Source organism: Sceloporus occidentalis, unplaced genomic scaffold (genome assembly GCF_023333645.1).
Source record: "Sceloporus occidentalis isolate IW3139 unplaced genomic scaffold, rSceOcc1.0.p SCAF_11, whole genome shotgun sequence".
NCBI classification, from domain to species: Eukaryota; Metazoa; Chordata; class Lepidosauria; order Squamata; family Phrynosomatidae; genus Sceloporus; species Sceloporus occidentalis.
The window spans coordinates 8,986,668-9,130,846 of record NW_028316991.1 but is presented as its reverse complement, the minus strand read 5'-3'; the positions used below and the strand labels follow the sequence as shown (position 1 = coordinate 9,130,846).

Below are 144,179 nucleotides of genomic sequence, written 5' to 3'. Positions count from 1 at the left end.
TTTGAAAAACCACCTGATTATTCATTGATTTCAGCAGTATAATCAAATTGGTTTTAGTTAACCTTATTCTCTTAGGCATACAATGACATTCAGGCTTTTGGGTGCATAGTGATTCACAAAAACATATAAAATAAAGTAGGATTTTGGATCAGTTAGATAAGATAAAATGAATGTAACCAGTTTTTCCATCCCACCCTGTCTATGTTTATTAATTTAACTGAAATTTACTGTTAAAAGAGTCCTATGGTATGTCAATTTGCTCTGAGTGTATATATGAACAGTATGAAGCAGTATGTACCGAATGAAAGAAACAGCCCTAAATGTTCTATTTTTTAGTCCGATTTTTTGAGAAAACAAAACGTATAAATATACAATGAAATTATTTACAAAGTTGAAATATCTTCAGTTGAGTTAATACAGAGAAGAATAGAATACAACTCTACATATATTATTAAGAAAATGTTATCTTTTCCTAAACAAGAAGAGCATGCATTCATTTCCTGGTCATATTGTCAAAATATTTTGAAAATTGTATAATTGTAAGTAACACAAAAGAGAAAAGAAAGCAAGAAGATACAACAAACGCGTATATAAATCAAGAAACTACTGGTCACAGATATGCAGTTAAATATGGTGACTTAATCAGCTGGTAACCCGGACATGGGTGCATTAACATAAAAACGTATTCCAAGAAGTCTCCCCCTTAATATATTCTTTCTGATTCCAGGTAAATTGAAGGAACACGAGATGAATCACCACTTAAATTATTTGCTTTCCGTCAGCAATAGTTGTATTTTCAATGTGTTATTAATTGAATGTGTCGTGTATTCCATATTTTTAATGTCTAATAAAATGCATTTATTAAAAGTGATGGCTGGACTCATAATTTGCTTCCATTCTCTATTTAATGATGTTTTAGCAGCAAAATATATACCCTAATCATTTAGAAAATCTGTAAGAAATATTATCTGGTATATATATCCTAGTAAAGCCACCTTTGGTGTAGCCAGGAGGATCCATTGAAATTAATTGAAGCATAGTATCCCGTATTGGTCTAATCTTGTGGCACATCCAAAGAATCTGTAAAAGTGTACCCTTTTCTCCACATTCCCTCCAACATGTAGATGGTATAGCTGGAAACATACAATGTAAGTTGTCTGGGATTCAGTACCATTAAATTATAATTTTCTTGTTAATGAGTCATTCATTGATGATCAACTGAAAATTATTTACCATGAGTAGCTTGCCAATTTTTCATATCCACTTCTCCAGCCATATGGGTAGATCTACATATGGTATTAGGTTTCTCGAAGTTCTGAATGGTGTGTATCCTTTTGTAGTTTAGATAAATCAGCTTCATCCCATAATTATATTGATAGGTTCAATGTTATCAAATTAAGCTGCGCATGGGGTTGGAACTGTTTTGGGTGCCACAGCAACTCATCTATCCTGTGTGTGCTTATCGTATTATTTTCTACTGTATATCTACCAACTAATTTGGCCCGGTTTAGTATTGAGTAAGATAATGTTGTAACCTGTTGATAAAGACATAAATCTGGAGGACCCAGTCCTCTTATAAAGATCAGGAACCTAAGCAATCTGTCCAATATTCTAATTTGCTTTCCAAGATGAATGAAATTTCGAACTTTTTTTGAAGCTGTCCTTTTAAAGGCTGCCACACCAGGAAAGATTATATGTAGCCCAAGTGCACATCTCCTGCTATACAGAAGTCCATTTTGCACACACAGTGTAACATAGTTTAATTCCTAAAAAACATCTCTCGTATCCGCCCATTGCTCACCCAAGAATCCACAAAAACTGGTTCATTCACTTATCATTTCCCATCTTGACTACTGCAACACTCTTCTGGTTGGCACTCCACTGTCTCGACTCTCTCCTCTACAGTCTATCTTAAATGCCGCTGCTAGGCTAATCTTCCTTGCACGTCTCTCCTCTTCTGCTCCCCCCCCCTGTGAAACCCTCCACTGGCTCCCTATTACCTTTAGAATTAAATTTAAAATCCCGGTACGGACATATAAGGCCATCCATAATACTGCTCCTCCATACATTTCTGCCCTCATAAACAAATACGTTCTTCCCATGGGCTAAGGCTCTCCTCCTCACTTATCACCTCTTCCTTTTCCCGTCTACAAGATTTCACTCGGGCTGCCCCATATCTCTGGAATCTACTCCCAAGGAACCTTCAGCATTCACCCTCCCTCCCGACATTCAAGAAACATCTCAAAACCCACTTCTTCAGAGAAGCTGCGCCATCTTAGCTGCTAGAACTTCCTTGTCACTGATACAACCACCACACTACCTCTCACCCTTTCTCTGTGCCTTACGTTTGTCACCCCATTCCCTCAAGATTGTAAGCTTCCGAGCCGGGCTCTCTCCACCTAATGTATCGGTTTGTCTTAGTCTGTCAATTCTCTTCATACCCCTTGTATATATGTATTGTATTATGCACTGCATAAACTGTTGGCGCTATATAAATAAAAGATAATAATAATAATAACCACGAGATTTCTGAGGGAAAAGCAATTCCTTCTGGCTTGTCTGGTGGCTGTAGATGACTGTTTAATATTGCCTGCTATTACCTAATTGTTAGTGGAGTCGTTTTCTAAGCATGCTTATTGTACAAGGGTTAGTTTTCCTCCTCTTCCATTTTGTTTGCTGTTTAATATCGCTGTGACAATCTCTACGATCTCTGAACCATATTACAAGAGTGATTTGGGGATCAAGTAACTATTACATTCTTCCTCCTGATGAAGCCAAATTGTGGGGAAATGCATTGAGGACATACAAGAACACTATTTATTTATTCTTGTCTAATTATTTGTTCCTGCACTGTATTAAATCACTTCATTGAGTACTTCAAAGTACTTGCACATTCTTGCTCAACTGCTTTTGTAAGTGTTTTGTGAATGCATTATAACACACACACTATATGTAAGTCACATTGCTTGACATTGTACACTGCAGATCGCATGGCCGACCGAGTAAGGACTCGTCACTTGGACCCTCGCGCCAGCTGACAGAAGCCTGCTTGCCAGTAGCAGGCCCCAGCAACGTGACTCTCTATCTGTAAGTCGCGGGCCCGATCACCCAACCACTGTTGTTGATTTCTACATTGTGAGTTAAGTAAAGAGGGATCCATGGCTAGATTAAATTCTTATTCTTCTCTTCTGAATTTCTTGAATCTTTTTATATTTTGCATAAACATGATAGTTGACATAAAATCTTCTTGATTAATATTAAAAAGTATAATAACATATCTCCCATTACCATCAATTATTGGTATATATATGATTACAGAAATGTAATTACTAAAGAAAATGGAGACTTACTTAGAATGAAAAGCTATAGAAACATTTTTAAACATAGGTAATTTATCTTTTGCAAAATGTGTTTCATGGAAAAATAAAATCTGAGCTTTCGCTTTTCTGGCTTCTTCAAAGGCTAATGATCGCTTGCGGTGGAAATTTAAACCCTCAACACAGTTAACACTTTGTTAGAATATTCTTTGTCTTGAATATCTAAGCTTCTCCAGTGATCAAACAGCAATCAAGACCACAGCTTCTATGTCTTATTAATCAGGTTTATTCGATAACAAATTATCAATTCATACAATACCAATGCTGGAACAAATGTTGATAAAAGGTATTGTAGGCTAAATATCTTGGTGAGATGAAGGTAAGAGCGTGGAAAGAGACCTTGTCCTTGTAGTCATGCCAATTTATACCCCTTTACATTTGGTTAGGGTATACGTAAAGGAATCCTATTGGAACAGTCATATGATACACCGGATACCCCTTTACATTTGGTTAGGGTATACGTAAAGGAATCCTATTGGAACAGTCATATGATACACCGGCATTCCACAAAAGACCCTCTAAGCTACGTCACTTAATTGATACCATATGTTCCTAGCACTCAAGTTGCATTCAGGCCTAAAATGTGCAGAACAAAATAAAAGTATAAAAATGATTTCTTACACACTTTGAATAGGGTGATAAGATACCAGACGCTTAACCCTCCACCAGCTGCACTGTGAGTCTTTGTTTCCTTCTCACAAAAAATACATATAGTAACCAAAAATAGTGATTCATATACTTGGTAAGTATTCCCAAAAGTAGACAACAAATATATTAATATATGAAGGTGTAGTGATCAAACTCCAATCATTTGGATGAAAAGAAAAAAGAAATACATGTATGTATAGTAGAAACCATATAGGTCAATATGGATGTAGTCAAAAGGGCAAGAGAAAAAACATACTTATTATAAGAGAAACAACTTAACTTGCCTACAACGGAAAAAGATGAGATACATTTGGAGGGGACGAATAATACAAATATTGTCTTAATATTTTGTAACTAATGTTTCCGTGTGTAGAAACAAAGGGAAGTCACTAAGCTTTGCTTAGTTTCTTTCTTTAAAACTTTACCTGCCCACTTAGAGATCATATATTTATGATTTATATACTGGTTATATACCAATGTTTTTAAAGTCCAATCATATTTCCATACAAAAATACAGTCTTACAGTGAGCTTTCATTTCCAGGGAAGCATTTGACCTTCCTCCAAAGAAGATTTAGTAGAAGTCGCTCCATTCACAATGGGAAAGATTTTACCTGGAAAGCCCCATCTGTTCCTTATAGCGTGTTTTCTTAATATTGATGTAAAAAGAGCAAACACTATCCGGATAGCACTAGGTGACAGATCCATTTATAACTCTAATTTAGCAAATATCTCCGGAAAATCCTTTTTCTTTCTTTAAGCATTAAGAATACATTCTAGTTAACACATCTTCTGGTTTGTCTATAGGGACTCCTGGTCTTCTGGTATTCTGTGTGTCTCCTGTGCAGTATAATATCAGCTGCTGGCACATCTTTGAGGAGATAAGCAAACAAATTCTCAGAGATGCCACAAATACGATGATCATTTCTTGTTGAATGGTCTTCAAGTTCTAAAAGCTTATTTTGGAGTCTTGCAATTTCTTTTAAAGCAGTATGTGAACTAAGAAACTCAGTATCTATACCAGTAACTTCATCCACTCTATGCTTTATTTCAGCAGTTCTATCGCCCAAACCTTTAATTTCTTGTTTAAAATCAGTGTTTCTGATTTTATTACAAGGCTGTGTATCTCATGCACATCTAAGTACCCGGACGAAATATTAATGACATCTTGGGGATTTATTAAGAGCAACTCTGCTGGAATGTTGCCTTTATTGATGTTTTAGGTTGTGAAAAATCAGTTTCTCTCGTAGTCACATGTTCCAATGCCAGGAGCAATGTTAATAGGATTGATTTTCAAACAATGCTATCTTTCCTCTTTAAAGTAAACGATCATATTTTTTACAGTACCTCTTATCAACAATATAACAGAATTGTATATTTCTTCACACACTCAATCAAAGACAAGAGACTTATCAGTAAGGATTCATACTTACATAGAGTGCTGGAGCTTACTTATGGATTTTATCTTCCATTCCATGTTGTTTTTTTCAAAAAATAACACACACAGTAATCAGGGAAACAGCTGCTCCATTAATGGACCAAGCCGGTTGTGTTGCCACTATTGTGGGAATGCTTTTGGGCAAACTTATCCCATCTCCAAAGCCTTACCAATTTTAACCTCTAGTCTTTTTCCACCATTTCCCCATGTAATTTTCCGCTATAAAGTAAAAAATCATTTAGATTAGCAATAAATATTGAGGTCTCATTTCATTATAAATGTTGGTTGCCGCTCCAATGTTATCACTACAAGTTCTGTTAAGACGGCAGATTTCTACTACTTTTTCATAAATCTTATGTGCTGCATTGTAATGTAATGTGTGTAAAAAGCAATGCTGCCACAATCCATTATAAATTACTTTATTTCATGCACCTGACATTTTGGACCTCAGACCAGATGAGCAAGGTGATTTTTTTTTTGGAAAATTTAAGAAAAATCAAGTCATCTAATTTTCCAGTTGAAAACAGTTGTGGGAAAGTTGAAGCCTCAAGGGCCAAAACCAGGCTAGATTTTCTGGATACTCCAGGGATGAGCACTGGTAGCCCAAGCGTGATTAGACTGAGTAACTCATCTAAAACCTGGTCTGTTTGTGGCCTGTAGTTAAACACCTCCTGATCTTGGTGGCTACATTTGTAATTTTAAAGGCCCCCAAAAAGATGAAAAGCAGAGCCTCTGACAGTGGCCCCAAATTTGCAATTGCCCCCTCTCCCCATTACTGGTCCTCCTTGTTTTGGGGTTGTTTTTTTTTGCTCTGTGCTTTAGGAATTATATGGTATTATGCACATCTGCTCTTTGCAGCATTTCATAAAGACAAAAATGCATAGTTTGATAATAAAACTAAGAAAAGAGTTTCCCGCAGAGTTAATTGTCCAGGTGTTAGTGTGAAATGATCCTTCATTAATCACTGTATTGATTACAATTCCCCTCTTTTATTGGACATTTTCATTTTTTTTTTAAATAGAACCCTGAGGGGACATGTGCAGGTTTCACCATAATCTTTATTTATTTTTTTTGTTTTGCAAATATCGGAGGAAGCAGGGTTAGTGCTAGGACTTCCTTGATGTTGTAGAGGTAGCCTGTATGTTTCTTTTGGTTTGTTTAGTCCTTGCGTGTATCCCTGTCCCCTGCTTCTGTTTGCCATGCTTGCTTGTCACTTGGATCCGCTTACGCACCGGTTCCATGAACATGGATCATACATGTATGGTTTACATTTATCTGTGTCTCTGTACTGGAAGCCTACTACTGTGTACCCACCTGCATACCGGACTCCCTCTCTCAACACCAAACCCCCTGTGGGTCATGGCACACTTTTGGGAATACAACATATGTAGAATTTAGGATCGGATGTAAAAATTATGATAGAATGTAAGACTCCACATATTTTTTGTATGCGATCAACATTTAATAGGTTATCATTATTGTTATTTGAAGGGGTAATGGTAAAATTTAATTGACAAACATTACATTAAGGAAAATACCATCTCTGGTGCAAAATGATAAAAGTCTTTATTTGAAGCATGTGAAATACAGGCCTTAGTTCATTTTATAAAAAATGTAAATTATTTTATGCAAACCATTTAATTAAAATACAGTTCTTTTTTATTCGTACAAAGTTCTCTTTCAAATGTTAATTGACGTGTACTGAAACAGAATTGTACTTTGTGGAATAATTGCTACTGAAATAATGCATCACTATTAATTGTTGTAAATTACAATTTTCATGGTCCTCAGCCATCAGTCTTTTTCAGTACCACCAATAACTGTTATTTAGTGACTCCACATACTGCTAAAGGTTACTGCCCACGGAATTTAACTATTTTATTGTCTTTACTCAAAGTAAATTGAGCTAGCTTGCCATACATTAAATTAGATTGTGTTACATTTTGTTGCCGGTTCATATTTATGTTAACACTTCGTTCTATTTAGGTTATATTTTTGTTAGAATATGAAACAGGGGCACTTTATAAAATACCGCAAATTGTTCAGATGTTTTAGAGTTATTAAAAAATGTTATCCTTACATTGGAGGTCTGCCCCACTATTCTATAGAAGTAGTGATGAGCCAACTTTGATCAATTCTCTCTTGAACTTGTATTTTATAGGTGATATATCATTAAGCATCACGGAAGAATGAAAAACTTTAATAATCAGGTAGATTTATAAGTGATTAATTAAATCTGACATATTTTCTACAGAATTGCTGACCATCTAATTGATTGACCATCTAACTGATTGACTCAAAGCTTTACCAGGTAGGGTTCCGGGCACCTTTTAGCTTTGGCTCTCTGATGAATATATAATTCAACATCAGCCAAGTGAATTTTATAGGCTTTCTATTCTATTAATTATTTTTAACAATCGCTTACCATAAGTTATTATAAGTACCACATTACATGTTCTGTCCTTTTGTCAGACATGATAATAATTTGACTTATTTATAATATATTGGGATATATATTACTGATGGGATTACTAAATAACAAATATTTAGATAAACAGGTGGCTTTCAAGTAGTAGAAAGGTCCATGTAGAATTTTAGTTATATTGCAGTAAAACCAGAAGAGTCATAAACCGGACCTATACTAATACCGTATTTGCTCGATTATAAAACGAGGTTTTTTTCAGAGCAAACGCTCTGAAAAATACCCCTCGTCTTCTAATCGGGGTCGTCTTATAATCAGACCTCAAATAGAGGTCTGACTATGAGACTAAGATCCAGATCCCCCGCACCGCTGCAGGGGACCTGGACGTAGACAACTTACGCTGCAGCCGGAAGGAGGTGTGGCTAGCAGACCTTCCCCGACTGTCAGAGATCAGAGTTCCCCGCACCGGGGGGACGTCAACCCTCTGCCCCGGTATACAGCAGGAAATTGGAAGCACCGGTAAGTGTGTGTGGGGTGGGGGGGAGTGTTAAATGGGGGGGAGACAGAAGGAAGACTGCTGCCCGGGTATACAGCAGGACATTGGAAGCACGGGTAAGTGTGTGTGAGGTGGGGGGGGACTGTTAAATGGGGGCATAGGGCATTTCTGGAGGCAGAGTGCTCTATGAAATGCCTTTTAACCCCCTGAACGCCACTCTGCCTCCTGAAATGCCTTATACCTCCCTATATGCCACTCTGCCTCATAATATGCCTTTTAACCCCCTAAATGCCAGAGTGGCATATAGGGGTATAAGGCATTTCTGGAGGCAGAGTGGCACATAGGGGGTTAAAAGGCATATCATGGGGCACAGTGGCATATAGAGGGTTAAAAGGCATATCATGGGCCACAGTGCCATATTGGAGTGGCAAGCCTGGGGGCAGATGTGCGTAACTGGAGGGCAGGTTGCAAAATACAAGGAAATAAAAACAAAAAAATATTTTTCTCAATCATAGCTTTTATTAAAAAATGTAATAGTTTACATGAATTAACATTTACTGGCTTTTTTTCCTAAATTAATATTCAGATTTTGGGGGGTCTTATAATCGAGCAAATGCGGTAATATTACTCTGTTGGAACCCAACAACGTTAAAGATCTGCAGGGGTAAACATGGGTATTTATTGGTGTTGAAATGCAAAATGTTCTTTAAATGCTAAAGACTGAAATGAGTTAGGATATAATCCAAGACATACACTGTGGGTTATTTGCTGAATGGCGAGGAATCCTTCAGTTATAGTGGGATGATGACCACATTATGCAGGTCTGTTTCTTGTAGAAGAAGGGTTGGCCCTAAATAATATATAGTTTTTTTTTATCTTGAAGCCTCATTGGGATTTAATTATGTTACTTTTTTTTCCGCTTAAAGAAATTATCATTGTGACACACGCTTTCTTTCTTGTAGTGGATACAGAAAGTTAACTTAAAAGTAAGAGGGATATTTTCCTCATAGTCCCATGGTGTTTAAAGCAGGCAAACCTTGAGACTGGGGAAAAAACTAGTTAATCATGACCAAACCGCCAGAGAAACCAGCATCATTGGTTAATATGGACAAACACAGAGAGTGGCTCTTTGAAACTAAGCTATGCCAGGGCCCCCTGTCATCCCCCTCGCCCCTTTCATAGGTACCTAAATTTCATAAGAGTAAATAGTGGAATTAATATTGTGATGGTTAATAATACAATAAACAGCATATTTCTAAAAATTTTAATTTTTTCACAGTACGCCATTGCGATAAATAATAATGCAGAAACTTACTGGCATGTGGTAGAAACGTTTTCTGAAGGTTCTGACTTAGAATTTTTTCTCCCTTCTTGAACACAAAAACTATTAAATACCAGTTTGGACAACTGACCTTTAAAACTGAAGTGGACATTTTAAATCTCCTTAACATTTTCCTTAAAGCCACTGACAAACTACCGTACAAAGAAAAGTCAGGAATCCGAGCATTTTTAAAGGTTAAAGGATCTTCGTATGGTTGTTAGGCATTTGGCAAATTGCGTGAGTCATTTCTAGCCTCAGTGACTCAAACAGATTGTCTTTGGTTTTACTGCGCAAAATTGCATGCGTTTTTACAATATTTTACATCATCAGGATTGCATTTAAGTATTTATATCAGTTGCCAGGCTATGCATTCAAACATAAAAATAATAGATTTTGTGGGTAAATATTTAACAGTATTACGTATCTGTTTATGATGCGGTGGGGCTACTCTGATTGGGACCAAATGCCACCAATGTAGGACATCCTTCCCTTGTCACACTTCACTGAGATACTGGGGAAAAAAACTGTAGAAAGAAGTACGCTGCGTCCCTGTGTGTCCTTGCGTACAGAAACATTTAATTCCACCAAGGCATAAATAACTAAAATATCCCTGCCAGATAAGCTGCTGTTTGGATTCACCTTGGTTGGGTGGTTATGTTTGTCACTTTGTGAACTGCTACATCTTTTCTTAATAAGTCAGTAAAATTTCATTCAGTGGAAATAAAAATGTTGGGGGAAGAAAAAGGTTATCTTTAAAGAATTTGATCATTTTCTTCTAAAAAGACTGTTTCCAATTTGTTTCACTGTCCTTATATTGCATTACTTAAATCATGAGCACAGACTTGTAACAGCGCCTGATTTGTTTTTATGAATTGCTATGAAATTCCCACCGGTCTAAGTATAACAATTTATTGATAATATAACAGATAGAAAATAACTCCAAAATGAACGCAACGAGCAACTAACTTTTAGTCTAATAGGCTTTCTATTTCCGGAGTTCATTTTATGCTCTGAATACATCTTGATAAGTGCCTTACACAGTTGATTTGCTTATCCCTGGCAGTGGCAGCAGCTGGAAGATTCTGGCCTGAAGAACTGTAATTAAGAGACAAGGCTGAAGGAAGATTTGAAAACAAAATTAACACATTATTCCCTCAGCTGGGAATATTTGAGGAGCTTTATAGCCCTTACATGGGCAAGTGTCTGGTTTCCTGCCCCATCTATACACAAATTAAACATTTAGGCTAAATGTTTCTTTTTTGCTATTTCCATTTGGATTTTTTTTTTCTTTTAGAAAATCAATGTCAATGTGGTTGATGATTGACACATAAACATTGCTTGGTTGGGGGTATTTAATTACATTAAAATTATCATTGCATATGTCATTTAAAATATAGTTATTAGTAGTCAGATTTTAAGTGTTGCCGATTAACTGGTTTTATTATTTGCTAAAATATATTAAGAGATAGATTACAAATGGTAGGTACTGCATATAATCATTTCCATGTGTCTTAAAGTCTTTATTATACTTAATTTATTAAGAGGTATTTGATTTTCTACAATCATTGTAAAAGGGCACATATTTTTAGAAGATATTCTACATGGATAATTTTGGAGGAAACGGTCCTAAAAAAAATTATATATTTTTTTCTGGATGCCTTGCAACAGATAATAAAAGATCCATACAAAATGGACTGTAGTGTAAATTTGACATGTTAGGTATCACTGTAATTGATAACATCATTGGAAAAATGTGTCTAAAGAAGAAATTATTGTGGTCTTGGAATGGTTCCTTTAAATCAAACTATGTTAGCCTAAAAAAGCCTCGTTGGACATCGACAGGCATTGTGAATAAATAATTTGAACTGAAGCAGAATAGTCAAAGCTAAAACACCAAAAGTAAAACATATAGAGAATTTATCTAACCCCCTCCCCAGAAAATTACTCGAGTTGTTCATGTATGGGTGAAAATATAACATGTAAAAAAGGGAAATTTACTTATGTTGACCTCAAAACAATACCTTTCTGATTGGTATTCTTGTTTATTAAACATAATAAGCTAATTTAAAAGGATTACGCATTTTCTAACCATAATAGGTCTGTGCAAAGGTAAGTACATCATGGATCATAGTGGTAACCCTTAATATCTCTGCAGTTATAAGTCTAAGCCAGATATTCTCAATTACAGAGCTAGCAAATGAGCCAAGCTTTTGAGATTTTTTCCCACAGGATGTTCATTAGCAGGAAACAACTCACAGATTATTTATTGAATTATATTTCCATAATTTATTTAACTATTTAAATAAAAAAAATGAGAAGGGGAACCAATGAATTATGTGTGCAGTCTATTGTGTACACTATTAATTTTTTTTTGCTATAATGTCCTCTCCTTTCCAGGACTCATAGCTGCCTCTTGACATCATCATCACCATTTTACCTCATAGATTGAGTCATCAGTTAGCCCAGTTTAGTCCATTTGTGCCATCGTAACCACAGACTTCTGCTAAACAGACTAGACCTAATCTGCCATAAACCATATTTTTCTAATAGAAACTTTTGTATTTTGTATGATAAATTGAATAATACTTTCAGCTTTATGGCACTGATGGTCCTACTTTAAGTCATAATGTAGACCTATGTTCTTCAACTTTTACCAATGATGGTCTTATCTTTCAGAGGTTTAGAGAAGAGGGTGGCTTACTCGTAACTACCTTCATTTCATGGTTTTGTTCCTCAGTTGATCAGCCTCACCAGTTCCTGTGTGTCAGTTAGATACTGGGTTGCAATATATCCCAGTTTCAGTGGGGCTTTCAAGACCTCAAGGGATTTCTTCTGTAAAAGCGACCTCTGAGAGGCAATTCATTCACTACTTTACTATAGTGATTTAATTTAATTTTTGAATGCAAAACTTTGACGGAACATTGTGCACCAGAAGTATACTGTTTGGGTATACATGGTATTTTAAGTACATTGTCAACAGTGGCGACTCTAGAAACAATATATAGGGGGGGCACACAAGATACCACAGTCAAACTGGGGGAGCATTAATTTTCACCATTAAATCATACCACTGAAAAAACACACACACATATATATATATATATATATATATATATATATATATATTGCCAAAAGTAATGTGCTATGGAATGATACTTTTGTTATTGGCCAATACAATACTTGTACATTCAACATGGGATGCCTGAAGCCACAATTTAGTACGACTAATCCTTGAAATCCTTTAAACAACATAATTTTTAATTGCACTAAATGATTTCAGGGCCTAATATTAGATCCTGCTGCTGATATATATAAATATTAGATCCTGCTGCTGATATATATATATATATATTAGCCCCTGCTGCCCATATATATTAATATTAGCCCCAGTTGCCAATATATATATTAATATTAGTCCCTGCTGCCGATATATATATAAATATATATATAAATATTAGACCCTACTGCCGATAGCAGGTATAGATCAACACATTAACACACAAACCCAGCTTTGCATGTATAGATCAATTGAAATTCACTTGTGATCTCAGCACTGAAGGTATATATCAAATAAACTGAATCAGACATACAAATCCTGTATTTGCAGGTATACAATAATAATATATGAAATGTAGCATTGCAGGTATAGATCAAATCAATACATGGAAACAACATTGCAGGTATTAATCAACTGAACAAGACATACAAACCCTGTATTTGCAGGTATACATAAATAATGTATGGAAACATAGCATAGCAGATATGGATCTACAGAAGAACACACAAACCCAGCTTTGCAGGTACATATCAATTGGAATTCACATAAAAACACGGCATTAAAGGTATATTTAAAACCCCCTAAATTACAGGGATAGATCACAGGTTGCACACCCCAACCACGCTGCCCACATAGAACCTGGTCAGCACCCAGATAAAACACATAAGATTTGCCATCTTTGTCCCATATACACCCTGCCTGTGCCATCTTGGTCCCCAAGGCTCAAACATCCTGCTAGTGCCATCTTTGCCCTTACACAATTATACATCTATGATACACACAATCACATTAACTCATGCTCTCCCTCATTCAGACAAATCATCCACATATTAACTCATGCTCTCCCTCATTCAGACAAATCATCCACATATTAACTCATGCTCTCCCTCATTCAGACAAATCATCCACATATTAACTCATGTTCTCCCTCATTCAGGCAATTCATCCATTTTAAGAAACTACACTCCTTGGAGCTTCAAATGAGGGGCTACATGTATTTCTAGGACAAAAGTTGAGTGCACAAATAATGATGGAATATGTCGCTTTGGCTAGAAAATATGTTTTTTCTAACCATAGCGACATGTTCATTTTTGTCTTGCGCACTCCAGGTTTGTACTAGAAACACATGCAGCCCCTCATTTGATGCGCCAAGGGATGTCGTTTTTGCAAATGTGTACTTTTTGTGCCATAATTTAACTTCCTACGTGAGCAGTAATGCCACGTCAAGGCTTTAACCCTAATTACTGACCATTCACACGCCTTTCATATCTCCATTCACTCGCAGAAGCACACGCCATTCTTTCCCGTTACAATCCCAAAGAAATGATGGTAAAGGGAGAAAAAAAAATCACTTTTACAGCAAAAATAAGTTTTGCAGTAAAAATGCAAGGCGCTCCAGGGATGAGATGGTTACTCACGTACCGCACAGGCTAAATGGCTGATTTTAATAATATTTGCAGTTCATCAGGATTTCAAAAATTGCCTCCCTCTACCGTTGGCTAAATTTAACCCCATGATCAAAGGCATAATAGGATTTAAAATTAGTATCGGCCATTTTTAAAAAAGGAATGTAACTTTTTATAGCTATATGATCATTTAGCTAGAATACTTAAACTTTTTTTTTTTTTTTTAAGTTAAACTACTTAATGTTTAAATAATTTAATTTGGGGGTCTCTAGGCAATTTTGATCTTTTTTTATCTGCCTTTAGAGACCCCAAATCCATTTTTTTTACATTTTTATTTTTTTAACTTAATATTTGTTATTCTTTTTTTACAATCTATATCTAAGGAGCATGCCCCCATACCTCTTTAACTGACAATTGTCAGTTGTTAATAAAGTTGCGCGGTGACGTCATCGCGTCATTGCGCGAGACGGCACCGGGCGGATCGGGTGGCCCCGGTGATGCCCTTCAGTTTGAGGGGCAGATCTCCGGGGTAGGTGGTGATGGAGGTCCACAGACCTCCATCAAGGTAAGGTAGTGCTAGTGACGGCATAGTGCCGTCGTTAGCACCTGACTGGGACTGTCCTGGGTGGTTACAAATTCGGCGGGGGGGCAACAGGGGGGGCAAGGAATAACCTAGGGGGGGCCATTGCCCCCCCTTGCCCCCCTGTAGCGACGCCACTGATTGTCAAAGAGAAAATTAATAAATCAAATAAAGTACATTCTTTGATATTCAGTAATTTAAAAGTACATTGGAACCACAATTTAACAAATTATCATCTCTTCCACTAGAGCAGCGGGTCTGCCTTTTTCACATGGCTTGTCATTATGTCATTGTACCAACTGAATGTTTAATGCCCATCATATGTCTATTTATGTGCCTTCAAGATGTACAAAAATGCTTTTCAAACATTAAAATAATTCTCTAAATGATTCTCGGTAAAGAAAATGTGTTCGATTTCTCAGTATGACAGATGTTTAAAAAGAGCAGGAAAAAAACACCATTTGGATGACTTGTCAGTACTGCAGATTGAAAATTACTCCTTGATATCATCTTCTTATTGAACAAAGCAAATCCTCTATAATCCTTAAATTCCATAATGTCAGTGATCAAGTAAAGGTTCTATCATATAAGAAAGAAAGAGCTTTAAACAAATTAATGAGAACATTGAAACAGTAAAATTATGAATGATAACATCAACTTAATGAAATTAAGAATACGTTCCACATTTAACACTTTGGTTAATAATACACGTGTTTGTTATGCCTGGCCGCACACCCAGTGAGCCTAAAAATATAGAGTGTGGCTACGTATATCCAGTTGTCGACCATATATAAGTCATCAGGCAGCCGCTGGTCTTAAAGTGGCCCTCCTACTTTCCCACACTTTGCTAGCCCTATGTCCACATGAAACCACTCATCCAGAAGAGTGAGCACTCTAGGCAGCCTGCACTGGGATGTCAATATTAACACACCGTCTTGAAGTATCAAACATAACATAATAAAATCTTAAAAACAAATGCATTATTATATCATGTCAACTTTCTTTAGTACTTCTTCGTTAGATCCTGTAGAAACAGAAAAACACAAGGCTAAATTACATTTTTGTTACAAATTTCTTATTTCTACTTAATCGTTAAATATAAGGATGTATCTGTTTTTTAAATGTATTGGTTTAGCTGCAGGGAGATTCTTTTTGTTCTCCAAAAAAGGAAAAATTAATATAATCAACTCACAGTACTTACTTTTATTATACCATATATCAAATATACTTAAAATGTTAAAATCATATATATATCCTTAGAAATATATATCTGCTTAGAAAAGTCTTCTATTATAGATTTATGCTGCTTGGAAATACAATTCTCTTTGACTTTATCCTTTACCTTTCCTATGTATTTTTTTACTCCACAGGGACCAAACAACAATACAAGTTTATTATTAATCCTATACAATGTTAACTCCACTTTAATTATCCACTCAGGGTTCCAACATCTTAAAGCCTTGAAAAAACGTTTACTAATCTAGATATGACCTTGGTGGAGTTTGTTTGCAACAAAGAAATTGCTTAATACTTTTTATCTTTTTTCATAAGAAGCAGTTTTTGTTCAAGATATTGCATTTTACTTTCTCTGTTCTTTTGTCTGATCCTTTGTGACAAATTATGTTCAGTCTTCTCTTTACCTTTAGACAGTTCTCTTGTGCTATCAAATTACATCCAGTGTTCTAAGTAATTGAAGCACTAGTATGACAAAAAATATTCAGGCTGTAGGAGAAGTAAGGTGTTCAGTAATTATGGCGAAATAATTTTATGGATCTTACAGGCATATGCATTCACAAAAGTACAATACAATAATTGGACCATGAATGTAGCTGAGAATTGCAAAAATGACACAGCTGTGGTGTTCCAAAATGCTGTCAGAAATAGCAGTAGTAATCTATACAGTTTTCTGTATAGATTACTATACAGAATTATTGATCAAGAAAGGCAGAATTCTTGCTTAAGTGGTAAATCATACCTATATAGCAAACTTATATCATTGATAATTTGTGATACAGAGATTTTTGCAAAACATATTGCTGAAAGATTGGGGATATATATTAGTGATTTAATTCAATATAATCAGGTGGGCTTTATTCCTTGTAAAGATCATATAATATACTTTATGTTGTTGAGTTAGTATCAATCATAAAGTCTTAAGGGATATCAGCATTTTTTTTAGTATTAGACACAGATTGGAGCTATTTAGAAACCGTTCTTAAGATTGGATTCAATGGTCCAATATTAAAATCCATTTTGGCATTATACCATCCAGTTCAAGCTATACTTAATGGTCTAGGCTTAATTTCAGAGCCCTTTAGAATAACAAATGGAACAAGACAGGGCTGTCCTTTATCCCCTCTTTTATATGTCCTTTCTTTTTAACCATAGGTGACTATGGTCAGAACCTCAAGGGACATTCATGACATTAAGATTGGATCTAAAAGATTTAAGAAGATTTATGAGGATGATACACTTATTATTTGCACTGAATGATATGTTTCAAACACACCCACTCAAATGTGATTCACAAATAATAGTGAATACATACGGTTTCCAATAATCTATACAAGGGATTACTTACTTGGGAATATTAATACCCCCATATATAGATAATATCATATCACATATATTAGAATAAATTAATACCTGAATTACAAGATCTCGTTCACGACTGGTCAAAATATATAATTTCTTGCACTGAGCTAACATTGTTGGAACATACCTCTTCCTTCGAAATATCCCTAATAAAGCCCCCCTAATTTCTTGATTAAATCTCAAAAATATTCTAATCTTGTATGGATAGGGATTAAACCTCATCAAAAAGATGAAGGACAATAGATTTACCAATGTAGTGGGATATTATAAAACAGTTGGAGTTCCTATTCCAGATGTTTTTTCCAACATGTTTTTATATTCAAAGTGGTTTAATAAAACATTTTGATAAAATGTGGCTCCCTTGGGCTAAAATTAGAAAATTACAAATTATAAAGACTATAAGATAATATTATAAACCTCCTACTCTCACTTTTACAGTTAACAACTATTTAAGGGCATCTTGTACTCTTTCATTGAAGATGAAGATTTGAGTGGTTTGTAATTTGTCATAAATCTCCATAGATAATTTTACTTAATGTCACATTTCTGTTTTTGTCTTTTTTTGCTTATTATGTAGATGTTTTATGTTTTTCTTTTTTATATATGTTTTTGTAATACAATAATAAAAATATTATATCACAGAGATGTATCAGAAACAGAAGCAAATACATAGGTATCAGAAATTTAAATAAGGATAGGAATGGTGAGTAATGGAAATATAAAAAATAGCCAAGCACATACCTTGGATGAGTGGCAGGTCTACTGTGTATATAGGAACGCTAAAGAGGCATTAGATGATGTTCATAATTGGATGAAACACACAATGAGATCAACAACCTGTTTTAAGTAGAGCTTCAACACAGACAAGTCATCTGGTTAATTAACAGAAAGGAACATCTCTTTCTAATGACAACTTAACCATTATTAAACTTATTAAAGTTATTAAGGTAGTGGTTTGAAGGATACTACATAATACATTTTCTCAATATCACTTAATCACTTAATTTAATGTTCATTATATGTCCTAAAAGGCAGCAGGTTTGCCGCCTTTGGAGTTTTAATGCTACAAATATATAACAGATTGCCTTTTAACATAAAATAAAGTGTCCACTAGAATTTATATAAATACATAAAATATGAGATTTTTTTTACAACATAATAAAAACTATTACTAATTGTGTTGGTATGACATTGAGAAAGCATAACTTTATACCAGGACTCAACAAACCCGATCAGATCTTAAGTATATTGTGTCTTGACCAAGGGTAAATTACTTAAATTGAATTTCTATAACATTATGCTGTATGCAGAGGTGTATTTAAACATTGATCTATTTGCGATACGTGAGGAATATTTTGAGTATGTGCACTGATTATTAAACAGAGATGGCAAAATCTGTCCATCACAATTCATAACACAATGTATCTACATCTACTGGGATAGGATAACAAAACAAATATTGTATATATTGTCGACATTGATCTTTTGTTTTTTGATGTTCTAAACATTGGCATTTTGTTTATTTTAGATATGCTTCACTACTCTCTCCAAAAAATTGAGAGAATGTGTAATACTTGTAGCCGCTTGATGCTAAACATGCTACTTTTGACACTGGCGGTTATCAGTAGGGGGTCATATCAGGACACCACTGAAAAGGACACCATGGCTAATAGCTCTTAAGACATTTTCTTAGACTTAATGAAGGTTCTTCATTAGCTCTTGGTGAATTTGGTTTAATTTGGGTAAAGAATCGCACAAGTACATCAACCTGTAAGGTACGCAGGTTAAATGGTGGATAGACCAATGTATTCAAGCAACAGCTCTAGTTGGCATCCAATATTACTTTACCATAACTCTCAAAAGGTTAAGATGTTTTTTTAAAAAATAGCATCTTGTAGATCTCAATGTCCCTAAATAAGTTTCTTGAGAAACCAGAAAATATTGTTGAAAATATGGCACTGTGACCTTGTCATATAATATAACATAGTTTGCAATATGTGTCCCTAACATCTTAGAGCATCTTAATTACATTTCTCTTTTTTTGTCCCTATCTCCCCTACCTTTGGAAGTTTCCTCTTTTATACATAACTCCACTGTGTACTTAAAATGCCTAGATCATTTGTTGTGATGTAGATACAGGCCACAGAATTACAACAGATGAACAGAAAAGAGTAAATTACAATAAAATAAAAAGCATTTTACTAAAGCTTACGGTTTTAGCACAAGTGGTAGGGGTTTATACAGTGAGGGAATTGAAACACTCATCGAAAAGATATAAAGCTGTCCTAAATGTAACATTTGACCAAGGTTACGGCTTAAGTCTTTACAGCAGAGAAAAGAAGACAGACTAGATGGGCTGAATGGTTCTTATCTGCCTTTAAAATTCTATGTTTCTAAATCCAGGTCTGATGAATGTATGACATTGTCAAGTGGAAGATGTTTTGATCATTTGAATTTCCCTTCTGTTTAATACAACAATCCATTCAAATCTTAGTTATTCTGAGACCATTTTTTTATAATTGTGAAGCCACTCTTTCTCTTGTCACTCGAGGAAGTCTATTATAGACTCTTGTTTTTCTAGGTTTGCTTCTCCCTGACACTCTTTCATAGTCACGTGAATATGTTTGTGTTGGAAGGTGATGGTAAATTATCCGAACATGTGAAAACTAAATGGAATGAATAAGAAATACATGCTTTTGTGTGCTTATGCTTGTTTATGAACAGACACGTTTAAAGACAGATGGCCACATAGCAGATGGTTTCATTGAAAAGCATTTTTTAATTTTTAAAACACCCATATGTGGGCCTACTGAAAATACGGCCTTATCCAGAAGCCTGTCATGTTGTGCAGGAAAATAACATAAGAAATTAGCATGACGTGTGTCTATCCTTTCAAAGTTTTGACTGGAAACATGCACAGGTACATTAGAGCATGCGTCATATAATACTAGTTTAATCTAGTATTAAATACTATACTAGTATATTTTACTAGTTCATCAAATTACGAAGCAGGTACTTTTACCTTTTCAAACAGTGTAATTGTTTTGGACACATTTAAAGTATAGGACGATTGTACAGACTCATAAATAGTGCTTTTGGTGTTTGTGGCAGGGTCGGAGGCTCACGGACACTTCTGGAAGTGTCAGATCCACTTCTGGAAGTGGGCACATGGACATTAGTGGCTTGAATGAAACCTTCACAAAAGGTAGCAAGGTGTAGAAAAACTAGCATATCCTGTCCCAAAGTTTTTCTCTATTTCCCTCACCCACCATAATGGCTGCCTAAAACAATCAATACCTATCAGTAGCTTAACAACAATGGGGTGATAAGTTAATGGAGAAGAATAAGTATGCCGACCAAGCCCAAGAAGATAAGATGTTTGCTTTCATGGAATTTAAGAAGAGTTTGAAATCTGATTTAAGACTCTGGCAAGAGCATTACACCCCAAATGCCAGGTTGGAAGCTTTGAGTCAATACAATAGACATGATCAGCTCAGTAGTAGGAGCCCAAGAGAAACTTGGCACAAAGACATACTGACAATAACACAGTGTATCCTTGACACAATAGTATCCAGGCCTGCAACAGGAGTCACCAGTGTGGGAACATATAGAAAATAAAAAGGGCTTAATGAATGTTGAAGTAACTAGACAGTCTTTGTGACTTTGTGACAGTCTTTGTGGCTGCACATGGAATTGCAAGCAGGGCCAGACTGGCCCACCGGGATACCGAGAAATTTCCCGGTGGGCCGGCAGGTCCGTGGGCAGACTAACACTGAAGACAGCCGCTGAGCAGCTGCAAACGGCATTGGAGACCTCCCCCGGCGCAATTGCCCCCCATGCTGCCCGAAATCTAATCTAAGCGGCCGCTGGGTGTTGATGCGGCCGGCCGGCGCTACTATAATACTTGTTTTTTTTATTTAATATGGCAAGCTGGTCCGGCTTGCCATATTAAATTTTAAAAATGTATTAAAGTAGCGGCGGCCGGCGGCATCAGCACCCAGCAGCCGTGTGCGATGGCCGCCTAGTGATGGGAGCAGCATGAGTGGTGAAAGCTCCGCCCCCTCGCACGGGAATGTAATCTAAACGGCCAATGCGTGCTGATGCCGCCGCCGGCTGGCTCTGCTTTAATACTTTTTTTTTTTACTTTATATGGCAAGCCGATCCAGCTTGCCATATTAAATTTAAAAAAAGGTGTTAAAGTAGCTCCGGCCGGCGGCGGTGGCGGCATCAGCACGCATCAGCCGTTTAGATTACATTCCCAGCAATCTGATGGCTGCATAGTGATGAGAGCTGCGTGAGGGGTGAAAGCTCCGCCCCCTCGCACTCAGACTGCTGGAGCACAGGATGTCGAGTCAGTGACATCCTGTCAGTGTCAGCATAGAGAACAGTGTGCAGCTACAAGAGGACGGAAGTCAAGAGAAGTAGAAGGTCAGTAAACTAATGTATTTTTTGTACAAACTGTATAATATTTTTTTGTATTTGTTAAAAACAAAAAAAATCAGCGTGTGTGTATGTAAGTGTGTCCCCCTATATGTCACTCTGCCTCCAGAAATGCCTTATACCCCCCTATATGCCACTCTGTCCCATGATATGCCTTTTAACCCCCTATATGCCAAAGTGGCATATAGGGGTATAAGGCATTTCTGGATGCAGAGTGACATATAGGGGATTAAAAGGCATATCATGGAGCAGAGTGGCATATAGGAGGGTATAAAGCATATCGGGGAGGCAGAGTGGCATATAGGGGGGCATAAGGCTTTTCTGGAGGCAGAGTAGCATATAGGGGATTAAAAGGCATATCATGGGGAAGAGTGGCATATAGGAGGGTATAAAGCATATCGGGGAGGCAGAGTGACATATAGGGGTTAGAAGGCATATCATGGGACAGAGTGGCATATAGGGGGTATAAGGCATTTCTGGAGGCAGAGTGGCATATAGGGGGTTAGAAGGCATATCAGGGGGGCAGAGTGGCAAGCCTGGGGGCAGATGTAAATAACTCGGGGGTAGGTTGGCAAATAAAAGGAAATAAAAACCAAACATGTCTCAAAGCTTTTATTAAATATGAAAAAAAATAGTCTACATTAATTAATAAAGAAATAAAAGTTTCTTACCAGAATACCGTGAAGAATAATGTGATCAGTGTTTTGTTCCACTGAATAAAATGGAACCTTTTCATCTAAAAATGTTCGCAGTAGCAAATGTTTTGATCCCATTATGTCTAATGTATTTCATTTATTAGGGCCTTTTAACACTTTTGCTTTCTGGCATTTTAATACAAAAAATGTGATAAAAAGAATGGCAAATAGTGTGACTCGGGTATGTATAAGGGGTGTGTGTGGGTATAAGAGCTTGACCGTGAGATAAACAATATGGGGCTGGTCTCCAAATTTTTCCAGGGCTGCTTTTCAGTCCCAGTCCGGCCCTGATTGCAAGTTATGCTGTACACATACATGTGCAAGGACATTTATGCAAAATTGCAGACCCGAAAACATGTTGTTGCCCTAAACAGAGTTCTCAGGGCATTAGGAATCAAAATGAAATGCAAATAACCAAGCATTTTTGTGATATAATGTAAAGAAATAGTGGAGTAAAGTTTATATTATTAAATATTTAAGTTTTGGAGATCTTTGGAAAACTATAAAGCAAATTTCCCCCAAAACTGCAGAGACAAGTTCACATTTACATGTTCTACATTGCTACCATCTGGAACTTGCTTTCCAGCCAAAGTGATTATTGAGTAAAAATGTCATGATGCATGAAAGATACCAGATGCCACATCAAATAATAATGATAGTAATAATAATAATCTTAAAAAATAACAATGGAGGCTACCTCTCTACATATTTGACTTTTTGCAGATATACAGTATTACAAAACTAAAAGTATGGCGAGATACTTGCACAGATTGAGTTCCAAAGGTCACATTTTAGCAACAGGGAGGTGTTGTGCAGAAAGGGAACAGTCTCTGAACATGTGAAGGGCGGCTGTGTCAACGCAGAAAAGCTGCGTCTCTTCCAGCAAACTTATGAATTAGATGAATTAGTGTGGCCAAATGCTGCACATTTTGCCAAGTAATTGTGTATATCACATATTAATGTAATTAATGTGAGCAGAGGGCCCTGTCAATAATTCAAAAAGCCTTTACGACACTTTTGGGCACATCTTCATATTCAGTGACATATTAGTAGGTTCTGCTCTAGGTCTTGTGGACTCTTGTGCCCACATAATATTAATTAAATACAAAGTATATTCTTCTAATGGCCTTCTACTAAAAGTCACATGATAAAAAAAACAAGTGTTTTTTAGCCAGTTGAAATATTGGGAGATATAGAAGAAGTGTTTAGTTCATGAAAATTTGAGGTGATACACAGTTTATCACCACAACACCATGTTTCCAGAGCTCCCCAATATTTCATATGGCTGAAAAATTACTTCTAACATATCAATGCTTTATAAGCAGAAATATTATAAATAATAATTATCAATTAATTATATAGCTGGTCAGTGTCTCAACTATATTATAAAATGTAACACGGTACTAGTACATTACTGTGAAATTCTAAAACAAAACCTAATACAATCAGAAATCACCGTTAATTACACCGTAATGACAAGAAAATGGCTATGTTTACGAAAACAGGCATGACTAATTTAAAATAAATATTAAAATATAGATCAGAATGCATTAAAGAAGAGCAGATACTGCATACATTTTATAAATACAACTAGACTTAATTATCAAAACTTAGAAAAGACCAACTGTGCATAATAGATCTCTAGAAGGCAGTTATAAGCTCTAAAGCATATAATTATAAAAAAAAAAGATTATTGCAGTGGTGTTATAGTTACAAGGCAGATGAGACCACATCTGTTCTACATCTGTTTTACTGCCTGACTAGATATCAAGAAATAAACCCCATTGTGATTTGTTTCCTGCTGGTTTTGCATTTGCCTGAAGATACAAAATAATACAAAATGTATAATTAATTATCATAGTTTGTTGCTGAACATTTCAGAAGTGCAGCCTTTTCTTCTTAATTCTCTCTACTTCTAGGTCATGCTGTTGATTTTGTGACATTTTACTGTGGATTGGCACACATATATATTTATATATAAAGTGGAGTATACATTTACTACTGAGTCTTCGTAAGCATACCCTTTTTCATTTATTTAACTAAATAAAAAACAGTCAGGTGACCTTTAATGAATAAAGAACCCTCTTAAATATAGTTTAACTCTTTGCAACATTGTATTTGGAATTAGAGTTTTTAATAAGGTTCTTTATTGTTGCTTATACTTCCATGCAACCGAATTAATATTCTATCCAGCTACATTTTCAATAGTGACACACATAGTATTCTATTCGTCTTTATCTAGGGTTAACCCACAGTCCAAAGGTAATATGTTTTAATTATATTTACATAAGTTTTAGAAACTGTCTGAACTAAGTTTATTTTGTGAACACAGGGGGAATCTCAATAGATTTACCATTTGATCTGCTTATGTTTGGCTAAATTGCATTTTAAAGTTGACCCCATTAGTTATATTCCAAAAAAGGTTTAAAGATAACAAAATTAGTTATAAATAAACGAAACGATAGAGTGAACATAAAAATCAGACACCAATATCAAAGCCCTGTGAAAATATGTATTTGCCTCTCCCCAATATTACATGCTCATATTTTAATCTGGTCGGGACCTTATGGAGATGACCCACAGAAAAAATGTCCTACGGCTGCTATGTTTAAGTGTCATAAAGTGCAGGAGAGGGCTTCTCGGCCTTTTGGCTAAGATCAAATAAGCACCTGTGAGAGAGTGAAAGCTTGGCCTTAAGGCTGGGAATTGCATCCGAGAGCCCAGGGTGTTATGACGTCCCCTAGCAAGGATCCCTCGGGGAGATCCTAGAAGATCCGGCCTGGGTGGGAAGGAAGGGGCTGCATATCGCGTCAGGTAGTGCAGCTCCAGAAGATGAAGATTGGGGACTTGGCTCCACTGTGGCCTTCTTCACTAGATAACACACGGTTGTAGAAGATGGAAGAGCACGGCCTTGGGCTCTCAAAAAAGAAAAAAGTGCAGGAGAGGGCAGACAAGGGGGGCAGGTGCTAATCACCCCTGGGCTACTCTGATTTAAATGTTTTAGGCCAATACCACAAGCTTTCGTGTTATATTTATAGTCATTGTATGCATTCTTTCTTTAAATGTGATTTGGAAAACTCTAGTGCACATTCAGAGGATCTTCTGCCAAATGCCTTTTGGGCCTTCTTTGAAAGACTGGCCCCCTCCACTCCACTATACGTATTAGTTTTGGTTATAAGCGGAGCTTCATTAGTTACATAACATGTTGTTGTTGCACTAGGCATGTGTATTTCAAATTTGTTGTCGTAATGGCTTCCTGTTACACATATAATATACAATGCAAGATTCCTTGGTGATTTTCTTAATCAAACTTTAAAGAACAAATAAAATCTTGTATTCTACTCAAAATTCCTATTATAGTCAAGCCCTGGATACTAGGAGGAAGGGCTGCATGACTGGGCCTAGACTAACAGAAAGCTTGTTGCCAGGTCTTAGGGGGTCAGATAAAGGACACCCTATGGGTTCCTCGGCTGGTTGGGTGGGGTTTTTTGGCTGTCTATTTAGGTGACCCTTTTTCCCGCCACTGGTCAGATACTTTGACCAGCGCTTAAAGCAGTGAATCCCCGCCCTCCCTCCCCTGTTTTAATTGTCTCCTTCTTAATTTTATTTTTAGTTATGGCGGATGTTTTGAGATAGGTATGCTGTGTTTTATTGGTTGTTATACCATCAGTTATGTGTATTTCAGTTTCTCCACGGGTTCAGTCCCTGGGGGAACTTTAAAGGGTAGGGTGTTCCGACCCAGCGGTCTCCGCATGGTATTTGGCGGGATATCCCTACAAAATGTTATTGGGTTTTAAAATGTGATGTATGCATAACCTATCTCATATCTTCTTTTATTTCTTGCATTTGCCACAGTAATAAAGAGCTGTGGCCTTACACTTTTTCCAACGACCTCATGTCTCACGTGTTTTATTTATGTATTCAGCTGTATGTTATAGATAGTGCCCATGAATTATTCTTAAATTTCAACCATATTACTTGATGTTACTTTTAACCTTCCTCGCAAGTTTTTTTTTCATTCCATATAAACCCCTGCAGTTACAACAAAGAGGCTGTAATGTGCTTACTAGAATGGATTTTTAGTAAAAGGGAGGATGACTTAAAATGTGAAAATTCTCACAAAGCAGAGCAAGAGTTCCCACCTGCCTTTACATGCAAGAACTAAATATTTTTCTCTTGTTTTTTGCCTTTTCTGTCCCTTCCTTAATCTTTTTCGTTTCTCTCTGTTGACTGCTGGGAAATGGCAAAATATCTGTGTATTTTCAAAATTATTTTCATGAATCTTAGTTTTGCATGGATTTTGAGTATTTTTCTTTCTAATTTTGAGTGCCTCAATGGAACCACTCCCTTGACAGTCCACATAAAGCCACTGCAAATAATCTCATATGTTTAAATATTTATTCTTTCCAAAATTATTTTACCCATAAATGATATTATGTTTCCTTCTTCATTACCTATTTTCCAGATGATCAGCTGGGGAATCTCAGTGGTACACAATAAACATAACTTTCCCTAATTGTGTTCTTGATGGTTATTTCCAGAATTTATTCTGGAGCATTAACATTGCATAATGACCAGATGTTCCTTTAAAAACCTTAATATTATTTTGGACAGCTGGTAATTTACACCAAATAAAAAAGGTCTTTGTATTCTGAGTTAGTGGAGGTTATTTTCTACCTGATTGGGTGATCTTGTCTGGTAATAGCTCACTTATACTATATACAGTATATGTATACAATATCCTAATAATATACACCTCATAGTTAAATGATTCTGAGCAAATATCATTCTGTTTCATGATGATGAGCCTAAATAGAAAACATACCGTATTTGTTCATAGAATTAACATGCGGAGTAAGTGTGATACACATAGATATACCTTGAACAAAGATGACAAGGAGGGAAAGGGGCAAATACTGTTCTGGTTTAACGATTATACCATTGCTTGAAGCTATTTTGTCTGCGTTACTTCCACATATAGCTACCAGATTGTGTAGGTTAACGAGGCACTATGTACGTGATAACAATTGGTTTTTGGGCAGGGACATTGTGAGTGTTGTCTACCAAATGTGGTGTGCATTTATAATAACACACACTCTAACACTATACAGTATCACACACACATGCTATCACCATTTGCTCTAATACCATACTGTAACACTACGCTACCACCACACACTAACATGCAAACACGCATTCTAACACCATATACTTACACATATACTCAAACACCACGTTAACACACATATGCTAAGGGCATACGCTCACACATGCACACTCTGCTGCCATACAGTAACACATACTCCCTCTAACACAGGGGTGTCCAAGTTGTTTCTGCAGTGGGCCACTTCATCAGAATTGTATACGTGCGAGGGCTGCACTCATTTTTCACTGAGAGAAAATATGGCCTTTAATAAAATATGCAGATTAAAATAAAGTAAATGACACAAAACCTTTACTTTTCCTCTCACTGATTTCTGGGATTTCTGGGCCTACAAATTCAGGATTCTGGATAAGTAAAAATAAAATAGTTCTATTTATTTTAGGGATGCACTAAAATGAAAATTCTGGACCAAAACCGAAAATTCAGGGTTCACTTAGCCGAAACTGAAAGTGACCCCCCCACACACTTTTAATAAAAGTAAGTTACACACCAAAATTGTACAAAAAAATTATATAATTTGATTGTTAACAGCAATCTCAGGCATACCCAGATTCCAGCATGTACTGGTTGGCTGGGCATTGTATTTTTTGTCCAATTTTAGTGTGTAACCACACTTTTATTAAAAGTAACACAACAATATGACTTGGCATGATAGGAGTGTGATTGCTAACAGCAAACACACTCTTTTTATACCCAGGCAACCAGTGAATGCTGGAACCTAGGCATGATGGGACTGTGATTGCTGTTAGCAGATTGCTGTTAGCAGATTGCTGTTAGCAATCACACTCCTATCATCCCAAGTCAGCCAATACATGCTGGTACAGGGTGGCTGTAAGTGCAGACCCCATACTGCTGGCAGCATCAATACACAAGGGGGGCAGCTAGCCAGGTTTCAGCATGTACTGGTTGACTTGGCATGATAGGAGTGTGATTGCTAACAGCAAACACACTCTTTTTATACCCAGGCAACCAGTAAATGCTGGAACCTAGGCATGATGGGACTGTGATTGCTGTTAGCAGATTGCTGTTAGCTGTTAGCAATCACACTCCTATCATCCCAAGTCAGCCAATACGTGCTGGTACAGGGTGACTGTAAGTGCAGACCCCATACTGCTGGCAGCATCAATACACAAGGGGGGCAGCTAGCCAGGCTTCAGCATGTACTGGCTGACTGGGCATGATAGGAGTGTGATTGCTAACAGCAATCACAGTCCCATCATGCCTAGGTTCCAGCACTTACACATCCATGCTATCACACACACACAAATTCATTCATTCACAGATTCATTCCCTCAATCAGGCATACTCATTCACACAACCTTCCCCACCCCCTTACCTGCTCTACAGCTCTCGATGCCACTCACAGACTTCAGCAGGGGGCGCGGCCTCCCTCGTTCTCCCCACAGAGGAAGCAGGACTGGAGCAGAGAATAGCCCCTCCCACAAGTAAGCAGCAGGGCTGTTGTGATCCTGGCTGCCGATCTCACGCGGGCCGCACCTCGAGGTTCCGCATGTTGGACGCCCCTGCTCTAACACAATACACTTACACACACACACTCACCCTAACACCATACATATATACACACTCACTTTAACACCATACATATACAGTACACACACACACTCTCCCCCTTCCATCACCTATGCAGCTCACAGTGTTCTCCTCCTTGATCCTATTCCTTCACGTGGATCCGTGTCTTCACTGCAGCTTGTACTCTCAGTCTGAGCTGTTGCACTTCTGCTGCCCTAGTATAGCGGGGTGACAGAATGCACACTACGTGACCTCGCTGGGCACTTCGGTTACCAGGTCCCCAGAAACCTAGGTGCCACATGGTGCTATAAAATGGGTTGTTACACTAATTTGAGTAATATCTCAGCTCTCTTATATCACTCTGCATTATAAAGGGCATCTCTGGAAAATATCTACCTATGTAATAAACGCTCCTTGAAAGTCACTTCACAGGCCTAATTATGCATTATTCCATGCCAACATAGATGTTTTTTTAAGTAAAAGTAGTCAGACTTATGTGCAAACCCAGGTTAGAGAATGTTCTTTTCTGCCTTCAGACCCTCTCTTTCATAGATATAACCACTTAATAGTATTTGTTTAGCAAACAAATTCCTGGAAATACTTATTTCTTTATGTGTTTTTTTAGTAACAAAATTATCTGCTGAAACGTGTGAAATACTATTTACTCATTTGACTTTAATCCTTTAAATGTATGTTAAATTATACCGCAGCCAACCAAGCACAATTTGGGAAAATATAATTTGATTGCTTATCTGTATTTATATAACATTGCTATATGATAGCAAAATAAATTACTTCCTATGGCTTGGCCCACTGTACCATCAGCACACATTTTCTAATATACCTTACTATAGCAAAACTTAAAATGTACCTATTTGTGCAGCTAGGAAGTGGGCAAAATCTTGTTCCTTCACTGCGGATTTTAATAACTTTCCAGTCATCTTACATTTTGTAGCCAAAACTACAATGAATTGATATATCAGTTTAAATAGGAAATTAAACAATAAGACGCACACATTGAGAAATCCTTATTAGCCATTTTATCTATGATTAAGTCATTTTATCTAGCATAAGAATTAGGTAAGCAACATAAAATATTAATTTCATGTCCGTACTATGAGTACAAAATTAAGAATAACATTAAACTTAAGACTATATACAATTAGTAATAGCATGAACAAACATAAGACCAGTGGGTCTATTCACTATGGTGAGTACATGCAGTTTTAAATTCTATGTTTCTATTTGTGCTATTATATGTTTATCTAATTTTATGGACTTTTTTCATACTTTTTTTATGTTGTGATTTTGTGTGTAGGCTGCGTTTAAGTTATCTCATCTTTGGTGTTGTAATTTTTTTTTACCAAATTAATTAATATTACCTGCAACGTGTTCATATTGTTCATTTTTACCCAGTCTGGTAAAACCAGACAGTCATGTTTTTCACTGTTAAATATTTCGTAAACAGAGTGAAGAAAACTGCTGGCTGCTGGTAACAAATTGATTCATGTGCAAAAATGAAATTATTTTCTGAAATTATTTCTGTAGGAAGCATTTCAAAAGTTGACATTTTTACTTACCAATGTATTTATGTGCTCTCAAAGTTTCTTTAGCAGATATATTTTCTTTATCACGTATCAGATATCTGAGGTGTACTGAGATTTGTATACGACTCATACATAGCTCAGCATGATCACCTTTAGAATGTTACTGATTTATATAATGTCTTTAGAGAAAAGTTATGATGTGCTAAATCATTTATGACAGCGAGTTTTGTTAGGAACTCTTTGGCTCAATTTACTCTTTGTAGTATTTAGACTGTAATTTTATTTATTGTCGCAATGACAGCTATAAAAAATTCATTTTATACTTTATGTTTTACCCTCAGTGATAGCACATTGACTTTCTTTTCTTCTAAATGCATAGAAAGGATTTTTTTTGTCTTTTTTTTTGTTTTGTTCTTTTTATAACATATGTATGTTTGTAAGAAGTAATTAAAGAAGCAAGAAGTGAAGGAGAATTATTTTGCCCGCTACATGGTACTCAAAACACACGCCTGAAATGGCACCCTGGCGTACTAGGAAAATGCCTGAGGGATCTCTGGCTGACCAAGTTCTGCAGTGTGTGACAACTGGCTGGATACATAGACCGACACATTGGGAGACTAAAAGCGTAAACGTATCAAGCCGGCACCTGCATATGCTTCATTAAGCAGCTGTTGGCCTTAAAGTGCTAGGACCACTTTTGATCCCTGTCCCGCACCTTTACATACAATATAGTACAATTCATACTGTGGTATTATCCTATGAGTACTCTGATTCTTTGGCTATGTATAGATCTACACAATATCATAAATGTCATCTAAAAGTAGATGCTGTATAGTATGTTAAATAATCTGAAAGTAAATAGTAAGAAACTAATTATGCATTCAGAAGTTGCAAATGGGTAAAGAGTTATTAAAATTTTTCCTGAAAATGGGGGAAAAAATGTTTAAGTAATGTTGCATGCAAGGAAGAAGATAAAAGGCAATTGTATTATCCAGACAGCTTATAATATTGTAAAGCATCATTAACTGTATATGAATGTTTTAGAAATTAATGTTACTCTTGAGAAACCTACAAGGGAAATACCTATTTAGGTATAAATAAAATCACAGAAATATAGATAATTCATACCTCATGGAAAATCACTGTGATATTTCCCTCTCTATCCCTAGAACTAAAAGTTGTTCCTAGTGCACTTATTAACAATTAATTGCCATCTATTGCTACTGAAATTCAGCAAAGAATAGTGAAATCTGCACTGTAGATGACAACAAGGGGAGCACATCACAAAAAATAGTGATAGTGATTAGACATGTGTAAATAGGCCAAAAACAACTCGGACACATTTTTCTGAGATTTTTGCTTAGTTTTTTTCCAGTTCGTGGTGGATCTGGCCTGGTTTTTGTGGCTGTGTATGAATTACCAAATTTACCAAATTTCTGTAAATTTGCAATTTGTACAAATGCGAATGCACAAGCCTGATAGTTCTGTTGTAATGGCTGAATGTTTAATAGCATATTATGCGTGTTTTGTTTCATCAAATGTTTCTATTTTTTTGTTTTCTATTTTTTAGTTTTTATTTTATAATATTTTATTTGGCACTTGAAAGATGAAATTAGAATCTGTACGCATATTTAGCTTTAATTGTAAAGCACATCATCTTTTGGCTTAATATTTTACATTTTAGAAAAAAAACAGGGCCCAAGCAAGTGGGAGTGGATGGAGCTCATATGTGAGTACAGATATATACAGATTTTGAGCGGCCAGACACAGCGGATTGAATAATTACTATGTGACTATTTCTTGTTACAGCTAAAAGAAGTTGGACTGCCATCTGGGCCTCAAGTTGTTGTCAGTGAACAGAGTATCTGTTGCTCCTATGAGACAGAGCAATGCTTGTTTTCAGCTACTTCATTAAGTTTGTGTTCTTCACAATTTTTGACCATTATGTATAGAGGGTTTAACTACCCATTTGTGGCCAAAATTTATTTTTTGATTGAGATTTATGCCTATGGTTACTATTAACCCCATAGATGGCCACTCAATTATTCTATTAAGTCTATATCAAAATAATGAAAAGAAAAAAAAAAAAGCTTGGTCATCTTATATAGAGTGAATGTGCCTTCTAGTGATAAAATGAAAACAGTTTGTCAGCCATAACTATTTTCCAGTTAGAGATATAACACAGCTCCATACAAGCCACAATTCACAGCTTTGAAACCTAAGTAGAAATTTATGTCATCTTTTAATAATCATATTAACATTTTTGACTTTGTTAGGGAAGTATCTAGAGAAATTCAAATGATTAATTTGAAATCTATGCATGTGCATAATTTAACTAAATCAGAATGTTAAGGTTTGAAAGATTAATGCTCCCAAAGTTAACTTAATGACAAAGGCAGAAGCTCAGTGGTTATGAGCAGAGAACACAATGTCAGTGAAATATGTAGATAACTTCAAAACAAAAACATTTGAAAATAAATGTAAGACCTCAGAAAACAAGATAACATTCAGTACACCTTTATTATTAAATTAGCTTATCATAATTGCATAAAAAGCTCATGCTCAATTTAAAAAAATTCCCCACCCTTCTGTTGTCCTCTCATACAAGCCCAGACTGGCCCTCAAACCTTTGCCACACACTCCAGCGGCAGATTTGGGTGCCGCGGTGTGCTGCCACTAGCTGGATATACCCGGCCACATGCCATGTGAGCTTAAAAACTCAGTGTGTGGCTGTGCATATCCAGCCATCTGCTGCACTTACTTCAACAAGCTGCCACTGGCCTTAAACTACCATGACCACCATCACCAGTCCAGTCCTGCTCTCATATTTAATAAAAATGACCTCTACCATCTTCTCAAATGACATCTCACAGGGAAGGTCAACACCTTTTGGACTGCAGGCAAGTAAAACTAAATGGCCAACTGGACACTGCCGTCAATATACTTACCCACACTTGCATACTCATTTCTATGGAATCACAATCCTGACAATGATTGGCAGCTTCAAGCAGCCAATCAGTGGCACAAAAACAGGACCATGGAGGGTGCAGTGCGCTGCAGCTTCTCATTTTTATTTATTTTATTCTATTGTATTTATTTTTTTAGAGGTTGAAGAATGTATATTAAAGCACTTTAACCTCTTACCCTCCATTGACGGGCCAGGAGACGACCAATGACGTGCCTGGCACATCATTTCATGAAACAAGCTTAGAAAGTGATCTACAATCACTTTCTTCGCTTAAACGGTGTTGCTGTTGATGTCGAGGCATCCAGCAACACTGAGATAGGCATTAGGGGCGTCGACATCAGCCATACACTGTATGAGAGTGGTCACAACTGCCACCATGAGTGATTTAGCCACTAGCAAGATGGCGACGTGTCTACTTGCAGGTTGAATACAGGTACTGCATTCACCCATGTAAGTCAATGGAGCCCAGCTTGCCAATCACAATGTGATTATTAAAATATTTAAAAAATAATAAAAAAAATATGGAAAAAAGCTAAAAAATAGGCATCAAAGGAACCATCCAGTTCCAGCAAAATGTAAAAAAAAAAGTCCAAAAAGAATAAAATAAATAAAGTTTATTATTATGAGCAAGTGCTAAAATTAGCACTGTATCTTCCCAAATATCTTGACATGGAAAGAGTTAAAGTAAAAGCATTTCAAATACTGAAAGGGGTGTCTAATTTAAAAAAAAAATAATGGTTTGATGGGGTAAATTGGAGTGGCCGGGCTCAAAGATAGGGCATAGGCACAGGCCGACAAAAATGGGGGGGGAAGCGCACTTCCCAAATGTGGCCTTTTAGCCACCAAACACCAGACAAACCCATGGGTGGTATCACGGTACTCGGGAGATGTTGCTGAACACATATTGGGGTGTTTTTTTTGATGGTGATGTAAAAAAATTACTACCACAAACTTTGGCAAAGGCTGGTGGTTGAATCTAATGCATGAAAAGGGTTAAAATACTAGCATTTGAAATACCTTGGGGTGTCTAGTTTTCAAAAATATATGGTTTGATGGGGTAAATTGAATTAGCCGGCTTCAAAGATGGCCCTTTTAGGCCCAAACAACCCATGCATAGGGGTATCACTGTATTCGGGAGATATTGCTGAAGACATATAGGGGTCTTGTTTGAAAGCGAATCCATACCTGAAGCACAATTTTTGTGATAAAAAAAACACAAAATAAATTACTACCACAAAATTTGACAAAGTGTAGTAGAATTAGTGCATGGAAATGGGTTAAAATACCAGCATTTGAAATACCTTGAGGTGTCTAGTTTTCAAAAATATATCGTTTGATGGGGTAAATTGCATTGGCCAGCTTCAAAGATACCCAAAATAGCACATAGTTTTAGTAAAACTTTTACTACTACTCTTACTTATTGGTCAATAACTTGCCGAAAAAAGCAAAAAATCATCAAAACATTGGGTATTTCAGGACAAATAGTAGAATCTATTTAGCAGGTTTTTTTCATTAGCTTTTTTGATGAGTAATAGATTTTTCAAATAAAAGTGAGAAAAGTTTTTTTGTTTTTTTTTCCATCATATTGTATTATTTTGTTATAGGAAATTAGATAATATGATCAAAAATATGGTATTTGAAGAAAGCCCTTCTTGTTCTGAAAAAAACAATATATAACTTGTGCGGGTACACTAAATGAGTGAGGAGAAAATTACATCTAAACACGAGCGCCGCAATAGTGTTAAAACAGCCTCGGTCCCAAAGGGTACCAAAAGTGAAAAACAGCCTGGTCCTTAAGGCGTTAAAGAACTGGAGTGTCCCTTTAATAAAACTGAGGAATATTGGCTGTCCTCTCCTCCAGAACATAAACCAGCAAACGAGAGGAAAAAAAACAACAAAACAGCTTCTCTACAAATATCTTTTCTTGTAACATTTATGAAGCATCATATCCTTAGTTATTATTTTCATTGTTTTCCAGCAACAATACATCTGTTCATTAAACAAAAAACATTCAACATCACCAATTTGACATGATTGTCAATAAAACACAAGTTCTTTGAAATTCCTCACCACTCCAAAGACTACCTCTTGTGTAGACAGGATATGCCAATGGAGAATGAGTGACTGATGTGCAGTGCTTTTATAAAATACTAATTATTATTAGTGTATCTCTCAGATTTTTTAAATTCGATTTAGTTTATGAAGTTTGACCTTTTAAGTTTGTAATGCCCTTTAGAAAGAAAGGATCCATTCACTTGATTCAATAAATAACTAAAATTGTTTTTTTCATTTCTTTTAAGGCCACATAGGGAGCCGTTTTTGGTGATTGCTTTGAGCCAAAGGGACAATAATTATTTCCAACATGGTTGGTTTTATTGCAAAACAGAAATATTAAGAAAACAAAAAAAGAGTAGCTGTGTTGATATGGAACTTCAATTATACCTCTAATCTGTCCCACTCTTTATTCTCATTGTTTTATAATGTACCCCTCTACTGTGTTTAATTTTAAAGGGCTTTGTAGCCTCATGTTTTTTCATCTGCTAATAAATTATCTTTATACTGTGGTTGTATTTTATGAGGGTTCATTTTCTTCTGCTTTGTGTTTTTAAATAATAAAGGATTTGAACATGGGGAAAGATGAATATTATTTTCAGGAGCAGCAAGTAGAGAATCAAGACAGAACAGTGGAGATAATAGTTTCTAAGAGTACTGGATAGCAAACTTTCATTTTAACAAAATTACCTGGTTCGTATGAATCAATGAGAACGAGGGCGAACAAATTTGTTTGGTTTTGTTAATTCATTGCCATGTGTAGCTGACATTACAAGCCATTTTGCTGTCATTGCAAACCTTTTGATGTTCCTCGATGAGTTAAAGTTGGAGGGACTGTGTGTGTGAGGGTACATATCAATGACTAATAGGTAGAAGTCGCCAAAAAATGGGGGGTGATCCTATTGATTGTTATGGCTGCGATTGAGTTTTTGCCTTACTCTTTTCACTCTGGCCAATCAGTTTGTAGTTTATAGGTAAAGTCTTAGTCTTAGGTAAACTTATCAAACTGAAGTTGCCTGCCAAGACACAGAATATTTGTGATTTGCTACACATTAGTAATCCTTCAGCACTTTATTAATTCTTCAGCTTGTTTCAGTGGCAATCTGTGAATATGGGGTCTCCTCTTCAAGACCATGTACAGTATAATAGAAGGTATGGCAAATTACATGTTTACTGTAATGTGTTTGGGATTTCTCAGGCCTCCTTTTCTTGTTGCTTTACTGTGTTCCGGGTTATTCATTAATAGTTATCTGGATTATTTTAGCCTCCGAAACGGGCAGAAGGATGGCACAAGGTCCAGTTGGGATTTTATAGCATGGATGTTGTGGTTCCTTGGGGCAACCTACCATTTACAATAGAATTAGATATGTATTCCTCTGTGATACCTGCAAGCACCGTATGAGTGTCAGAGAAGGCTTTCCCAACTCGTGCCATGATTCTGCTGTCCTGACTCGCACATCCCTCTCCAACCAATTTCCGGATAATCAAATGCTTGAGGCAAGATCATTGTTACTTATTGACAAAAGTGTTTATTTTACAGTAGTTTGCACACCAACTAATCCACCACCAGGAAAATAACTGCACGGACTAGAAAAATGTCTTGCATTTTCATTTTGTTTTGTAGATGCTCCAGATGAACATGCATCATGCTTTCCAAGAAAAAAAAAAATTACATGCTACTAAAAACGAGGATTTAAAAAGAGAGCGTTTGTTCTTTTCCCCAGCTGATTACGCTGTCACCAAGTTAGTCGGCCGGAAAGGCTATGCATCTGAACACACTTAAATATTAACATCTGTGTTTTTCTCCATTCGAATGTAATGAACAATAATTAGAATGCAATAAAGGGTCCCACCCTCTAGGAATTAAAGTCTATCTTACTGCAAGACTGCTTAGTTAAATAGGATACAGAGAAATTAAGAAATGCTACCTAGCCCAATGAACGCTTCAATTCCTAACTTCAAAATGCTACGGGAATAATGAAGAACTTGGCATATTTCAACAAGTTTCCATAATAAAAGATGTTCTGTTCTTACTAATGTTAAGTGTACACATAGAAAGAAGCAAATAAAAGAAAGAAACTGGGATCCATAAATTATTTTTTTTAACAAAATAAATGATTGATTGCAAAGGATGAGGGTAATTTAATGCAATTAGAGCTTTACAGAAATCAGTTCCTAATCATGACCTTCGCCTCTGTCTAGCCCAAAAGTCAAACTTTTTGCATCACACGTTTAAATCAATCAGTTTTAATCAATGCATCAAGTAAAAGATTGTGTGCAACACAAACCACAGAACCTAAAAAAAAACCTTCTTAGTTCTTGGACAATATTTTAAACGATAGTCGTGTCATTCGGTGAGCCCCACTTCTGGACAATTTTTGGGGCTCATATAGATAAGGAGTTTTGATCCAAGAAGTACCTCCTCTTGTTTGTATATGGTATAGGCGGTGGAGATGATGTAATAGCATATTCTAGAACCCTCCAACACTGTGATTAGCCCATCGGGCAGAGCAGCAGATGCAGAGCAGCAGATGCGGCTGGTTACTCAGGATAGATTAATGTTAAAAGTGAAGAGGCAACAGCCCAGACATGACTTGAATAGAAATAAACCCTCTTGGATTATCATTTTCCTTGTGTTCTGAAGTGGCCAACTAAATTTTAGAGATACTTGAACATGTGGTTATATTTTGGATGGGGTTATATACCCAATGTGGTTTATTTAGTAAAGAGAGAGTCTAACTATTTTACGTCAATCCTTATTATGAAGGGTCAACACTTGCAAGTTTCTCCAACGAGAAGGTCTGAACTGGGCCTGTGTAACATATAAGTCAATGGATGACGAAAATCACATAACAATTTAGGTTTGCAGAAAAAAATAAATGAGGAGGACTGTGAAGAACCTATGTCTGATCTTCACTGTTATTATTATTATTATATTTATTTGTACCGTTTGAATGTTGCTGCAGCCCCAGCCTTCAAAGAGACGATCCTATAATCTGGCTGGGGCTCTTAATCAGCCAACACAGCCCTGTCTGCCCAGACGGCACCCGCACTACAGGGGGGATAACACAGGTGGGGGAACCCATTGTATCCCTTAATCCCCTCACCTGATACATCCCCTGTATACCGATGGGATTTGTGAGGGGATGTGGCTGATGGGATTTGTGAGGGGATGTGGCTGATAGGATTGGGGGTTGGGTTCGGTGCACAGTGAATGTAGATTGTATATAAGTTCTGTGTGTTTGTAATAAAGAGAGTTCTGTTTTTAACCTCAAAGCATGAAGTCCTGTCTCATGATTGAGGGAAGTGCTGGTCTGTGACTGCTTTCTTCGGACAGCCACAGCGTGCCCGCTTACTGGGAGAGGGAAGGAGCTGACGGGCGGATGTGTCCAGTCTGGGGCACAGGACGATCCGTCACATTGGTGGCAAGCGGTGGGATCTACTCCTTCCAGACCAGAGCGGACCAAAGCAACTAGCCGCAGAACAAAGTTATACCCTGGCGAGGAAGAGCCAAACGGATCCACAGATGGAGTGGATTGAACAGTCACCGGGATGCGGGGTGACTTGGAGGGGAGATGAGACCCTCGAATCGGAGACTCCAGTATGGGAGTTTGAGAGACGGACCCGAGCCCGGCTCGTGGGATGGAGAGCGGCCCTAGAAAAGTGGAGCGCCCACCAAGGTACACATCTGCCCACCCTAGAACAACGAATCAGGGACCAGGTGAATGGGAGGCTCTACTTGTTCGGGGGACCTGCGTCTCCAGGTGAGGTTGCAGAGCTAGAGAAGCTGGTCCGACAGGAGATTGGGCTCGAAGAGGAGTACCGAGCCATATACTGGGAAGCCCGAGGCCCACAGCGAAAATCCAGAAAGCCCCATTCTCCGGAAGGGATGGATGTTGGCGGGCCTGGCCTGTTGTGGGAGGCATTCGAGGAAAGGGATGTCTTTGGCAATGGCAACATGGACCGATGGTGGGACATTAGTGACAAGCGCCGGAGAGCCCTGCCGCCCACTGCAACAAGTGAACTCAGCCAAGACCTTGAGAGACTAGTAGACAGAGAATGGTGCCTTGAGGCAGAATACTTGGCGCTGTTCGAGGGGCGCTACGCTCTGCAGTGTGAGCCGACAGATGTCACAGAGCGAGCTCCGGAGGCCGCTCACTGTAATTGGCAAGCCTCCGGACTTGAAGGTTCAGCCACTCTGCCCCTGGTATTGCAGCCAGAGCCCAAAGAGGTGAAAGTGGGCAATCACTTTTGGGAGGAAGTCTTCCGGGCGATTATGGACCGCATGCAGTCGCCGGAATTTGAGGCAGCAGTCTATGGGTTTCCACTAGAGGCGGCAGAAGCGCCAACAACAGGGCAGAGGGACGCTGTTCTCTGCCCAACCCCAATGCTGCAACTTGCCCTGCCGATGCCACTGGTCTTTAACTAATTGAACAGGGAGGGAGACCGATGCCACTGGTCTCCCTCCCTGTTCAATTAGTTAGTCCGTGCCGGGTTAAATGTCCGTACGAGCGACCAATAAAGTCGCTCGTACGGACATTTAACTCTGTACAGGGAGGGAGACCAGTGGCATCGGCAGGGTAAGTTGCAGCATTGGGGTTTTAAAACCCCAATGCTGCAACTTGCCCTGCCGATGCCACTGGTCTTTAACTAATTGAACAGGGAGGGAGACCGATGCCACTGGTCTCCCTCCCTGTTCAATTAGTTGGTCCGTGCCGGGTTAAATGTCCGTACGAGCGACCAATAAAGTCGCTCGTACGGACATTTAACTCTGTACAGGGAGGGAGACCAGTGGCATCGGCAGGGTAAGTTGCAGCATTGGGGTTTTAAAACCCCAATGCTGCAACTTGCCCTGCCGATGCCACTGGTCTTTAACTAATTGAACAGGGAGGGAGACCGATGCCACTGGTCTCCCTCCCTGTTCAATTAGTTAGTCCGTGCCGGGTTAAATGTCCGTACGAGCGACCAATAAAGTCGCTCGTACGGACATTTAACTCTGTACAGGGAGGGAGACCAGTGGCATCGGCAGGGTAAGTTGCAGCATTGGGGTTTTAAAACCCCAATGCTGCAACTTGCCCTGCCGATGCCACTGGTCTTTAACTAATTGAACAGGGAGGGAGACCGATGCCACTGGTCTCCCTCCCTGTTCAATTAGTTAGTCTGTGCCGGGTTAAATGTCCGTACGAGCGACCAATAAAGTCGCTCGTACGGACATTTAACTAATTGAACAGGGAGGGAGACCAGTGGCATCGGCACATCGGTTAGGGGTTAACTTTTTTTTAAAGGGTTAAGGGGCCGTGCAAGTGAGCCTATTGGTCGCTTGCACGGCCCTTTAACCTATGGATTTCTGCTCCCGTTAACCCCTTCGATGCTGTGTTAACGCAGCATCGAAGGGGTTAACGGGAGCGGAAATCCATAGGTTCGCTGTCAGGGGCTACAAAGACCGTGCGAGTGAGCCTATTGGTCACCTGCAGGGTCTTTCTCTGGCATCAACCAATTGGTTGATGCCAGAGGAGGTCCCTGTAGGCGACCAATAGGCTCATTCGCACTGCCCTGTAACCCGTGACGGCGAACCTGCGGATTTCCACTTCCGGGAACTGCCGCGATGCCGCGAAGACAAGACAAGGTAAGATGAAGGGGGGGAATGGTAGACGAAGACGAAGACAATCACGAAGATCTTCGTGGTGTGTGTCTTCGTCTTCGCCTACGTTTTACCGCCGCCGTCTTCTCTTCGGCGTGTCTTCGGAACGAACACGAAAACGCACTCTTCGTGTTCGTTTCCATGTTCGCCCGAAGACGAATGCACAAGTCTAGTCCCAACCTGCTAGCATGGAACCACCAGCGGAAGAGCTGGCCACAAGGCAGAGTGACGCTGTTCTCTGCCCAGCACCGTTCCCTGCACCAGCAGAAGCACTGGCAACCGGGCAGAGAGTCGCTGACCTCTGCCCTGCACTGCTTACACCCCCATTATCTGGCGCTCCCCAGCACGAGCATCCGGGAGGGGGCGCAGGCGGCGACCCTCCCCAGCGGCTGTCACCAATTATGGGAGGAAGGGAAACCGGCACTCCTCCCCAGCGGCATGGTCCAGTGGGCAAAACGAGCCCCAGCTCGGAGAGCCAGGTAGGGGTAAGTGAAACTGCTGCTGCTTTGGAGTGGGCTCTTGTTGTTTGGGTGGGGGAATGTGGAGCTGACTCGGGACAAGCCCGTAGTCAGGGTAACCATGGGAGGGTTCCATCAGGTTGGGAGGGAGCCGAGTCTGGGCTGAGTGCCCAGAGGGGAAAGGAAGCCCTGGAGAAAGGTCTCCCATGCCTGCAGAGGAGACTAAAGAGGGCTGCCCACTGGAGAGGCTTCTGGGCTGGCCTCTTACCCTTTGACTACGGGCCAGGCCTAGGAGCCCGGGTGACTGACATGGGGCTGCCAGGGTGCCCCAGAAGCCGCACGCCCGCTCTCCCTACCCCGCAGGACTAGAGACAGTAGAGGCCCGGTCATCCCCAAGCCGATCCGTTAGGGATCTGGCTGTGTCTGCCGGACGTTTGCACAAGAGGGGAGTAATGTGAAGAACCTATGTCTGATCTTCACTGTTATTATTATTATTATATTTATTTGTACCGTTTGAATGTGGCTGCAGCCCCAGCCTTCAAAGAGACGATCCTATAATCTGGCTGGGGCTCTTAATCAGCCAACACAGCCCTGTCTGCCCAGACGGCACCCGCACTACAGGGGGGATAACACAGGTGGGGGAACCCATTGTATCCCTTAATCCCCTCACCTGATACATCCCCTGTATACCGATGGGATTTGTGAGGGGATGTGGCTGATGGGATTTGTGAGGGGATGTGGCTGATAGGATTGGGGGTTGGGTTCGGTGCACAGTGAATGTAGATTGTATATAAGTTCTGTGTGTTTGTAATAAAGAGAGTTCTGTTTTTAACTTCAAAGCATGAAGTCCTGTCTCATGATTGAGGGAAGTGCTGGTCTGTGACTGCTTTCTTCGGACAGCCACAGCGTGCCCGCTTACTGGGAGAGGGAAGGAGCTGACGGGCGGATGTGTCCAGTCTGGGGCACAGGACGATCCGTCACAAGGACCATATCATGCATGACTAAGCTTAGTGTTACTGGTGCTTGGGTGCAGTATTTTATGCCCCCCACACACAGCCGTAATTAAAACACAGCATACTAACATCTGCACTCTCTGTAATACCTATACTTACACATATATATATACACACTATCTCCCTCACCCCACTAACCATAGGCTCATCTTCCACACTCTAACACCATACACTGACAACCACATACATACTCATACTAACACCATAAAATAACACACGCATGTATGTAAAACACTAACATACACAAACACTATAACACCATATAGAATTATGTACACATACACATGCTAACACTATGCGCTCACACATATGCTAAAACACACGCGCGCACACACACTCTACTGCCATACACTAACATTGTTAACTGCTATAATACCATAGAAGTATACATACATGCATACACAACCTCACTCTGTCTTTGTCCCATTGTCCAGATCACAGAGCTCATCCCTCCCCCTTATCTCAAGCAGTCATGTGAGGTGCAGCATTGCTGCTGCCCTACAACCGGTGGGCCATGAAATGCCTGCAGGTCTGCTCGGTTACCTTAGTATGTCCTTGATCTCATGTGTGGAATGCTTCCTCAAATATATGTATGCCATACACCCAATGAGTTCCTCGACAGGAGGCTAACAGCAACTGCCTGTAAATAATGTTTTGTTGAATACTACTTGCTTAACAGAAACAGCAAAATCAGTGATGCAAACATTGTTTGCTCCACTGATCTCTAGAAACATCTAGACATGACTTTTTTTAACATGGAAGAATACTATATTTTATAGAGCACATCAACTCCAGTGAAGTTGGTTAAATGAGCAGCTTTACATTTAGCAACCAATATTGCAGTGATTTTAATTGAGGTTTAAAATGTGGGCATGATGTAAGTGTGATTCCCTGTAAGTTGAGTTCATAAAGAATAAACCCTTTGGTTGAAGCTGGTTGTGGTAGCGTTATAAGAATGGAAGAACTTCCAAGTGTTCTGGTCTTGAAGTTAAGTATATCTTTTGCAAACACCATAATAGATTCATATTATATACCTTTAAGTTATTTAAATTATGCTTTATTAAAAGCAAAAAAATAATGATATTAAATGCAAACAACTAGTATTAGAATATGTACTTACCTGATTACAGCAAAAAAAATTTTGTCATTATTGGCTTGCTATTGCTTGTTTGTGATAATATATATTCACAAAGTGTGTATTCCAATTACATTCTCACGTAAGCTTGAATTTGCTTTAGACTGTGGGCTGGATTCTATTATAAGTGAACAATGCATCCTTGCTGCTTATCTCAATACAGTCTATTACCGTTTATAAAAAGGACTAGGTTTAAATGTATCACACAGGTGATAGATTCCATTACTTTGGAGGTAATGTATTTCATCTTTAGATAATTTCTCAACTAAATCTCCTCCTCTGTTATTAGATTTTACTTTCCAGAGGGATTGAAATGTTAAATTGCAGGAGAACAATAACCAGGTGATGTGAATGAGTCCCTACAATGATTTTTGTTTCTAACTATTTGATAGAAAAAAGCTACAATCCAATTTCTTATGACAAAATGGAATTATAAAAAAGAAAGAACATTTGGAGAGGGTTACAAGAAGAACCGCGACGTGCAGGACTCTCTCTAATCCTATTTTTCATACCTATATTCAAAATATTTCCTTTTTTTCCACTTAAGTATCAGATACAGCAACGTCTGCTATTTTCCTAATGCGTAATGCATAAGAGCTCTCACAGTCCCATTTTAAACTGTCGCATTGCCTTCAGACACAAATAGAACTTAAAAAAAAACCTACAGCATAAAAAATTACTTCCGGACTTGGAGAATACTACAGGATCAACCATACAGAGACAATTCACACCCAGTATTCAACTAGAACAATATGAAATAATAATACAATCAAATACTTGGAAATTGTATTTGATTTGCAGCTATCTTGGCCCCTCAGCTTTGCCAACTCGGACCTGACACCCCTCCTACTGGATTCCTATATGAAGCAATAAGGGGGAGGCTAAGAGGGCTATCAACTTTTGGGCTGGAGGGCAAGTAAACTCATTACTTTCCCAGTATCATCTATATGCAGATGATACCAACATCTACCTGTTTTCTCCTGATCTCTCTCCTTCTCTCATTTCCCATATTATATACTGCTTGTCTGCTATTTCTTCATGGATGTCACAAGGCTACCTGAAACTTAATCTTTCTAAAACTGATCTCTTTATCTTCCCTCCCTTCAATCTCCACCCCAGTACCTGGATTTTCTAACTCCGTTAACAACTCAACCCTTTCTCTTACAAACCTCTCATTCATACCTAACATTCAGTCCCTCACCAGATCCTTGTGTTTGCATCTAAAAAACACCTCTGAAATCCGCCCATTCCTCACTCAAACGGCTACAAAAACCCTAGTTTATTTTCTTATCATTTCCCGCCTTGACTATTGCAATAGTTGGCATTTCTCTGTATCAACTCTCTCTTCACCCCATTCCCACTAGATTGTAAGCTTGCGAGCAGGACCTTCTTTACCTAATGCATTAGAATGTTTTAGTCTGTCTATTCTAGTTTCCTCATCTACTTTGCATATATGTATTGTAAGAAGACCTGAGTAAATTGTTGGTGCAACATAAATAAACGATAATAATAATAATTACCTGAGTTTTATTAGAGAAGTATTTATTTTGGGAGAATATGCTTTTCTCCTTAATATCAATGGATGGGTGGGTTACTTTATAGTTTAGTTACTATTATAGTTACTATGTTTATTTCTTTTAGAACTTACTATTGGCATGGTATAAAACGACTTTTACTCCTATGCCACAAATAGGTAAAAAAAAAACATGATAGTTTCTTAGTAACGTGAAACCAAGCATATGTTCAAGGTCAATGGTGTTCAGAAAAATCTTTTGTTTTTTTTACATGTGAAAGACAAGATGTGTGAACAGTTCTAAGATAAACCTGACACCATCTATTTCTTTAAATGGATGAGCTTCATTGTAAGTGACTGTAAGTGACAAGACCATCTAATCAAGATCAATAAAAACAAAGCAAACTTCACTAAATACATTACGATTCAGTACATTTATCGGCATAGAACAAGAATGTCACTGCCTCAGGGAAAAAGTTTAAATTACCAACAAACTTTGAAAATACAGCAAAATACTGGTTAAGATATTAATATAAAGGTGTTACGGTATTGTGTGAATATGAAACAATCAACAATCCATTTTCTTTTTCAGTGATTAATATTGAGTTAAAAATCACTGTAGTTCTATTTTATTTTTTTAAAGATATTTAATGAAATATATTTATAGGAAAAAAGTTCTTGAAATATTTTTTCAGGGGACAGAAAAAAGACAAAATGTGAAGACAGCAGCATTGAGGTCCTTTATTTCCTCTACGACTTAATACAACCAGGAAAAAAGCCAAGATACAATTTTCTATAAGGCAGACCAGGAATGTAATTAGCACCCTATTTACTCGCCACCACTGATATTCAATTATTTACCGTCTCATTTTCTATGGCTTACCTATAATGCAAAATAATGCAACACCAAAAAAGGGATTATAAAATAATTACTAAAAATTATTGATAAATCAAATTATAAGCAAGTTATTTTAATAAAAACAAAGGACTAACCCTTTTAGCATAAGAATACATTTTTCTAGGAGCATATTAAACATTCTCTTAGTAAATATATCCAATATATATGTGGTTTGACATCCATTTAACTTGCAAATACAGCCCATTTAGGTGACAGTACACAAAATACCACAGGATACACAGCCATAAGTAGGAGTTAAATTCAATTTTTTTTAAAGAAACACAATCTAGAGAATAAACACCTTTACACAATGTCTACCCCACAAATGTTCAGAATCCCATTTTTTATTTTATATTATTTATTTATTTTTATTGTGAAGGCTTAAAGTGGTGAACCACTTACAATGCCACTGATCCCTACGTGCTACTTGGGTTTATCCATTTTTTGGCATGCTGGCCAGCTGATCTGACAACAGACCCCATGGAAGTAGGGCAGCAGCTCCTCATAAGGTAAGAGGGGAAGGGAGAGTTGTGTAAGGTACAGTCATGATGGAAGAGACTGAGAGAGTGTGTAAGCATGTATGTGCATATGCTGTTAGGGATGTTATAAATATAAAACGTGTCTGTATCTTACTGTGATTACTGAATAACATTTAATGTATGAATATATATATATATATATATACACTGTTATGCTATCAATAACCACTAACTATTGAGTGTAAAGTCAGAGTCCACACTCCTTGTTTTCTGCAATTAACAATATTTATTAAGAGAGGCTAAACAAACTAACAATACATATACAAATTACTATAAATTAGTATATGCTGTTACCAAACTATCTATTCATTGATTGAATGGAAATAACAAAGAAACAGCAGGATAAGCCTGTAAACACGTGATACAATTACCACTCCCTTGTGATCATCTCCACGCAGACTCAGAGAGAGAGAGAGAGAGAGTTGGCAGGACTTTATAAACACAATAAGTCCTCCTTCTGCTGGACACTCCCCTGGTAACCTATCTTCTCCAGTGACCCTTAGAGACCAAGGTGATAGAAAAGGGAAAGGACATTGCACTGGGGGAGGGAGTGGAAGGTGACCAAATGTCCTAACTGATTTGCCATGTGCTCTGCAGAGAAGAATCTCCATTAATGTTTGAGACCATTTTAAGGTCTTGTATAGAGAGGCTTTGCCCATTGGATCTCTGCATCAGAACACCATTTCACTTCATTGGCATACAGTTGGTTGTCAATCATGCCTTCCTTTTTACAGGAGTATATGTGTGTATGTGTAAGTATGTTGTGGTAGAGTGAGAGTGTGATACTGTATGAAAGTAGAGTGTACATGTCCTAGTGAATTGTGTTAGCGTGTGTGTGCGTATATAGTGTTAGCACATGTGAGGGTGTGCGTGTTACTGTATCATATTAATGTGTGTTAGTGTATGGTGTTCTCATGAGTGTGTATGCTAGTATATAGCGTTAACACAAGTGTGTGTTAGTCTTTGGCATTTGCAAGCATGTGTGGGTAGGTATTATTGCATGGTGTTAGCATGAGTGTCCATGTCAGCATATGATGTAGGCGTGTGTGCATTTATTTTAGTGCAGTTAACGTTAGTGTGTGTGACAACTTACAGTGTTAGAGAACCGGGCATGAACCTAGGTTTATGGTACAAGGGAGAGAAGGAAGGGAGAGGTGCATACTATACCTGCATACCATAATGTGTGCTAATTTTATTGGCAATTTTTATATTGTGAATTTAGATTAGTTATTTTAAATTTTACTTCAAATCTCCGTTTATTCAAGGTATGCATATAGACAACTTACAGCGTATACATAAGAAAGATAGACGGGAGAAACCTCCCATGTCGATACCATAAAACAGCTGTCTGTTGAACAACAGGACGAAATTGGTAAGCATACCAGGGTCCAGAGGACTCTAGAAAAGCCGTGTACATCGCATAACATTAAAGACGGAAGTGTATACAGCATTGCATATTAAAAGAGGTACAGCCGTGAGAGAAATAAACATATACAAAATGTATTTAAAAAACAGAACGTAAACAAACACTCCAGGATGTCTATGTAAGTGCGACAATACAATTGTGAGCCCGTGGATTCAAGCGAGTTAACCATCTCAACAGGTGTCAAAGAAGACTCGTATAAAGACCACAAGAGGGCTCTCACCCGTCACTGGTCTCCTGGGGGAAGAGTTCCAAAAATTTAGGAGAGGCGATAAACATGGACCAGGGAAGCCATTTGAGATTATTTTTATACTCCTGGCCATTAGAAGAGTCTACCAAATCCTCCATTTGTGCAACAAAGTTAATCCTAGATACCCAGGCCCTGAGGGGTGGAGGCCCCACCCTCTTCCAATACCTGGGGATAATAGTTTTCGCTGCCTGAACTAGCTGAATCGTCAGGGACCTCTTGTATGAGCCCAATGCGGATTGTGTATAATGCAACAGGAGTGTGGCTGGCGAAGCCGGGAAGTCAGGGTCAGCTATCTCCCTAATCACCGTAACAACCGTTCGCCAGAAGGACTGTATATCGGTACAGTCCCACCACAGGTGGAGGAAAGAGCCTTCGCCCAGCCCACATCTCCAGCATAGTGGAGAGACCTGTGGGAGGTAAATGTGCATGTCGGCAGGCACCTTGTACCAACGGGACAGTAATTTAAAGGAACATTCTTGCACCCTAGCGGAAACAGAGCCCTTGTGTATGAGGCATATCATCTTATCCCACTTGGGGTCTGTGAAGACCAATTGGAGATCTTTTTCCCGCAGGCTAAGAAAGAACGGTTTCGTAGACCCATGAGCATTTATCAACAGGGCATAGACCCAAGAAAGAAGGTGAGCAGGCTCCGATTTGGCAAGACATAATTGCTCAAAGTTAGTTAGGGGCCTACTAAGTTGCTAATTTGGTAGCAAAGTGTGTATGTAATGTTTAAGTTGGTGATAGAGGAAAACCAGTGCGAAGGAATTGGGTCTCGCCGAACCAAGTCCCCCAAAGGTCGAAAGGTCTCCCCCAGAAGGACCTGGCAGACCCGAAGTCCGTTTGTGTGAGCAGGCACTAATAACTTCATGAGGGTAGCATTCATGTGTGTGGTAAGATCAGGGTTATGCGTGAGTGGGAAAAGCGGACCCGGGATAGAGGTCAGAACCTGCTTAGCCGCTAGCCTCCGGAGCACCTTCAGCGTAGCGGAAATAGTGGGGTGAGGTCCAGTGAACAACGTCCCATAGCTGGGAGGAAGCCAAGGGGCAGCTGAGATATGGCACGTGAAGAACGAGTCTTCAAGCGTTATCCATTGCTTAGGAGCCACCCTACGGAGGTGCGCAGACATCCAGTAGTATTCAAGGCTAGGTAAGCCCAGACCCACCCTTAGATTTATGTCGGATGAGGTGTTGGTACAAGAGTCTTGAGGCACGCTTAGCCCACACAAATGCTGTAAAGAGCCTACGACATGAGGCGAAAAAGGACCTTGGCAGAAAAATCGACAGAGACTGAAAAAGATAAAGGAACCTAGGAAGGACATTCATCTTGAGTACCCCAATGCGGCCGAACCAGGAAATATGGGGGACAGCCCATCTACGCAGGTCCGAAGTAACAGAAGCTAACAACGTAACATAGTTCAGTGAGGCAATATGGAAAAGGTCTGGCGGGATCCAGAGGCCGAGGTATTTAATGGCCTTCTCCTGCCATCTAAATGGGAAGGTGCTACCTAATAACGCTTTCGAAGTGTCTGAGATGTTAATCCCCAGGATTTCTGATTTTTGAACATTGATTAGGAAGTTGGACAGGGCACCAAAAGCCCTCCGCTCCCTTGTAACATGATGAAGGGAGTGAAATGGGTTAGTAAGGATACAAAGTAAATCATCGGCATAGATCGCCAACTTGTGATTGACCTTCGAAACCTCACAGCCAGTGATATCCTCATTATCCCGGATCGCATTGGCAAATGGTTCCATCGCAAGAATAAACAAAAACGGGGATAAGGGGCAACCCTGCCGAGTGCCATTGTCAAGGGTCAACGGCTCAGAGAGTACATCGTTCACTCTAACCTGGGCGGAAGGGTTACAATAAAGGGCCTTGGTTTGGTTCAAGAAGTTCCCACCTATGCCAATTGTCTCCAAGACCCTAAACAGATAAGGCCATGCCACCCTATCGAATGCCTTTTCGGCATCCATGGAAACAAGGGCCATAAGAATGCTATGATCGCGTGCGTGAGTTAACAAGTTAAGGATTCTGATGGTATTATCCCTGGCCTCCCTTCCGGGAACAAATCTGACCTGATCTCTGTGGATCAGCGAAGGGATATAAGTCTGAAGGCGTAAGGTCATGACCTTCGCCAGGAGTTTGACGTCCGCATTAATCAGGGAAATCGGGCGGTAGCTCGAGCAGTGTTCCGGGTCCTTGCCCGGCTTAGGAATAACCACAATGTATGCCAGGTTAGAGTGAGGGGCTAGGCTAGCAGTAGATGCCAAGGAATTAAAAAGGGTCCTCAAATGTGGACCTAAAACCGGCAGCAAACGCTTATAATAGCCTACGGTAAAGCCGTCCGGACCAGGGGACTTTCCATGCGGCAGTCCTTGAAGATTCATACTGAATAGAGCCAGCTTGGTCTCTGATTTTAGGGATAAAAGTAGCCGCTCGTTTTGCCCTGAGCGCCCTGGCAAGCAGTTTACCGGGCTTGTCACCCATTTCGTAGAAGAGTTTCTTGGTGAGTAAAAAGTTACGCTTTGTTGTCGAATCCAGGAGAGAGGCCAGTTGCTCTCGGAGGGATTGCAGTTGTGCCAACACGGCAGTAGCCAAAGAGGCCTTATGGGACTGTTCTAATTGGTGGATCTGTCTCGTTAGTGCGATGGCATCGGCCAATCGTAGATTCTTAAGAATAGACCCCATCTTAATTAAGTGGCCCCTAATCACCGCCTTATGGGCTTCCCAAACTGTAGGGAATGGGACCTCGGCCGAAATATTTTCCGTGAAGTAGTTACATATGTGCTGTATTAAGTCAGACATGTAGGAGGGGTTATCTAGAATGTTTTCATTTAGCCTCCAACACATGGCCGGGGGGGGGAGGAGGCGAGTCGCAATGTGAAGTGTACCGGTGCATGGTCGCTGATAGATTGGATGCCTATATCAGAGGTGTGGAGATGCAGTAAATGATGATGGGAGAGAAATAAAGCGTCTATTCTGGTATATCTCTCATGTAAGCGCAAGTAAAAAGTATAGTCCCGCATTGTAGGATGCTGTGATCTCCAGACATGAACAAGCTGGTGTAAGTGCAATTGTTTCCAAACTTTTTTAATCTTAGAAAAGGAGATGTGGGAGTACCGTGCCGAAGAATCCTTTAGAGGATCTAGCGTCATGTTGAGGTCTCCCCCAAATACTGTCAAACCCTCACGAAAGTCGCCTAGTTTAGACAAAATGTCACATAGAAAAGTCGGTTAATTACTATTTGGAGAGTAAACATTGCCCAGAGTAATCTTCTGGTTACCTATATAGCCCTTCAAGAAGATGGCCCGGCCCTCCGAATCCCTCCAGATGTCTAGAGGGCGAAAGGGAATCGATTTGTGGAGGAGAATAGCAACGCCTTTGGTTTTAGTTTGGGGGGAACTGGATAGAAAGGCGTGTGAATAGTATTTGTTAGTAAGTTTGAATTCTTTGGATGATAGAAAATGTGTTTCCTGTAGGAATGCAAAATGTGTGCTAGGAGACTTAAAAGTGTGTAACACTTTGGATCGTTGTTGGGGCTTATTCAACCCCCTGACATTCAGAGAGGTAACTCGAAGCAAATCAGGTGTCATGTGATGGACATCCGGGGGGACTCGCCTAGTTCAAGAACATCCTGGGACAGGAACAAACTAAACTGCAAAAACATAACATGATGAACATAAACAGAGTCGAAAACATAAAAACCAAACAAAATGACAGACTCTGGATGCCGAGGCATCGAATAGCGAGCCAGAGACCTCAGAGAGGTCTAGAAACTTCTACTTCACCCCTCAGGGAGGAGGAAGCGAGTGGGCTCCGGGGGATTACCGCAAACCAAATAACCAAAGATACAATAAAAAATCACATATGATGACAATCAGGGACGTGGCGCAAAGGGCAAGGTATGGAAAGCCGTGCACCCCACCCGGAGACTGTGTGATGCTCCACTAACTCAGCACTCCATAGCATGACCCTGAACCCCTCAGGGAGAGGAGGGCGCATAATATATGTAGAACCAGGACCAAGAGCGTACAAGCCATAGGATGTGAAAAAAAACAACCCCCCCAAAACCGGCGTGTCCGAGGACAAACGATCGGGCCTGTTATCCCCAGTATGGGGATGAGCCCACAACAAAACTGTGTTCCGTCACGTGAACCCCAGTCCTCAAATAGCAATGTCCCGGCGGTATGGGCATAGTGATTGGCAAAGTGACCCTAAGGGCCCACACGATGACAATAGAAATATATGTAATTTCAGCTTGCCTAGCAGGGGCCAAATCCGTGGTGAGCGCAATTAGCCCCAGTAGGGCCATCTGTAGAGCAAACACAACACGTAGTGAGTCTAGTCCCAGGAGCCGACCGGAACGGGGGACCGAGGTAAGCGTGATCTCACGACAGCAACAAAAATTAAAAATAAATAAAAATCAATAAGGATACGTGTGGAACCGGTCATGATGACCGTATCGGTAGATGAGAGCCGTCGCTGTGTAGAAGATGTAGAATGGGGTCTATGGCTGCGTGCCGTCCTGCTGCCGAAGCCGCTTCCGCCGTTGAGGTCTCGGGGCCCAGTCACCAGAGGAATCCGCCGCCAGTAACGGAGCCAAGAAGGTAGGTTCCCAATCGTCCACCGTGCAGTCTGGAAGGTCCAGCGCTTCGAGGAATGGCGGAACATCACTCGGGTGTCGGATCACATGCGAGTTAGGACCCCTCCGTACTATAAGCGCAAAAGGAAAGCCCCATTGGTGGGGGATGCGGGCTGCGCGAAGGGCCAAGGTGACGGGTCTCAGGAAACGTCGGGCCTGTAAAGTCACAGGGGAGAGGTCTTGGAATATGGCAATATCATGAGAATCCCATTTAAGGGAAGCGGTACCTCGACAATGGCAGATGATCTCCTCTTTTAGTGTGTAACTTCGAAGACAGCAGACCACGTCTCTTGGCGGGGCCGTCCCCGTCAGCCTCTGGCGCAAAGCTCTATGAGCCCTGTCGAATTCTATCACGGTGTCCAGAGGTCTTTGTAGGAGATTGTTGAAGAGCTCTTGTAGCGTCGGTATGAGATCCACGTGAGGAAGAGATTCCGGCAGGCCTCGAATTCTTAGATTATTACGTCTGCCCCTGTTATCGAGGTCTTCAATTTTCCTTGAAAGTTGAGTTATGATAGATGATTGGTCTCGTAATTGAAGGGACAGAGCATCCACATTCTGACATATTTTCGACTGTTCGTCCTCCAACGCTGTCACGCGGTCCCCAATATGGCGGATGTCCGCCAGATTAGCAGTAAGGCTCGAACGGATACCTTGTGTAGCATGTTCAATTATAGAGACCATATCTTCCCTCGTAGGTAGCGAGTTCAATTTCTTCCGCCACGATTGTTCAGAGGGAGCTGAGGCAGCATCGTTCGATTCAAGCGGCGTGTCACCCGTTTCTAAACTCCCTGGGCTGACCGGAGGAGAAGTAGGCCGAGACAAGGAGTCACGGGAATCCTGGTCCGAAGATGCCTGAAAGAATGCTCGAACCTAGGTGAGTGTCTTCTCTTTCGATCCTGCAGCCTTGGGGGTTGCAGAGATCTTGTTATGTTTGCCCATTTTGACAGGTTGGAGCGGAACAGAAGCTTATTTTCGGGCAGGGTGCACAGGAGCTCAAGGCTTACACGTCCATGTTGGTTGAAGTCCGGCCACGCCCCCCAGTTATTTAAAATTTTTACTCTTATTGTATTGGTGCTTGGAATCTGTTTGCATTCTATTAATAAAATAAAATATAATGTAATAATTTATGGGTAAGCACAGTAATCGTTAAAGTGTCAGGTATAAAATGTTGCAAAGCAAATGAAATTAGAGGAAAGATAATCAAAAGAACTAAAGAGAGCACAATTTGGATAAATATTGGAACAAAATATGAAATATAAGCCAATGGCTAGGTTTAAACAGAAAAAAAATAGTTGCATAAAGCATAAGGACCACTAAATCTTACTTATCCCAGCTCAATTTATAGTCAATGAATGAGTGTGAATGTGAATAATAATTCACAAGCCATTCTATATTTATCAAATGAAATGCCATGCCATTCTATTCAGTGTATCTATCAGGTGGGCAGATTTATTAGGTACCGGCATGAAGAGATTTGGAATTGATTGCCTGAGTGAATTATGCCAGTTCTTGATAAATCTAGTCCATAAATTCCTTTCATATACTTGAAAAATATGTATGTGTCTACTTTTATACGCAAGCTATGAAGTTAAAGAAATATAAAAAAAAAACATTAGAAATGGTCACCATTCAGCAGATTCAGCAGATAATATTTATCTTTTATCTTTGGAACCTTTATTTGCATCTATTTAATAAGGCTCAAATGTAGCTAAAAACCTATGCAAGTCGGCTGTGTATTTTTAAATTTTGCTATGAAACAAACCTTTATTTCAAAATATATTTTAAGGAGTATAAGAGAAAAACACACAATCCTATATCCATATGGTATCAATATATAACTTTTATATATATATATATGTATATATTACACTAGTTGTCTCAGACATTCACTGTAAATTGCAATGATCTACTTGACATCTGTGTTTGATGGAGAAATTTGGTTCCCTTGTTCTGCATGGTTCAATGACTAACCAATTTCAATCAGGACAGGGAATGTGATCTAGAAAAGACTGTGCTTATTAAATGATGTGAGTGTTCATGTGGAAGATTAATGGTATTAAATATTAGCCACACCATTTTTAAGACTCATATATTTTTAGTTTGCTAAGATAACACCAATGAAAAATAACTGAAAAAATATAATGCTACAAAAGAACTAATCAAATCTAAATTAGAAGCATTAGTGATTAAAACTTTTTCTTTAATGGCAAAGTTTCAAATGGTTGAAACCAGCATTTATCTGTGCTAGATCATCAAGGGCCTATTCATCATGTTGTTCATCATCAGATAATCATCATTTTGTCATAGTTTTAATGATGGCTTTCTCAATGCACCATTTCTCTGGTGATCTATATAAGATTAATCATCTGAGCAATGAAGCATACCCCTAAATTTCTTTAGAGCTGAAAGATACTTGATGAGATACAATGGAGCCTCTCATGATTTTTTTTAGAAATTTATATTAGTTTGTGTTCATTTCATAAAAATACCAAATTATATATTGTTTGGTTTATTTCCATAATTTAGCTCAAGTAATGATGTTGAAACGTCAATACCGTGTTTTTGTTAATAACACCTTGTGCTGCTTGCACCTACATGGTGTGCTCACTGCTAGTCAGCTCCAGCACTGGATTAGCAGGAGTTCCGGTACGTGCTTTAAGCAGCCAAACAATGGCGTGAAGTCCCATTTTTTTCCGTACACATTTAAAAATGCATATTAAAGTATTTACAAAGCACAATATCATATCATTGCTAAAGCAAATGAATTACTAACATGAATAAAGAATACTTTATTTCAGCTAATTTTCCAATGCATAATGCTTCTTTTATATATATATATATATATATATATATATATATATATATATATGGTTTTTTCCTTATAAACAGAGACAATAATCAGAAAGGTCATTGAAGGAAGCTCCAGAGCACCACAATGACTTTCCTCTACCCTTGTGTGTATAGCCTTGTAAGTTCTATTGTTTTCAATGAGTTTAGGGACCGCCCATTATCCTTAAGGGGTTAAACCACAGTAGCTTTGTCACAGCTTTGCTAAAGTAGCCTTCTTCCAGTGAACTGGAATCTTACTGAGTACTGTGACATCGTTACCGCTCTTAGATACATTTCAGATACAGTGGCAAATTGTTATTTTGTTGTCAATCGCAAACGTCATTCTTTAAATATATAAATTTTAATTCACAAGTCAAATCTTTCAATTAAAAAATGCAATTGGGCATTAACCCCTTCAATCCCAGGGGGTTTTGGTACCTCAAAGCCCAGAGCAATTTTGCCATTTTTGGGGTATGTCGGTTTAGCGATGATTCTCTTTTCCTGTGAATGGTGTACCCATGTAAACTATATATTGTTTTTTCAAGGAGAGATAGAGCTTTCGTTTGATACCATAGTTGGATGATTAGCTGAAAATTTAGAATGAGAAATTTAGTAAAAACTAGCAAAGATTAGAAAAATAAACTAATTTTTTTTTACATTTTCCCTCTGAATCCTCACAAAATTAGGTAAAGTGATGGAAAATCCCCTCCAAGTTTATCAATTCAGGTGTCCTGATTTCAGAAATACCTAATTTATATAGATTTTCCAGACTTTCCCAGCACCAGGGAGCATACTATTAGGTGTACAATTTTGTATAATTTTTATGCCTATAGCTTAACGGGTTTGGGGGTTGTGAATGGGGGCAGGAGGGTTATACTGGCTAGATGTTATGCTAGGGCAATGGGATGTAAGGGTTTTTTAAGAATTTTTTTTTTATTTATTTTTTTATTTTTATTTTTTGTAAATTTTTTGTATTTTTTACATTTTTTTTTTACACAGTAATGGTTAGAGGTCTTCCTAGGGACCTCCTGAACATACCAGTGATGTCACAGTGACATCACAGCTCATATTATAATTTTTTTTAGTATTATTTATATTATTATTTTAATGATTTATTTAATATTATTTTTAAATGACTAACCGTTTTTTTCCCCCCAGCTTTTCTGTTACAGGCCGGGAGGGGGAGTGAGAGAGATGGTTTCTCACTCCCCTCCCCGCGATCCCCCTGCACCGATCACACTGTGATCTCTATGCAGGTCCTCACAGACCTGCATAGAGATCGCAGCGTCTCTGTGCCTCATCGGAGGGCAGGATATTCCCGCAGGGGATATCCTGTCCTCCGATGACCTTCCGGGTTACGTCAGCAGTGACGTAACCCAGAAGGGAATGCCCGATCGCGCGTTTGCAATCGCGCGATCGGGCAGTTTACCGGTAACAGCTTACCGGCTTTCATGCCGGAAGCTGTTACAGGCGATCGGACAGCAGAAAGCCGGCAAAGCCGGCTTCTGCTGTCAGTGGGGAGTCCAGGCTGTCAAACGACAGCCTGGTCTCCCGTGCAGCGGCAGGGATGTGTCCCAGACGCTGCACGAAGGGCTGGACGTACCGGGACGTCCATAGGGGTTTCTTTGTGGGCGTTTTTTGGACGTCCCGGTATGTCTATAGGGGATTGAAGGGGTTAAATACTATGATTGTGTATGCATTTATATTTCAAACCCTTCATTAACCCTACGGAGGTATAGATAATATATTCTTATATTGAAAATAAAAAATCTGGGATCATAGTGGAAGGTAGAGGGGAATTCTACGTACAGCGTTAATCAATAAATGAATAAATACATACAATAGAAATAAATAAATCATAATGTGATATTTCGCATAACTAATGGGGCAATATTTATTGATATTTATTGATTTTTATTGATTGAGGCACTTTTATTCATATTTATTTTATTTGCACTTTAAGACAGCACAGAACCCCATCTTCCTTCCTCCATTGTTGTATAATATATATATATTATTATTTTTATTATTATTATTATTATTTTTTCTTCTTCTCAAGTTCTCTGGGGTCATACAACCTTAAACAAGCTGTGATTAACATTTTTGAAAATGGTTTCAATTAAAGGATCAAAGTGGGTACATGTGTTAAATATTCAGAGACCAATCAACAAGCGCTGCTTATTAAGTATTAGCAAATACAAACTGCAGGAAACAATCAAGGACAGGGTACAAAAGGTCCTACAGCAAAAGGCTATAGTTAACCATTGCAATGCCAGAAATTTCTATACTGAAAAAAATCCTACCGAAAATCACACTAAAACTAAACTTTAATAATATCTAAAATAAAGATCTCAGGGGGTTTGTGGGCCTTAAATTAAACAACATTTAAGTGCAACACATATGCAAGCTTAGATAAAGATGGAATAGAACTATAGAAGAATAGTTGAATAGTTCTATAACATAGTTACTGCAATTAATTGTTATCCTTGCCTGTAAAGGCACTGTCAGATGCTTCCCAATCTTTCCGATATGCAGAGGATCTGATTCATTATTCCCTTTGGCCCCGTGGATCAGATTAGGCCAACAGTGGTGACTATGAAATCATCCCAAAAACGTATTAATAGGAAAATGAGACAGAGAAAGAAAGATGAAGGGAAATGGTATGAAGATGGAGAGAGAGAGTAAGTTGGTGGTAACGAGAGGTGGAGAAAACATTTTTTCTTTTTACTAAATGACAGGGATACAGCACAAACAAATGGAAAAAGCATTATAGTAATAACTGGACTATGGCTTCCAAAGAACACATAGTTAATACCAACACTCTACATGATGCATTAAATGAAACTTATATTTTTTTATTCTTAAAAGAACTTTACTTCTACCCATCCTAGTACTTTCACAATAGGCCACAGGCTTGTGTCATCTAGTAATGTTTAAAGGCTTACACTACTCAAGTAAAAAAAATTGAGTTTAAAGGCTTACACTACTCAACTCAAAAGATAAGCACCTGCAGGATGGCTCACCACACAATATTAATTAAAGTGCTGGGATTTCCAGGAACACTCTACAAATCAACATAGTCTATTATCAGTAAGCCTGGGCACCTTACCCTTGTATGTTGCTTTTCTGATTTTATTAATTGGTGCTTAAGTAAATATTGCAAAATGTACATTAATTAAGAATCCCAATTAAATAAGAAGCTGTAAACTGTAGCACCATGCCTTATCTGTGCATGCTCTTAAGAATACAGAAGGCTAGCTGTGAGCATCAATTTATATCACCCATCTTAGTCTTGGCATCTGCTATTTGTATTCTTAGACATACACTAAATGTAGTCAAGTGTTTTTGTCCATGACCAGAAAACTTTTGGCAAAATGAAATTTACCAGGTACAGTTTTACTGTACTTTTAGAATTTGAACAATTATAGTGAATTTCATGAGCAGGATTCTAACTTACTATTATCTTGATAAATCCTTATTCTATTTCATATTCACAGATTCTAATCCATGAACAAAGAAACAGTTTAAAATACAGAAGATATTCTAAACCAGTTTTCTGAAGTGATATATCAGGTTGAACACTGTTAAAATTATTTACTCTACATTTCCGAAGCATCATCATAGATGATAATGATGTGCACCAATGCAGTATAATATATCTACACAATTTGTATTAATTAAATATCTATTGTCAAATTATCTTTCACCAAAATAGCATTGCCTGTAATATACACAAACTCAAAACTAAGATGTTGAAAACTAAAAATGAAACTAATAATTAAAATCAACGATGTCCAATGTCTCCACCCCAAATATACTATTCCTAACAAAAGTGAGAGAATGTTTTTAAAGCATGCATTAAAATAGTTGATTTGCACTGTAACCGGTGCTGCTGTTACATCGATCCTGTGATGATGGAGTTTCATGTTTTTTATTTCAGCATGATACACATTGCACACTTTTTTATTGAATTTGATTATTTACTTTATATTGCTGCTTTACCATTTAATATGCTTATTTCCCTCTTTTGGGCATTACCTTCTATTATTACCTACAGTGGATATAAAAAGTCTACACACCCCTGTTAAAATGCCAGGTTCTTGTGATGTTAAAGAGTGAGAAAAACATAAATCATGTCAGAACTTTTTCCACCTTTAATGTGACCTGTAACGTGAATAATTAAATTGCAAAACAAGCTGAAATCTTTGAGGGGAAAAAAACCTCACAACACCTCCTGTATTGCAGTTGCTTCTATTATCATTAACACATATGTTATATTTACCATCATGTTTCAGAAATTTTAAGTCAATAGTGTCCACCTACAAATACAATTCTCTCTTTACAAAAGCTACGTTCGTATTTATTTGTGATTACATCACATTTTTTTGTAGCGCACCAGCAGATTCAGTAACCACTGTTACAGTAGAGGGACACTAACAATGAACAATAACAAATTGACAATATTCATGAATGAGGTGGAGCCCAAGTCGGCACCTGCTCCCACCTACTGAACCCCAAATAAACGAGACCACACAAATACAAAGTTTAACATTTTTGTTAAAGGCAGGTAATGGATACATTTTGTCCATGGTGCTTTTAACAATATCTCCGCACCGTGACCCTCAACATGTCACTTCATCAAATTAACAACTGTAATATAAATAGCAAAATAACAGTTTAGTTATTTAAAACTATTAACATGTTATTAACAATATTATTTAACATTTAGTAAGCTTCTTTAGCCAACCCATTGAATTTAACAAACAATAACATCAACATAAAATAACCAATTAACGACCACCAACGGCTGGCACAGGAGTACTAGCTGTATGAGTGAGTATGTATCTATCTATGTGTATTAGGGTGAGTATGTGTTAGCATGATTGTGCATGTGTAAATGTGTGTTAGGGGGAGTGTGTATTAGCATGAGAGACTGTGTTTTAGTGTGTGTCTGTTATCCCGAGTGTATAATTTTGTGTAAGTGAGAGAGTATGTAACTATGTGTGCCAGTGCTTATGTTAGTTACTGAGGGGCAAGAGGCCAATGGGACCACTTGGCTTCACCTGCCCCTTGGGCATGAAGGTGCCAGCCCTCCTCTGGTGCCATGGATATGTCAAATGAGGGAGGACAAATGTTGTTTTCAGGATCCATAGTATTAGGATTATACACTGGCCTATTACAACTTCCTCTTCATAAGCAAGATTCCATCTTTCCCATTTCCACTTTGACATTATTCTTGTTAACCTTATCCCTTAACCTTTTATTGTTCCACATTATACACAATCACCTCCTGTTTTACCATCAGTTATACATAACGCTCTCACCCTCTTTTTGCCTTCTTTTTTTCTTGCCCAAAATATTCTTGCCCTTTCAATTTCATCTATCATATTTGCATTTCAGTATAAGTATTGTGGACAGTGCAAAAAAAACAAAGGAAACCTGAGTAGTACCAGAGGACTATGTCACCAATATGTCCACAGAGTATCCAAGTATCCCAACCATAGGTATATTGAAATTTTACGTTTATGAGAATATTTTTAATAGAAGTACAATGAAAGCCCATTTGGTTTATTTTTCTGGGTATATGATTCATTTGTTCTAGGAATGTCCTATTACAGGTTAGAGGATATTAACAGGGTTACCATAGGTCTTACTAACACTTTTGGGTCATAGGTAAATTACCCTTCCCACAACCCTCTGTTTTAATCTCACAGCTATTTTATAGCTACATCTGCCCCCAGTTATGCACATCTGCCCCCAGGCATGCCTTATACCCTCCTATATGCCACTCTGCCCCATGTTATGCCTTTTAACCCCCTAAACACAGAAGAAGAGCCACTCTGGCATATAGGGGGTTAAAAGGCATATCATGGGACAGAGTGGCATATAGGGGGACACTTACATACCCAGACACTAATATACCCACCCAGACACTTACCTACCCACTGAGACACTTACACTTACCTACCCACCCAGACACTTACCTACCCACTGAGACACTTACCTACCCAGACACTAATATACCCACTCAGGCACTTCACTCACCGCGATGCCTTAGCAGGCGCTTGCTGCAGCTCCTTCGGGATTACGGCATGACGCTGTGTGACCCCGCTAGGCCCCGCCTCCTCCAGAAAATTGAAGAGGTCTACCAGATCTGCTTTGGGACGGCACAGTGCCGCCGGGTCCCGGTCCTGCTTCTGGACCAATCTCCCCAACCGGCTCTGCTTCCCCGCAGTGGGCGGGCTATCCCGGGAGCAGGAAGGTACGCGCGTATGCAACCTCTGCTGCTGCCGGCACTTTCGCCGGCGCTCGGTGATAGATGCCGGCAGCAGCTGAGGTTACCATACAGGAGGGTCCAGGTCCCCTGCAGCGATGCGGGGGATCTGGATCTTAGTCTAATAGTCAGACCTCATTTGAGGTCTGATTAGAAGTTGACCCAGATTACAAGACGAGGGGTATTTTTCAGAGCATTTGCTTTGAAAAAAACCTCGTCTCATAGTAACATAGTAACATAGTTCATAAGGTTGAAAAAAGACCAAAGTCCATCAAGTTCAACCTATATACATATTGTGTCCCTACTGTGTTGATCCAGAGGAAGGCAAAAAACCCTTATGAAGCAGATGCCAATTGCCCCATACCAGGGGGAAAATTCCTTCCCGACTCCAAATATGGCAATCAGAATAAATCCCTGGATCAACGTTCTGTCCCTATTAATCTAATATCCATAACTTGTAATATTATTGCTTTCAAGAAACACGTCCAGGCTCCTTTTGAACTCTTTTATTGAGTTTACCATCACCACTTCCTCTGGCAGAGAGTTCCATAATCTCACCGCTCTTACTGTAAAGAACCCCCGTCTGTGCTGGTGTAGAAACCTTCTTTCCTCCAGCCGTAGAGGATGTCCCCTTGTTATAGATACAGTCCTGGGTATAAATAGGTCCTGGGAGTGATCTCTGTACTGTCCCCTTATATATTTATACATAGTTATTAAGTCCCCCCTAAGCCGTCTTTTTTCCAAACTAAATAACCCCAATTCTGATAATCTTTCTGGGTACTGTAGTCCGCCCATTCCCCTTATTACTCTGGTTGCCTGTCTTTGAACCCTCTCCAGCTCCACTATATCTTTCTTGTACACTGGTGCCCAGTACTGTACACAGTATTCCATGTGTGGTCTGACTAGTGACTTGTACAGGGGTAGAATTATTTCCTTGTCGTGGGCATCTATGCCCCTTTTGATGCACCCCATGATTTTATTTGCCTTATAATCAAGAAAATATGGTAATTATTGTATTGTATAATTATTGCAATACATATTCTATGTAATTATCAACATGTGCATCCTACTATTATACTACAATTTAAAAAAATAAATAAATAGATTAGGTTTCAATATATTTTACTGAAGAGGGGATGTTTTGGTATACGATAAGCTTCTCTCTTTTTTGTTTACTGCTTAATCTACATTTGGACACCTCAATAATACAATATCTCAGTTTGAAGGTGGATATTTGTAGAGCCACGGTAATGCAGAGTAGGCAGTTCATCATTAGAGCAGCTGATACATTGGTTTAGAAGGAAGTAGCATATTTTCAGTGTATGTGAGAAGTTCCAATAATTCTTGGCACAGCTGATAATATAACACTAAGCATCAATCTGATGCAATAAAATCTGGGGGGAAAAATCAACCGTTTTATTATAAGTTTCTGTCACTGAGCACAGCTTGTCCAGATGTGTAAATTATTTTATTGCCAATGACATCTGGCACCTTGGCAAATTGCATAGGCAATATAAAATTGCAACGCAATTCCAAGTCTATTTCTGCAAAACTGAATTTGTGAATATGTTATGCAGATTTTACCATATACTATATATATATATATATATATATGTATAGATTTTATTTTCTTTGGATGTTATGATTCTGATGAGTAGGTGAAATTGTATAGTAAATGTAAATTAATATAAATTATCTGCCTTTTGTAACCAGCATACACTCTGCACTGCAGACACGACTCTTGAACACATTATACAAAGTGACATACTTACCTCTGTCACTGCACTATGCCTCACCCCTGTATCTCACGTAACTAGAGGAAAGTGAGCTGGGGTGTCTTGGTCATGCTTTTTGGGATGAACTGAATAAAATGTCTTCTTCTTTTATTATGTACCTGGCGGGTAAGAATAGTTTGGCTTGAACAAGGTAAGGCAAGCCTGGCTTAGCATCTGCCTCTCTCTTGGTCACGGTAAGCCTAGGGTTTCTGACACCAGAGTGTAGGATACTATTGTGTGCCTCGTTTTCTAAACCCACCACTTTACAAGAACATACAGTGGATATAAAAAAGTCTACACACCCCTGTTAAAATGTCAGGTTCTTGTGATGTTAAAGAATGAGAAAAACAAAAATGATGTCAGAACTTTTTCCACCTTTAATGTGACCTATAATGTGAAGGGGAAAAACAATAAAAACTCACAATAACCTTGTTGCATAAGTGTGCACACCCTTAAACTAATACTTTGTTGAAGCACCTTTTGATTTTATTACAGCAAATTACAGCCCACTCTTCTTTGTGAAAGCGCTCCAAATCTGTCAGATTACGAGGACAGCGGTAGCGTACCTAGTGGGGGCCTTCCTCCTCTACGCCGGCTACCATCCAGAGACGGACAGTAATCTCTGTCTTTAGAGGAGCAGGCTCAGTTGGGGAGATAAAAGATCTCCCTCCAACCGGCTTAAAGTCAATCAAGCAAGTGGGAGGTCAATTAACGCAGACCTCCGATCCTGCTCTCTTGGGATGCGTGCGGCAACTGATGATGTCTGTCGAGATTTTATGTCATATCCTGGCGCACAACACTGAAGCCGCGCCCACCGCCTTCCATACTCACTGCACTGGAAGGACAAGACACAGAAGAAGAGCCAAGAGGAAGAACTAAGAGGAGGAGGGAAAGTGACAGAGAAAAGGTAGGAAAACATTCAGTGAGAGTGGATTAGTAAATGTGTGCGAGTGATGGCCGTTATGCTGTAATTTATGATGAATGTTTGGGAATGAGTGTGTGTGAGTGATAGCATGGATGTGTAAGTGTAGGGGGCGGTATCGTGGCATAGGGAGGCTAAAATCACATTCCTTTCATGCCCAGGTTCCAGCATGTACTGGCTGTCTGGGCATGATAGGAGTGTGATTGCTGTTAGCAAATATATATATATATGTTTTAAAGGTGTGGGAGAGTAATTTCAGCCAAGTGAATGCTGAATTTTTGGTTTCGGTCCAGAATTTTTATTTTGATGCATCCCTGTACACTAAGCCAGACACTGAAGTGGTAGGCCTACACCACATGAATGTTTGGTTTAGTATATAGTGATAGGGGATATGCTGCATTATTGTCAATGTCTGGTTCAATGTATAGTGCTAGGGATTACGATGTACCACCGTCAATGTGTGCCTCAGTATATAATGATAGGTGTTATGCTGTACCACCGTCAGTGCGTGCCTCAGTATATAGTGATAGGTGTTATGCTGTACCACTGTCAGTGCGTGCCTCAGTATATAATGATAACAGTTATCCTGTACCACTGTCAATGTCTGCCTCAGTATATAATGATAACTGTAATCCTATACCACCGTCAATGTTTGCCTCAGTATATAATGCTGGCAGTTATGCTCTACCACCATCAATGTTTGCCTCAGTATAAAATGATAGCAGTTATGCAGTACCACCTTCAATGTATGCCTCAGTATATAATGATAACAGTTATGCTGTACCACCGTTAATGTTTGCCTCAGTATATAATGATAACAGTAATCCTATTCCACCGTCAATGTTTGCCTCAGTATATAATGATAGCAGTTATGCTGTAACACCGTCAATGTCTGCCTCACTATAGAGTGATAGGTGATAGGTGAAGCTATGCAGTTTTAAAGTGTGTGTGTGGGGGGGGGTGCCACATACAGGATCCGCCCCAGGTGCCAAATACTCTAGGTACGCCCGTGGTGCACAGCCCTCTTCAGATCACCCCACAGATGTTCAATTGGATTCAGGTCTGGGCTGTGGCTTGGCCATTCCAAAACAGTAATCTTCTTCTGCTGAAGCCATGCTTTTGTGGATTTGGATGTGTGCTTTAGGTCATTCGTGCTGAAAGGTGAACTTCATCTTCAGCTTCCTGACTTCTACTTAACATGAGTTTGAATGTGATCGGTTGGAACAAACAGCCCAAGTTATAAGAGGGTGTGCAACCAGGTTATTGTGAGGTTTCTCCCCTCAAAGATTTCAGCTTGTTTTGAATTGTTCACGTTATAGGTCACATTAAAGGTGGAAAAAGTTCTGACATGATTCATTCTTTAACTTCACAAGAACCTTTTTAACAGGGGTTTTTATATCCACTGTGATTTAGAATTATATGAAATAAAAATGGTCACATATACTTATACTCAGTCATGGAACAATTCAAGGTATTGAATTGAATTCAAGGACTACTTTGATCTCCCAAAACAACCTGACATTAGTGCCTACCATCTAGTGGCACCTAGGTGGCCTGCCATGGCCTGGCCTTGGCCCTTGCTTCCCTACTTCTGCTTTTAATGCTAAACCCCTCTACTGGGGCTTAGGACAGGACACCCCTCTACCGGGGCACAGGAAAGGACACAAGACAGGACACCTCTCTGCCAGGGCTCAGGACAGGACATCCCTGTCTTGTGTCCTGTGCCCCAGTAGAGGGGTGTCCTGTGCCCCAGTAGAGGTGTGTCCTGTCTTGTGTTCTGTTCTGTGCCCCGGTAGAGGGGTGTCCTGTGCCCTGGTAGAGGGTGTCCTGTCCTGTGCCCCGGTAGAGGGGTGTCCTGTCCTGTGCCCCGGCAGTGGGTTGTCCTGTCCTATTTATGTCAGATCTGTGTGAGTACCTTCACCTGAACCTGCAACTGCGCTGCCTGGATGGGGCGTGACAGTCTGACATAAATATTATTAAAGTTTTATGACAAACATCCATTTTTCACATTGACTAGTCCATTAACCCCCTATGCTGCAATGCCAAAACCTTATTTATTATTATTTTCTTCAAATTATGTGCATACAGGTAACTAACAATAATTGCATGCAGGTAATAACATATTATGTTAATCTGATCCTTGTCAAAAACAAATTATTGTAGAAATCCTGGTTGTTTATTTAAAACAAGACAAAAAATTATGTGTTTTTCAGTTAACACTATTCTTCAAGCCTCCAACAGTCTTATTTAGTTGTACAATAGAATATTACACCAAACATAGAATTGAACAAAATCAATCAAAGTCACATGCTAAGTATTAAAATATTGCACTTACCAATTAGTCTAAACAATATTACAGTCAGTGCGTAATGTGTAGTACAGTGTGCTAATGGACTGATATCCAGATTACTCATTAAACCTACATAGTTGCCAAAAAAGATTTCTTGTAAGAGACATACAGTTTGTAACTAATGCACTATAATTAGTAGTAGTAGCAGTAGTAGTAGTAGTAGTAGTATTATTAATATGATAACCCCATTAGCCTAATAGTAACACAGTTGGTGTTGTAGAAATATTCACCAATCTACTCTAAGACCTGTTGAAGCCGAGATAAGAAGTTAATTGTCCAACTATAATCCAGTTTGCCATATGCTCCTGTAATCTTTTTATGGTTCCTAAAGTAGCATTAGAATAAATTGTAAATCCTCTAAATACTTTGGCAGGTTTGTAAATGGTAATAGTTTAAGACCCAGAAAGAAAAAATTTTAATGTCACAAAATTTACTTATGTGATCAGCCAAGTGTTAATTTAAAGCATTTGTACAAAATTCAAAGTTACTTTACCGACACCCATTATCAGATGAATTACTAAAAGCAAATTTACAAAATGACAGCAATTTTATATAGTAGAATTTCCAAGGGGAAAAAACATATTGAGAGAATTGCCTTTCTGTAGGAAATAACATTTCATATAAATTAAACATATATATATATATATATATATATATATATATATATATATACATATACATACTGTATGCTAAATAATAAGCAGGTATTTTTTTTTTTATCTCAATTTAGATAATGCTAACTTTTATGGAAATCACCCTTGAATGCATCCATTGGTTAGAAAATGTGTGAGAGGGATATATGTAAGAATGCTACTATGGTTTTTTAGCATTCCAAAATATATGTTGTCATTTTCCTTTTATTACGTTAGCATTTTCAGCAGAATAACCTAATCCACACTGATATTATTTTAACTAGTCTTCCTAGTTACCTTCAGAAAACAGCAATGGAAAGTACGTACCTCATTTCTCCAGATTGTGTTGAAGTGTCACTAATGATACTTTCAGTTGTTACTGGCATCTCTGTGGCACATTCAGTAAAACCTGAAAATCAAGTTGATGTAGAAGAAACAGTAAGTTGCACAAGGGGCAGAGGTGGTCCTCCATAACTCATAACAATGCGTAAGACAACTAGAGGCATATTTACCATAAGCGCTGCCCTAGGCCGGACCCAGTACACAATTCTTCCTCAGGCAGCTGCTAAGTGGCAGGGGTCTTCTATATTTGTGGATCTCCATTATCAGATTTAAAGAAGCCTGGGCTGATTTCTAAATGTGTTTTGACAATCGGTGATTTTCAGATGAATTATTCTATGTTCTTTGAACCCACCTTTTTGGATTTCACTGGACTTGGTACTAATACACTTCCTACAAAGCTACAATTGTCACAGTTGGTGGATCCTTAAAACTAATTTACCAATGAGAACTACATCTGATATAAAAATGAATTATGTTTATTTCAGCAGGTACACGCAATCAGCTAGAAAAGAAGACCATAGGCAACTGGCCACAGCTAACTGATCTTTGACTCTTTGAGCGATACAAGGTAAGTATGCAACATTAAGTTAAAGAAAAGCCATTTTATTTTGAAGCACTTTACAATGGGTAAATTAGTTAAGTTTAATATTTTCCAAATCACTACATGTTAAATACAAAACTAAATTTTGATTATAGTATAAAAAGTGTTGTGAGTTTGTAGAAGCTTTCATTTTAACAAAATTGTGTACTAAAAGCACAACAGAGCCCTGTTTTATCTGACCAGAGAGCAGCATTATGGAATTAAATTAAACTAAGACCAACCGTTAAGTACTTGAAATGCTGATTAGCTTGTCAGGTCAAAGCTAAGGGAAAAAGTCAAATTGTTAGAGAAGTCTACGCCGGCAATTCAAGTGGATTGTCAGTTAAGGGAGCATCACAGGGTGAATGCTAAAGCCAAACCGAGATCACTTAAATGATCTGTAGCAGGAGAAATGGTAACGTACCTATTAATTTGTATCAACATAGGTTTATGAGCGTATTCTATTAAAACAGCTAATAAGCAAGCCCAAGGATGGCAAGATATATTTTCAATCTGGAATTTGAAATGTAACATTTAGCACATTAGTAATGCTTGTTATGTGGCTCATCAATTAATATACTCATAAAATTGCAAATAATTACATAGGGCATAGAATTGGAATGACTCACTTGAGTTAGGATTATTGGAAACTGAAAATATAATAAATTGCTCTGACATTTCCTTGTGTTTGTACCTATATGCTGGAAAATCATAATAATGGTTTAAATAAAAAAAATGATGTATTTACCTTTGATTTAAAAAGTTAATTATTGCAATCGTACAAATCAATAATAAGATAAACAAAAATGATTTGCTTATTGTAAAAAAGTATGTTTTTTTTCTAATAATACAAATGTGCTTCAACAGTTGCAATGCCTTAAAATTTAACTGCATTGGAATTAATCCCAATATAATGATTTTCATAACTAAGTAAATAACATTTTGAATGCCAGAGGCTATAGCTGTATATTGCTGAGCATGTGGATAAGTATAAATATTCACTTTATTCACTTCACGTTTTAAGGCAGGAAAACGATAATAATAACTTCAAAATTACAATGTATAATAAAATCTAGAAACATTGTAAACTTTTTTTAGACGATCCGCATATATTCATACGTGACATATTTTTCACCACTTAAGAATAGTCTTTCAAATTTTACCTTTTGAGAATTCCTGTCTTTTTCGTGAACAGTAAAATATTTGAGAATTTTTTTTTTTATATTTTGAATATTTAGTCATGATTATTTACTGTCAAATTATCTTAAATCATAAGTAATATATATAAGTAATTGTACTGTTTACATTTTCTAGGTGTTGTGTGTGAAATATCTAAAGAAAGAATAAACATAAGAGAACTAAAAATATAAAGGGTTGGGGTGATAGAAGATGGAATCAAAAACAATTCCAATACAGTCAAGAAGAAGACTAGACCATGAAAAACAAGGTAAAATGATTTGTATGACATTTTTATAAATGATCTATCCTTTCTTAATATAGTATCTTGAAACCAATTCACTTAAGCAATATTTAAAGAAAATATCATTTTAGTAAGGTAATTCATTTTTTGATGACGTTTTTAATCACTTAACTTATGCTAACGTCCCTTGGAGGGATTGTCGTCTATAAGCCACAACAACCAACTTGACTAGGAAAATGGAAAACTTAATTAAAAATCTTGAGACAGCTGTTCCCTGTCCTTAGGCTTCACATCTTACACAGGTTTATTAATGTTCCCATATCAAACACTTTGCACTTCCATGTTTGAAAACAGATTTCACTGAATTGCAAATGAGGCACTGCGTCATAGTTTCAAAAGATCTTTGATGAAGTTGTGTTAAGATCCTTGAATTGTTAATTGAATGGAATGGATTTTGATGGAGTGAGATTAGTTAATTAAACTATTATGACTATTTAGGGCTTTATTTCTAACCCTACCATAACCATAACCTATTCCAAAGACAATAAAACATGCAATAGAGAAATTCTGTAGCTATCAGACAGAAAAGGTGACGAAAATCACAGATGTCTATAGTGTTTGCTCATACTCAGGATCAGTGCCTGTTAATCATCAAGCATGAATAAGGTGGAAGATAAATATGTGTGACTAGGGGGTTTATTTCTGAAGAAGAGGCTTTCAGGAGACTTTAACATTCCAGCTCTCTGATGGCCTACCCCATTTAGCTTTTCGACATGGAGAGCTATGCTTAGTTCTTTAAGGCTACTTTCTGTACTGAGATATAATACCATGTTTGTACTTCTGTACAATATTTCCTTAATTTCTATTTTAAAATATTTATTTCTCAGAAAATTGATCACAGGTGACAGTGTTATAAGTGATATTTAGCTTTTAGAACACTCATCAGAATGTTTTGTGATCTTACATGTATCAGACACATACATGGTATAAATGCATGTCCTGCATTTACTAATCCAAGATCATTTAAACACTCAACTCAAAACTTGTCCGCAACAACACAGTTTACTGCCCATGGATCATGGATTATCTTTGACAGCATGTGGCATCGCACTGGTTGTCAGCAACCAGGTCATGGATATGTCATAAAAAAAACATTACACAAAGCAAGAGAGAGGAAACCTTAGGATACATTCATTTATTTGTATTAACAAAAGACTATTATAAGAATAATATAAAGAAAAAAAAATCTTATGTTTAAAAATAACAAATGATTGCTTTGTTGTGGAACCATTCACCCATCAGCTTGGTGGTGGTTCAGACAGGGTCCAACTCCCAATCAGTCTATCTAGGTCTATCCAAAAAATGACACTTTCCAGGGAACTGATACGGTTAACAGCTTCACTCTTGTTCTTCTTATATTACTATACTCCTCTTCATATATGCACATGTTCTATCCACTTAAAATCCTTTTTTTAAGTTGTAAGTAGCTCAGTAGCTTTGGTCATGGCTCCTTGGATATAAATCCTCGAAAATATAGAACAGAAAACAATATTCAACCCAAATTACATTTAGATATATAACCTAAACTGCAACAACAATATCCAAGATATGTGATCTTTACAAATTGTACATTACATGTTCTTTCTTTCATTACGGCTGATTTTGTTTAATACACTCTTGTAATGTGTTCCAGACTTAAAAGTGTATTTTGGAAACAGCAATTGTAGCCTAATGTATTCAACAGAGAAGGAAAGAAATTATATAATTTGAAGGCCTTGGCAGCAGTGCAGTAAAGTGCCCTGGAGAATATTCTTGCTCTGGATATTGTAATGCCATTACTCATTCACAATATTAGCCAGGAAATACGAATCATGCTCATCCTTCCTATTTCCATCACATTTTATGTGAAATTTTAAAATGTCATACAAAAAGGTTTTGTTTGTCGAGCATCGCCCATTTGATGTTCCTGTAGGAACTATTATAAATAGATTGATGTCCAAGAAAAGTTTAGATTGTAAACTCATGAGCGGGGTCCTCATAAGCCCACCTTTCTTGACAGGAACTTTGTATAAGTACCATAAGTCTAGATGGCAAGCTCACGGGCTGAGTCCTCAACACTTGCTGTGTCTATATGTGTAAATGCATATTTGTTATGTATGCATGTTTAACCACCCCATTTAAATGGTACAGCACTGCATAATATGTTGGTACTTAATAAAGAAAGGATAATAATAATAATAAAAAATAATAATAATAATAATAATAATAATAATAAATAAAAAAAGAAAACAGCCAATCTTTTTCATTACCATGCATGCAATCACTTTTAAAAGATTGAATGATTTTTTCATATTTTTCACTTTACACAAATTCTCAAAACCCTTCTAGATCATCCAATGATTCTGTAGTGCTCTCATAATATGGGAGAATACAAAATGAACAATGACATTAAAATTGGCAATAAAAAATATAGGTAAGGCCCCTGGGAATCAGCGTAGCTAAATGGACAGGGAGCATGTATGTGTGTGGGTTAGTGCATGCTCAGGGCATGTCCGTGTTTTGATTGGGGTATGTTAATTGAGGGGTGGGAGACCCTAGGTGATATAAGGTGCCCTCTGGGTGACCCCGGTCACTGTCCTTTTTTACAGGCACGGCCAACAGTCTTACCTGCTTCCCACCCTCCCTCCCTATTTCTTGTGTACTACCTTTCTTTCTTTTGTCACAGCTGGCGGTTTGTGTGTCCTTGCCGGTCTGGTTTTGGTAAGTGATGGAGTTTGGATGCTGGTGTAATGGAAGGCTCAATCCTCCCCTAACCTCTGGTGTTTTATTGGACGTGCCCACCGAGCTTGTTGGACGGCTGGTGGTTAGCATTGGTGGTGGGGCAGCGAAAGGTAGCTGTCAATTTTGTTTGGACGAGGGGGGAGGTGAGTACCTGTGGTCTGGATTGTGCAGTGTGAGAGGCCGGCAAGGACGGGGTTAATTCGGTTCCTGTGTTGGTTATGTTTTGAATATGTTACGGTAATGTGTTATGTATATTTGTATATTTGTATTTATTATTTATCGGTTATTGTATATTATTCTTATTGGTTTATGGTGTTTTGGGCCAACACAGTGTTTTATGGTTTTATAATAAAATTGTGCTGTGGCCTGCTTTATCCAATTTCGGTCTCCGTGTCGTTATTTGGTGGGTTAAACTGGTTTTGGGTTTACAATGCACGATACACACTACCTACATACAAGACATACAGTACTTGTACAGAAGAGAGACCTGCTATTGTGAGCTTACAGTGTTTTAGGACATTGAAGGAGAAGTATTTGCAAACTTGATAGTAAAGTCTTGTAAAATTGCTTTTTTTTTCTTACGATCTCTAAGTAGGATCTGGTGCCAGAAAAGGAGCAATTTGGAATTCACAAAATATTATACTTCCTGCGAAACAGGTATTAAAATATAATAGAGTGCGAGGCATTATTTCCAATGCATAGTGCAATAAACATTTTTTTTCTGTTTTACTTGTGTGCTAGTTTTCTTCCTTTTGTCAGACGTTTTCATATCTTTGATCAGCATTATGAAAGTAATATGATGCTGGTGAGTTATAGGGATATGTACTTTATCAGTTCTTTCTGGAAGCAATCAATAGAAAGTAGCAGAACAAATAAGATTAATACTGCACAGATGAAGAATGCCAGAAGCTGAGTCTAAAACAAACACAGCACTTTTGCTCATAAGCCACCCACAACATCTTCAGGTCAATGCTCAAATCTGCCATTTTTTTCATTTTCTCAATAAAATATTCATTTACATTTACATACAACTCTATTATCTGCATTTCCACAAGTATGATTCTGTATAATGGAACCCTCATACAACTGTGTTTCTGGAGAAGTGATATAAGGATAACTGAGAATAGGATTATACAAATTAGGTAAATGTAAAGAACTGTCACTTTTTACAAATTCCGCATTTTATATATTGTTTAGAAATAAACCTACACCACAGCATTTAGAGATTTAAAATCTAGAGCTGTTCATATACATTCATTCCCATTGCAGGTTATACTGGTAAATTTAGTTTATAGGTTAAGGAATAAAGTACACTCGATTTGGTTAAATGACTAAACCTCCATTGGGATCTTTATCGAGATCTGGGAATTTCTGAATTCAATGTCAGAAATACATCTACTTCATACAATACCAGAAATACGTCCAAAGCAAAAGGGTGGTTGCCATGCTCTCATAACTTAAAATAGCATAATATTATAATAATAATAATACATAATGCCTTCTACATGTCTTGTTCCCAGCTATATATTCTTCAGGTCATAATGGTAAAAAACCCACCTCCGCTGAAATAAAACATTTGTTTTACACCATTCACCATATAATTACTAGGGTCCCTTTCCAGTGTTTTAACATAACATTTTTCCTTGGGCTTCTTGCTGTTCCTTTCATCTTCCCTGCTTTAAGTTCATTGTAGTTTGTGTTTTACCTTTCTTGTCATTATTGAAAGTTTATAAAGCAGAGCCACAGACACATATATAGCTAAAAACAATTTTAATTGGTTCCCATGACAATATGGAACATTATCAAATATTAAAACGTTTCTAAATATTTAATAGTACACTTTTAAACCATAAAATCACAGCGCCATTACAACTTTTTAATTATAGCTGGAATTCATTAGTTAGCTTATTGTTATGCGTAAACAGGTCTATTAACCTACATCTATACTTTATTTATTTTTAACATGTAAAGCAATAAACCTCTGATCACCTATCATGCGGGGGGGGGGGTACCACCTTGTACCTAGTGTTGATATGCCCACATATCATATATGAATGCACATACATTTGCATATAAATGCAAATCCGTGCAAACAGCAGCCGTTTCAGAATTCTGTGTGGTTGGATGCTGTTTTCCCCAACACTTTCCTTTTTAAGTAAGCATTCTATATGGTAAGTAAACCATACTTTATTTTACAGGTTGCACCCTTTGGGTAACAATGGGCTAGACAGTGTTTTTCCATATTTTTCAAACAATCAGCAGCAGGCTATATATTTAATTTTTAAAGCCTCTATGAATATACTGTTATGTCCACAAAAAAGGTCTCAAGATTACACAAACACTGTCTGGAGACAGCCTCGACTCTCCTGTGTCAGTAGGAGCTAGCATTGTTGCTGTTCTATCAGACTTTCACTTCCAGTACCTGTCATTCCTGACATCTGCCCATGGGGCAGTAGAGTAAAGACCCAGGAGGGTCTGTCCAGATCCTGCTGGGATCTCTAATCCCACTCCTCCTGCTGGCTGATCACAGGTATTGCAATCAGCAGTGCAGGACCCTGCTTTCCTATTACAGTGTGGAAGAAATAAGAGGGAGAAATAAAGTTTCAAAATGATTTTTTTTAAAAAAATACAACAAAAATTTATATAAAATAAAACATTTTAGGGACACAGTGATGCCCATAAGATACAAATGAGTTCCCCAAGGGGGGTCTTTATGCATATTGTATTGGGATCAGTGAAGGAAAACAACATTTTATGGGGAAAAAACTATTAAAATTTTACGTATAGCTATGGTTTCAAAAAGATTGTCCTACTTTTTCCTGACAAAAATGTATAATTTGTATGAGTACGTAGAGCATGGTAAAAGGTGGTAAAAATCATGATTTAAGAAACATGCTATTAACCCCTTAAGGACAATGGGCGGTCCCTAAAGCCATTGAAAAGAATGCATTTTGAGCCCGTACATGTACGGGCTCTGTCATTAAGGGGTTAAACCAATTATTGTTATCTTTATTATCGAATACCCAAACTCTTTCCCATCTGATTGTGTCATTTTGCTCTATTCAGTTTATAACAGCCTAACTATATTATGTAGTTATGTGATATATAAGGAGAAAATTCAGATACAAATAAACTGATAGAAATGATTATTTTATAAACAAAATCTGCTTAAACATTAACAGTGATTTGTAAAGTTGTCATAGAAAAGCCAGAAAAAAAAACAGTTTACCAATGTATAAATGATTTTGTGGCAAAACTTTCTGGAATCTGACAATTACACAAAAAAATATTTCTATGAGCAGAATTGTGACTCATTCTCCAGCCTTCAGTAAATGATTTGAGGACTCTTTTAGACAGCAAAAATAATACTTTTTATGTTCTGTTAATAAGTGTAATTTTTACATTTCACAAATCATATGTGATGTTGATATCCCATTATGGGAATGATACTTTAGAACAAAAGTGAACATTGTTTGAACACATTTTTGTTGTTTTATGTATCAAAATAAACTATTATTGAGGTTAGATATCCAGTAGATAATACAGATTACACCAAGGATGAAAACAGAAACACTAAGTAGAAAAGACTATTTGTGTTCCCATTTGCCATTTAAAGATTCAATGATCAGATTATAGGCATTGATTCTGTTTATATTCTGAGCATATGCCTCTGAAACAGGAACCCAAATCATGGCAATCTTATGAATATAAAGTGGAATTTAGCACTTCTTATATAATGGTGATATAAATGTTCTTGGAAATAAGGTGAGTTAATAAGAAATATACCACATGTACATGATTACAACCATTTGGAGCATGTAAGAGACCGGATATGGGTAAGTGGTCAAGTAGTGATATTGCTTCATGACCTTTTTCAGACTCTTGAGGTTGCAGAAGGGATTTTGAGTCATATTTTGGATATATCATATTTTGGACATATTTTGTTCTAGGGCTAGTTTCCAGGTTATATGTGGGACATCCACCACAGTATATATACTGTATATGTGTATATCAAATACACCACTCAATCCAAATCCCTGTTTATCTTGATCCTTAATAATCTATACTGTTAATTGACAATACACTATACCTTATCTCATGGACATTCTGTAGCCTTATTATTATTTCTTATTATTTTCCAGGTGTAAATTTGAGAAATTATCTTAAGCTGCTAAATGATGTTGATTGATCATCATAAATAAGATGATTAAAGACTCTGTCTTTCTGATTAATGTGCTTCAAATAATGTTCCTCACATAATAAAATGCCAAATTATTATCAGAAAATGTTATTAAGTTACATTATATGTAATTGATGGCTCTGTTCAAGCGGTGTTCCAACACATATTAAAAGTTAGACTGATTAAATTATTTGAAGGAACAAGGTTAGTTTAAATCATTATGTAAAAATGCAACATTTAAACAGTATCTTCTTAAAACTTTTCTAATAAACTTCAGAATGAAGGCATTTCAAAGACTCTCCTGTCAAGTATAGTGTTTGTGTGTTAAATGACATACACTGGGGGAACCGAGATCCACCAAATAGAGAAACAAACTAGCAATGTGTGTCATGTATGAGCTCAATATGAGGCGTTTGAAGAGTGTGATGAGGAAGTTTCATCATTTTTATGGGGCATTTACATTGACAGTTGATAACTTCAGGTTAAGCTTGCCATGGGCTTGAGATCTATACCATTTATGATTCTAAAAACCTCCACTTAATTCTGGGATCCTTATGACTAGTAGATTTTTGAAAGCAGACAAGTAAAGTTGTGTTATAACTTGTGTTGACCATGTAATTATCAACTTTTTGATATCTATTGACGTGCACCATATTGCCTGTTCCTCTGGCTCTTAAGGAGTTATGTATACTGGTTCTTTGAAATGTAGTTACTCTTTGTGCTTTCTTATCGTTTTAGATGTTAAAGCCATGTCATCAGACAACAATACTGTTTATAGTAAAACAGGAATATCTGACAATCGGTCATCTGGGATCCAGACTGAATGTTTCAAAACAGGAACTGAAAGCATTGTACATGAAAACAGGGCACCAGATGAGTAAGTTAACTAACTTTTAATTATACTATTATCGTATTATTAAATATGTTATTCATAGAGCACCAACAATATTCCCCATGCTTTTAACAGTACATGCATTCAAGGGGTATGAAAAAATATGGATTGATGCATTAAGTAAAGAGGACCTTGTCAGCAAGCTTAACAATTTGGTGATCCCTCCTTGATATATGTGTGTGGCGGGAGCACTTATCTATCAGCTTAAACCAACTTTTCTGTAAATCCAAAATAATGAAATCAGTGTTTTCCATTGCAGTTTGTCCTTCAGATATTTTGACTTAGTTGATCTTAATGGGGCACTAATAAGAAATGTAAATGATGATTTGACTCTGTCTTACGGGTTGTAATACAGAAATAAAACTTGATTGACTGCCAGTACCCTTTCCTATATCATAACTAGTTGTTTTTTACCTTCTGTATGTATTTTTATTGATTGTTTTCTATTTAAATAATTTGATTTGTTGGTAGGTTGTGTAACCTGGAGGTTTATTAAACCTTCATTACAATCATGGGCAACCACAGAATGTTTTTCTGAGGGGTAGGCAACATACAGTGGGGCAAAAAAGTATTTAGTCAGCCACCAATTGTGCAAGTTCTCCCACTTAAAAAGATGAGAGAGGCCTGTAATTTTCACCATAGGTACACTTCAACTATGAGAGACAGAATGGGGGGAAAGAATACAGGAAATCACATTGTAGGATTTCTAATGAATTCATTGGTAAATTCCTCGGTAAAATAACTATTTGGTCACCTACAAACAAGCAAGATATCTGGCTCTCACAGACCTGTAACATCTTCTTTAAGAGTCTCCTCTGTCCTCCACTCGTTACCTGTATTAATGGCACCTGTTTGAACTTGTTATCAGTATAAAAGACACCTGTCCACAACCTCAAACAGTCACACTCCAAACCCCACTATGGCCAAGACCAAAGAGCTGTCGCAGGACACCAGGAACAAAATTGTAGACCTGCACCAGGCTGGGAAGACTGAATCTGCAATAGGCAAGCAGCTTGGTGTTAAGAAATCAACTGTGGGAGCAATTATTCAAAAATGGAAGACATACAGGACCACTGATAATCTCCCTCGATCTGGGGCTCTGCGCAAGATCTCACCCCATGGTGTCAAAATGATCACAAGAACGGTGAGCAAAAATCCCAGAAACACACGGGGGGACCTAGTGAATGACCTGCAGAGATCTGGGACCAAAGTAACAAAGGCTACTATCAGTAACACACTACGCCGCCAGGGACTCAAATCATGCAGTGCCAGACGTGTCCCCCTGTTTAAGCCAGTACATGTCCGGGCCCGTCTGAAGTTTGCTAGAGAGCATTTGGATGATCCAGAAGAGGATTGGGTGAATGTCATATGGTCAGATGAAACCAAGGTAGAACTTTTTGGTAGAAACTCAACTCGTCGTGTTTGGAGGAGAAAGAATGCTGAGTTGCATCCAAAGAACACCATACCTACGGTGAAGCATGGGGGTGGAAACATCATGCTTTGGGGCTGGTTTTTTGCAAAGGGACCAGAACGACTGATCCGTGTAAAGGAAAGAATGAATGGGGCCATGTGAGATTTTGAGTGAAAACCTTTTTCCATCAGCAAGGGCATTGAGGATGAAACATGGCTGGGTCTTTCAGCATGACAATGATCCCAAACACACCGCCCGGGCAACGAAGGAGTGGCTTCGTAAGAAGCATTTCAAGGTCCTGGAGTGGCCTAGCCAGTCTCCAGATCTCAACCCCATAGAAAACCTTTGGAGGGAGTTGAAAGTCCGTGTTGCCCAGCGACAGCCCTAAAACATCACTGCTCTAGAGGAGATCTGCATGGAGGAATGGTCCAAAATACCAGCAACAGTGTGTGAAAACCTTGTGAAGACTTACAGAAAAAGTTTGACCTCTGTCATTGCCAACAAAGGGTATATAACAAAGTATTAATATGAACTTTTATTATTGACCAAATACTTATTTTCCACCATAATTTGCAAATAAATTCTTTAAAAATCAGACAATGTGATTTATGGACTTTGTTGTCTTATTCTGTCTCTCATAGGTGAAGTGTACCTATGGTGAAAATTACAGGCCTCTCTCATCTTTGTTAGTGGGAGAACTTGCACAATTGGTGGCTGACTAAATACTTTTTGCCCCACTGTATTAGCCCTGTCCAAGGTGTGAGGAAATTAGGGAGACCCAATGAGGGAATTTTTGGTGAGGGGACATGTCTCTTACATGAATACAAATTACAGCTTGGTATGCAGACACTATATTATGGTGTAGATGGTTTTAGTGTGGCATTATTCCCCTCTACTACATCACCTTTTCGCAATAGAGGCTTTGAAATAACTAATATTTTATTTGAGTCTTTACATCAGGGAACATTGGCAGATTAGTTGGGCCAAGAGGTTCTTACCTGCCGTCAAAGTTAAATTTTTTACATGTTCCTGCTTAATTGCATCCAGAGAAGCTACAGTCAAGAGGACTTCATTGGTCCCGCGGGACCCGCCAAAAAACTTGCAGCGCGGGTGGTTTTTTGGGTGTCGCAGGTGGGAGCGGGCAGTAAAATAATGTACCTGTGGGTCCTGTTAATCCTGCGCACTCCTGCTAGGCTGCCTTCGCGTTGCTCCCTCACAGCGTTTCTTCTCTTGTTCCATATGTTTATTTAATCACATAAACAATTGTTATTGCATATTCATAATTTATAATATGATAGGGCAGTCACATATTTGCTGTAAAAATATAACTTTCAGAAGAATGTCCTCAGATATTATTCAGTGTCACTTCTTGTCATATAATATGTATTAGAGAGAAGTACAGCAAGTGAAATCTTTTGTTCAGAAATCAAAGGCTGATTCTGGCAAAACATAAAGGCTTCTCTAGATTTGACTTATTTCCCATAGGGAAGTATTGGCCTTCTCTATGTCTTGTTTGTTCAACTTGTTTACTTTTATAGGAAATAGCCAAAGATGTTATATCTGTTTCTTATTGTTCTGTTAATATCAAGAAGACTATGTAGCAAATGATGATGGACCTAGCTAAAGTGCTGCAGGAAAATATTCCAACAGGAGTTCATACATTCCATTAGAACATACTGTATACTGAAGACAAACTAGTCTTCTGCATAATTCTGGAGAATTTCAACATGTTTATTATTGACTAACCCTGTCCGCGAAAGGCATTGTCTTCTTCCAGCTGCTATTTCTGGATTTCCTTTCTGTAAATATATAGCTACGTTTTAAAAATAACTCTTGCACGAGGGTGGGAATATGTTCTCTTAAACAACATTTATTTTTTCTATAAATGATAAATTACGTTTTTCCACCTGGTTCTGTGACACGCTAATAATGACTGTCAACGTGCCCCAAAACCTTCATTTATGCTATTTTAGCTATTATTCCACTATACTAAAAAAAAACCTTTGCCACTCATTCGGCTGTCTATTTTGGCTAAACCTCAATGAGGATAATGGGAAATTGTTTGCTCTTTATATTGTCCTATCAAGTAAAACAACTTATTGTCAATGTAAAATAAATAAGGACTCTAATCAGTACCACATTTACGTAAAAGGTAAACAGTAGATAATTTAAGGGAAGTAGTACATATATCGTTATTTTCTTGTAGTATTGGCAAAAACATGCTTTTAGAATAATGTACTGTATATACAACTGGCATCCTTAACATGTATGCTTAAACAATGATTAATTAGCATTACACAGAATATAGGGCTTTTATGATTTGTATTAAAAGCATTCATGTTAAGCATGTCATTTTCAAATGTGCCTTCCACCTGTTTGTGTAATGTCGGCACAATAATTACTATTCCTTCCAGGTTTTTAAACTTCAGATTCTAGTGACAATTGACAACAAGGTTACATAATTATGGAATAAGCTATTTATTAGTAATTCGGGGGCAATGGTGACTCCAGGTGGTAAGAGGTGTCATCAAAAGCATTTTTTTAAAAAAAATTGTTTATAATTACCCAATGATCCAGTCTATGAGGTGGATTTGGTCTTACAAAGAAGTTCCTTCTTTAGGAGGAATTGGTTACATCTTCTAGAGGAATTAGTAGAAGAACTTGTTTCAATACCTTTCCAGCACATTTATCACAACCTTTAATGCAGAAAATATTAATATTAAAGTCTACTACCTATACCTTTCCTACTTCCATAAACTTAATTGGTATAGGACATTTTGGGGTGAAACATGGTCAATTTAGTCTTTCAAGGTATATATATACAGCCTTGTCGGTTTTCTAAAGTGGAGTAACATGAGTACTGTTAATCACCCCATGACGTTGTTGCCTTAAAACCAACTTTATATTTAACTGCTAATTGGAAATGTCCACAGAACAAGGGGAAATATGTATTCCTTTTTGAAATTTGGGATTTGTGGGACTATTCCTCAGTCCTGATGATCATGAGATGCATTCTGAACCACTGGATATTGAACACATAAATAATACATGGAAATCTTTTGACAACAAAAATCAATAAGTAACTGGGGCTTTAGAACTCTGATTTTGCATCATTAAATTAATGTTAAACAAAACTTTGCCAAAATGATATTCGATGTCAAATTAAAAAAAAATGAAATGCTAAGAATTACAAATACTTACCCAACATTGGAAGTAACCCAATTGTACCTATTGTAAGTAGTAATTCTAGCTTAAAATAGAACACAAAATTGTGCATCATTAAGCTATATATGAGACCATTGTAACACAAAAATATATTCACAGAAAATTGGATGGGGAGTGTTATTAGCCAATGCAAAAACCTAATTTATTTTCCCAAATGAATAACGGTTTCATAAACTGATACAGTGGCATCTAATAATAGTAACTATGTTATTAAATTCACAATGTATCAGAAATACATTGGTTTTAGTAAAGCTTTTTAAGAAGAAACACCCCTGCTAGTCCAAATTGAGGAGATGAGCAGAGGTTTCTGTGTAGATGCAGTGAAGGCACTGGAATGACAGCCATCCCTGACACAGGCTCAGTGGCCAACAAATGATGTGTACGTTGTCGCCAATTAGATACACACAGCAGCAAGCTACCCTCTTACATCACACACAGCAGGCAGCTGCACACTAAAGCACTGGGTTGGCCACAGGAGTTGTGATAAAGGTCAGTAAGAGGCACAAAGTCCACTGGTGGTCAGTCTAAGCCTAGTATCTGTTTACTACTTTTACTAGGTCAAGTAGGAGACATTACAACAGCTGCTGCAGAATGTGCGCATATGTACAGTATACATTGAAAGCGCTATTTTTATCTCTTGTGATCGGTGTGAAGATGGTTATTGTTACCGTGTATGGGCTATTGGTCAGTACTACTGATATTCTCTTTAAATTGTGTGCCTCGATAAATACTATATATAACTATATATAACTATATATACTAATATAATATATAATATTTATATTTGCTTGAAAATTCCATGCCCATTAGTCAAGAGTAATAGATGCTATTGAATGGTCATCAGTGTGTTTGCCTAAGTGTGGTTGAAACCGGTCATTGTGTTTGTCACGGACCGGGTGAACAGGTCTGATAGGAGCCCAGGTGCAGGGATACGAGGGGCTCCGTCTGTACCCCACGATGCATGATGGTTTGGGGTTGGTACAGACAGGCGCAGGAAATAAACCACAGACAGAAGATGCTGTTGTATTGCAAATGATGGTACAACAACATAACATGATAGAAAGTCTCTTGGCTGGAAGCCCCCTGGATGGGGTACACACGGCAGGAAGCCCCCTGGATGGGGCACACATGGCAGGAAGCCCCCTGGATGGGGCACACAAGGCAGGAAGCCCCCTGGATGGGGCACACACAGCAGGAAGCCCCCTGGATGGGGCACACACGGCAGGAAGCCCCCTGGATGGGGCACACACGGCAGGAAGCCCTCTGGATGGGGCATACAGGGCAGGAAGCCCTCTGGATGGGGCACACACGGCAGGTTGCCCACTTGCAGGGCACACGGCAGGTTGCCCACTTGCAGGGCACACGGCAGGTTGCCCACTTGCAGGGCACTCATCCTGGGAGTCCGGATGCAGGGCACTCGACTTGGGAGTCCACTAGTGGGGCGCTGGCCGCAACTCAGGAACCATACAGGAACAATACAGGAACCAAAACAGATCAGGAAAACAAAACAGGCAGTCCTCTAACGTTAATGTCAAGGCCCAGACTGAACGGCTGGGCAGGTTTATAAAGGCTGTGTAATCCAGGAAAGAAGGTGCACCTGGACATGGCAATCAAGACTGAGTGCAGCTGGCAATCAAGACTGAGTGCAGCTGGACATGATAATCGGGTCTGAGTGCTTCAGAGTGACAAAGGCGCCACCAGTAGCGTACCTAGCGGGGGGCGGGGGGGGGCGGTCCGCACCGGGTGCCGCTCATCAGGGTGGTGCCAACTTGCCACAACCCGGCACCCCTCCAGAGACGGACAGTAATGAAGGCTCCTTGAACCGGCTTAAAATCACTCAAGGGAGCCGGAGGTCTGTTAAAGACCTCCGATACCGCTCCCTCGCGATCCACGCGGCAACTGCTGCTGTGCGCCGGGGTTTGTTGTCAGATCCCGGCGCACAACACTGAAGCTGCGCCCACCGCCATCCGTGCCCTCTGAACCGGAAGAAGACAGAAGAAGAGGAGCGAAGAAGACAGAAGAAGAGCAGCGAAGAGGAAGAAAAGGAGCTTACTGCTGTAAGAAGAAAAGAGGAAAGGTAGGAAATCATTCAGTGAGAGTGACAGTGAGAGTGGATTGGTATGTGTGGAATCTGTGGATTGGTATGTGTGGAATCTGTGGATTGGTAAGTGTGGAATCTGTGGATTGGTATGTGTGGATTGGTATGTGTGGAATCTGTGGATTAGTATGTGTGGAATCTGTAGATTGGTATGTGTGGATTGGTATGCGTGGAATCTGTGGATTGGTAAGTGTGGATTGGTAAGTGTGGATTGGTAAATGTGGAATCTGTGGATTGGTATGTGTGGAATCTGTGGATTGGTATGTGTGGAATCTGTGGATTGGTAAGTGTGGATTGGTAAATGTGGATTGGTAAATGTGTGAGAGTGATGGGTGTTATGCTGTACCATTTCCAATGTCTTTTTCATTATATAATTATGCTCTAAAGTACATCATAACTCCCATCACTCTATACTGTTCCATACAGTGGCAGAGCTGGGAGACAGAGGCCTTGCACCCCCACCGCAGGACTCCTGAAAGGTAAGTGAACTTCAAAGGAGGGAGAGGGTAGATAGGGAGAAGGGAGTGAGACGGGGGGATAGGGGGTAGATAGGGAGAAGGGAGTGAGAACGGGTAGATAGGGCAGAAGGGGTGAGAATGGGTAGATAGGGAGAAAGGAGAGTAGCAAGAATATTGAAATAAAGAGTCAGAATGAGAGAGCGAAAATGAATGGATTAATGTGTGGATGAATTGTTTGAATGAGTGAGAGAATTAATGAATTTGTGAGAATGCATCAATGAATATGTGTAAATAATTTGTGTGAAAGAATAAATGATTGTGTGAATGAAAGTGAATTAGTGAGTGACTGTAAAAGTGTTTGTGTTAATCATAGGTGTATAGTTGATTTGTCAAAAAGGCAAAGATGGTATAAGCAGGGTGTTTATGGGACAAAAATGGCACAGGCAGGGTGTTTATGGGACAAAGATGGCACAGGTAGCGTATTCATGGGACAAAGATGGCGTACACTCGGCTGTTTGGGAACAATGCTGACTCATGCTGGGCTGTTTGGGGGCAAAGATGGCACGTCCTATGTGTGTGTAATTTTGGTGGTGGTCAGGTTCTATGTGGGCAATGTGGACGCTGTTTTTGGAGGGTTATTAAAGAAAGCACTATTATATGTTCAGTAAATGTTATTTAAACGTATTTATTTTACTTATAAGTTATTAATTTATTTTTTCAGATTTCTTGTTGTTTACAGTGGACATACAGTTTACAAATTGGTGCAATAAATATTCTTAACATAATTTTGTAGATGTCTTTACATTTGGTGGGGGGGGGGGCACTTACAGGATCCGCCCCAGGTGCCAAATACTCTAGGTACGCCCCTGGGCGCCACTAGTGGTTGGTAACGGAAATGAGCAGCACAGAGTTTAAACAATTCCAGACAGCGAAGGGTGAAACGTTACAGTGTTTGAGTTTGTGTCAGTGTGGCTGAGTGTGGTCCATGTGTTTGAGTTTATGTCAGGCTTGCTAACAGTGGTCCATTTGTTTGGGTTTGCTTGAATGTGGCAGTGCATGTTAGGTAAAGAAGAGCATCTCCTTTATGAGTTGTGGGATATAATGAAGATTAAGGAGTGAAGGTGGTGAGGGTATGATGATGATGATGGTGGTGGTACGGTATTGTGAGGACAGGACTGCTTTTTCCTTCCATCACTCTATCCTTACACCATCACACCTTAACACCACCACAACCTTACCTTATCCAGAGCCTCTCTTTATGGCTACTACCACACTGTGCATAAGTTTACCGTGGGGTCACATTTAGATTCACAAAATCGTTGCCAACGAATTTCATTATCGATTAGTTGAATTGATTTTTATCGATTATAAAATGAGGGTTTTTTCAGAGCAAATGCTCTGAAAAATACCCCTCGTTTTATAATCAGTTTCAGTGACTCACAGCAGTTACTACTTACCAGTCCCTCCCTGTAATCACTGTAAAAACTGGCCCCGCCCCTTCCTTTCTCCCAGTCCCACATGGCTGTGACACTCATCTCACTGTAAGTATAAAATTAATATTTGGGCTGCTGAAAGTTAGGGGAGGTGGGGGTTAATTTAGGGGCAGTTATGGTTAATGGGGGTGTTTAGGGTTAATTTAGGGGCAGTTATGGCTAATGGGGTGTTTAGGGTTAATTTAGGGGCAGCTGTGGTTAATGGGGTGTTTAGGTTTAATTTAGGGGCAGTTGTGGTTAATGGGATGTTTAGGGTTAATTTGCGGTAGTTGTGGTTAATGGTGTGTTTAGGGTTAATTTAGTGGCAGTTGTGGTTGATGGGGGTTTTAAGATTAATTTAGAGGCAGTTGTGGTTAATGGGGTGTTTAGGGTTAATTTAGGGGATGTTGTGGTTAATGGGGTGTTTAGGGTTAATTTAGGGGCAGTTATGGTTAATGGGGTCTTTAGGGTTAATTTAATGATGAGGACTGAGGGTTAATTTAATTAACTTAATAAGGTTAACTTAAGGTGCAGTTAGAGATAAAGGGGGCAAACTAAGGGGAATCTAAATCCTGGGGGCAGTGAAGATTAACCCAGTAATTATTTATAAAAGTATGGTGTCAGTGTGATGCGAACGGGTCTGTGACTCTATGAGGGGACTATGAGATATCTGGGGGGTATAAGGCTTATCTGGGGAGGACGGAGTGACATATCTGTGGGAATAAGGCATATAGGGTATATAAGGCATATGTGGGGAGGGCAGTGTGGCATGTCTGGGGAGGACGGAGTGGTGTATCAGGGGGTATAAGGCATATCAGGGGCCACAGTGGCATCTCTGGGGGTAGAGTGGAGTGGCATATGTGGGGAGGGCAGTGTGGCATGTCTGGGAGGCAGTGTGGCATGTCTGGGGGTATGTGGCATATCTGGGAGGCAGTGTGGCAAGCCTGGGCTCAAATGTGCATAACTGGCGGGGGCTGGTTGGGAAATAAAGACAAGAAATGCATTTTATCAAAGTTTTTTTTATTCTGCTGTTTGTTTTTAACATCATTTGTTATTTTAAATAAATTAAAAATTTACATTCATTTTTTTTATCCGATTAATCGGCCAACTAATCGATTATGAAAATAATCATTAGTTGCAGCCCTAGTCACATTACATTAAGTTACATGACCCCTACTGTGTTTAGAACGTAGGTTGGACCTGTTTGAAGATTTTTGGACAGGCCCTATCCGTGTAGCTTGTCCTGCAAATCAGGGCCGCCGGTTGGACAGTCCTGAACTAGATGATGATTCTTAACTTTCCAAACAAAAGTCTGCTCACATCTTGCTCAACATTAATCCTTTAAAATATGTAATCCTGTTACATAATTAAAGTGTTTCTAATATTCCTGCTGTTTCATATTTTCTTATTATTGCAATCATAACGGTTTTATATTAAAGTTTTACCAGCCAGTATGAGCAACATGAAAAATGTCAGTGTGAAAGCAAAATGGATTTATATAAAATAAAGTGATATAACCTTTCTGTAACACAATGGAAATTAAGTTAGGTCTTAAGTAGCAACGAAGTGGATGAGACGACTCCAGGGATTAAATTAATTGATGCTGAGTGTGAATATATGTATGTCACAAAGAGTTTGGCTATGTGTTCAGTCACTTAACCATGTAATCACATTTGTCTAGCGTTTAGTTATTGGGTCATACTAGAAATGAAATTAGTCTTTTATATTGGGTAACTCAGCTATTGTTACAAAATGTGTATCACTTTTTGAACTATTTGAAGTAGTGCATGTTTATGGGAAATGTATGTTAATGTTATTTTTATCTATATACTTTTAGTCTCTCATTGACTGGAACATGCCATCTATTGGTGTTCCTCAAGGCTTGGTTCTTGGGCCTCTGCCATTCTCCATCTACACTTCTTCCCTCAGACAACTTATTTCTTCCTTTGGTTTCCAGTACCACCTATATGCAGATAACACCCTACTCTATATTTCTGCTCTTGACCTTTCCCCCTCTCTTCTAACTGACCTCACTGACTGTTTATCAGGAATTGCATCATTGATGGCGTTCCGTTACCTAAAACTCAACATCTCTAAGACCGAACCCATGGTAATCCCACCATCTGCTATGTCCACTGTTCCTGACATCTCTATTACCGTTGACAACTCCACTATCCAACCAACAGACCAGGTTCGCTGCCTTGGTGTTACCCTTGACTCTGCTCTCTCATCCCTCACATCCATTCCCTCACCAAATCCTGCCGCCTCCACCTGAGAAGCATCTTCCTAATTCACCCTTTCCTCACACAAGAAAACCACCAAGTTACTAATCCACTCCCTTGTCTATCCTCCTATCCAAATACACCCCTACCCGCCCCCTTTGCTCCTCTCACGACCTGCGTCTCTCTTCTACTATTATTACTTCTTCCCACTCCTGTATTCAGGATTTCACCCGCGCCTCACCTCTCCTGTGGAATTCCCTTCCCCGTTCCGTCAGACTTTCTGCCTCGTACGCGACTTTCAAAACCTCTCTGAAAGCCCACTTGTTCAGGGAAGCGTACAACATTCCTTTACAGTGCTCCCAACCATCATCATAATCAAGCCTTCAGAATAATCAACAGCTTCAACACATCACCGCAACCAGATCAACTCATCCCCATCCAAGCCGTCCTCTCCTTTTGTCTCACTCCCCTCAACCACCGACTAGATTGTAAGCTCACAAGAGCAGGGCCCTCTTATCCTTTGCACCAGTTTGTTATTGTATGTGTTATTGTATGTGTTTCTAAATTGTTCTTCTGACTGTAACAGCGCTGCGGAATCTTTATAAATAAATGTAATGTAATATGTAATGCATAGAGAACATTGTTTTGTTATCTTGTTTTTCTAGAGCTCCGCATATTGAATTGATAGTTGCATATGTTTTTCTTATAGCAAAAGAAGCACCCTAGCTACTAGACGGAATTTGGGTATATTATTCAAGATCCCATTGGTCATCAACTGCATGAAGGGTATTTTGCATGCACAGAGAAAAATAAATGCTATTTGCATAAGGTAAGACGATTTCTGATAACTTTATCGAAGTAGCAGCAAAAAAATGATCTAGATTGTATGATATTTAGGGAGATGCCCTCATTTATAGTGACATATGTATATTATAGATATATTTTTGGGGTAATTTTTTTTTGTAAATACTGTTTTTTTACTTTTAACCAAGCTTTAAAAATGCTAAATGACATTTGTTTCCATGTCAAATTTAAGCTTTGAAAGAGCTAGATAGTAACCTATTACTCATCCTCAGACCAGATTTTATAGAAACATAGAACTTAATGGCAGATAAGAACCATTCAGACCACTTAGCCTGTCTTTTTTTCTAGATTTTTATCAGGATTTTAAGAAGGAAATTTAAATGAAATAGATTCTGGATTCTGCTTTGCAGTCGATAAACAAATTACTCTAGATGCCACCAACATTAAAGATGGAACATTAATTGTGAATTAAGGCTGGCAAATGGTATTGATTCGTAACTCTACATGAACAAAATGGGCAATCAACAAATTCTCTATGTGTTTAAACAGGAACCACTCAAGAAAGCATATGTATTAGTTTGACTCTTTCATGATACATGACACATGATGGTTTAATGGTATGTAAATTAGCATAAGCGCTTGAGACATCTCTCGTTCAGATGGAATCAGGCACCTCTGATGTCCCAAAACTTTATATATCTTTATCTGCATTGGCCCAATAAAGAGTACTAGCTTCCACCAAAGACACCATTTTTTTTAGCTCAAAATGAAAACCAATATATTCCTTGAGAATATCACCACTGGTAGTTGAAAGACTGGCAACATAATACAATAAAATAAAAATATCACATTGTAATGGAAACCATAGTCTTGCACTATAGATTGTGTATTGTAATTGCCAAAACTACCAGTAACAACATTAGCAAAAGGTAATGTCAAATGTAATGGGTAATCAGTAGAACTACATTATCACATTAAAATACTATTTCTACAAGGCATTTTAAAAATAAATGTAATCTTATTTCTAGTATTAAAATGGTCTTATAGATAGAAATACTAACTTCTAGCATTAAAATGGACATATAGATCAAAAGAGCCTAATAAACTCATATGACATTTTCTTAACATAATTAAGTGGATTTAACCCTACTGTTATTTACAAAGATTTATGCTTTAAGCATATGTTAAATAAGCATTCAACCAGTAAAGGGCACATCATTATCTGCAGATCTATGTAGTTATTGAAGGTAGTCATGTGCTTATTTGGGGTAAATTTATAGATGAACTCTAAACATACCTTAAATTTTCCACCTTTTAGCTGTGTGGTGGTGCAGTCAAATGTCATAGTAATAAAAACTACAAATATGGTATTTTGATGGGCTGCAATCACGCATGTGAACACGCAACATTCCACTGTACCAGAATTAAATATAAATATATATTTATATTATATATATATTAAATGTAAATATATATATAAGTGTGCTCAAAAGTTGTGCTCAAAAGTTTGTACTAAGAAGTGGACAATTCGGGAATCTCTTAATACCAAGTCAAGATCAGGTAGACCAAGAAAGATTTCAACCACGACTGCCAGAGGAATTGTTCAGGATACAAAGAAAAATCCACAAGTTTCCAGAAAGAAGCCATTACCGTGCCAACAATATGCCCGACAACACCTTGACACACCTCACAGCTTCTGGCACACTGTCATTTGGAGAGACGAGACCAAAATAGACCTTTCTGGTCACAACCATAAGTGGTATGTTTGGAGAGGGGTCAACAAGGCCTGTAGCGAAAATAATTTCATCCCCACTGTGAAGCATGGTGGTGGCGGCTCACTGATATTTTTTGAGGGGGCTCTAAAGGCACAGGGAATCTTGTGAAAATTGATGGCAAGATGAATGCAGCATGTTATCAGACAATACTGGCAGACAATTGCCATTCTTCTGCATGAAAGCTGTGCATGGGACGCGCTTGGACTTTCCAGCACGACAACAACCCTGCGCACAAGGCCAATTTGAAAATTACAGCAGAAAAGGGTGAAGGTTCTGGAGTGGCTGTCACCAGGCCCCTACCTTAAAATAGGCCCAGTCAGGACCGGACTGACTTGGCCTATGCGGCCATCCTTAAAGCAGGGCAAAGGGGCACCTGCCCCTTAAGCCCGCAGCAACTGCGACCGAGCCCGCAACTCTAGCAGCGGGCCCGCTACTTACCTGGCAGACACGCGCAAGCAGCGTCTCTTCTACCACAAGGGGGACGCAGGAATCCAACGGAGCCATGTGACGTACGTCAAGTACGTCACATGACCCTGCTGCGCGTCTGCTTCCCTTGTGCAGATCCGCGGAAGTCTGCGAGCGGCGCGTACATCATCAGTTCAGGTAAGGGGGTGAGGGAGGCTGTATGGAGTATGTGAGATTGAATGAAAGAGTGAATTGATGAGTATCTGTGAAGGAGTGAGTGAATGAGGATATGTAAATCAGTATCTGAATGAGGTAATTAATGAGTATCAATGTATGAACGAATATCTGAATGAGTGAATGATTATCTGTGAATTAGTGAATAAATATATGTGAACGAGTGAATGAATATGTGTGTGTGATAGCATGGATGTATAAGGGGGGCAAAGATGCAACAGGCAGGCTGTTTTGGTGGCAAAGATTCCACAGGCAGGCTGTTTTGGTGGCAAAGTTGCCACAGGCAAGCTGTTTTGGGGGCAAAGATACCACAGGCAGGCTGAGTGAAACCGTCCGTGGAAACCCTCCGGATGCGGGTGTCAGTGTGGCAGAGCCTGTCCTGTTGTGTGTGTGTGTTTGGGTGTCGTTGTGGCAGAGCCTGTCCTGGTGTGTGTGTGTATGTTTGGGTGTTGGTGTGGCAGAGCCTGTCCTGGTGTGTGTGTGTGTGGGTGTCGGTCTGGCAGAGCCTGTCCTGGTGTGTGGGTGTCAGTGTAGCAGAACCTGTCCTGGTGTGTGTTTGTGTATGGGTGTTGGTGTGACAGAGCCTGTCCTGGTGTGTGTGTGTTTGGGTGTCGGTGTGCCTGTCCAGAGCTTGTCCTGGTGTGTGTGTGTCTGGGTGTCAGTGTGGCAGAGCATGTGTTGATGTGTGTGTGTCTGGTTGTCAGTGTGGCAGAGCCTGTCCTAGTGTGTGTGTGTGTGTTCGCGTGTCAGTGTGGCAGAGCCTGTCCTGGGGTGTGTGTTTGGGTGTTGGTATGGCAGAGCCTGTCCTGGTGTGTGTACGAACACAGAAAACCCCAGCACTCCAATCAGCTTCCAATCCTTAGGTTACTTTATTCAAAAAAGGGCAAAACAAAAACAGAAAGCATAACAAAAATAGCAACGTTTCGGCCAAACAGGGCCTTTTGAGCTTGACAAAGGAAGAAGTAGGAACCATTTCATTTTTACTTATCCAGAGATAAAATGCCTTTCTGAATTTGTAGTGACAAAACATTCAAGGCCTTGAAATCATTTAGTGGAAAAGATAAGGTATTGTGTTATTTACTCTATAATATTTATTTCAAGGATTAGTCGCACTAAATTGTGGCTTCAGGCTTCCCCATGTTGAATGACCAAGTATTATGTATATGTATGTACATATATGTTTTTTCATAAAAATGGGCTACTCAGTCTGAAATGCCCGGGCCTATTTTTTGTCCCAGTCCGGGCCTGGCTGTCACAGTCTCTTTACCTTAATACCATCGAGCCACTCTGGGGACATCTCAAACGTGCGGTTCATGCAAGATGGCCAAAGACCTTGCATAACCTGGAGGTATGACGAATGGGCATCAATACCACCTGCAAGAATTTGGGGCCTCATAAACAACTATTACAAAAGACTGCACACTGTCAATGATGCAAAAGGGGGCAATACACAGTATAAAGAACTTCTGAACAGGGCTCATTGCATTTTTTCTTTGTTGTTTTGTTTTATGATTGTGCCATTCTATTATAACCTACAGTTGAATCTCAAAAGAAAGAAATGTTTTTTGCCTGCTTACTCATGTTTTCTTTAAAAATGGTACATTTATTACCAATTCTGGATAACTGTGTATATATATGTATATATATATATATATATATATATATATATATATATATATATATATATATATATATATATATATATATACACAGTGAACACTGCATCTCCACTTTAAATTTAGAAGCAAATTATACGGGAAATATAGGTGCTAATATGTCAGTTAAAAAAGGCAGAAAAAATCTCAGTTTTCTAAGCTCTATTATTGCTGTCTTTTGGTTTTTATAGGATCATCATTTTCCACAGCACTGTATAACGGATAAACACTGCATTACAAATAGTGCATCACATAACAATTTAGACAAATCTAGAGCTAGCTTTGATTAATTCTTGTGTTAAATATGTAATATAGACACAAAAAAAGGTCAAAACCCCTAATAAAGATGCTGGCAATTACCTTTTGTTACACTTCTATGTATTTTACCCAACGAGATTTTGTTCTGTGGTAACGATGACATTTTCTGCACTCAGACATCTGTACAGTCATTCTGTGCGTGGAACATTAATGAGTGTCAAAGAGAACGACGCCAGGAAAGCCTTGGTTGTTCTAATACTCAACAATATATCATTATCTGATAATTCCAAGCAATCAAGCAATTCTGGGAACTAACACATTCTGCAATTCATTTATATTGTTGTGTTTTTTTCTATAAATATTTTTTTAACTTCATGGGTAGAATGTATTTGTAGGAAAAGGTTTCTCTTTCACCTGGATTGTGATATGAGCCCCCTAAATGAGTGGAGAGCTTAAGCAGCTATTTAATAAACTAGTGTATGTGAGAATGAGAATATGATGTGTTCTTGTGTCCCACATTAAAAATGACCCTGCCTGTCATCTGCAAAATTATGGATGATAAAATTGACTTCATGTAGGGCATTATATATATTTTTTTTTCCATACGGTTATACTTCTAACATAAAACGATATTGCCATCGATTAGGTGGACCTAAGCAAGGACTGATACATTCTAGTACAGGAGGGCAAGTAAAGCAATGTGGCCCACAGGTCTCTCTCCTTCGCTGGAGCCTTGATTCGTAGCTGCTTATGCTATTAAATTTTTCTTGATAAAATATATTTACCCTCATTTTTGGCCTCTTCTGGTTATCCCAAGAAGCCTTCGGTATCCTTTTCATTATTGGCTGCTCATTTAACCTCACTTAACTTAGGTTTTTAAATCCTTGTAACATTTGTTTTATAAATTATGATGGATAGGGGTATTTTCCGTCTGTCAGGACATGCTCCATGTCATCTAAGTTCACAGTCATTTGATTTTATAATCTCAACAGCAAGCACTTTATACGCAGAACCATAAAATAAGGTTTTGTCTGATTTGTTGTTTGTTTTATTTGGCTCTTTTCCTCACCAGAACCTATATTTATACATATTCTCCAATTATAGTGCCTTGTTAGAGAAAACACATTATCTCACTGGCAAGGGAAAAACTTCAGATAAAAATATGTTTTGATATACAGTACATGTTCTACAAAGTAGTTAGATCAAAACATATTTTCTTTGTTGAAACAGATTTGTCGTGACAACTTTACCTTAATGCAATTAGACATTCAAAGTGCTGATTTTAATGTAAAGCACTAAAGTGTTTATTATCACTTACGGTATCTATTAGGTTTCGCTTTACTCTAAAGCACTCAGAGTAAATAGCTAGATCAATCTTAATGACTAAAACACAGCATATTTGAAAAACTTTCAAAGGAACATTAACTAAATTACACAGTAACCCAGTTTCCATCACTTTCCCATGAATATTAAAATTAGTCAAATAAATTGTTGTAGCTATTGTTCAAAAGGAGAAAAGCCACGGGGTATTAAAAGCTAGAAATTCAAGGCAAGCCAAAGTATTTGCTGTCCATCAGACATAAAAAGAAAGAGTGTTTGAAATGAAAAATTAATTGGTACTTTAGCTGCGCTCCCATTTCTCTTCCAGGGTGTCTGGTGTAAAATTTGTAATTAACTTTCAATCATTTTCTCATTTATTCTGGTACCTGGGACTGCATTTAGCGTGCTGAAATAGAGCTATATTTCTCCTAAGAGAGTTAAGGAAAGAAGATTAGAGAATTCATCCTATAGTGACTGATTCTTTGGAAGAAACAGCAGCAGGCAACCATTTTACAAAGAATGTAATACAAAGAAAGATGTTTCAATACACCTAACTGGAATTCTTTCACAAGGAATAAAGAATAATTGTTTTTTTAGGTCAACATGTTGCATTTTTGTAAATTGAGGTTTCGAAAAAGAAAATGAATGAGGACGATTTACATTTTAGTCCAACTCACATAGGTTTGTGATTCATTTTTGCATTGTTTGCCAACTTGAATGGAATCATATAGACCTCAATTTTTAAAGACTTCTTCATCCTGTAGTGACTTGAGACAATGTTGCTTTAAGCCTGATACCTTGTATTTGGATGTCTATAGCAATTCTTTTTAAAATACAGAAAGGTAAATCAAGGTAGATTAAATGGAAAACACAATAGCTTAGTTACTGGAAATCCATTTACCCCGTGTGAAAATATAAATGAAGTCCAAATAATATACATATTGTATGAGTATTGGCCCAAAATACATTCATTTGTGAAGTTAACCTATTCCAAGATATTACTAAGGATTTTTCCATGTAAAGGAGATGCCCCACTATGCTTCAGAAATTGTAATAGACACTGTGTATGAGATATGTGGTTGGCTCCTGGGGTATTTTTCAAGTTCAAATTGTGTTGGTTTTTTTTTTATTTTTGTTAAGGTTAGATTATGGAGTAACAAGGGACTACATTATTTAGGTTGACCCATGTAAATTTTGCAAATTGTTGCTGTAACATGAAAATAAATAAGAACATCATGGCCGACCCGGACTGACGATCTGGCCGACAATGTCTCATACTGGCCACACATTACATGCGCAGAACTTACGTCATTATCTGGCTGCCAGCATCACAGCATGTTTCAAAAAACTCCAATTCTTACAAGGCACACAAATAAACGAAATGTTAATATTTTTCTTCCAGTATTTACCATTTTAGATGCGCTGCACCATTTGATTTCTCGCATGTGTGCTTTTATTTCATGATTATTTTATTGCAATTGTTTTACAGTTAGTTTTTTTCCACCATCTGTCTCTTTTTAACTACAGTATCATGAGGAGGATGGAGTATTAATCTCCAGCACATCCGACAGTAAATTAAATTCCTGTGCTGTTTAAACAGAAAAAAACATCTACAACAACAGCAATTTAAAGATCTAATATGAAAATCCAACCCGCATCACTTTATTTTTTTTTCATTTTGTCTGTAAGACACTGAGTGAGTGGTTAGTTGTTAAAAAGCACTAAGCACCTTAGAGTATTGTTCTATTTTCCACTGATCAATGAATTATGCATGAGATTACAACAAGTGTCGTCTCTGAACATGCAAGTACCAGAGAGCTTTATCCGAAGATTATTCCTATGCCATCACACACTCCAAACGGTTCCTTAAGGAGAGTCTTCATTTGGATGGAGAGCAGGTTTTCATCTTATCTTCAATATAAGGCATATGGTGTTTTCATTCAATGCTTCAATTCTTGAAAGCAAGGTGCTTCTAAAAATGCTTAAATTTTACATGGGTTGTAACCTATGCACACATAACAGTGTCAGCCACCAAAAAATACAAAAATATAGATTTGGCAGCAATTGTTTAATCTAACTGGTCTGCGTGTTTTTTTTACCTGCTGTGTGATGTCAAACTTTTTTTTTGTTCTTGGCCTTGTTTAGTGTACTTTAATATCATTATATAAAAAATGCAAACTAGGTGAGCGCACAACCTAAAAAGTATAAAAGGCATACACATTCAAATTTCCGTGGCTGCTGCTAGAAAAATAATGGCCAATAAGTACAGAAAACAAAATAATTCAGCGCATACCTAGTGGGAAAAAAAAATCCTATCTATGGCATAAGTATTGAGGTCACGCAGTCATATATTGTTTAGCTTGTCACTATGTAAAGGTATCCCAAGTTTGGTGAGTCCGATCTAATAATAGCCATGAATTAGATAGGATTTGGCAAACGAATACCTATGCTAAAATCCATCACATAAATGTTTCAGAGAAGCCACAAAACCAACAAAAATAATGTTTTCAAAAACATCTTTCTATAGGGCAAATCAGTGGCATAAATACAAGACGTTATCAGTATAAGGCCAAATGCATGAGTCAGTGATGTACTTTGGTTGGGAGCTGCCCTGGGCCAGATCTGGACAGCATCTTCTAGCCTCCTAACCACTTACCTAAGTAGCGGCTGTACTCCCCGCTGATTGCTGGAATATGATGTTATATCCCCACATTCCTTCCACAAGGATGCATAGTGCAGAGTAAAAGTACTATGGAGAAGACCCTTATAGTGTAACTGGGATTGGTACAATGGAGGTCAATGATCTCCTCAACAGACTAAACGAGTATCAATGTACTAGAGAGCTTCGTCCAGCCATCACTGGAGCTGCCAGTGAGGCGTAACACTGAAATGTCCAGCAGTAAGGTATAGCAAAGCTACAGCTGAGCCTAGGAAAAGGTTGGATTCTAACCCTACCTAAACTGCATTAACCTGCTAACCCATACTTAACCTGAGCTGATTAGATAATATATTATTATATTATTTAAACATATATGTGTATAAATAGGCAGCTGGGTGGATATGTGTAAATATTATTAGGAATTTTAATTATTTTGTATCAGTCTCAGTGAATCATTTACATAAGCCAGAGCGTGCACTTAGCATGTGATCCTTTTAAGCAAATGTTTTTTGTGGCAATCAGAAACAAAGGGCACGGTCTTGTTTGAAGAATTAACATTCATATTTTTATCATGAACATTCATCAGATCTGTTGGCATTATGACATCATAAATGTTACATTCTGCTGAAATAAATCACTAAATTGGCCTTTATGTCTAACAGATATTCTCCATTCAATGTAGATAGGTAATTTATTAACTTTTTGCAGTAATATATTTAAATGAGTTTTTAAGTTTACCTCTTTTAATGCCCTAACATCTAATATCCTTGGACATCAAAATGATTTCAGTTCACATACGAAAGCCAAAGTTAACACAAAACAATATATCTTGAAAAGAAAAACAAAGTGTAACCTCACTCATGCTTTCTCACTCTCTGACATTTCCTCACCCTTTTCTCATTTTCTCACTTACACTCTTACTCTTACTTACTCTCTCTCTCTAGTTGGGGACTAGGCAGAGGTTCTGCCATTTTCAGAAAGCCTGCTCCCCCGCCAGTTTTACTTATGCCATCACCGGATCCAAATGGTTGATTACTGCCAGTAAAATACCAGCTGGGTAGAAACCCTAGTTGGCAATTGAGACAAAGTATGAAGCTCTGACAAGTTCAATGAAAATGTCCAACTAACATATTTACTACTGCCTACTGCACACTCGAGAAAAACTTGACTTGCACTCATTTTGTTGAATTTTCGTTTTGTTTATTTAGTAAAGATGACAGGCAAGATGAATCGGCCATCACAAGCGAATATGCAGAAGTCCAAATTCATGAACTCATTAGACGCATGCGGGAAAGGACCAGACATTACAAAGAAAAACTGGCTGACACTGATATTTCATCTGCCGAACCAAGCCCCACTACAAGTAATATTCATTTAATACATTTATTGGGGAAAAGGGGTAACAAATTACACTGAGAAATTCATAGGTGATTTCCATGAACTTTCCAATGTTTAAACCCCTATTCACTTGGTGCTGAAGAATCCGTAAGTTTATCAACTTGGAGAAGATTATCATTGTATTTATCATGGTTGTCAGCACTATTCAAGGTATTGAGTATCCCTAAGGAATTTTAAGGTGATCTGTCAGTTTTCACTATATTAAATACATATATGTTGTGATGGTCCGAGGGAGATGTCTAATGCAAATTATATCTATGGGGTGGAGCATTTGGAGAGCAGGATGGACTTACGCCACCAATTTTTGTAACTCCAGTTGGAGACTGGATATCTACAGGATCCAGTCCAGTATTCTTATGAAGCCTGCATCAAGTTCAGGTGGTGGATAGTTAACCCCCTGGAGCCTTATAATCAGGGAGACTTTGGAGGGGGAGAGGTTTAGAAGCTGAGAATTTCCCCTGTGTTCCCAGGGCAGGGAGAGACCATGAGCCAAGTGTAGAATTATCTGCCTGGACAGGAGGTGTTTTCTCTTAGGGAAGTTTTCCAGAGCCTAGCTTAGCTGGGTCTGACACGGTGGTTGAAGGTAGTGGGCTTGGGCAAGCAAAGTATTTATCAGAGAGTGCTCCAGTGGGAGCTAGAGTTTACTTTTATCATTTTTTTGGAGACTTTTCATGTGCACTTGTAAATGAAAACACACAGTTTGCTACAATTTATTGTTCCTGAACCTTATTGCCCAAGAGAACCGTGCTTAAGAGCCTGAAAAGTGACATTTATGATCCTCAGCTACTGGGCAATCCCAGGTATGATTATTAGATTAAAGAAGTGTTTCTTCAATGGTTCATGTCCTACAGGGTTGTTTCCATTTATAAATACATATATTTTCATATGCACTATACACCAGTCAATCCTAATTGTTGGTGGTACAGTTTAGAGGGAAATTATAATGAAAGCCAACACACATGATGAACCAAAAAAGACATGGCCTTGAAACAAAACTTATGGAGAAAGTGGAACACACATTGTTCAATGCAATGTTTTCTAGCTCCTGTGAAACATAAGCCTCCTCAGCCTCCACCAGCTGCAAAGAAGGAAGAGAGTGAAAAGCAGAAAGAAAGACAAGTAGACGGACAGCCTGAACAAGAGGAAGAACATTACTGCGAAATGCTGTGCTGCAAATTTAAGAGGCCTTCCTTCAAAAAACGGCTCCAGATCCCTTACTCTATTGATGGCTATACAGGTAACACACAGTCACCTCTGTGACACCTCTGTTGATTTTGCTTTTATACTGTTTATGTTTGGATGAATGCTGATATTTTGTTTCTACTAAATTTTGAATATATCTTAAATGCAACTTAATATGGAGTGGAGTAGTTTTTACTTTCTATTGAAAATGTCTCTATTAAATTAAAATTATCCAATTCATTTTCTTTTTAGACAAATTGGTTTCATAGTGGCAATCTATAAGGGCACTAAACATGCCCAATATGCATTCGCAGCGCACAGTAACCATTGTAAATGATTCCTCAGTGTAACATACATGGGAAACGTCCTGTTATATAGTATAGTCCCAAATTGAAAGTGTGGGATGCACAATGCTTACATTTCTTACAAGTTTAAAAGTATAAAGTGTAAATGTCTTATCGTTAAATGTATGTAACCAATGGTGCATATAGAAAAAAACATGTTAAAAAAATAGGGTATTAGGTAATATCCCATCTTGGCCATTTTAACTCCCTGTTCTCAGGATCTGCATAAATATTCAACCACAGTATGAAAGTCCTCTTATTTTATAGTCACCACAATCATTTGACGGAGGCTGATTGGTTACAGCAGCCTTTGTATGGATTGCATGGAGCAAATTAGGTAAAATCCATGAAATGAAACTCAGATCCTACATATGTAATCATACATATGTAAACCAAATATCACTAAAACAATTATAAAAACAAAAGAGCACACATAACACCACTCAGCAGCAATTAAAAAAAGGTGTAAAGGGTTATCTCAAGAGGCAGTTATACATATTTCATCCAATAAGAGTGCACAGAACAATACAGTTATTGAGAAATATATGTATGCATTTAATTCATTATTTTGCATGCAATACACATTTGTTGTTTCTACAGATCCTTTTTATGTGGTTTGGTTATTCCTCATCGCTCTATCATTCAACTGGAACTGCTGGTTTATTCCACTGCGTTGTGTCTTCCCATTCCAAACATCTCACAACCTGTTGTACTGGATGACAGTTGACTATATCTGTGACACATTGTATCTTCTGGATATGTTTGTATTTCAACCAAGACTTCAGTTTATAAAAGGCGGTGACATAATAGTATGTAATCTTATTTTAAAGATTTTAAAGATTTTCTTTAGATCATTCAGTTAATCATTACTCCTGTCCCTAATCTGAGGAGCTGTGTGAGAAAGGCATTTGAGTCACCATGTCTTTGGCAGAGGCTTTCTGTGAAGCAGGACCAGATTGGCCATCTGACCAACCACCCAAAAGGCCAGAGGCTGACGGAGCCACATACTTGCTCTTACTGCCACTTCAGCGACAGATTGCGTCCGTCCAACAGCTGGATGAACACAGCCACACGCTTTCAAAGCCTAAGCACGTAGGCATAGCAGCCACTGGCCTTAAAGTTCCAGGTCCCCTTTTCATCCCCAGCCAAGCCCTATGCAGAAGTGTACTGATCATACTTTAAAACAAAATAATATTCCTAGAACGAGGATAGAGTTGAACCGATAGCATGCCCAATGGAAAATTACACACAATTTTTCCTTTGTTAATATAAAATGGAGTGCATTCTGGGATTAATAATGGTACTTGATAGGTTTGTCCAATCTGGAAAATAGGATTTTTCAATGACAATTTCTGAACCATCTAATACGCAGATATATTCTAATAGCAGAGAAATAACCATATGATCTGTATTCAGTTAATAGGAGAACTCTATTGTTCACTAATAACATATCACTGTATGTTACACTGATTCCAAACCTTTTCATAAATGCATGTTAATTATGTCCAGAAACCCAAACTACTGTTACTAGTACAAGGTCAAGTAAAATTTATTAAATGTGCTATATTGAAGAAAAATACCAATTTACATTAACGTACATAAAATGCAATATGGGAATTATCTGAAAACCTTTCTATTTAACTTACAAGGCTTTGTTATTAATTAAAATGCTCATGAGTAATGCTGATATAAATGAACTGCCTAAAATAAACATATTGTTTTTTTATATATATATAACAAGACAGACAGGAAATTAACAAGAAAAAACTACTGGGACTCAACAAAGTTTCGGGTGAGAATTTGCACTTTAAACAGAACAGTGTTTATGCTTTCCTTATAAAGGATGAAATCAGTATAAATGTCTACATTAATAACTCTGAGTTCTTCAAGGGGAATTATACATCTAGTATTAGATATTCTTTTGTTGTTCTTTGTCAAAAACGTTTGCTATTGTTCTTCCTATGGAGAATCTTTACCAAGTGTTCCTGATATTGGTCGCTAAGATGTTGAACTTAGTAAGATGTTGAGGTGAACATTCCCAAGTATAGATAAAGGAATAAGCCAAACTACTTGGGTATAATATAATTCTCCTTATATGTGTCCTTCGATCAAACAAGGACACATATTGTGTAACACAACTACATTTAACACAACTACATTTATTGTACTACTTAAACCTGGAACACTACATAATGACACTCCAATGGAGTAGGGAGGTGATATGGTCGTACCTTCAAGAGGCTCTTTCATTATAAATGAGCCCCCATCCCAGAGGATGAGATAAAGAGGGATATAGTTGGAGCCTGTACCTGTAATACTCCCCACTCCACTGGACATTGGATAGAATAATCAGGGCTATTGTCTGTCCCCTCTTGGCTAATAGGGGACCATGGAGACCCTTGCCTCTTTGTTTTTTAAGTTAATTGTTTTTGTTTATTAATTCTGTTGAGTCAAGAAATATTTTGCAGGTGCAAATGCAAGTTAGACTTTAGTCTAATTCATGCAAGTTTGCTGCTGTAACAGTCTGTGCACACATTCAACATCTAAATCACAAAATATCCCGCAAGATCAATGAAAATTAATTAAAGGAGAGATTTGTTCAATTAAATGCTATATGAGGCCAATTAATGCACGATGAAGTTTAAATATCACCTCCCAATGGAATTACCTTACAAATGCTTGGATGTATGGGACTAAAACATAAAAAAAGATTCTAAATAATAATGTGCGTTAAATCTTACCCCTTGAATAAATGTATTGTAAGAAGTGATGCGTAAATTGTTGGCGTTATATAAATAAAAGATAATAATAATAATAATAATCAATAATATTTAAAAATATTAATGCTGTTCTAGAATCTGTATCAGAATCTGTATATTTACTATTTATTATTCTTTTTAAACTTGAAATTAAGCGATTTTAAGAGTCACATTGGTGACTGTGGTGTAAAAACATGTTGTGTATTTTGTGTATTCATATTTCTGGATATTCTGGGCTGGCTTCAATAACTGGAGAAAAGCTTATTGTCTGATAATTAAATACCTATTCTGCCATATGATGTAACAGATAAAATAAATCTGTTTTTATCCCACATTCTATCGGATCTATCGGATCAATATACAGTATATTCAGTAATAATATTAAATTATAATAGATTTATCTCATAGAATGGGGTGAATGGTTCTTATCTCCCGTCAAATTCTATGTTTCTATATATTTCAATCAAGGGCAATATGTGCACTTGGAGACTTCCAAAGTGTCTTGGCCTGAACGTCTCCTCTCCTACCTTTGGAAGAGGATGGACGAGGGCCATGGGAGGCAAGGTTAGAGGCAATCCACAAAGTGGTCCTGGGGGGGCAACAAGTGTGCATAACTAAACACTCATGATATAAAAGGCTTCCTTGGAAGCGCTATAATCAGCTGTCATGCCCAGAGCCTCCAAGGCAGATCCTAAAAGTTTATTTTCAGGTATTTAAAATGTTTCTTCCAAAAACATATTATCAAACAGCCATCCAAATATTAAGAGACCTCATTCAAATATACTACTGACACTGCGTTTTCATAGAGGAATCAATTAAATAAATGGCACTGACTAAATGAAGCTATTTGTTTACAACTGGAAAAAATCCATTTGCTTCTGAATTGAAAATAATTAGATTCAATTTCTCCTGAAAAGTATCCAAGGTTGTTGACTATAGAACAAACCAATTTTATCAGCTGGTGGCCATCAAAGGTTAATGTGTATTGGTGCCCAGTGAGAACATCATAAGTACATCAGCGGAACAAAATGTCAATTGTTCCATTTCATTGGAAAGCTAAACTGTGCTATGTTGTTTCACAGTTTGACGTGGCATCTGTCATACCATTTGATCTTCTGTACACAGTCGTTGGAATCAAGCCATTATTAAGGATAAATCGAATTTTAAAGGTAACACTGTTCTTCCAACTAGACACTTGGGACAGAAAGACAAGTGCTTTTGCATCACACCTACTGTCACTTTGATGAGTCCACCATTAAGCTTTTTGCCACGTGGAAGCCCTAATGGCCCCTTAAGTACTCTTAAGTTTCCCCAGGTACTCAGGTGCACAATCGGGCAGTTGGACCCCTTTTGTACCTTTTAAGTCTGGATAATGCTTTCTCCCCATCCATCAAATGGATGCATGCTTTGTTCACCTCCATGAGCAGAAGGTGGTATAGGAGTCTACATAGTATTCAGTCAAGAAGTGCAGAACTGTTCAATAAAGCAAAGTTGAATTTGAAGCCAAACAACTTTGGCAAGAATTAGTTATACGACTTAAAATAATAACTATGCAAAACGCTACATTACAGTAATCCAGTACTATCTGCAAAAGTGCCATTTCTGAGCCATAGCACAAACAGCAGAAGCATGAAACACCATTGAAACTGGTCAGAACTCATTTATAGCACCATATTTCTGTATGTGTTAACCGCTTGTGTAATGTTGTTTTATCTTTTTTAGTACTGTACATTCTTTGAATTTAATGATCGACTGGAAGCATTCCTGGAGAAGGCATACATCTATAGGTGAAGTACAAACTGTAGAACATGCAAGAAAGAATCAGTAATTTACTAAAGTGCACAGCAATGCTAATATAGTTAATATTTTTTTTTAAACTATCTTTTTTTTTTTTGTAGAGTAATTCGAACAACTGGATATCTTCTGTTTATTCTCCACATTAATGCATGCATTTACTACTGGGCCTCCACATACGAAGGACTTGGTAGCACTAAGTGGGTTTATGATGGAAATGGAAATATGTAAGTTTCTACGTATGTTGAATTCCTCTATACCAGATAAGGATTAGGCCAGGAGTAAAAACAACAGAAAAACATACCAATGAAATGTATACACAACTATTCAAAATTCAGGCAGGAGTTTTACTGAATATGAGCAAAATATGGGAACTGTGATCCCAAACCCCTAATCTACCTTTATTATATGTAGACAACATTCTAATTACCTGAGTATGTAGCAACAAAACTCTAAAGCACCTGAAAACTCATAATTTGGCCACATCCACATGCCCTATAGTAAATTTACAGAAACAGCACTGTGGACATGTCTACTTCCCATAGGCATACCAATATATTGATCTTGTACAAAAATTTGATTATGAAAAGTATGTAATAAAAATCATCAAATATCTAGGAAAAAGTTACATCAAAACTCAATTTAAAATGCGTAATGTAGGTCACTATTTAAAATGAACTTTTAAGAGAAACTTAATTAAAGCCAGAAAATATATATAAAAAAATTAAAATATATATATATTTCCTCTTACCTTCATATTAAATCCTATGTACTTTCTAAAACAGTTAAATGCGTTTCCACCTGCAAGTGCATTAGTCAGTACACACATCATGAAATTCTAATCTGGGCTTCAGACTTGTCTCATTATTGTATTGTAGATGTTTACATATTGGCAGTCGATTATAGCAATTGTTTAATTCAGTGCCAGAGGGTCTGGAATGCCTATTACTGTTTTGCAACCCTATTCTGCCATAGCTCATAGCATTATTTTTAATACCCATTTGTAGTAACTAATATCTATGTATTTTCTATCAGCTCTGTAACAATCCGTGCTTATTATTGAATATTACGCTCTTTCAATCGTTTCGCACATGTCTTCACATATGTAGCTATATTATGGTCCATTTGTTCTGCAATTATAAATTTTTTTATATTTTTTTATTATAGTTTTATAGACAAATAAAGATTTAAAATAAAAAATATGCATCTTGAAAGCCAAAAGGCTCACATTTCACAACAGTTTATTTATACGGGCCAGAAGTGGAAAATTGTTATAGCGGAACCTGCAATAATAATAAAAAATAAGTAGGAATACCATAAAAAAATAACAGTTGGTGTTTAAAATGTATTATTTGTATTACAGACACATTACGATACACAGGGAAATTTACTTTAATACATTAGCTTAAAATGAACGTTCAATTAATTTACTTTAAAATAATAAGTTAAAAGAGGAAGAGTCGCCTACGCAGCTTTTAGGATTACTAAATTAATTGATCAAAGCCTCCTACATTGTGTGCTTTTTGTTTTCAAATCAGCTTTATTATTTTGTAGATATTTGGCTGGAAATTGTCTTTTACCACAATGAAGCTCAATTCAGTGTCAAAACGTGGCAAACTAGTAAAACACTTGAAGACGATCAATTTATAACTTATTTGAAATGCGTTATTCTGGATTTTTTTTCTTGTTGGTCTGTCTCACTGTTCAAATAAACCTACCATTAAACACACAAAATCAGCAGGGGATCAAATCATTTTTTCCTTCACTGTATATTATTTTCGATTATATACAGTACTGTGCAAAAGTTTTAGGCAGGTGGGGAAAAATGCTGTAAAGTAAGAATGTATTTAAAAACAGACATGTTAATAGTTTATTTTTATCATCTAATACAATGCAATCTGAATGAACAGAAGAAAAGTCTAAATTCTCTTCTCTTCTCTGTTATTTTCAAAAATGATCTTTATAGACCAAAAATAAAACACAGTTGGCTTTGTCTGTAATCAGTTGAGTTACCATTATCACTTAAACTATAAGGACATGTTTTTTTTTGTTTTCTGTGTCATTAGGTACCTAAGATCCTACTATTTTGCTGTCCGCACCTTGATCACCATAGGTGGACTTCCTGAACCTCAAACGTTATTTGAAATACTGTTCCAGCTATTGAATTATTTTACAGGTGTCTTTGTATTCTCAAGTTTAATTGGACAGGTAATGAGAATGTAGGTGTATGGAGCACCCGGATGAGAAAGTATTATAAGCAATTTATTGTTTTTGTGATTTTCACCAAAACAAAGTTCCATGCACGCAACCTAGAATATTTTTGGGTGCAAAGCAAAGTTTTAATATTATAACGTCATGGTAAAAAAAATCTTGTTATTTAAGTCTCTACACTATTTTGTTTTTGTTACAATGCAACTTTTTTACATGTTAAAGTGGAGCCCCGTTCCAAAATATCAGTATAATGCCCAAGGCCTTAACCCCTGAAGGACAATGTGCGGTCCCTAAACCCATTGAAAACAATGCATTTTGAGCCCGGACATGTACGGGCTTTGTCACTAAGGGGTTAAAGAAGCAGTCATACGTCATGTCTAAAATACCATATTAAACTTCCAGTTGATTTTATATATATATATATATATAATTATTTTTAGAAATGTCTGCGTTTACATTGTAATTATATAATATATTATGCCTTCGGGGCAGCATTAATAAAATAATTTTCGATTTAATAGGAAGAAATTAAGATTAAAGAAACATTACGTTTATTTTTTCTATCATCTCTTTAAAATCAGCCATTGACAATGCTTCATATTATACGTGTCCTCTAATGCATTCTTTTTTTAAAATTACATTTTAGATGCGTGATGTCATTGGAGCAGCAACTGCAGGGCAAAGCTATTATCGAGCCTGCGTAGATAAAACCGTCTCCTACATGAATACATACAAAATACCTAAACTTGTACAAAATCGGGTGCGAACCTGGTATGAATATACATGGGACTCACAAGGGATGTTGGGTATGAAATTTTATTTACATATAAGACACAAAAACAAGACTGCTTTCAGATTTACTTCTTTTACACATTGATCTATGTGAGGTGCAAAACAATTACATTTGTTTAATAAATTGTAGATGTATTGGTATTAAAATTTTTCAAAAAATGGTATTGTGCCACAAAAGCATTCTAAAATAAAATTAAGAACACAGAGAGAAGAACTATAATTCTGATAGGACAAAACTGTTTTTGTAATACTAGTAACTAGAACCATGTATAAACTCCAAGCTCCACACCGAAACCCCAAACATTTTCCCAAAACTATAAAAGAAAGACCTTTTTATGAAGACATAGATGTAAAATTGGTTGTACATAGGCATAATTTGAGTGGCAGGTGGGTTAAATGGATGGCACTTGAGTAGGAAGTGGATGTGTTAATGTGCTTAATGTTAACCAAGAAATTTGTTGGTATGGTGATTGGACCACCTTGGCCACTTAACCCCCAAAAATGTTCTTTGTATATAAATTCAAATATCCCATGCAAATCATACAAATAATATATAAATATATACTTATATTGTATATACATATACTGTCATTCAAATGTTTTGGGTTCATTAGCTGTTTTCATGGAAATTCTTAGCTGTAACATAAATGCAAAAGAGTTTTCTAATGCTCTATTGTCCTTTTAAACTTAAATTTGGATTAGCAAACACAGGAGTGATGGGAGTGATAAAGGGCCTCTGTACGCCTATGAAGATATTCCATTAGAAATTTCCAGCTACAAAATTTTGGGTACAGTTTTTTCGGGTACAAAATTTGTTGTTTGACACCCATTTTTTAACGCCAGTTTAGTCTTGCGTATTAGTGTTCCTTCCATGGCGATTAATCACTTTCATCTCCAATTCTTTCTATTTCAGTTAAGTGAACCCCTACTGAAAATTACAACTTTATTAACAAAATGATCTCTATTTATTTCACATTAGAACATACTCCCACTTTACAACAACTTAATTATTTCACATTTTATTTGAATTATTTCCAGATGAATCAGAACTGCTAGAGGAAATGCCAGCAAAAATGCAACTGGCTATTGCTATTGATGTAAACCTTGCCATTGTTAACAATGTGGAATTGTTCAAAGTAAGTTAATATAATGCATGTTTAATTTCCCTCACCATTCTTACCACTCCTGATAGGCTGTCCACCTCTTCACATTACATCTAAGCCGCTAACCCTCTTGTTTTAAACTAGGTTTATCACCTTGTGCCTAACATTTGTCTTCTAATGTAGTTAATTTAACAAAAGTAATAACAGTAATAAAAGTAATCAGGCTCAGTCCACGAATAGTCTAATGGGTCTTTACCACCATATCTCCATTGTCAGATGACCAAACAGAAACACCTCATATCACCTTGTGTCAACTAATCCAGTAGGTGAGGTCAGCAACTCCAAAGAAAAAATGGAAATAAAAAGTCCACATGTGACGATGTGGTGAAGTAAAAGTCATCTTTTATTCTAATCCAAAATTCAAGGTAATAATTACAAAGACAAAAGCTAATTGTGCCAAAGAAAGTGAACGCTTAATGTGTATGGTACGACTGTGCTTATTAAAAAAAGCACAATTTTGAATAAGCACATTCGTGCAAAACACATCAAGCATTCACTTTCTTTTGCACAATTAGCTTTTGCTTTCCATTTATTTTGAGTTGCTGACCTTACTTTCTTGATTAATTTAATGAATTTGTCCTTTTTTGTCATCAGCCTAGTTGCTCCTTTTAATTGCCTCATGGTAGCCAAGGTTGGTGATAGCATGTGGCAGGGCCAGCATTATCTGATTCATTCATTTCCTGAAAATTTAATAGGTATAACTTGCTTAGTTTCTGTATACATCATTGCAAAGGGTTATCTAGTGTGTAGTGTATAAAGAAAACGTGACTGACATTGGGGGAGGGGGAAGGAGGGAATGCTGGCAAGCAGCACTAAAGCCAAGAGAGGGGAAAGTGCGATGAGAGTGTGCATGGTGTAAGCATGACAGCATGTTAGTATTTGGTGTTAGCATGTGTGCATTTGGTGTTAGAATGTCAAGGGTGAACCTAGTGTTGGTGGGGCAAAGGAGAGGAGTCTATGTGTATTGTGTTAAGAGTTTGTGCGTTTGTGTTTAAGTTTTGGGGAGGGGGGGCTATGAAAAAATTCGGCATCTAGATGCTACTAACTCTAGGTTCACCCTTTGTACAGATCTACTTTACTAGTATTTTGATAACATATTTCCCAGATTGTGTTAGGGTATTATTATCATTATTATATTACTATTTTCCCCAGGGTTGTGATGCTCAAATGATTCATGACCTACTGCTGAGGTTGCAGTCCATTGTCTATTTACCTGGTGATTTTGTCTGCAAGAAAGTAAGTAAAATAAACATTTCAGAATAATTAGATCTCAAAGTATATATCCATATTTTCCGTACTGACTAGAATGTGAAGACAGTTAGAGCCCCTCCTCATCCCTTTAAATACATTTATCTTCAAACTGAGAAACAGACCCTATTTCATTCTGTTTGCACATGATGTCCACGTGTATATTATAGGCAGATGTGGAATGATGCCTGTCTGCTCTCATTCCACATAAAGCTGGAAGCTGCCAAAGTTATTTCCCAATGTTTCTAAAACTTGGAGAAAGCAGCTTATCCTTTAGAATTTAGAAGCTGCTTCCTCAGGACAATGCCCATTTAAAAAGAGAATCTGTAAACATTCGACATCTCTCTGTTTCAGTAGGTACACACTTTTTTCACCAAAGAATAATGCATAGTAAAGTATTACTTACTTTAAAGAGAAGCTACAGCTACAGAGCTGCAGCTCCTTGCTTCCTCCAGCCATTCAAGTGCAAGTCATAGCTAGAGTTTACCTTTAAGCAACAAATATCAAGGGGTACAAGGTTTCGTAAGGCAACAGTGTTTAATCCTCAATAATTCCTCATATGGTCAGACAAGAGAATCTACATGTCCACCCCTACTCGATTCCCCAATTATTGTGGCTTAAACCACGTTACCGTCCGAAACTACTGGCACTCCCTCCCAGCACACTTTGCACGCTCCAGATATGGAATGAATTAGCTAAACACAGATCTTCTCTAGTTCATATTACTAAGGCTACTCCACTTAGTTCCTTGGAACTTCTGAACCCCGAAACTACGACTCAATCGGTGGCGCAGTGGATTTTTCCTGCGGGTGGGAGATCTTTTTGACAAGGGCTCACTCCGATCGTTTTCTGACATCAGCTCTGCCTGTGCAATACCTAATTCTGAATTTTATAAATTCTTACAAATCAGACATTTATTGCAATCACAATCCTCCTCTTATACAATTAACATTCTCTCTGACGACCCTATAGTTCATATGTGCAACAAAACCTCTTCTTTTAAGGGTATGATTTCGCAATGCTATGCTTCCCTACTGATGCATCATTGGGAAAACAAACTCCCTCATATGCTGGCATGGGAACGAGACTTACAATCTTCCTTTTCACTTGAAACATGGTTAGACTCAGAGAAGTCCATGAGAGGTGTTTCACATTGTTTTAACCACATTGAGTTACAAAAGAAATTGGCATGTAGGTGGTATCTCACCCCGCAAAGGCTGGCACATATGTTCTTGCTCCCCTCTATGTTGGAAAGGATGTTCAGATGATGGCTCTATGCTTCACGTATGATAGTCGTGTCCCCCAATTTATGAGCTGTGGGAGAAGGTATTTCATTTGCTTGAGTCCGAATTACAAATTCCTCTCCCTCACACCCCACAGTTGGCATTACTCCATATGTTTCCAGATGATACTCCCTCACCCACCCGGAAGTTGGATATTCATTTTTTCTTAACTGTGAAATTAACGATTGCTCACAATTGGAAATCACCCACGGTTCCTCGCCTCTCTGACATCCTCCATCATCTTGAACGCCTACATATTTTAGAAAAGCTATCTTTTCAAAACGATCAAATGCTCCCTTTGTTCACCAAAATTTGGGCCCCCTGGGTTCCAACTTGGTATGTCGCGCCCGGTCTCTACTTATCTTTCATTGTATACCTTTTTTGGGGGGGTTACTTGATAGCTATAGAATGTAACTGATCCTAGCTATTTCTGGTATACCACTATGTCTGACTTGATCCATACAAGTTCTTGAATTAGGTTTTTGTTACAAGTTGCTTTGCTACCACTGACGTTTTCCATCATTAGTGCTTTCCAGCACTGTGAAGATTGACGAGCGTGGTATGCTGCGAGATGTTGCTCTATGTGTCCTCTGACAATTTTGGTTTCTCATAAGCTTGGATATGTCCAGGCTGTCCTGTTCTATTGACATGCTGATGGGTTTTGTGTGTACTTGATGTCATTGTGATGCACTTTATTTTATCTGCTCATGTACATGCAATGCTGCCTCGCCAAGGGCAGTTTCCCCAGCCATTCCCCAGAACCTTCTTTTCCCTGCACATTCCAAGGGTCATGATCTCATGACTCAATACTCTGCATCTAAGAAATGTGTTGTTTGGACTAGGCAGACTACTATATATTCCATGTCTCTGATGTCCCCAATTGGCCCATTGAGTAAGTGGCATACCAGCAGTCCATATCCCAGTAGAGCAATCTGCTGCCATCATATACCTATGCTAAAATATCCCACTGAGAACATAGAGTGATAGTAGAGACAGTTGTATATTTAGGTTTTGTGCTGCCGTATGCATGACTAAACTCATGCGCCCCTAATCTTAATAGGCCCCACCCCTTCATATCCCACTATAAACTGCATCCCTTCCTCTTTTGGTGCCATCTTTGTGCCCAAACAGCTTAACAGTGTCATCTTTGTTTCTAAACAGCTTAACAGTGCCAACTTTGTTCCCAAATAACTTTTCCCTGACTTTTTGTGCCCCAACAGCTTAACAGTGCCATCTTTGTGCCCACACCACTTAACAGTGACACCTTTATGGCCAAACATCTTAATAGTGCTGCTGTTGCACCCAAACTGCTTGTCTCTGACATCATTTTGCCCAAAATAGCTTATCTCTGACATCTTTGTACCCAGCTTGTCTTTGACATGTTTGTGCCCTAACAGCTTAACAGTGCCATCTTTGTTTCCAAACAACTAAACAGTGCAATCTTTGAGCCCAAACAGCTTAACAGTGCTATATTTGCACCCAAACAGCTAACAGTGCCATCATTGTGCCCACACAGCTTGCCTCTGACATATTTGTCCCACACAGCTTATCAATGCTATAGTTGTGCCCAAACTGCTTAATAGTGTCATCTTTGTGTCCAAACAGTTTGCTAAACAGTTTGCTTCACAGTTTGCTTGTGCCCAAACAGCTTGTATCTGACATTTGTTTGCCCAAACAGCTTCACAGTGCCATATTTAGCCCATCCACTTTGTCACTGACCTCTTTGTGCCCAAATAGCTTTACAGTACCATATTTGTCCCCAAACAGCTTGTCTCTAATATATCCAAAACATCCCCAAACAATTTTGGAACAGCCTGTGGCAGCCTGGCCCTGTGGCCCATCATAAACTACATCACTTGCTGACGTTGTGCTGATTTCAGAGAGACCAAACACGCCCATGCAGGCATCACCATAACAGGAGTTATGGGAACCTTTTCTTTTTGCCAACTGATAGAGGTGATCCTGGTGTCAAAATGATGCCAAGTTCAGCGGGCATCATATTGAGAATTTTGTGATCCAGAACAAAAGTGGCACAGATATGATCCCACTTTCAGGATGTTAATCTGCTGAACCCTTACTCCCATCCACTTGCTCAAGTGACAGAAAAAGGACAGTCTTGGGGGGTGACAAATGCACTGGAAGTCTGGTTGGCGTTTAACCCATTTTACACCCATACTCCCACGTCATGGCTCGGCCGATAATCCTGTCCGTGACACCTGGGGCGGACGGCCCCCTGGTATGTGACTGTTCTAAGATACAGCCATGAGTAGAAAAGGGAAACTACTTTTCTGTTTTGTTCAGTTGTTTCCGAGCTTAAATGTTATATTTGTAAAGATTATCAGCTTTATGCAAATTCTGCAGTGAGCCAAAGCATATTATTATATTTAAAATAAAGGATTAAGCAAAAATAAAAATCTGTATACTGAGCATTTTCTGTCAGCTGCTCTGCAATTCTAGTAGAATTCTGGTAGAACAACACCTTGTGATGTAGAAAAGCCTGCATTAGTATGTCCAATCACATTGTGTGTAAACTGTAGAAAAAATATTTGAAATAAAGGTTATTAAAATGACTAAGTACAAAAACATAGGAAACAGATTATAAAGGCTACAATACAGAATGGTTTATCCATTGACATTATTGCAAAGTGCATCGACTAAATGAAAGATGTAACCTTCAAACCAAAATACCAAAAGCAAAGGCAAGTGATAATCATTTAAAAGATACAGACACTGTGATTTAAATGTACAGCAAAAGGCCTCTTTGGAACGGTAACAGCATATATTACATAACAATAAGTAAACGCAATGCACTAATTTAAGGCTGGAACAGCACTTTCACTGTTTGAAAAATGAAAGCGAAGGAATTGATTATCTGACATCTAGAGGACGTGCACAAAAAGCCATGGTATGTTTTTGACCTAACTGATTGCTTGCCTTTCATTGAATTCTCTTCCACTGCTAAAACATCTCTTACCCACTTTTTATGACAGTATTTTTCCTTATTATATGTGATTATAGTCACAAAATCAATGTCTCCTACTGTGTCTTCTTAGCCAATAAAATACTAGATTAAAGACACTCCAACCCCATTTTCATGTTAAATGAATATTGGACTCCATTTTGAATGAGCTCCAATGGATTTTACTGCACCTAAATCGGTGAATGCATTCTTTAGTTATTTGAAAATTAGACTTTTGTCTTGTTTAACTCTTTCCAAGCTGCATCGACAGCATCATAGATGCAATTGGCTGCTGCTACTTCCTATTCATTTCCATTTGAGTACTACAGAGTGCTAACATGCATTAAAAAATGAAAATAGAACTTTGTAGACAAGACTGTTCTTTAATTGGGACAAATGCAAAGAGCATTTTCAAATAAGAAATGTTAGTTAAATTGAATTGAAACATAAACTAGAATAAACAGTGAGATGTTACCGTGCAGGGCATACCAATATTTCCAACTGAGCAACTTGTACTTTGTAGGTGAAGAGAAATGTAATGTTGGACCAGACAACAGGGGCATGTTGATAGCTTGTAAAACCTTCTCTACACAATTTGGTGATTATTGACTGTCAAAAAACATCATTAATCAATCTTCCTGCATATAAAGCCCAATGCCATATTAAAGGTTTCCAAGTAAGTTTTTGTACAAAGTGGCAGGTTCTGTGCATAAATATCTCAAAACATTTTTCCAAAGCAGAAAAATATCTATCCCTCACATCATATAAAGTAGACTTGTGCACAAGGCCTAAAATAATTTCAGATAATTTTTTTGTTTCAATTTCAGCTCATTAGTTTTTGGACAACAAATTTTGTTTCCTGCCCTTTTGGTTTGGATGAAATTTGGAGGGCTTTTTTAATTCTGAAACAAAATGTGTTGCCCAAAAGTAATTTATAATATATTGGGAAGCTATGCTTAAATCCAAAATTTCAGTTAAAAGTATTACCGACTTACTAAATGATTAAATTCTCTCCTAAATGTGCAGGAAAGATGCAGACTTATATGAATGTACCACTTTGTATAAAAAAAAATACAACTGCTGAAATAATCTGTTCCACTATAAAATGTTGTAATAAATGTTTACTAAAAGTAATCATGAAGTTGAAACTATAAGGAGATTATAGGTGAACTGAGGAGGGGAGGAAGAAGGAGAGAGAAAAAGAGGGAGAAAAAATGGGACAGTGTGAAGAAAGATGGAGTGAAAAAAGAAATGGATTAAAAGAAGAAAGGATTTAGAGAGAAGAAAGGGGGAGAGAAAATAGAGATTGAAAGAAGGAGGCAGGGAGAGAGCAAAAGAAAGAAAGAGAGAAAAGAAAAAGTAGTAGAGGAAAGAAGAGAGAAGGTAAAAAACATAGGGAGAGTAAAAGAGGGGTAGAAGAAAGAGAAAAAAAGAAAGGAGTGAAGGTTACCTGTGGTGTACATCTATTGTTTAAGACGTTTTGAGGTAGCTGTGTCTCTGTTCTGTAGAGTAAGGGCATGTGACAGTAAGAAGAATGACTCCAATAAAATAAAACAAGTGTTGCACAGCTGCCTCATCTTAAGCAAGATAAGTTACTACTTAGTCCTAGTGCTAAATTGCTACTGCTTGAAGTAAATCTTGTTGAAATGTGAGTCCAGCAAAAACAGTCAGAATCTTATGCTCACCGTGCACAAGTCTTGTTTCTGTGTTGCCCTTGTCCCCAAATATTATTATGGGCAAAATCACAACACTTGCTCAAAACCAGGTTAAGACTTCAGATATACCCATACAGAGCTCAAATCAAAACACATCATACCAATACCTGCAAATATACATGCTAATGCATAGCCAAGTCCCTCTCCCATGTCCCATATACATAAATAACACACAAGACAAGTGATTGGATTGGATTGAGAAAGCCACAGCTTTATTCAACAGAAAGGAAATAATAACTTTAGGTAAATGTGAGTGAATAAACACACGCCAATAAATATTCATATAACCATGAACAAAGAACATGTTAACCTTGAAGAGATCTGGCCAATCACGAACCCAGCTAAACTAGCCCATACACTTTTAACCCTCTAGCCCACTATTAGCCCACTATTATCATACCACCGTTGCTCGCCACCTGCTGGTTAGCTAATACAACAGCATCACCCTAAACTCCAAACCAAGTCTTAACATCAGACCAGATCTCATATACCAATCCACTCATCCCCGCTGCTGTGACAAACAACCAAATTGTAGTTACATAGCAGGTACATAACTAAATATATTTTGCAAAGGACATTAGAAAAAAAAAATATCCCTCTATCTAAAAAATAAAGAATAACATATTCAGCAAAAAGGTTTTAGATTTATACCTCATTCAGATGATGAAATAATCTTTTTTTTAAAAAGCACCCCACAAACAGTATTTAAAATTATATTAATATTATATTACTCTATAAAATGTTGCAGATATTTTGTACTTCATATAATTAATTAGATAATTCCAAGTTGGCTCTGCATAATGCTTACTGCATTTCTGAATTTTATATTATTGGTTTTGGCTTGTCATAGAGCATAGCAGATTAAGATTAAATTAGTTATGGAAGTCCAAGTCACCTTGAGCTGAATATTTTGTTGATTTGACTTTTTTAAATGTGTTTGCCTTTTAGTTTATTACATTAGTGCATACTTTATTGCTGTCACCGTATATACCAATCAACCATAACATTATGACCACCTGCCTAATATTGTACAGGTCCCCCTTTTGCCGCCAAAATAGCGATGACCCATTAAGGCATGGACTTCACAAGACCTCTGAAGGTGTGCTGTGGTATCTGGTACCAAGACATTAGCAGCAGATCCTTTATGTCCTGTAAATTGTGAGGTGGGGCATCCATGAATGCATTCTGGTGCCATGTGTTCTCCAGGTAATCGACGCACCTGGCCATCCACACGATGTAAAAGAAAACCTGATTGATCAGACCAGGCCACCTTCATCCCTTGCTCTGCAGTCCAATTCTTATGCTCACATTCCTATTGTAGAAGCTTTCGGCAGTGGACAATGGGTCAGCATGGGCACCCTGACTGGTCTGGGGCCACACAACTCCATACGCAACAAACTGCAAAGCACTGTGTGTTCCGACACCTTTCTATCAGAACCAGCAATAACTTTTATATCAATTTGGGATACAGTAGCTCGTCTGTTGGATTTGGCCTCATGGACCAGCCTTCGGCCCAATGTGCATCAATGAGCCTTAGTCGCCCATGACCCTGTCGCCGGTTCACCGCTTTTCCTTCCTTGGACCACTTTTGATAGATAATGCCCACTGCACTACACCTTAGAAGTGCTGAAGTTTTGGAGATACTCTCACCCAGTCGTCTAGCCATCACAATTTGGTCACTCAGATCCTTATGCTTGCCCATTTTTCCAGCTTCTAACACATCAACTTCGAGGGCGAAACTTGTTCACTTGCTGCCTAATATATCCCATCCACAGGTGCCATGACAACAAGATTATCAGTGTTATTCACTTCACCTGTCAGTGCTCATATACTGTATGTTATGGCTGATTGGTGTATGTTTGAAGCTTTGCAGTTCATGGCATCCACAAAAGTAAACCATCCAAAAAAGTATACCATATATTTTGAATCAGGGGTCACCAAATTAGGTTTGAATCTAGGCGCCAACTTTTTTTTGTTCCCCAATAATATTTTTTAAGGAACTCCGCAGTTGTAGGTTGTTTCAAATATTTTAGAGATCTAGCCACAGTTCCTCTGTGGATTTAGGCAGCCTCGGTTACTCATCTCTGTGTATGTAACCCCAGACAGACTCGATGATGTTGAGATCTGGGCTCTGTTTGGACCATACCATCACTTCCAGGATTCCTTGTTCTTCTTTACACTGAAGGTAGTTCTTAATGACTTCGGCTGTATGTTTTGGGTTGTTGTTATGCTGCAGAATACAATTTTGGCCCCCAAATTAGATACCTCCCTGATGGTATTACTTAATGGATAAGTATCTCTCTGTACTTCTCAACATTGAGGAGACCATTAGTTCTGATGAAATCCCAAACTCCATTTGCAGAAATGCAACCCCAAACTCCACTATGCTTCACTGTTGCTTGCAAACAGTCATTTCTGACTGTCTGTTACAGCCAAATATTAAACATTTTGTGTTTTCATGAACAGATAATTCACTTGGCCTGTTTGTACCTTGGAGGTATGGTTTTTTGGCTGCAAGTTTTCCATGAAGACCACTTTTGACCAGACTTCTCTGGGCAGTAGATGGCTGTACCAGGGTCTCACTGTTCACTGCCAATGCTGAGCTGATGGCACTGTTAGACATCTTCTGAGTCTTCAGTATTGCTCATTTATTTGTGCTTCTTCAAAAGAGCTTGTACAGAACTTCTTGAAATCCTTGTCTGCCTTAAAATGTCTGCCTAAACTCCAAACCAAGTCTTAACATCAGACCAGATCTCATATACCAATCCACTCATCCCCACTGCTGTGAGAAACAACCAAATTGTAGTTACATAGCAGGTACATAACTAAATATATTTTGCAAAGGACATTAGAAAAAAAAAATATCCCTCTATCTAAAAAATAAAGAATAACATATTCAGCAAAAAGGTTTTAGATTTATACCTCATTCAGATGATGAAATAATCTTTTTTTAAAAAAGCACCCCACAAACAGTATTTAAAATTATATTAATATTATATTACTCTATAAAATGTTGCAAATATTTTGTACTTCATATAATTAATTAGATAATTCCAAGTTGGCTCTGCATAATGCTTACTGCATTTCTGAATTTTATATTATTGGTTTTGGCTTGTCATAGAGCATAGCAGATTAAGATTAAATTAGTTATGGAAGTCCAAGTCACCTAGAGCTGAATATTTTGTTGATTTGACTTTTTTAAACGTGTTTGCCTTTTAGTTTATTACATTAGTGCATACTTTATTGCTGTCACCGTATATACCAATCAGCCATAACATTATGACCACCTGCCTAATATTGTACAGGTCCCCCTTTTGCCGCCAAAATAGCGATGACCCATTAAGGCATGGACTTCACAAGACCTCTGAAGGTGTGCTGTGGTATCTGGTACCACTGTTCACTGCCAATTTTGAGCTGATGGCACTGTTAGACATCTTCTGAGTCCTCAGTATTGCTCATTTATTTGTGCTTCTTCAAAAGAGCTCGTACAGAACTTCTTGAAATCCTTGTCTGCCTTAAAATGTCTGCCCAGTAGAGACCTTGCTGATGCAGTATAACCACTCTGTGTCTTTTTCCTGTGCTTGCCACGTCGTCAAGAAACGTGAAGGTCCTGAGCGGTGTGAACTTAGACGAGATCCGGACGGCTGTACGTTGACAGCCGTCTGCACGTCCCTGTAGTATCTGACAGTTGAGTTTTTTCGGATGAGAGTAGAGGCTTTTTTCTTTTTGAAGGCAAATGGTGGTTACACCAAATCAATATTGTTTTGATTTAGGGTTTTTTTCTTCTGTTCACTCACTTAGCATGTTGTTTAATAATAAAAATAAACTACTAAAATGTTTATTTTTTAAAGTGTTCTTACTTTACATTTCTTTGCATTTCTTTACTGCTGCATAAAACTCTTGCACAGTGATGTATATTTAAAAGAAAAAGATCAAGATAGATATTGGAGCATATAAAGCATTTATAAATTAAGTGTGTACATTTTATCATCTGTACTTTTAAATCTATCCATATTGACAACTAGCATATATATTTCATTATTTTTCACTTAGGGAGAAATTGGAAGAGAGATGTACATCATCAAGCAAGGAGCAGTTCAAGTGCTAGGTGGTCCTGACGACAAGACTGTGTTGGTTACACTCAAGGCTGGAGCTGTCTTTGGGGAGATTAGGTTTACAAATATTTGGAATAATTACCTATTAATTTCATCATGATCATAAAAATATGTATATTATATGTACAGTTGTGTGAAAAAGAATATACAGCCTCGTTGAATCCTATGATTTTACATATCAGGACATAAGAACAATCAACTGTTCTTTAACACGTTGACATATTATTCAACAAAAATAAAGCCCCTTACTGCTCCCACAGAAATTAAGATGCTAAGTAGCAGACAAGTGCTGCCAATCAAATGCCCTTCATTAATTGATCATCAGCAAGTGTGACAATCTCTATAAAAGCCAAAGTTTTAGCGGTTTGCTAGTCTGGATCATTCTGATGAGTTTAAACACGCTGGAGGAAAGATATCAGCAATGATCTTGGAAATGCAATTGTTGCTCTCCATCAATCTGGAATGGGTTATAAGGCCAAATCCAAGCAATTTAAAGTCCATCATTCTACAGTGAGAAAGATTATTCAAAAGTGGAAAACATTGAAGACAGTTACCATGAGTGGACATAGCAGCAAATTCACCCCATGGTCAGACCTTGCAACACTCACAAAAATTGCAAAAAAAACCAAGTTACATCTCAGACTCATGTTAAATGCTACATAAGTTCATGACAATTAGAAAAAGATTGTACAAGTATGTTTTGTTTGGAAGGGTTACCGGGAGACAGCCTTTCTGTCTAAAAAGAACAAGGCAGCATGGCTTAGGTTTGCATATTTGTATCTGAACAAACCACAAGATTTCTGGAACAATTACCTTTGGACAGACGAGACCAAAGTGGAGATGTTTGGCCATAATGAACAGACCTCAACCTGATTGAAATGTTTTGTGGCAGGACCTTAAGAGGGCTGTTCACAAACCTCAATGAACTGAAGCAATGTTGTAAAGAAGAGTTGGCCAAATTTCCTCCACAACAATGTGAGAGAGTGATAAAGTCATACAGAAAATGATTAGCTCAAATTAGTGCTCCTAAAGGTGCTTCTACAAGCTATTGAATCACAAGGTGGCACCTCCGTTTTGGCTTACTTTTTGGCGAATAAATCATGACACTGTGTAATATGTTATGTGTTGTTGTTCATCTGAGGTTGTATTTACCTAATTTTTAGACCTGCTAAGGAACAGATGATTGTTATTATGTCCTGATATCTAAAACCATTATGTTCAAAGAGGGTGTGCTTTCCTTTTCACGCATCTGTAAATTGTAGCAATTGCTGTATCCCCTCACATCCTGTACTTTCAATGTAAGGCTTAAGCAGGATCTTCTTAGGCAAAGGTGTAAATGGCAAGATAAGGCAAACACAATCTTGGTCAAACTAGCCTTCTACTAATTTGCATTTGGATATATACAGTGTATCTGATATCAGTGTTTTTTAATTCCTTGTGTGATATCAGTACAGATACAAAGCCAATAGTAAATAGTAAAAATTAAACATGAAGCCTTGTATGACAAAATAAGAACATACAGAATAACCTACCTATTAAACAAAATTATTTTACAACATCTGCCACCTCCCTTATTCTCATTTGAGATTCAATCTGTCTTACTCTAAAATAAAGACTCCTTATAGAACTTTACATTTTAATGTATCACTCTATTTATTTTGGTCATTAAAGAAGTTTTTTTTTCAGTGGACACGTACCAGGAACCCAAACAGGAATGTTGTGTTTAATATACCTTAACAAAATCAAAGGCGTGTAGCTGCTTAAGTAGCATTATTTAAATGTCTTTATAATTGATTGGCTGATTAGAGTATAATAATAATAATAATACAAATAATTTCACTAAGTTTGTTTTTAACAATATCCCTATAACTGAATTCTCTTTATAGTCTTCTATCCACTGGAGGAGGGAACAGACGCACTGCTAATGTGGTTGCTCATGGCTTTGCAAATCTCTTCATTTTGGATAAAAAGAATCTCAGTGAAATATTGGTGCATTATCCAGATTCAAATAAACTTCTCATGAAGAAAGCCAAGTATGTTTTTTTATTTAGTTTGTTTTTTCCCAGAAATATCAACATTTAATGAAAACATACCTATCCAGACATTGATTTTGAGATGCATATCTACCATATCCCTTTGTTCCTCATTCATTCACTTTTATCCTTCTTTTCTAAGAGGTTAGATAGAATGATTGGTGGGTATGAGCATACCTGGGAACCTGTGGGCTCTGGCTACCCGGAGCCTACCCTTGTGGGACGCGGCCAGGACTGCCTACTGACATCAGTGGGCGGCCCTGCTGATGTCTGTGGGCGGTCCCGCTGACGTCGGGGGCATTCCTTTTGCCATCAGTGGGCGTTCCTGTTGCCGTCAGTGGGCTTTCATGCTGACATTGTGGGAAACACCCCCATTTAAAGGGGAAATGGGCAAGTTCCCAGGTATGGGTAGAAACGTAGTTCTACAGGCCAAAAGGTCACATTAATATTTATGTAAAAAGCAGCAAATTTGTTTCTAAATTAAACTATAGAAACTCAAATCCTTATCACTACTTGATCTAAATTCTTTATTTGTATGTAAAATGCTATCACTGTGGACTATAAAGCCACATAAAATGTTTTTGAATAGCCCTAGTCTCACCTCTATCCAATTTGACTGCAATATTCTTATAATGCTGGGAGGTATAAGTTAAATGTTGATCCATTCCTTTCCCTGGTCTATCCTTAACCATCCTGTTTACACCCAAGTCCTGTAATAAGGAAGGGGACTGTGGCATATAGGAAATTAATCCTCTAAATACATTTAGTCACAGAACATAAAAATCTTTTTGCCCTCACTTTAACAATTACTATACATAACATGAAACACACAAGCGTAAATTTAAACTACCACTTCTATTTAAAAGTCACTTAGCGGTTTCCATGGAAAACAAGGACATTTCTAGTTTTCTTTTCCATTAAAAGTCAGGTGTTTCTAGCCACAACAGTCATTTACAACATTAACAATGTCTGCACAACAACGTCTGCACTGTATTTTTGATCCATTCAATGTTTAAAAGACAACATCTTGTTTCAAAAACAAGGATATTGACCCCAAAACCTTCGAACAGTAGTGTGTGTGTGTGTGTGTATATATATATATATATATATATATATATGTATATATATATATATATATGTATATATATATTGTTTTTCATGTTTTCAATATCATACCAACCATGTACTGAAACATAGAACTATGTGGTTATGAAATAATAGCTGTATTAAATAATCATAATAAGCATATAAGTAAGTCCATAACTTGCCTGAAAAACTTTGGGTCGTGTTATAATTTCTTTAACAGAATGTTTGGAATCTTGTGAAGTTCGTGACCTTTTTTGATGCAGACTACAGGCATAACACAGTAGCTACTAGACAATAGTTGTAGGCGAGGAATTTAATGTATTATTGGAAATAATCTGAATTTCAATATCTACAGGAAATTAATAAAGGAGAAGGGGAAGCCAACAAAACCCACTGTTATTAAAAAAGGGTTTGGCCATCTGATACCCCCTAAGCAAGATACTCCTCGTCTCTTTAAAACTTTAATGGATGCTGTTTCTAACAAGCCTGGATTTAATCTTTTACGGAAAGGGAAAACTCAACAGCCTTCAAAGGTGTGGTATCTGACACATAATTTGTTCTGTTGTAAGACCTATTGCTGTTACATACTGTTGCAGTAGTAGAATTAACTGTTTAGAGCTCTACTATGTGTTTCATTTAATCGGTCAAATTGCCTCCTGGTAGTTTTAATTTGCATGTTGAGGCTCTTTGGCAAGTCATGTTGAGATGGTCAACTCAACTCATTCAACTATGCAAGTTGCTTGGTTTTCTGTTACAGATCATCTTGGAGTCTATCAAGTTGAGATGAGTGATGTTAATAATAATTTTCTTATTGCTTTTGAAGTTAATATTCCTGAATATGCCAGTTGGTTGGTACAAATTTTTAAACCATGTACAAATTCTGTTTTAAAGTATGAGATACCAGGAATAGACTTCTAGGTAGTATGAATGACCAACCACAGTATAGGAATTCAAGAAAGCTTGGGGTGCACATAAAGCTGTCCTAAAGATTAAGTAAAACAAAGTGGCCCATGTAGTATGGTGCTTTAGAATCATGTGGATGAATAAAAACAGGGCAGCACCATAGCCACCCTCTAGGACCTACTTCTTCCATGGACTTTCTGTCCTCTTTGTAAAGTGTCAGGATGTGACATCATAATCATCCCTGGTAAGAATTTGCCACAGAGCAAAACTATGCAAAAGCATGTTGGGGGTAACAAGATAAACTTTAGCTGGAATAGGTCTAGTGTATGTGGCCCCCCACTCATGTGGTGGCATTCTTTGGCTCCTCTAAATAAAGGACAAAGCTGGCTACTTGTTCGGTTTTTACTAATTAAATTACAATTTTACACGAATAATGAAAAGAAAGTTTTGCATTTGTACCTATTACCTTCTAAGTTTTTATACTATGAAAATATCTCCCACTGAGAGCTCAAGGTGGTAAAACCCATGCAGAAGGTCATAGAAGAAAGGTTTATCTAAAAAGGAAATTGTAATTCTGCCTAGTGACACATTACTACAGAAAGGTCGATAGATACATCATCTAGCAAAGATGATGGATAGCCATTCACAGCAACAGCAGCAGCAAGGATAGATCGCATAAGCAGAGGAATCATAATGTGATGCACATTTAAAGGTGAATAAACAATGTGCAACGGAAGCAAGGATCTGGATCACGGATTATTATTTATTGATTAATATAGCACCAGCATATTCCACAGCCCTGTACAACGGTTAAACATGACATAACAAACACTGCATCAACAGGTAACAATGTTACAAAAAGTGAGGAGGGCCATACTCAAACAAGCTTTAAATCTAAAAGCGTTAAGGTTTTCTGTTTGGGTTCTCAAGTTTATTCACAGGAACAATGACAAATCGTCTTCTTGTTCTTCTCCCTTTCAGTTATCTATGATGAATTCTCGAAAACTAAACTCACATATTTCTCTTTCTCGCTCTCTCTGACGTTTAATTGGGAACTCCTTTTTTATTATATTTATATTGTGGGTAGGTACCTAGCAATGGGGACAAAATAGTTTTTTGTTACTTGAAGCAGAAGAGTAGGAAAATGAAACAACATTTTGCATTGGTTCCTTAGCTCCTCATTTCTCAGTGTAATTTACCTGCAGTAACTCCAGTGTTCACTAAAGACGATTCAATGAAGATGAGAATACTCTGGATTCACTGTACTATTTAATAAATACGGTGTGTAACTGACAGCTCTTAATAAAATGCACACCTATAATCACTATACTTCACCCTACTGACACAAACTGAGACTTCTGAGCTTGGCTGGCTATGAACCTACCCCTGTCACCACAAGGAGGCTCCGTGGTTGCTGGAATCTCAGGTTGCCCATGTCCCCAGTCATCCTTACTTAGCTCCTGACACACCGGCAGTAAATCTGTTAATCAGAGGCCTTTATATAACGGCATTCCTTGCTGGAGCATTGATGGTGGCCATTATATTTTCCTCACCTGTTTGTCTTATTGATTATAGTCTGTTTCAGACCCTTTGCTTTGGAATTTGCCCTTCATGTTTGTTTTGCCCTCTGGTAAATCCCTTTGGCTTGACTGTTCTGGTCATATAACTGAACTTTAACTACAATCTTGTACCTGCTTCCACTGAACCCTGTTCTTTGGATCTTGGTTTATCTGGCTATCGACCCTGGATTGGGTTTTGGTTATTATCTTGTTTATTATTATCACTTCGAGTCTCTGGAAGTTATTTGCTCTATGCAGGGTTCTAAACGACCACCTGTTCCTACAGAGGGGCTCCCATCTGACCCTGTACACACATTCGTAACATACCTCTGCCAGCAATGCACATTCATGCCACCACCACCATGGTCCTCCCCACAACAATTCTTATCATCCTCCTGCCCTCCCCCACCAGTATTTCCCCATCATTCTCCTGCCCTCTCAGTACCCCATGATCCTCATACACCCCAACCAATATACCCCCATCATCCTCATGCCCCCACACATATTCCCTTGTTAATCTCCATGACACCAGCGGTGTTCTCCACACTCATGCCCCCACCACTATTCCTCCATCAGTAATCCCCTGAATATCCTCATGCCCCACTACCCAGTATTCCATATCAGTCATTTTTCATTCCCTAAATACATTTTTTTTTTTTAAACTTTATATGTGCCTTGTCAGAGGGGGCAGTAAGGCTGGGGTAGGCAGCTTGTCACAAGATCTACCTTGGTCTCTGTGTGTACGCCACACAATGACATTATATCCAGCGGCTGTCATAGTTCAGAAGCACTGCAAGGGACAGCTGATGATCCATCTTCTCAACCTGGAGCAGAAGAGGAGGTCACAGCTTCAAGACCCACTCCAGGGTAGGCCAGCCTAGTCCTGAATATTGGTCAAACCTGGCAAGTTCGCAGGTATAAATATACAACACAGGAGGTAATTTTCAGTTTGGAGGAGAAATATTTTTAGGTTCTAGTAGGTTTTGTTGTTTCTTTGTGTTTCATGTTTTATGCCTTACTTCTGTATAATAGTTCATGTTTGCTTCCTGAATGATTTATTTCAACAGCAACAAATATAGCCTATCAATTTATCAGTCTATGGAAGGAGTTGTACATCCAGAACAAGATTATTTACCACGAGTTATTTAAACGAACTGCAAAACAATTCCTCAAAAGCAGAGTTATCACACCTATATTGCTCGTATGTCAGGCCTTACATCAATATTTTCAACGATCAATGTGAAAACAAATGCATGTTTCTTCCTTTAGGTTGGGAAGCTGCAGCTTAGCAGGATTTTGCAATTGAAGGATGAAATTTCACAATTACAGTCTGGAGGGGAAAAGGAAAATGCTAAAGATGCTAAAGATCTCGAAAAGGAGCAGACTAATAAGGAGAAAAGCTCTTTGCCAAGGAAGGAGGATGGGTCAAATGATCAAGTACCAGGGACTTCATCCAAAACAAATACCCATCAAGACAACAAGAACGAGTCCTATATTATAACCATGTCACCTTCTGCTAAATTTGGAGAAGGAGAGGTCCTTACTGTGGAGATTAGAGAAAATAAAAAATAAAGGTGTTTTGGATTGACAATGCTGTAATGTACAATTGCAAAATACTTACTATTTATATGAAGGAGATTGCAGTATTTTTAGCATATTCTACAGAAAGTCTGTAATTACAAAATAATTTGGTGATCACTCACATTTTCCTCAACCACTTTATATTATGCTCCATATGAATCATCTAAAACATGATCATCATCATGCCTGTATGAGGTTAACCTTCCCTCATCTTGCGCTAGAATGTAGGCATATTTGAGAAGGATCTTCCTCACCTTTTTTCAAGCCCATGTTGTTATATGGTGCACTTCTTGATATATCCAATTTACACACTTTTTCAGCAACATATTATCATAGTGTGGCAAATGACTGCTATTGCCTCGACTTTTAAATTTTATTACCTCAATAATAAAAACACCACACCTTTTTGGGGGAAGGAAAAGTCCCCGGGAAGCAGAAATTGAAAGCAGGCATGTTCCTTTGTATGTGAGTGCCATTGCCATATGAACACTCACTGCAAAGGGGTGGATACTCAGCTTACTGATTTGTTGGGGATAGCAGTAGAGGGAATTGGTAAATTCGTATGATATTGACCAGTAATGGACTGGCTGTATACGTTCTGATTGTACCATGTCCTTGTAGATACAGTAGCAGATTTTTCTTTTTTTGAATAATCTAAAAAATGTTATTATTAAAGAGCCAAACAAATATAAGACATATGAAGAAGACTCCAAGGTAAAAGGAAGTAGGGAACCATACAAAACAGTGTGATTACTCCTGTTAAGATTTATTACAGTTGGGCACACTTTTATTAGAAAATTGCTCATTAGAGATTAGTAGATTAGATAGATAGATAGATAGATAGATAGATAGAGAGACAGATAGATAGATAGAAGGAGATAATCCAAACTGTTAAGTGGTGTACTACTCCGTATGTCCTCTTTGTCCATTGGACAGCAGAGTGGAGCATGATGGCGCTATATAAATCCATAACTAATAATAGATATAATAACTGATAGATCACAATGAGACAAGACAGTTGTCATAATGATGCTGAGAAGAGCATGCTGTGTACGTTATTCTGTTTTAGAATGATACAGCAAAGAATAAATCAGTATTGTAGACATTTAGAGACATCTGGTGGCCATTTCTACTACACAGATCTCTTCAAAAACATTTAATGTATGCAATGTCCCCAATCTAAAAACTACCTACAGACGGAGGTTTGACAGTTAAGATAATGATTCCTGTGAATAGGTACAAATAAAATATTATAATACTTTTTACTCTTGATGAATAGGATATCACATAGAAGGAGCCATTGCTAGTGCTAGTGGTCTTGCATGATTATTAAACATAGCATTCCAGTATGGGGACTACAGCATCCCAATCATTCCTTCCTGATGGTGGTCCTACACTTTCCATCTTACATTTTTTCTTCATTATGATAAAGAAAATCCATTGGCGCAAAATCAAATATTTCAGATATATTCTTGTTTGGGCCACATTGTGTTTGTCTTTCTCCACTTCCCACTGTTATGTCGTGGGCTCAGCTCCACCATCGCATGGGGCTTTCACCAGTATAGAAGATACAATTGTCATGCCAGAATTCAGTGTCATCATTGGTGAAAACTTCTTGTACATTGATTTATTGTAGCAAGTATTATTGTATTATTGTAGCAAGTTCGGAGGAGAGCTACTAAAATGGTAAATGGTATACAGGATAAAATAATATGTATAATAATAGGAACATTGAAAAAGAAATTAAACAGTACAGGAGTGAAGTTTATTTCAGGAAAGACATATTAGAACAAGAGGCCATAATCTAAAAGCAGAGTATGAAAGGTTTATATATAATGTAGGGAAGTCTTACTTTACAGAGGAGGGTGGTAGATGAATGGAACAGCCTCCCATCATAGAGACTAATACAGTGAGAAATTTAAACATGCATGGGATAGGCATACAGCTACATCAGGGAAAATGGGCAGACTAGATGGGTTCTTATCTGATGCCAAATTCTATGTTTCTATGCTGGCAAACATCCCAGAAACCAATTAAAGGTTTATAGGGGAAAGTTAAAAAAAAAAAAAAAAAGCTCTTGCAATACTTGAATCTTTAAATCACGGATTCTATTTCATCAAGCTAGTTAATGTTTGTGCTTTAACGTCCTCCATTCTTGTAACGTATCCAAAGGATTTCTGTAGTAATTACTAATATATGAATAATCATTATTGCTATTAGTAATTATTAAAATAAAATTGTGTACAAATGCACTACATACACCACACTCATATGATGTAGTGGATGCTGTCATGATTAACTCATATGATGTAGTGGATACATGGAAGGGTAATTTAGCCTTCGAGATGGTTCATTTCTTTGTGTAAGCATTGAATGGGTTAATCTGATGTTGACTTAAATCAGTTTCTTGCGCATGTCCTCTGTATCTGTTCTGGATAGAGGTATCATCTTCCCAGGACCCCTGTGGAGATTCATGGCCCAACTGAGTAAAAGGGAATTCTAGTCCTAGCTTATAACTTATTGGCACACCAAAGATGGGAACTAATTCTTGGAAAAGGTGTCATATAATTGGTAATGTGGTATCTGAAGAAAGCCCTCCTTGTCCTGAAAAAAACAATATGTAACCTGTGCGGGTACACTAAATGAGTGAGGAGACAATGACATCTAAACACTAGCACCGCAAAAGTGTTAAAACAGCCTCGGTCCCAAAAGGTACAAAAACTTAAAAACAGCCTGGTCCTTCAGGTGTTATGGAGTTTCCACAGGGCTGCTTACTGAAGAAACTCGTGAGTGAGGGTCCTGTGTTTAAGTTCCATTGATTTTAAGAACTGTGTGCTTGTTTTATTTTTCCTTTGTACGTCTTGTTTTTTTTTTGTAATTGTGGCACTGTGTAGCATTTGTCTTTTTTTTATTAAAATATTCATAATCCAGATCTATCTTTGGGCTCTAGTATTGATATCCACAAACCCTAAGAGAGAATAACACATTACCAAATTGTTATTTCCTAATTTCTAGAGGATATCTATCTATCTATATATATATGTTGTTTCCCTGGGGTGGGTTGATATATAGAGACAGATATTTTAATTTGGATATCTCACCAATCCGGTATCGTGAGTGGTGGCAGACTACCTGGGTGGATGCAGGCAGGATTTGGGGGTTAATTTGGTATAACGGATGCCTTGTTAAGGGATGAAGTTAGTAAATCCAGAGACCTGGTGCTTTTAAACCCTTATGCCCACACCATAATGATAAAGCCTGCAACCATAGGGCAGGCTGACATGAGGTTGTGGGGGCAAACAAAGGTCAGGGTTAACATTGACAGGTATAGGCTGTGGGGTCAAGAAAAGGTCAGGGAGTTGTTTAAAAAAATAAAAAATAAATGTGAAGCTTATGTAAGTTTTTGCGCTGTTGCGCATGCGCTAGCGCTTTGCCGCGTTTTTTGAATGTCTCGCGCTGCCGCGTGCCTGTCTCGCGGGTGCCTTGCGCTGCGCTATGGGCGGGAAAAGCACCTATAAATAGAGTGCGTTTGAGGGAGCTTTTCACTTACCTGGCGAACCGCTAAGCCGATACTGCACTGACCTTTGAGTCTGGTGAGCAGTGGCGAGGCTGGTAAGCTGAAGACTTCATGGAGGAATTAATGAAAATGCTGCAGGAACGGGTTGCCGGCGAAGGAGGAGAAGATTGGCTTCGCGGATGTCTTCTGGCTTCTTCGGTTGCAGATGAAGATGTTCTTGATCCGAGCGTTGCTGAAGACGAAGTGGCGGAGGAGGAGCCGGTGGACATTTTTATACCGGTGAAGATCCCACAAGATGGCGCTCTATCGCGGGATGTCCACGGTTCAACTGGATCAGGTGATAGGGTCATGGTTGCGTCGGATAGACGTAGCAGACCCGGAAGAAAGGTTTCTGATGCCGGACAGATGAAGAAAAGACCCGCTTCTCGGGTGAAGAATGTCCCTAAGCGTTCTAGGGCAATGCAGGACCCGGGTGAAGGATGCAGCGCACAGCTGAGCAGCCGGGGTAGGCGTCCATCACAGGCTGTCCCAGATGCTGCAGAACATCTTGGGGCTGAACAGAGTGGCTTGAGAGCTGATGGCAGAGCTGGTGAAGGTGGTGAGTCTGTGGGTTTTTCTGCTAATACTTTTAATGAAGCGGTTTCAGCATTTATGGATGTTTTAAAGGGTTTTCAGAAACAAAGTCCAGCTCAGGCTTGGGTACCATCTGGAAATGTTGGTGTAAAAAGCAGTGTAGTGAATGAAGCCTGCATGAAGGAAGTAATGTCATGTGAGGTTTCCCCCCTGGGTTTTCATTTAAGTAAAGTTATTAAAGAAAAAATTTGGAATGATGAATATTTGGATATTTTATCGTTACTGCCTGCTTCAAAAGAATTTTTGATGAAGTCTGATAAAGAGGAAGAAAGACGTAGACCGGTAGCGAGATCGTTTAATAATTGGTTGCAGGCGTTTTGTATATTTTCAAGCGTTTATTGTGAGAAACATATGGAATGCAGTGCAGGTCTTTTCCAGCATCTTGATGCGGTATTGGAAGCATATAAGAATTTTGGAGGTTTAGCGTGGTTTCATTATGATGAAACTTTCCGACAAAAAATGTCTGTGCATAAGAATTTAAAGTGGGGGATGAAGGATGTAGGCTCATGGGTAAGCATTATGTTACCTCAGAGAAATGTGTCTAGCTTCAGGTCAATGGGAAATGTTTCACATTCACAACCTAATAGACAAAAAGGTTTTTGCTGGTCTTTCAATGAGAACCAATGTAAGTGGCCTAATACGTGCAAGTTTAAACATGAATGTTCAGTTTGTTCGGGTAATCACCCAGCTTTCCGTTGTTTTCGTAAGAATTTGTTTAATGCAGGAAAAGATGTTCCCAAAGGCAGTGACGCCGGTGAGACTAGCAAGTCTGCTCCCCTTTTTAGACAGGTATCCAAACCAACAGATGGCTAAGTTACTTTATGATGGCTTTAATGACGGTTTTAAGATTCCCATTTATAATAAGGAAGGTATGGTGTGGGTGGATAATTTAAGGTCTGTTAAGGTCAATGAGGATGTGGTTAGGCTTAAAATAAGTAAAGAATTAAGTTTGGGAAGGATTGCTGGTCCGTTCAGTAAGCCGCCTTTCTCTTGTTTCCGTCTTTCCCCGCTTGGTTTAGTACCCAAGAAAGAACCTGGTTCCTTCAGGTTAATCCACCATTTGTCATTTCCGAATGGTGGCTCTTTAAATGATGAAGTCACAAAGGAGGATTTTTCGGTGCATTATGCATCATTTGATGATGCGCTTAAGTGGGTTCGATTGATGGGAAAAAAAGCTTTATTAGCTAAGGTTGACATTGAAGCGGCTTTTCGGTTGCTCCCTATACATCCTGATTGTTTTCGATCGCTTGGTTTTCAATTTGACGGTTTATTTTATTTTGATAAATGTTTGCCGATGGGTTGCGCAGTGTCTTGTTTCTATTTTGAGGCGTTTTCAACATTTTTAGAATGGGTTTTTAGGGATGTTTCAGGTTTTGATTCAGTAGTGCATTATTTGGATGATTTTTTATTTATTGGTAGAGCGGATTCGGATGATTGTTTGACTATGCTTAATATGTTTTTACATTTAGCAGATAGTTTTGGTGTTCCATTAGCTGCTGATAAAACAGTTTTTCCATCTACAGCAGGGGTGGGCAATTAATTTTCCCATGGGGCCACATGAGAAATTGGAATGGTTTTAGAGGGCCAGACCTCTACAAACTACAAACTCCGAAGCCTTGTCCATTTTGTTAACTTATGTGCTGTTTAATAAAGTTATTCAAGCCTACGTCATTGGTAGAGGTGCTTGAATAAGTAAGGCCTGAATAACTATTAGCACAGCACAGAAGTGAACAAAATGAACAAGGCTTCGGAGTGCATACCGTATTTTTCGCTCTATAAGACGCACCTGCTGATAAGACGCACCTAGATTTTAGAGGAGAAAAAAAAGGAAAAAATATTTTGAGCTAAAAAATGGGCTAAAATATTTATTACAATAACTGAATAAGCTATGAACACAGTAAGACACACACAGACACAGTAAGACACACACAGACACAGTAAGACACACACAGACACAGTGAGACACACACAGACACAGTAAGACACACACAGACACAGTGAGACACACAGACACAGTAAGATACACACAGACACAGTAAGACACACACAGACACAGTGAGACACACACAGACACAGTGAGACACACACAGACACAGTAAGACACACACAGACACAGTGAGACACACACAGACACAGTGAGACACACACAGACACAGTGAGACACACACAGACACAGTAAGACACACACAGACACAGTGAGACACACACAGACACAGTAAGACACACACAGACACAGTAAGACACACACAGACACAGTGAGACACACACAGACACAGTAAGACACACACAGACACAGTAAGACACACACAGACACAGTGAGATACACACACACAGTAAGACACACACACACAAACACAGTAAGACACACACACACAGTAAGACCTCCCTCCCTAACCCCCCTTCTCAGTATCTCCCCTCTAACTCCCTAACCCCCCTTCTCAGTATCTCCCCTCTAACTCCCTAACCCCCCCTTCTCAGGATCTCCCCCCCCGCCCCGGTCACTTACCTTAAACTCCTGTGTTGGAAGCGTGAGGCGTTTGTCTCGGGTGCCGGCGCTTCACTGCTGATCGCCGGCGTCTGACGTCATATGCCGGCGCCCAGCGTAAAGCGCCGGCACCCGAGACAAACGCTTCCAACACAGGAGTTTAAGGTAAGTGACCGGGGCGGGGGGGGGGGATGAGGCGGTTTATTCATAAAGTTTTAGGTAGTCATAAATTAAAGGTTAAGGAGTTTCAGTCATTGCTAGGAATGTTTAATTTTGCATCTAGGGTAATGCCTATGGGTAGAGTTTTCTCTAGGCATATAGCGAGGGCCATTGCAGGGAAGAAGATACCTCAACATAGGGTTCGGATAACGAAGCAGATAAGGGAGGATCTTAAAGTATGGGATTTGTTTTTGAGTAATTTTAATGGTTCTGCTATTTGGCAAGAGGAATTTGTAAATAGTGATGCTATGGAATTTTTTACTGACGCTGCTGGAGCTACTGGTTTTGGAATATTTTGGAGTGGGAAATGGGCGGTAGCAGAATGGCCAGTTACATGGGTTGAGGCTGGTTGGATTAAAAATATGGTTTTATTAGAGTTATTTCCAGTGGTTGTAGCGTTCGAATTGTGGTCTAGCCAATGGGCTAATAAAAGGATTTTGCTTCATTGCGATAATATGGGCGTGGTTTGGGTGATTAATACTTTGCGGGCTAAATCTATTCCTGTGATTAATTTATTAAGACATTTAGTGTTTTTATGTTTGAGAGGTAACATTTGGCTTAAAGCAAAACATATTCCAGGCAATAAAAATATTTTGGCTGATGCGCTGTCTCGTTTCAATTTCAAGCTGTTCAGGACGTTGGCGCCACAAGCGGACGTGGAAGGGCTGGTAGTTCCGGAGTCAGTTTGGGACTTGACTTCACCCAGTTAAGTAATCTGTTGGTGAAATCTGTCTCAAAGAATACATGGGAGGGTTACTCCAAGGCTTTTATGGCTTGGTCTGTTTTTGTTCAAAGCAGGAATTTAGATGTTTTTGACGGGAGTATAGATGTAGCTTTATCTTTCGTGCTTAGCTTAATTGATAAGGGTGTTGCGAAGTCTAGTATAGATAGATGTTTATTTGGTGTAGCTTTCTTTTTCAAGTTGGCCGGTAAGCAGCATTCTTTTAGGGATTTTTTGATTAAACAGCTTCTTAAAGGATATCATAATAGAACCAGGATTCCTGATGATAGGAAGCCATTGTCATCAGGGGTTTTACATAGTTTGATAGGTGTTTTATATAGAATTTGTTGGGATGAGTTTGAATGTAAATTATTTAAAGCTGCTTTTGTTATAGCTTTTTTCGGAGCTTTTAGGATTAGTGAGTTAGTAGCTAATAATAAGGATGGTGGGTCTGGTTTACGGGATAGGGATGTAATATGTGGTGTTAATTTAAGATTGTTCGTCCGTACTTCCAAGACGGATAAGGAGGCCAGAGGTTGTTGGGTTGTCTTGAACAAGTTGGAGGGTTCTGATATTTGTCCGGTTGCAGCTGCAGCGGAGTTCAATGAAGTTCGGCCTGGGGTTATTGGGAATTGGTTAGTGCATCAGTCAGGTTTACCACTGACTAGGTTCCAATTTAGGAGGATTTTGAGTTTGGGGTTGAAAGAATTGGGTTTAGATAATGAGAAATATACGACTCATTCTTTCCGAATTGGTGCTGCTACGGAGGCTGCTTTATTGGGTTTGGATGAGTCAGTGATTAAGAGGTTGGGTAGGTGGCAGTCTAATCGTTTTAAAATATACGTTAGGCCAAATTTGTTATAAGCTTGTTATTTTTATTGGGTATTTGTTAACTTTGCATTTTTTGCAGGTCATCCAACCTTTATAGTTTGGATTATTGGGCATTCTTTTGTTTTTTGGGCCCAAAGAAGAGCAGCAGCAAGAAGCTATGGAGAGAATTTAGGGTTTGATAAGAAGGACATCGCTATTTATTGGCTAGGGGTACGGGGTTTAAGGGTTTATAATTTGAGGGATTGCTTAGAAGAGTGTATAGATTATTTTCCATGGCCTAATGCCATAATAATGCATTGTGGTGGGAATGACATGGGTACAATGAAGTCGTTAGATTTAATACTGTTTTGTAAAAGTTTAATTTTATGTGTTAAAGAATGTTTTAAGGATGTGTTATTGGTGTGGTCCGAAATGATTCCACGTCTTCTGTGGCTGCAGAGGCCAGAATTAAAGGCGTTGGAGAGAGTACGTCGCAAATTTAATAGAGCACTTGAAAAATTTATGCTGTTAGAAGGAGGTTTTTCTTTTCGTCATTCTGATTTAGAAGGTGGGTGTGTGGGTCTATATAGACAGGATGGTGTTCATCTGTCTGACATTGGTAATGATATATTTAATGTTGATCTGCAGTGTATGGTTGAGCAGGCCGTGGTTTGGTGGGGTAGGGCCTCAAATGGGCATTAGAGCTCATTTGAGGCGGTTGGGTGAACTGTAAGTTTTAGTTATGCCGGCTGGCTTTTATGGCGGTTTGGCAAGGTTATGTGTTTTTAGTCGGAGGCTCTGGGCTTGTGCCAAGGGCTTGTTATATTTTGATACAATGGTTACAAGGTTATATCGTTATATTTGAAGTTTGTATGTTTAATAAACTAAATAAAAGTCACGGCCTGTTTCATCCAAGCTTGGTGTTTTTTGTGTTTATTCATGTATATATGTGTGGTTTATTTTATTTTAATGTCCCTTACAACCTCATGGCTTGGCAAGTAGCCCTGAGCGTGACACCTCTCTTTGCCAAGATAGCAGCTCTTAGTCTGATGCAGTGCTGTACCTGCCGCAAGGCAGACAAGGCAACTGCCTTAGGCGGCACATTTCAGGGGGGATTTACTACTCCCCAGTCCCTCCCTGACGATTGGCCCCACCCCTTTTCTTTATAGCGTCCACACTGCTCAGCAACTCATCTAACAGGAAGTATAAAATTAATATTTGGGCTGCTGAAAGTTAGGGGAGGTGGGGGTTAATTCAGGGGCAGTTATGGTTGATTCGGTCTTTAGGATTAATTTAGGGGCAGTTATGGTTAGGAGTGGGCTAATTTTAGATTAGGGGGTTGCCCGAGTTTAGTCTTGCCTAGAGCAGCACAAAACCAAAATACACCACTGGATACGGTAGGGCCTTGTGTGGTCAGTAAACTGTTTTTGTGTTGGTTTTAAAATATGTTTTGAATCATTGTCCTGGTGGAAGATGGCTTTCTGGCAGAGGCAGTCAGGTGTTCATTTATTATCTATTGATATTACATAAGAGTCCATGATGCCACAATCCTTACAAAATGTCCAGGCCCTCTGGCAGAAAAACAGCCCAAAAACATAAAAGAGCCTCCACCATGTGAAACCGAGGGCATGAGGTACTTTTCCATATGGCTACTTTTCTATGTGCACAAAACCCACATCTGCATGTTTATTGCTAAAAAGCTCTAATTTGGTTACATCTGACCATAAAACCAGATCCCATTTGAAGTTCCAGTAGCGTCTGCAAACTGAAGACTGGTTGAGTTTGTTTTCAGAGGAGACCCTGAAACTGTAACTTTTTTATTATTGCCCTGATGGGGGAAATAGGCATTTTCAATGCTTTCACTTTTTTCTTACAGCCACTTCTAAATTTGTGAAACTCAACGTTTTGCCGCATATCACAGCTATAGCTCTTGGTCTTACCCATTGTTATGAATCACATGGGAATTTGGCCTACTATGTGTTACCTAATATTTATACCCATGTGAAAATACTTCAATTATATTTATGAATTCAAAGGGTGCCAATAATTGTGGCACACATTTCACAATTCTATTTTTTTGGGTGGATAAACCTGTGTTTTGCAATATTTGTACATGCAGAGTATTATTTAAAGAAATGACCAGAAGGTTAAACAATAAGAACAAGTTTTCACAGCCTTCTCATATTTACCAAGGGTGCCAATATTTGAGGAGGGCATATACCAAAATCAGACTATAGAAAGATTGTGAAAATTAGCCTAGACTCCCTCAGGAAAAATGCACCCCAACCTTTTCTCAATGGGTTTTACACAAGCTAATTTTCTGCAAACCTCACTGATTTGCTTAAATGCAGAAGCTTCCATTTTTTTAGCAGACAGATTTGAAACTAGACAGTACACTAAGACACTAACCATGCATATTTTTACCTCCATTGAAACTGGTGTTTAAGAATGCCATTTAATAGTGAATAGAGTTAGGTGTATGTTTTAATGTGACTAGGCAGGTGAACTATACATACAAATTATACTATTTGGAAGCTAAATGTTTGGAGAACAAAAAGCTACAGAACAATGGGAAGCTTCTGGCACACATGCGACTACAGGTAAGGAATTCTTTGTAAGTGTCCACCTGGAGAAAGGGAAAAAGAACAAAGAGTAACCAGAGAAGAGGAAAAAAAAAGAAAATCAGAGAAATACTGTAGCTGCTACCAGTCCAGGGAGCAGTTCCTGGAAGCTCAGAAGAAAGAATGTACAATAGTGGTGTGTTGGCGTGAGCGCTTGTTTAATGGTGTGGAGAACCTGACACATTTTGCCAACACTGGCTTCTTCAGAGGTAAGCGGTTGTGAAATTGAACATAAAGAGACTGTCTTGTTTAATAGATATGTGTATCGTTGTGTAGGTGCACAGTAGGTGCGGTCCCAGCATGCTCCCAATATGATTAAAATGCTTCCGCTGGCTAGGGGAAGCAAGCCTGAAAATTGTTGGTATGGTATACTGGCGTCCTTAACAAGCTACTTGGAGACACGTTGAACAATTGGCCCATCCAGCCCCCATCTCTCAGTAATCATCATCCACTAGCAAGAACTATTCATGTTCAATTTCACAACCACTTACCTCTGAAGAAGCCAGTATTGGCGAACGTGTCAGGTTCTCCACATCACCATTTTTTGGTGTCAAGCTGTCATATATTTTAACGTAATTTTACACAAAAAAACCATTTTCATACAACCACTGTCCACTAGGTAAACTAGCATTCACTTCAACACACCACTTTTACCTATACAACTACAGAATCCTTCAAAGTTCGAGGTCAATGCTCCTCTTCAGTTTGCCCCACAGGTTTTCAATGGGGTTCAATTCAGGGGACTGGGATGGCCACGGTAGGTACTTAATTGTGTGGTCAGTAAACTGTTTTTTTGTGTTGGTTTTAAAGTATGTTTTGGATCATTGTCCTGGTTTTAGAAAACTACTCATGCTTTATGGCATTCACCCAGCTATAGAATGAAAAGCAAGCGCAATTAGTATAGAGGTATAATCAATTCATCCTAATAGTAAAACAGATTTGTATATTTAAATACAAGCATTAAGCCATTAGCTCAAAATAACAAGAATATTAAAAAGGAGAACAAAACAGCATTTACAATAAGCCAGCTCAGCCCTTCTTGAAGGACAAAGTAAAAACTCACCTCCCTGTTTAATCAATAAATCCCCTGTGTGCTTCAGTTTTGGTTTGCAATGTCACAATTTGGGGGAAAACATCCCAGAACGTATTCAGCGTATCCCAGACTTCTTTTACTAAATGACGTAACCTTGTTTATTTGATTTTTTTTTTTTTTTACATTAAAAGCATACATTTGTTAATTACACTTAATATGCATTCAGATGACTATTTTCCTACAACCTTTTCTTTAAATACTATTATATATTTAAAACATTTTCCATTAATGCATTTTATGGCATATAGGGTACTAAAATTTGAAAAGATCAGGAGCTTGGCTTGAGTTGAGTTGAGACCTGGTCCGAGTCCGAGCCCAGCTGCCTCTCATTTCTATGTTCTAGAGCCTGGAAAGCCACAGAAATACAGCTTGTGTGCAGCTCACCGCGGCTATCTCTCTGGCTTCTACAACAAGCTGTAAAAACTAAGTATTTAGAGCATTTTTATGTGACTAATATCAGGACCGACTATAAGTACATCAATGTAGCGTATTTATGTGCCACTCTTAACACTGAGTTAATATATTATGTATGGGTAAAAAATATTTTATTTTGTGGTTTCAGGTAACCCTTCTTCCTAAAAAAAAAGGTATCATGGTCCTACTCGCCGTTATTGGCGACATCTGTATTTCCTAATCTTGTATAAAGACATCTCATAAAATAGAACTTTTATTGACACGTGTAAAGGCTAGAAATTGTATATACACTTAAGAACATATTTAATAATATGACAACTACGTATAATGGCACAGGAGAACTTGTGCTTTCTCACTTGGCCGCTGGATCATTGGGTGGCTTGAGTTTATACATCGTAAAGTATGACACGACCTGCTGCGGTACTTCAGCCAAGACATTTTGAGCAAGGGCTTCTTTTGGAGCCTGCAAACAAAAATGAGGAATATGACTGGAGGTGACCTATCAAAATAACTTGCTGTTGAAAAGAGTTTCAGAAACAGGATTTAGACTTCCTAGAAAAATACAATTTGCAATCAAATGTGAGATATCATACAGTATAAAAATTACATGGTATACGTAGTACACTCTATAGTCCACTTCAATAACAAATACTTACCCCAACAAAGTTTCTAAAGGGCACAAATTGTACTATATCTCGTATAGCAGCCTCTCCTGTGACAGATCGGAGGGTCCCACCATCTCCATCAAGAAACTCCATGGCACTAAAGTCGGCTTCCCCAACACCGACAATAATGATGGACATGGGAAGCTTTGCCGCATCAACAATTGATTGCCTGGTCTTATCAAGGTCAGTTATGACACCGTCAGTGATAATCAGAAGCACAAAATATTGCTGCAAAAGGTACACAAAAACAAGAAAGAAAGACAAGGTAATCTCAGTGATAAGTAATCAAGTAAATGTATGTTTTATAAAAATATACTTTATAGTTATTTGATTCAAAACATCTCACGTGAGAAACCTGTACAAATCAACTACAGTACTCTGCTTGCACTATGCCTGTGCTCGATAATCATGCCAATGATTCACAGTGACAGCAAGCTGCGTGTTCCCATACCTCCCATTGCTTACACTGGAATAGCATTACCTCTCATCTTTTCTCTACCATGATACAGAATTCCACCAGAGACCCTGGCGTTCATTAGCTTAATAGAAAGGCTCTGCTGAATTCATGGGCTGTGAACTGTATCAATGACTTTAGCTAAACCATATCGATAGTATATTGGGCCATGGCTGGAACCCTTTTCTCCATGCTTTATCCTGTATGATCGGGGCCTGGGTGGAAATGAAGTCTATTCTCCATACTTCGTTCAATATGTTCAGTACATGGCTGGAACTAAACTGGACTTGTCATGCTTTAGAAAGTCATCTTTAGTAGTAGTTAGTCTGGACATTTTCTGACTGCTGGGAAGGTATTAATAAACATTTACACATCCTTCCTCTGCAGACTAAGTTTAGCGCTTAGTTATTCTGTGTCCGAAAAGGCATCAAACCCACATGAAAGTGAATGCCAGGTCCTACAGCTGCCATGCTCTGACATCCGTGCAACTGCCTTTATACTACTTAAACAGGGTACAACACACAGCAAGAAGAACTCCTAAAGCACGTGGCATCACGGCTTGTAGAATGGGTACGGCACACAACATAGTACCAAGGTCACCTACAGATGCGGTCTGTTGTTGCGTAGCTGCAGCAGCAAATCTTGCAACGTGATTGATTATTGGCGAAAAGTTGGTTGGCCCATAGAGTTTCACTTGAGGAAGGCAAGTGCGGTAGGCATCTACAATTCCCTGGATTCCTGGAGGAAGTGTCATGAAAGTCATTAGTTAAGAAGAAGCACATCTATGGATGATTAAAATTACCGCAACCTAATTTGTCTTCTTTAACCCAGCTGATAGACTAACAGATATGTTATTTGGCTTCTCCTTAGTTATCATCAGGATGAGTGGTTTAACACAAAAAAGCAGGGGCTTATATTATGTTCCTGACGGGGATTACATTAAACATTAAAGGATAATTCTTATTGATACACTCATTATCAAATTATCAATGTGCATGAAAAACACTTCTATCCAAATATTTCCTAAAACAATGGGTTTTAGAAATGTACTTTTTAAATCAGCAATACTCACCGTGGCAGAAAGGATTGGATGGGTTGAAATTTATTGGGAACTCATGTGAAACCTGATAAGATAAAAGCCAAACAAAAAAAACCCATTAATAGCTTATAACATACATGGAAGTGTCTGTTCCATACAGCGCATCAATCAAGGCTCCAGAAGTAACTAATTTGTGGGGGGATAAAAAAGCTTTTCTTAAATTTCTTATTTCATAAATTTGAGAAAGACAACTCAGTGCAATTCTATGCCTTCAAATATTGTATGTAAAAATAAATTAAAAAATATGGAAATATTTGATTACCAGGATGCTACACCCATTCACCGGTTGTGTAACTTCCATGACACTGCTGCCGCACTAACTCAACATCGGTGGTCAAGCTTTGATCTATCGAGTTTTCCACTAATCTATGTACAGGAAATGTATATCACTCACCTGACCCGTGGGTGGTATCTGGGCTCCGAACCCAAATGCTGGAAACATTTTATCCCTACGGAAAATGACAAAGAAATATCAGAGTGTATTTTATATGATGGACTGTGTCGTTCTTTATTTTATAGTTAATGCAGAAGTATTACTTACGTATCATAATCTTGAATGACCATCCCCACAGACCAGATCGCAGTCAGGTACTCATTAACCCCATTTGGGCTAATATAGTGCAGAGAGTCTGGAGATCGCGGGTCCCCATTGGATCCGGTGAAGTCAATGCCAACCTGTTAATTGCACAATAAAATAGTTCATTTCAAAGTCCTTTTGAGTCAGGATGAGATGTTTTAAGATCATAGCTATATATATTTATATTAGAGAGACAGAGACGAAGATAGACAAATTTTTTAATTTATACTTACAACAAAATTCATCTGGCATCCTCCCATGATATAATCCAGAAAAGAATATTCCACCACAATCTATAAGGGACAAG

The 144,179-nt window shown here is 38.2% G+C and overlaps 2 protein-coding genes across 2 annotated transcripts in view; one reads left to right on the top strand and one right to left on the bottom strand.

Moving 5' to 3' along the window:
- Nucleotides 1-77,203: 77,203 nt before the first annotated feature.
- CNGB3 (cyclic nucleotide gated channel subunit beta 3) lies at nt 77,204-128,555 on the top strand. Its single transcript, XM_089477552.1, has 17 exons — nt 77,204-77,207; nt 78,290-78,428; nt 99,648-99,802; nt 100,880-101,074; nt 101,964-102,172; nt 103,105-103,155; nt 105,205-105,291; nt 105,845-105,909; nt 106,021-106,143; nt 107,983-108,124; nt 108,774-108,933; nt 109,958-110,055; nt 111,235-111,318; nt 121,341-121,459; nt 123,289-123,435; nt 124,877-125,054; nt 128,253-128,555. The coding sequence occupies exons 1-17, from the start codon at nt 77,204-77,206 to the stop codon at nt 128,553-128,555; spliced, it is 2,259 nt and encodes a 752-aa protein (XP_089333678.1).
- Nucleotides 128,556-141,429: 12,874 nt separating this feature from the next.
- The window catches only part of LOC149305525 (copine-3-like), an 11,310-nt gene continuing 8,560 nt past the window's right edge, over nt 141,430-144,179 (bottom strand). Inside the window, exons 9-15 of the mRNA XM_089477490.1 lie at nt 144,106-144,165; nt 143,837-143,970; nt 143,690-143,744; nt 143,269-143,320; nt 142,801-142,934; nt 141,734-141,970; nt 141,430-141,540 (exon numbers count right to left, since the gene is read on the bottom strand). Of these exons, the coding sequence (XP_089333616.1) occupies nt 141,430-141,540; nt 141,734-141,970; nt 142,801-142,934; nt 143,269-143,320; nt 143,690-143,744; nt 143,837-143,970; nt 144,106-144,165 (783 nt within the window). The remainder of the gene's footprint in view (nt 141,541-141,733; nt 141,971-142,800; nt 142,935-143,268; nt 143,321-143,689; nt 143,745-143,836; nt 143,971-144,105; nt 144,166-144,179) is intronic.

What these genes read in the sequence shown, in the direction of transcription:
- CNGB3 (XM_089477552.1), top strand. An exon ending in GAAAACAGGGCACCAGATGA is followed by an intron (nt 78,429 to 99,647) that starts GTAAGTTAACTA and finishes TTGTTTATTTAG; the next exon opens with TAAAGATGACAGGCAAGATG. An exon ending in CGAACCAAGCCCCACTACAA is followed by an intron (nt 99,803 to 100,879) that starts GTAATATTCATT and finishes AATGTTTTCTAG; the next exon opens with CTCCTGTGAAACATAAGCCT.